Source organism: Amblyomma americanum, chromosome 11 (assembly GCF_052857255.1).
Source record: "Amblyomma americanum isolate KBUSLIRL-KWMA chromosome 11, ASM5285725v1, whole genome shotgun sequence".
Taxonomy (NCBI): Eukaryota; Metazoa; Arthropoda; class Arachnida; order Ixodida; family Ixodidae; genus Amblyomma; species Amblyomma americanum.
Genome location: NC_135507.1, coordinates 43,005,036 through 43,148,183, shown reverse-complemented (window position 1 = coordinate 43,148,183; position 143,148 = coordinate 43,005,036). Strand labels below are relative to the sequence as shown.

Sequence of the window (143,148 nt, the reverse complement as noted above, 5' to 3'; positions counted from 1 at the left end):
GCCGTGGCGGTGCCGCGAGCGTGCAGCGCCAGTTCCAGCAGTTCAAGTGCTTTGCACCGCTGTTACGAATGGCGAAGTGCAGCACCGCGAGAACCAGTTCACGAAGTGCAGGCGAATTGAACGGACCTACTGTGCCAGTTTTTCCGCTACAGTTCACTGTACTTCCGCTATTCTAGTTCACTGTACTTCCGCCATGCAATTGGCGCGAACGCCACTGGCGCCACCAACGCCTTTGTTCTTTGAACGCTTGCGCGGTCGCGTGGTGCTCGTGAACGGTTTTCGCGCGTTGTGGTCAGTTGCGCTGCGCTTACGGTTTCCCGTTCAGTTTACGTCATGGCAAACAAGCCAAAGGTTAAGAAGACGAGCGGTGGTCGGCCCGAAGATGCCGCTACAGCGGCGGCAACGCAAAGACCGCCGAAAACGCGGCCCGCCAAGACTGCCGCTCCAGTACCGCCGACGAAGGGCGGGAAACAACAGTCTGCTTCAACTTCGGCAACCTCCAGCCTCAACCGTTCGCCGCAGGTGAATAGCGTTCCTCGCGACGCCTCGCCGTCTACTCCCATAAAAGCAAAGCGGGCGGCTGCGAGCAGAACACAAGCTGTGGCCCCGGAAAGACCTGTCCCTTCCCCGCCGAAGAATGGCGAGGCACGACCTGCCGCGGACGTTTTTCGGGGCGGAATTAGGCAAGCATCTACGCCTAAACGGCGATCTCGGGCCCACGCCAGCCCTGACCGAACACAGCCAAATGATGGCGAGGTGTCGCCTGGCGTACCCCACGGGTCCGCGGACTCTTCCCCTGGGCCTGCTCGTGGAAAGCTACCTGCGCCGCTCAAGTCCCGTGGCCGTCCGAAGGCGAAGCGCGCTGCCGAGCTGGCAGGTGCCCGCACCAAAGCCGGCGCCTCTGACGCAACCACACAGGAGGTCGAGCAGCCAGCGAAGCCTGCCAGGGCTGCAAAGCGAAGTCGTGCAGCTACTGCCGTGGTCACCGCTCCGTCATCGCCGCAATCCAGTGCAGAAGAACCGCCCGCCAAGCGCCCTGCTGCTGCCAAGTTGTCTAGTGGCGAGGTGTCACCTGGCGTACCCCACGGGTCTGCAGACTCTTCCCCTGACGAAGTTAAGCAAGCGCCTGCTCGTGAAAAGCAACCTGAGCCGCCCAAGTCCCGTGGCCGTCCGAAGGCGAAGCGCACTGCCGAGCTGGTAGGTGCGTTCGCCAAAGCCGGCCCCTCTGAAGCAACCATGCAGGAGGTCGAGCAGGCGGCGAAGCCTGCTGGGGCTGCACAGCGAAGTCGTGCAGGTACTGCCATGGTCACCGTTCCGTCATCGCCGCAACCCAGTGCAGAAGAACCGCCCGCCAAGCGCCCTGCTGCTGCCAAGTCGTCCAGTGACGAGGTGTCGCCTGGCGTACACCACGGGTCTGCGGACTCTTCCCCTGACGAAGTTAAGCAAGCGCCTGCTCGTGAAAAGCAACCTGAGCCGCCCAAGTCCCGTGGCCGTCCGAAGGCGAACCGCACTGCCGAGCTGGTAGGTGCGTTCGCCAAAGCCAGCGCCTCTGAAGCAACCATGCAGGAGGTCGAGCAGGCGGCGATGCCTGCTGGGGCTGCACAGCCAAGTCGTGCAGGTACTGCCGTGGTCACCGTTCCGTCATCGCCGCAACCCAGTGCAGAAGAACCGCCCGTCAAGCGCCCTGCTGCTGCCAAGTCGTCCAGTGATGAGGTGTCGCCTGGCGTACACCACGGGTCTGCGGACTCTTCCCCTGACGAAGTTAAGCAAGCGCCTACTCGTGAAAAGCAACCTGAGCCGCCCAAGTCCCGTGGCCGTCCAAAGGCAAAGCGCACTGCCGAGCTGGTAGGTGTGTTCGCCAAAGCCGGCCCCTCTGAAGCAACCATGCAAAAGGTCGAGCAGGCGGCGAAGCCTGCTGGGGCTGCACAGCGAAGTCGTGCAGGTACTGCCATGGTCACCGTTCCGTCATCGCCGCAACCCAGTGCAGAAGAACCGCCCGCCAAGCGCCCTGCTGCTGCCAAGTCGTCCAGTGATGAGGTGTCGCCTGGCGTACACCACGGGTCTGCGGACTCTTCCCCTGACGAAGTTAAGCAAGCGCCTGCTCGTGAAAAACAACCTGCTCCGCTCAAGTCCCGTGGCCGTCCGAAGGCGAAGCGCACTGCCGAGCTGGTAGGTGCGTTCGCCAAAGCCAGCGCCTCTGAAGCAACCATGCAGGAGGTCGAGCAGGCGGCGATGCCTGCTGGGGCTGCACAGCGAAGTCGTGCAGGTACTGCCGTGGTCACCGTTCCGTCATCGCCGCAACCCAGTGCAGAAGAACCGCACGTCAAGCGCCCTGCTGCTGCCAAGTCGTCCAGTGATGAGGTGTCGCCTGGCGTACACCACGGGTCTGCGGACTCTTCCCCTGACGAAGTTAAGCAAGCGCCTACTCGTGAAAAGCAACCTGAGCCGCCCAAGTCCCGTGGCCGTCCAAAGGCAAAGCGCACTGCCGAGCTGGTAGGTGCGTTCGCCAAAGCCAGCGCCTCTGAAGCAACCATGCAGGAGGTCGAGCAGGCGGCGATGCCTGCTGGGGCTGCACAGCGAAGTCGTGCAGGTACTGCCGTGGTCACCGTTCCGTCATCGCCGCAACCCAGTGCAGAAGAACCGCCCGTCAAGCGCCCTGCTGCTGCCAAGTCGTCCAGTGATGAGGTGTCGCCTGGCGTACACCACGGGTCTGCGGACTCTTCCTCTGACGAAGTTAAGCAAGCGCCTGCTCGTGAAAAACAACCTGCTCCGCTCAAGTCCCGTGGCCGTCCGAAGGCGAAGCGCACTGCCGAGCTGGTAGGTGCGTTCGCCAAAGCCAGCACCTCTGAAGCAACCATGCAGGAGGTCGAGCAGGCGGCGATGCCTGCTGGGGCTGCACAGCGAAGTCGTGCAGGTACTGCCGTGGTCACCGTTCCGTCATCGCCGCAACCCAGTGCAGAAGAACCGCCCGTCAAGCGCCCTGCTGCTCCCAAGTCGTCCAGAGGTGAGGTGTCGCCTGGCATACCCCACGGGTCTGCGGACTCTTCCCCTGACGAAGTTAAGCTAGCGCATCCTCGTGAAAAGCAACCTGAGCCGCCCAAGTCCCGTGGCCGTCCGAAGGCGAAGCGCGCTGTCGAGCTGGCAGGTGCCCGCGCCAAAGCCGGCGCCTCTGATGCAACCACACAGGAGGTCGAGCAGCCGCCGAAGCCTGCTACGGCCGCAAAGCGAAGCCGTGCAGCTACTTCGGAAGTCACCGTTGTTCCGTCGTCGCTGCAACCCAGTGCAGAAGAACCGCCCGCCAAGCGCGCTGCTGCTGCCAAGTCCTCTAAGGTTTCAGAGAAGGCCAGGGCCGGGACGTCACAACCAAAGCAAGCTGCTCGTCCTGTCTCCGCGACGGCTGACGTAGAAGCTGACGTCACGACTACCGAAACTAGTGCAAGCCAGGGCAGCTACAAGGTGCCACCTGGTCTACTGCAAAGGGCCAAGCGCAAGGAGCGCTTTTATGACTACGTCTGGCCCTCAGAAGAGGACGACTCTGGGAGTGATTCGGAGGAAATCTCTCATGCTTCGATTAACAGCATCATACCTCCAGCTGGGCTGCTGCAACCATATCGCACCAAGCAGCGCAGGCTCATAGCTGTTGGTTCCGAAGACAGCAGTTCAGACGATGCTGACGACGATGATATGGACGTCTCTCCTGGGGAGGATCTTCTGCCCAGGTGCGAAGCCCTGTTCGGCATGGACACCCTTCCCAACTCTACGACAACCAGGGCTGAGGCAGTCAGCATGCTGCTGAGCTTTGCAAGCAACCGTCAACTGCGCTGGGGAGCACTCGCTGAACTAGTCACCATTGTCAACAAGTTGTTTGCTCCGGTGAAGGATGTCCTTCCAGGCCGCAAAGCTTTGGCCAAGATGTTGTCGGAGATGCCATGAAGCTAGGAATAAAAGCTCTGCGTGCATTCAGGAAGAGTAATCCACGTTAGTGGCATCTTTGCTGTTCTGTTGAAGAACATTCCTTAATTTTTTTTCTTGCAGCATTTTAAACACAAGTGTACTTGGAGTTCTAATGTTGTCAAGTGTTCTTTTCCATCATTATTCCGTCATTGTGTGTTCCCATCCACTTACTAAGGGGGGAAACTTCATTGTCACAAATGGTGGACATTGATTTGTTTATTTTAGTACTTATTTTAGTTTATTTTAGTATTACTTGTTTATTTTAGTAACAGTCAGCATCTCAGGCTCATACTGATGAGTGCGGAATGACTACCTTGAAATGTCATTTAAACGTGTGAAGTCCTTATGTGCTGTGAAATGCGAGGTAAAAGTTGGTCTAGTCTTTCATTTACTTTTGTCATCAATACCATATGGCATGATCATTGCATTGACATTTCACAGGTTTGGACCCTAATACTGCATTGAAGGTTCTATTTGCTAATGAAAATGGTGTCAGGTTATTGCCGCAGGAGTTTGTCTGTTCCAGGCAGACAAAAGTCCATAGCTATGCATCGGTTTGAGTGTGCCACTGTTGTCCAGTTTAAATCTCGTGCACAACTTTCTTGCATATGCTGTTGCATTATAGTCTGTAGGAACTGCACTTTTGCTATGGTTTTTATCTAGTGCTGTCAAAAATTGGGATTTTTGCCTCTCGCTGTGTTTGATGCTTAAAGCAGAGCCTTGTTTTACTTGAAAATGCACATTTACTAAATCTGCTGGCCACACCATGCATTGTGAGCTCAGTTTGTCGTTTTTACTTTTGATGATTTCAGTTGTGTTGTGTCCTGCTGTTCATTGCTATGATTTGAATGTCACACTGGCTGGGAATCATGTTCCTGATCTCTTTGGTTTTGTTATTGCTCACTGGTTTGTATTTTTGTCATTCGAGTTATTTTCATCAGCATATTTAGTAGTTTAGTTTATAGTTTTTGCAGACAAGGAAGTCTGCAGTGTTGCTTATTGGGCAGCTTTATTCAATGACAGAGCAAAATAAATCTGTGTTTTGACTAGGCTTTTAAAGTTTGTGTCTGCTTCTCTGCCCAGCAAAATCTCCCTTGCCATCATAGCATGGCCTGTGCTTGAGCCAGGAGCTAAGCACAGCGCTGTACACTCTTGATTTAAAAATGCACTGCATGGCCCCTTTGCACACACCTCTTTTTCGTTAGTCTTGAATTGTGCATGGCACCTGCTGAGAGACTGATTAAGTGCAGCTGTGCTAGGGCTGTGCCCAGTCGAAGCCACTGAATGGCTAAGCACTCCTCTGCAGGGGTGTGTATTAAGTACGTGCGGATTTGAGGCAAGAAGGCTCCAGCACTGTCTCGGGAGCGGGCTCCGTCAACCTATGTACACCATTCCCGGTGGTGAGGTTAGCTTACTACAGAATTTTTAAAAGTGACCCAGCAGTGGTCTTGGAGCAGAAAATAACTGACGAGAACTACTTGCCTCAAGCACGCACAGGCACGTTTCAGCGCTGCAACATATCTAGCAACGTTGTCTATGTCTCCTTGGGCGAGAGAACTACCATGACCCGCTGCGGCAACCTCATTTCGATGGAGGCAAAATGCAAATATGCCCATGTGGTGTGCGACTGCATGTTCGGGAACACCAGGGGGTCGAAGTTAGTCCGGAGCCCACCACTACGACGTCCTTCGCAGCGAATACTGCTTTGCCAGTTTTGCATTACCCATTTTGTGTGGTCGCATGCACAAAGGTCATAAAAACGTGCTGTCGCTTGCTGTGTCCATATCCAAGGTGCCAAAACAGTCAACATTTAATGAGGGAGCGCCCGATACAGCGGTTGTAATGGTTCGCACGCACCTTTGGAAAATTCAGAACAGCCAGAGAGAAGGCTATGACGGTGTCTCCGTGTCTCCTCTACTGTGGCCGCCCGCAGCATATCCCAAGGTGCCGCAACTGCTTCTGAAGCGAAAGTTTCACTACGCTAGGTAAAGCCGATTTCGCCGTGTGCTGCCGGTTGGCCTTCAAGTGAGCCAGAGGTTCAGTGTGGCTGTAGGCCTTACCATATGTGGTCCACCATGGTGTCGCACCACACCATGGTTGTGACATCAGTCTGGAGGGAATATAAGCCGGAGCTATGCACTCTATGTTACTTAGACGCCATGGAGAAAGCGAGGAGCACACATAGCATCCATTGGGTCACCAACACCTAGCGATCAATCATTAATTGAACTGCCACCTGGTAGGGTGGGCGCGTTGGCTACCAATTGTGCGGAACGCACTTAGTGTTAAAGACACCAAGCCGCGTCTACTTGCCCGATACAGCACAGCTTTCTCTCTCTACCCAGGTTCAGCAGTAGTTAAACCACACAAAATTTTGGCCTTTGTTTGCGCCACTTTTTTGCAAGAGAGCTCACGGTCTCACCTTGTTTGCAGCCCTTTGAGGTCTTTACGTCCTTACTGCGGCGTTGGACTGACTCAGGGAAGAGAGCATGAGACCTCCCTGATTGGCGTTCAACAGCCTCTTTCAAGATTGCCAAAGGTAACTTCTGTTTATTGTCCCCGCTTCTTGATGTGCATTGTCCAGAAACTTTTGTCTTATTTCACTTGAGGCCCAATTACTGTTGCCTTTGAGAAATTATGAAATACGTGCTTTCTAATACTGCACAAAATGTATTTGAAAACAATCTAGCAGTCTGAATACAATAATTGTTGGCGCATTTCAACAAGACAGAGTAAAACGTGCAGGATGGATGAATGCAAGACAGCTAGCGTTCATCACGCGTGTGTGTTGTCCTTCGATGAAATGCACTAGCAAAATGCATCCAAGCTACAGTGACCAACTAGCCCTTCTACTGTTACAATTAAAAATGCCTATAGCGTACGCATTGTCTCCTAGGTAGACAAGAACTTTTCTCATTGATTTTCTTTTCGGCGGCCTTCACTGCTGCTGCAAATGTAGTAGCTATAGTTGAAAGGAAAAGTTTTCTCGGTGATACCGCTTCCTTTCGATGGTGTGAAAATCGCTTGTGGCAGCGTTGTTCTTGGTTCGCTATATCTATGTCTTACTGCAGGATTATCGCTTCCTAGCAAATCCTAGTGAGAAGGGTTTTCCAAAAATTTTTTCGTCTCGATGTATAATGCGTGAACTCCAACTGGTGTCCCTGTTAATACAGTCCATGGATAGTGTGAAGAGAGTGGGCGCACTTTGTGTTTCCTAAGTGTTTCAATGATTTCAAGCTTCTGGTGTTTTCAAAAAGAAGGTATGTGTCATTAATCCTGTTCATTGGCAATATCCCGGACGTTTTTCCTGCGTTTCATCAAGAAATACTTAATATGTCCATGCATAGTTTAGGCATCTTTTTTTTCCGGATTCACCGTTCTGCTTACTAAGTCCTGCACTTGCGATGTGCTGGTCAGTGTGCATTGCCGCAAGTGCCAAATATGCCACGCAAAGGGAGAATAGATACCCATTCTTTCTGTTTAGCCTCCCTGAATGCTTCTACATCAGCTTTCGGAAGAGGAATCAATATGATCTTCAACAGCTTATTTGTCAGCGCTTCTACCATTTCAGATGCTGGCTTGATGGTGGTTGTAGCATGCCTTCGGAGATTACGCAACGTGGCGTGATGCTTCACAAGGTCCCCGACTTCATCACAGGCAAATTTTCCATGCCCAGTTTTCATGAACATCAACTTTGAAAAAGTCCAATAGTTGCGCTGGACCTCATAAATTTGGCTGCACCATCGCTGACATATGTCTAGTTAGTATATAAAACTACCGTGTCGAGCTATCGTGAGCTGTGTCCTCAGTTATGATAGCCAAACTGTGGGTTTTATTCGTGCTGTGATGATGCAAGTGAATATCGAAACTTGGGATTTCTGCCAGTGGGACGACTGCGTTTCTTCAGGAAAGACGACCGTCCAGATTTCTCCAAAGTCAAAGTAGAGGACAATGCTACTCTTTTGCAAGAACTCCTTTTCCTTTCCAATGGCTTTCCCTCGAAGCCGTCTTACGTAGTCATGTGTTTCCATAATCTCAGGCATTCCTGGAGGTGCTCAAGAAATGGGACTTGGTTCGATTCCTTTCTTATTAGGTCATCCTTTTTCTGCATTGCATACAAGACCTCCTCTTCATCTGTAATCCCAAGCGCCAGTGCCCTAAGAGCTTGAACAGTGGAACATGCTTCCACTCGCCAAGTAAACTCATGTATGCGTTGGCTAAGCCCGAAGTGCCATTTATGCCTGCAGGTTGGAAACAGTCAGGTGTGAGCTCTTTACCAGATCTTTTGAAGGACAGACATCAGAATTTAGGCATTTATGCGGCAGGTGTTCACTACCCAGTTTCTGAGAGAGTCTGTGAAAGAAAACTGAGTGTAGGCTGTGCAATCCCTCTGCTTATATTGCCAGTTGACAACCTTCCTAGCTTTGTGGAAGTAACATTCGCTGTAGTACATGGAGACACATTGTTTGTTCTTGCCTCAGTTTGATCTCTATACAAATTATTTTGATGACCACTTTCAAGCCACTGTTGTAGAAAACATTGCTTCCGCTGTCTATATCGAGGGTGTACAATAACCCTATATAGGGTTAAGTAGACTTCATTAAGTGGGGTGATGTGGGAGAGGCCTTTGCCCTGCAATGGCCGTAGTCAGGCTGATGATAAGTAACCTTATGCGCTTTTCTTACGATTTATATATATGATGCTGTGCTCTTGAGAAGACCCATTCTGTTTTGAACAGCAGCCTGAAAAGGCTGACAGTTTAGTCCATGTATTTGTCTTTGTGCCGCCGTAATGTGCAAAATGTTCGACAACCAAAGAAATGTGCCTCATATCAACCCACTCTATGCTTTCTTTGCTTGTGGTGATCAGTACTGGTTCATAAAGCCTTGCATTTTGTGCTTAGACTTGCTCTTTCCATTGTCATTTTTGATCAGTGCTTGGTGTTAGCAGTATATGCAAAATGTATTGCGTCTCAATTGAGTCACTAGGTTGGACGCGCTTTTTTTCTAAGGCTCTCACTTTTTTGGTCTGTCAAGACAGTGAACACTATATCAGTTGCTCAGGGTACCCAGAGCCATAGAAATATGTCATGTTGAGTAGCTGACATTAAATGTGGGTCCCGTATTTATTAAATCAATACCAAGTATCAGTCATGCAGGTGGCAAAAGTGATGAGGAATGAACGCATTAGCCAATTAATCTGTGGCAAACAGGCTCAAGGATTGAAGCTTGGCTGGTGCAAGTGTTTGCCGAGTGGTGATGTACATTGAGTAGTTAACAGCTGCCTCAGCCAAGCTTAAATCCTTATGTAGTATTTCTGCAGACGTGGTGCTATAACTGAAATAGCAACGTGGTGACACTGTAGTTGTGTTTCACTGCAGTAGTGCTTTTTTTTTTTTGGAAAGCTTTACCAGGTGTTTACAGATATGCAGGGATCATATATGCCCCATTGTTCAGCCTTGAATTGACACAGCTAGGGCACTGATAATAATAGTAATAGTGGTTTGCTTCTTCTGTACTCAGTAGAGCCAATAGGTATACTAGCATCATGCGGCTAGAATACATGACTTTTATTGTCGCTGATTACAAATAAATTTTCTGCCCAGTTGGTTTGGCACACACATGCATGCAATACATGATATAAGCCAAAAGTCACCGAAATCAAGAAGCATTGTGGATTTTTTTTAATTTGTGGCATTGATTAGTTGGAGATTAACAGCATAATTATTCTATCATTAGAGATATTTGGTAAGAAGCAGTAGAAGAAACACCACATGCCACTGGTGGGATCAGAGTCCACAACCTCCGAATTTTGCATCCGGTGGTCTGCCAACTGAGCTAGAGCAACAGCTGTCCGAAATTCGGAGGTCATCAGCGCTGGTGAGAGCACTGGCACTGGTGAAAGAGGGGAAGGAAGAGTAGGATAAGCAGGACGGCAATGAGCCCTGCGGCCACTCTAGATGACCATTGGTGTGCGGCAACCTTCAAGGCCCATCCCACCATGAGAAGCTCTACTTGTGAGCTGCACAGAGCAGCCTCACATCGTCCTGTGCTTGTAAGCCTTGAAAGGGAGGTTTTGGTTTGTTAGGGCAAGTTTGGCAAGTGTGCTTAAAATCCGCTCTGGTGCTTGGGCATAACTAGCAGGTTGACGATCTGCCCCCTATATACCAGGTGTTTCAGGGAAGGTTTTAGGTAATTCTCAAAAATAGGTTTTTTTGAGGTGAAAATATAGTTTTTTGAGTATAGTATTAGCAGTGATGGCAGACACCAGAAAACCGGTGAATCATCTAACCCCCTAGCGGACCTGTACAAGGCAGGCTCGTCGCAAGCCAACTGTCAATTCAGGGCTCATGATGAGTCAAGCTTGTCCTGTGCTTTCGGCACACTGTGTCTGGTTTAAGGCGAGTATAGGGTTCGTCTAAACCATTTTTTTTGGTTTGCCGACAGGTGGCAACACGTTTAATAAATGACTAGTTTGTTACCATTTTTAAGAAGAAATGAGTCTATTAGGCGGTTAAGTAGCCCATGTGCTGTGCGATGTCAGTGCATGTTAAAGACCCCTGGGCGGTCGAAATTATTCTGGAGACCTCCACTATGGCACCTCCTTCTTCTTTACTTCTTTCACTCCCACCGAAATATGTGAGATAATTACTGCATCAGTTTCTTTCCTCAAAACCAATTGTTTTTGTCTTCAGTAGTAAGCTAGTTAGCTAATTAATAATCAATAACTTTGTAACTATAGTCATGTGCCTAGATGCAATTAGAGATTTCCCATAAAACACATAACTTCTATAAAACGTCTTCAAACAACTCCAAACATCTAGCAACGTCTAACTCTAGATTGAAACGTTTAAAAACATCCCAGCAATGGAGGTTTATCCACAAACATTTTAAAAACGTACTGAAAAAAGAGGTTTACTCACAAATGTTTTGAACACTTCTCTAAACATACGTTTTCCATGTAACATTTTAAAAATTTCTCTGATGAGAAGTTTACTTGGGAACGTATGCAGGTATGAAACTGCAGGTAGTATGAAACTTTTCAGTGCAAGAGAATCTTGGAAGGTGGCCCCTGCAAAACAAGCATCCTGCTACTTCCTGTTTTAATGCCAAGCAATTTAGTTTTTTTTTTATTGGACACAACTATGGCAAAGACTGATGAAGCAGGTTTTCTTGCCTCATTCGCATGCGTATTTATGCTGCAAAGGGCAGCTGCCCGCCCTTTGCAGTTCGACCTATACTGCACTTATCTGAGCAAACAAAATCTGCAGCTCTAAAGAAAGCATGCGCACTAAACCTAATGAAATAGCCAGTAAAAAAAAACGGGTCTTCTTGGGCATACCATTCAATTCCAATTGGAACCAGTTGAACCCAATTGGTCAGCCAGTCAGGCTCATGAGTCCAACTGGGTAGTCCATTTCATTTTCCTAGTTCCAATTGGGCATTCCAATTGGTGCTGCGTTTCCAACTGGATTACCCAACTGGTTTGTGAAGTTCCAATTGATTTCGGCACTCCCAGTTGTATCACCCAACTGGAACCATTTGAAACCAATTGAGGCTCCCAGTTTGAACCAATAAAATCAATTGGAAGCTGATCTCCCAACTGGAAGCTCCAGTTGGTTTCAACTGGGCGATCCAATTGGAAAATCTTAGTGTAAGTCTATGATGTCCTTCATTCTGTATATATATTTAGCTGGCTATAAAACAGAACTCTAGGCTAATTAGGTTCTTGTAAAAGAGATAGTAGCGGCTTAATCTCATGAATTATTTTCATCACTTCCACCATCACTGTGGGCGTTCTTCAATTAGGTAGCTTCGCTATAATGTTCACCCGCCACTGGCTCCAGCTAGACGGTATATATATGTCACTGCAAAAGGGTGTTCTGTGGATATACGTTGAGAACTTGTGTTGGTATACAGTGTTGGCCTCTATGTGTGTGTGATGCATGCGTGTTGGTCTCTCTCGATTTTCATAACGGCGTGTATTTATAATTTCAGTACCCTTGTAGAAATGTTGGCAGCAGTCTCACAGCAGTTATAGAAGAAAGGCCAATTGGTTCCAATGCAATTCTAATTTTTTTTGCTAACTAGTTCAAACCATTTGAGTCGAATAGGTATGCCAACTGAGTTCAATTGGTGGGCAATTTCGTCTGGTTGGGTGGCCAACTATTTTTAATTGGAAGCACCAGTTGGGCTCAATTGGTCAAGACCAATGGGTGCCGAAAACACATTTGGTTTTCGACCCATTGGTTTCAACAGGAAATTTTCCAACTGGACCCACTTTTTTTTTACTGGCATCCCACTGGTTGATTTTAGAGGGTTCTAAATCTACAGCATACTGATCTTGAGTCTATAGGCTTCATATAAGGAGCCATTTCCAAAAAATAGAAATGTCTAAAAATGTTCTTAACGAGTTCTTACGAAGAAGTTTTCTAGATTTTTTTTGGCAGAGCATTAGCAGGCATGTAACATCTCTTTTTGCCTCATTGTCTACAGAACATCTGAATATAGATTTCTTCTAGACATTACAGTATACTTTTGTAGACGTTTGTTACACGTTGTGTAGCCCTTCTTGTGTTTCATGGGTTGTTGCCAGTCGTTAGTAATAGTCATGCCAGTTTTCAGAATTTATATTAGGATACAACATAAAAAAATAGCAGTTGTTAATAGTGGGCCGCGATCCACAGTGTACTGTATTACTCGGATAGCCAATCACAAAAGTAAATGAAATTAGCTGTTTAATGTTTGACTCTAACAAAAAAGCCAGATATCAAAATTCTAGAGCTTATAACTTTTGTTCTCGTGATTAGCTTTAGGTGACGAGAGAAGTTTTAACTATGCCATGGACTACTTTTTTGTCGTGGAGGAATTCTGTGCGCCGGTCCTAAATGTAGGCGGAACTTCACTGCAGGGGCTTAATTTGTATCTGACTTTAGAAAACGCGATTACTCGAATCAGCGTTTTGCATGCTCAATGAAATTTAGCTTTTTGACTGGTTACGTACCCTGTAGAGATTCCTTTGCTTGCATGGTTTTCGAAAGCGCCTGTATTTTGGTATGTATGTACGAGTCACAGCGCCGAGGATAATCAAGTCTTTGAAACTCATAAAACTTATATGGCTACTGCTAATGACCGGCTACAAATCTGATTGCAACCATTTGCCTAGCTGAGTCGCCGAAGCAGCGCCTCGCTGATGTCGCGTGTCGCCATTCATATTACATCACATTACTGTGTTGTGATGTCACTGCCATTCACTGATATCGTTACCACGGCTCTACGTCACCACCTATATAGCGCTAGCGATAGGCCTCGATCGTGATAAAGAGCACTTAGTGACTCTTTGGAGCTCAATTAAAATATATTTCAAGCGCTTGTTGCGTCCAATACTTTGCCATGGGTTATCTTACATACTGAAAAAGCCCATAACAAGCTTACTATAGCCTCAAAATTTGATGTCCCAACCCCTTTAAGGCAATTCACTGTTTTTCTGGTGTCTGCCAACACTGGTAATACTAAATTGCAAAAGCTAAATTTTTACCCCAATACCCTATTTTTTAGATTACTTAATTAGTCTTCCCTGAAACACTTGCTATATACGAGAGTGCAGGAAAAGGGATGGCATTGTCGTGGTTTTTAGCCGATGCCATGCCACCTGCATGGTTTTGGTTAGGGAAGGGTTAAGGAGGGGGTAGTGTCTATATATGTGGATGCCGCTAAATATATCCTCCAACGACACCAACAGAAGGTTAAACCATCCCAACAAACAAAACCTCAAAATCTCCAAAAAATAACCCATTGGGACATTTGGAATCTCCCCAGGAGGTGCTCATGTTTCCCGAACACATCCAAAAACGTCCCCACAACTAGCAGTGTCCAATATGATGTGCATTCCAGGGAAAGCCCCAGAACGTTAGTGCTCGGTTTTAGTAAAATCACTCCTCCTTTTTCATGCAGCCTTCAGGCATATAGGCACACATATGTGCCAAATTTCAGGCATTACAGGTGGTGTAATACACATGTCTGTTCATGTGAAGGCATGCTGGCTCAGTCGTCCTGCACTTACCTGTTCACATGAAATGTCCTATATTTTACACAAAAAGAAAATATTAATTCAAAAAGTCAACCGATCCTGCCCATATAACGGCAATTAGCAGTGCCATACAGAAGTCATTTCAATTTACTAGCTGTGCTCTTTACATTTAAATGAATAAAAACAGCAGACACATACATACATGTATGTGCCATTATATACATGATTAATGTGGTGTCAGCATATATATATAATGATGGCCACTTTTTTCTCTAACTGTGAGAAATGTGGAAAAATGAAGTAAGAAAACCATAATGCTGGCTGAAAGTTGATGCACCTTGAGCTTGCGAGTTGCTGAGGGCATGCGATCAGCAGTCACTTGGGACCAGGCAGCAGCTCAACAACACCACTGTTTCACACTTGCAAGTGCGGCCTGTGGGTTGCATTCGCATTAAATTCTCGTTTGAAGCAGAGAGAGAGAAACGATATTAATTTATTGCCAAGGATTTGTAGATTGTGGGCGACTGTACCTCAGTGTGACCCGGCCCCGTACTGGGGTGACTTAGCTCCACGGCCCCAGTTCACAAGAACTTCCTGTGTTGTCTTCTCATGCTTCAGCAGCAGTTGATTCCAGCTCTCTTCAGAGGGAGCTGGCAGGAGCATATGAGGTGGAGGCTTTCCCATGTCAAAATTTTCCCAGTCAAAAAAAAAAAAACTGTGGGTCCAGTTGAAACCAATTGGCCGAGAACCAATTGTGTTTTCACCACCCATATTGGGCTCGACCAATTGAGCCCAACTGGTGCTTCCAATCAGAAATAATTGGTCGCCCAACTAGACCAAATGGCCCACCAGTTGCACTCAATGGTTTGAATACCGATGGTTTAATTTGAATTAGCCAGCAAAAAAAAAAATAGAATTTCATTTGGAACTATTTGGCCTCTCTTCTATGACTGCTGTGAGACTTCTGCCAACAAGGGAACTGCAATTATAATTACACGCTGTTACAAAAATCAAGCGTGCATTGAACACTATATATAGTGACCTAACATCCACATAATATGCGACCTTGGGTTGCTAATTCCTGGCAATTTAGGCATGCAGGGTTATACTCCCAGTTCTTGATAAACGATAACCTAGCTAGCTCTGTGGGGACTTAGAATGGATAGAGTCTAGATTCTTCTTAGGATCATGGCCTGTGCAATATTGCTAAGGTCCGCATGCGGATCGAGGCAGATAAATCCGTACCTATCCCCGGATTCCCTGAATGAGCTGGGACCCATAATCAGTTTTATTAAGTGTTGTGCAACCTCGCAAGATGCAGGCTGCTGTCTTGCCTACCGCGCCTTTACAGAAATTCGTAATGGCCCGCTTCGAGTCACTTCAGACGGTGTGCGTCGATGGATCCATATGGGCACACCTCTTCAGCTTACACAACTGCGGCTGCTTTAACTACAGCAGTGTTAATTATTCTTCCTTCCCGGGTCATTGCACATACTGTGAATTTGTGGTAGGTTCGCTTAGCCATATTCGACTTTCAACGCATGATCAGAGCTCTCACTGAATTCGTCTCCCATCGTGTCTGCCTCGAAGCATATCCTTAGGCATTGGTTTGACGATTGATAGCAATTGGATTTCGTACTGCTTCGGCACGCGTTTCCTATACACTTGCGCTTGGTCCACTAAAGTGCTGTTCGCAATGTACTACGACGACCTGAGCGAACAGGGGGATATGTCGTGGCACGGTTTGATGTGCATCGCGGCCGTACTACAAGCGGCGCCATGTTGACAATTAAGGGCGCGCTGGGCCTGCCTGCCAGCCTGTATGCCGGCCGCCAGCGTCAGAAAAATGCGCCAGTAAATTGTTCGCGTTCATATATCAAGCCCTGGAGTAGAGGAATGCCAAAAGTGAATCATTTTTAAGGATCGTTGGCAAGTACCGAGTTGCTGGTACAAGTGATAACTGCGATACAAACAAGCTTCTTCTGCTGCCCAGTGCGGTTTCCTCGCGACTGATGTGAGATCCGCTGCTGAAGGCGTCGCGTAACTCGACAGTGTTTTTATTTTGAGATGAGGTTCACAGTAAAACGGTGAAGCGAGTAGCACCTTTATTACAGTACCAGACAGTTCTGAGTCGCTCTCAGTTGTAGCATCGATGTGAAGGTTAGGCTTAGCGGCGATTACGGCAGCCAGGCAGCAGCGCATCTCGTTGCACGGCGCGTCCGCGGTCGGCGTCGTTGCCAAAAGCTTGGCTCGCTCACTACTCGCAGTCGCAAGGTTGGAAAATCGAGCAGCGAGCGACTGGCCCGCGACTGCCGCTTTTCGACCAATATGCTACCGTTTGCGACCTCTGCGACTCGCAAGTGCAAATGAGCCCGCTACAAAAGCCTACATGCACACGTGAAAGCAAACGCATGTAAAGATCAACTTGGGTGACCAAAAAAAAAATAGACGAGATGGGCGTATATATGTAGTACGCTGCAGATGCGCAGTTTCAGGTGACGGATTTTCTGCAAGTTGAAATCTCGAGAAGGGCCCCTCTCGATGAGATTCGCATGAGCAAAGCGATGTCTGCTTCGGCGGTATGTCAATGACTGCGTGAAAAAAAAAAGCAAAATGTTGAGTTAAACGTTCCGAAGTGACGCCGGGGCTATGATGTGTGCCGTAGTGGAGGCCTCATTTTAATTTAGTCCACTTGGGGTTCTTAACATGCGCTTACATCGCGCAGAACACGGGCGTTTTTATTTGGCCTCCATTGAAATACGGCCGACGCCGACACCTCGATCGAACCCGCGATGTTGGGATTGGCGGAAAGTTGCCAAAGCCACTGACCCAGGGGTATATGATCGAGTTATAAGCAATGTCAACTTAAGTTGACATCATTTTTGCAGGCCTGAGAACACAGGGAATGAACTTCGAATACAAAACCAGCCTCGACTGTAAATGCGCGTTGTTCGAGTTTATTAAGGCATGGTGGCTTTGAAGTGAAGGCATTAAGCGTTTGCAATATTGATTAATATTTTCACGATATTTTAATTTTTAATAAGTCAGAACTTTAACCGAGCTACTCAATCGAAGCGCCTGGCTACAAGGAATTTTTGCCGAGTATCGGGTTGAAGGCAGCAGTTAAGCTAGGGAAGTTGCTCCGGCATAACTGAAAGCTGGTAATTAGAATTCTTATATACCCAAACACTTGTGCCGCCTTGGTGCTACTAAAACTGCTAAGCGCGCGCGTTGATATCGACGACGTCAGGCAAATTTACACGAATGACCATTTCTATATTCATAATGAATTCGCATTCGACAACGCACAATATATTACTCCCGAGACATACGAATATTTATTTTATTCGAATTATGCATCAATCGCTCGCACTAAGCTGTAAAATGTGTCTTCTCTGAAAGTTGCTTATTGTTTCTATCGTAAAAAGGATATCATTATCGCACTTTTTGCCTGCTGTTAAATATTGGTATTAATTATCTACTTTATATATGGATTACCTACCTTTACCTCTAAATTACGGTTTAGGCATTTAAGTACAGCCAGTCCCAATTTCAGGCGTTTTCTTTACTAAAATATAACCAATTGGCGCCCAGGCTTTACACTACGGGCACAAAGATACAGATGTAGGAATTGCTGATAAATCTCTTTTCTTAACAATCTGTCGATTTTGATATATCAAAGAGAGCCTGTGCGACACCAAATCGGGCATAAGAGCTTCATTGGCTTGAGTGCGAAGACGCTAGCGCACAGCCGCTTCCGTCCCCTGCCACCCACAAGTCGATCAGCTGATTCCCTGCTGAGTTGATGGCGCTACCTTATAGCCTTCCAATCAATTTTTGCTACATCCATATCAGCCCCTTGGGCGGGCTGTTGAAGCATCATGACGCCCCGGTCCTCAAAGAGCTCGGATGAGCAAGCTGAGCTCATTTCGAATTTCTTTCGCTGTCAAATTTGGGTTGTTCGCTACTGGCAGCCACGGCCCTTGCTGCTCTTCATATGAGACCCTTTTGGTCTTCGGCCGCGCTAAATGTTATAGAGGTGGCCGCCATGTCGATACGCTTCTCTGATCCCCTTGATCATAGACCCACAAGCAGCAATTTTCAGAAAAAGAAGTAAAATGATCCAAACGACGTTCACGTCTAATCTCAAGGGTGGCCCTTAGCAGCATCACCTTTCCTGAAAACGGGCTGTGGTCAATCAATAACTGGCAGTCGCTCTCTGTTCGGCGTTAAGCTTACATTGTGATGCGAATGTCAGAGCACCGCGCTGTCCTTTCCCAATTTTGGAGAGCCGCGCAACAGTGCTCCCATTCAAAAATTTCGCACGAGTTAAAACAGCTGGACGGCGACAGACGGTATTTTATTGCGGAAGGACTCCCGAAGTGCCGCAAAAAACTTTTCCAATTAAAATTTTGCTTTTATTCACTCTCAGTCATAAACAAAAAGTATGTCTTAGCTCATCACACCGCATGACCTTGCACAAATGAAATTTCAGTTCTGTTATGCACAAAATTACTCACAGACATTGTGCCGAAGCGGCCGTCGCTCTATGACAGAGGTCATTCGGCAGCCGGAGCTTTGCAATATCGCACAGAGAGATAACGCGACCGTCAAAAGAAGAGAAAACCGCATCATATGCCACACGACTAGACCGTCGACATGGCGAGCTAGGCCTAGGCGAGCGTCGGTATATCGAGGCAACGCCATCTTGGCCCTAGAAGAGATCGATGGCCAAACCGCGGGAGAAGCCACAATTAAACCCAGTGCACGCGTCAGCAGCTCATCGCGGACGCTGCTAAACCACAGGTTTAACCACATGTCATGCGTTCGTGTGTTCGCATTTCATTCCGGCCTGATAGTACCTTGATAAATATCCTGACTTCCTCTATCAGGAGCTTATAGGGAAATAATTGTCGGGCGCCGGGGCAAGGCGGATTTGGCCGGGGGGCCAGGGCACAGCAGTATAGCGTCGTCTTGGTAATCGTACTGCGTATGCCCACCAATATTTCCCTATGTGTCTAATTAATGGGGTGTTCCTGTACGAAAAGTCCCTGATAACTGATTGCTAGGCCCGGCGTGATGTCGCGACGTGTGACGTCACTGCAAAGGTCAGTGGCCTCCCAGAGCTTCAGGCAGTGTGCGCACTGGCGCTGCTGGCGCCCCGCTGTTCCACTTTGCCCCTATCTGATCTGATTATGCTGTCCGAAATGTCCCTATATTAGCTGGTTGCGAAAGCTGTTACGACGTGCGATTTCCCCACACCGCCGTTTAGTTTGTCCCTGGCTTCCGAGGCGAACGGACCTCCGTCCGTTGCTCTCCCAGGAGTCAACGGCCGCTTCTCGAGCGGTCAGTCGCACGCCAGCTGTCTTGGAGGGCGGTCGCGTCCACGCATCGCTCCCGAGTTCCTCGGCCGCTCCGCTGTGGACCCCCAGCGCCTGCTGACGATCAACCAGCTTCTGCCCTACTAACGTAGTACTTAATTAGTAGGTTTTAAGTTTTAATTTCATTTGTATTACTATCTTTACCTTTGCTATTTCTTCTAGCCGTGATGTTTTTGCGTTTTTTACATATGTGGTTACTTTTTAATTTCACCCATTAATAACTTCTTCTGTCCCTACCTTTTATTATTACAAATTTATCAATTATCTATCACTATGGTTGTTTTATTATTAGTTATTAATTATTATTTAATTATTTATTTATTAATTCCGTGCCTACCTTTTGTCATTACTATTATTTAATAATTATTTATACTATTATTAATGAACTATTTATTGCTTTCTTAGTCATTTACATTATTTATTTTTGATTGGAAAAAGGAGGTTCAAAGGCGTGCTCAAAATGAAAAAACCAATGCTTGATGATGCTAATTACGATAGTTTAGTTTAATTGCTAAATTAATTGGAACAATTGAAAAAACCTAAATCATGCCAGCATCAGATGATGCACCAAATGGCGTACGTTATCGCGTCAACTCAAAAGCGCAGCTTATCCCGATCGGCACTGGAGCTCCTTTGGACATCCTACGGACGTCTTGAACATCCCTAGGACGTCCAAAGGAGTTCAGTGCCCATTGGGTATATAGGAGTCCTCCAACCTTTTTTTATACCCCCTTCTGCTTTCTGGAGCCCATTTATCTCGTTTTTTTTTTTCATTTTCTGTCCTCGTCTTTTCTTCCTTCCTACAGATCCCCACACCTTCCCTCCTTCTGGCCACCTGCGAGCACGTCTGAAGCTCTTGATAGGGTCCCTAGAAATTTTTAGGGACCCTACTCTTGGGCACGCTGGAGCCACGAACCTTGTACAGTACGTTTCATTCCCCCTAGCTGTGTCTTAATAATTAATCCTTTTGGGGCCTCTCTGCCCTACAAATCCCCTTTGGCCGGCCGTCATTGGTACTTTTTTTTTCTTGGGCGTTGGCCCCTTGCATTTTCAATTGCTTTTGCTCGCGATAACCTCTGTTTTGGTGCGGGCTTCCTCTCACATTTTTTTCCCCCCTTTACAGTAAAGGAGTACGCAGGCTCCCTCGCATCTCGTCAAGTACGAAGACGCTTTGGACAACGCCGGTATGACGGAACAGGAGTTGCCGCAGTGTCAAAAACACAGTGACTTTCTGTGAATGTGTCGTATATATGCGCGAGAACATTCTCCTGGACTGAGTGGTCGGAACCATTGTGGAGCGACTCAAGCGAAAGACTGTGGAACATTCGCGAGGAGGCCACTATGCCAAAAGGAGTTTCTGGGAGACCACAGCCACCGTGACTACATGGAGCAGGGCTCGAAAGGTAAGAGGCGTCGCTTTTACGCTTCCGGCACCGGACTTTGACGCGGTAATGTAAGTCGTTTGCTAATTGTCTGAATACGTCAAGCGCGCTGCCAAAAGCGTTTCTGTGCAGCCTTATTTCTCAATTAACCTTGAATAATGAAGTGGGTTTAGCGCGAGCCCAAGCACGTGCACAAGTAATTTGATTGGATTGTAAAATTTTATTTCTTGGACCCTTCGGCCAGTCGGGCGGTCTTCAGTTGAATCTCTGGATCATCGGAGCTGAGGAGTATACAGGGTCCCTCATTGGTCTGAAGATCATGCTTCTTCCCCCAGAGGGAGCCTGAGGGCATTCCCAGACTACAGTGCCTATACCCAGACGATGCGACTGAGACGAGCTCTGGCTTTACATATCTTACACTTTACATAGCTTACCACATCGTGCTTGGCATCTGCTTTTTCATTGCCCACAATTCCGACATGGCTAGGGACCCAGGAGAATCCAAGGGGGCGGATGGAGGGCAAAATTAACCAAAAATTTCAATGCCAAAATATGTCAGCGTTCTCGGAAAATGTTTCCACCAGATGGAATCGTCAGATGCGCGTCAGAAATCATTTAAAAATGGCGCCAAAATAACCCTCCCCTTTTCCCTGTCCATGCACTAAACACTCTATGCGCACGGGTGTTTCCTTTGTTATTCTTGATATGACAACGCGTATTAGCGTTAACTTCAACAAATGTGTAGAAATGTTGTGTATAGATAGTTTAATGTTTTCTCTAGTTCACTTAATGCCGCAACGGCGCTGCGTTAGTTGCGATAGCATCGTGAAGCGCGCTTTTGGCGCGAAACTTGTTTACGTCTCGTCGGCGTTCGGTTTTTCTGCTTCAGCGCGCGTATTTCGTTACCTTTAGTCTGGTCGCAGGTGTTGTTTGTGTAACAAGTGTACTGTGCTAGTAGCAATGCCTCGATTTTCTCCGGATCCGCGCAAGAAGCGCGAATTCTGCGGAAACCAGTACACGAAACAAGCGTCAACGTGTCGAAAAAAGAAAAGTAAAAGAAAACGGTTTATCAGGCAATCTGAAGCGAATGGTGGTGAATACCACGGTGAAGACTACGCAATTAGGGGCGCTTTAAAGCGAACTTGACTGGAGGTAAATCTGAATTGCGACCTGAAAAAATTGGTTTTTGGTTGAAAATTGGTTTTTGGGGGAAGGAAATGGCGCAGTATCTGTCCCACATCTCGGCAGACACTTGAACCGCGCCATAAGCTGGGGAAGGTATAAAGGAGGGAATGAAAGGAAGAAAGAGGTGCCGTAGTGGATAGTTCCGGAATAATTTCGACCACCTGGGGATCTTTAACGTGCACTGACATCGCACAGCACACGGGCGCCTTTTGCGGTTCGCCTCCATCGAAACGGGGCAGCTACGGTGGGGTTCGAACCCGGGTACTCCGGCTCAGCTGTAGACCACTGAGCCACTGCGGCGATTTCTCAAAACACTTGTTCTGCTGTCAAAAACAACATTTTCTCTGCATCCGTTCGTGTTTTTACAAAGATTATTTTGTGAGTTGTTTCTGAATGCCAATAGAACTTTCTGAATCAAATAAAAAGTCTCAAGTGCATTTTTTTTTGTTGACACTTTTTTCTGTGGAAAAAGGTTAAAATTTGAGCATCTGTTATGCGCATGTTTTTCAAAAAGAAATGGTTGCAGCCACCATTATTGTTTTGGTTCATAACAAAGCTCAACGTGTATGGAAGTTCCATAAAGAAAAAGTTTCAGGCGTGTGCTTACATAAATTTTTCTAAAAATGTTCCTTCAGCAGAGAGAAAAAAAAGGAAAATAATTACAATAATATTTTAAAAACTTCGAAATTTTGTATGATCTTTAGCATGCTCTTAGCAAACGTTTATTGCAAAGAGCCCCTTTAAGTTTCAGCTTAGTTCTTAAGAAAACGGTGAAGATATTGACGGACTTAGCTAAACACCTATGGCCACTGTCCACCCCTCCTTAATGCCATATTTTTGTGTTGCCACTAGCTATATTATGTGCGATACTTCCAATAAGGGTTCAGCAGCATTTCTAGCATGCTGCGCTGTGAGCATACTTAGGGAATCAGTGCAGGTGACGCTTTTTTTGATAATCTCTTTTACTATTTGCTCTAGAGCAACAGATATATGGCATAACACTTGGCAGCAGTAAAAATCGATATGCCCTGGGGCAGTCTTGTTTTGAACTACTGCTCTTCTGGCATGAATTTCGGCTTTTAAGCCATCAGTGTAAAATTTAGCCTAGGTGTCATATTTTCTGCAGTGGGAAAACTTCTTAGTATGTGTTCTTCTGGAATTTGCTTTTTATGTTAATGTGTCAGTGTGAAGCCCCAACCTGCAGGGAGGCTGTACCATATGGTGGCCAATATTCATGTCTTTATGCAATGTTCGGTTGAGAATCTGATACAGCTAACTGTTCGCATTGATCTTTAAAGCGGAGTACTAAAGGCCCGATGAAATGTGGTTTGTTGTTGATTAATCTTTGGGAAGGGCACCTGCGTGGTGACAGTGGGATGGCAGAGATGTTTTGGGAGAAAACGGATACTTAGGACGTATGTGCATCGAAGTTTGACGCCTTGATCCTCCATAGTGGGCTCATTTGCTTCAACATAAAGGCTGGCTACCGGGGATGTTCTGTGTGCTCCAGCTGATGGGTGCAGAGCAAGACTATGAGGTCTAATAGTTTCAGGTAGGATGCTCTTGCTGAACTACATACTACGCACCCAGTGTAGCTTAGAGCGCACCTGAGAGCGATAGATTTGCAAAAACCTCGCTATCATGTCGACGGCTCCAGATGCTTGGTAGACTCCGTAAAATGTCATTTAGACCAACGTGTACACTGTGTAGTGCAGTGGTACAGCCGGCCAAATCTTTAGCTGGCGTGTGCGACTGTCGCTTTTTCTGCGCTCCTGCGCTTTGCGACGAAGCAAACTTGCGGAAAGCTCGATGTTAGGCACGGGCTTAGTGAGCCAGAGCTTAGATTTGATATTTTGGAAAATTTGCTCCGCCATGAGCTGCTGGAGCACGGAAAAAGCGGCCGTCATGCACGCCAGCTAAAGATTTGGCCGGCTGTACCATAGGGGAAACTCAGTTTGAAGATACTGGCGATTTTTTTCTAAAGGGCAATGAAAAAACGATAAGGGCACTCTTTTTTTCTCTAGCTTTTCAACTTTATTTTTTTTTCAGCCATTTACATCAATCAATCAATCAAATCTTTATTTACATCATCCAGATGTTAGGGGCGCAGACAAAAAGCTCTCACTGGAGCTTGATTGCGCGCCTGCGCCCCCGTACAAGGTTTCAAGGTTTGTTTGATTACATATATTGGCAGCAACTAACATAACAATTGCGTTTGAGGAAAAATAAGCGAGACACAACTGACTCGGAAAAAATAAAAAAAAAGAGATAAAGACAGACAAAAACAGGAAAAGAAATAAGATGCAAAAATACTGGTTTGTAAGACTAACACAAAGCATTTAGCAATAATGGTAAGAGGTAGCTGAGCATTTCACGCCCATAGTTAGTTCGTATTTGGGGAATGAACCATTTATCGCGGTTTCTTATGGCATAAGTGTGTTCTCTAGGTGTTAGTTGAGACAAAGTTTCAAGAAAATTACGATAGGTATTACTTCTCCTATATCGTTTTATTAAGTTGACATTATATAGCTCGTGTATTGGAGTTATGTGGAAGGCATTAAAAAGGGGTTTTGTCGTAACGTCGCGGGGGATGCTTGCAATGCTTCTTATGGCTCGTTTTTGGATTACATGTAACCTGTTTAAGTTTGAGAGTGTGGTAGTTCCCCATACCGTGAAACCGTAGTTTAAAACGGAAGCAAACATGGAATTATAAAGAATTAGTTTCACTTTTTGTGGCAGAAAATAGCGTAGTTTACTTAACACACCAGTTATTTTTGACAGCTTGTCCGCTGTGTTATCGACATGTGTTGACCACGATAAATACTTCTCAAAATATACTCCAAGGCTTTTTACGACGGAGACAACTTCTAAAGGCACAGACCCAATCTGAAGTGAAATGTCGCTATCGCACACTATTTTATTTCTTGGCCTAAAAAGCACGACTTTTGTTTTATTCATGTTTATAGATAGTGAGTTGACGATCAACCAATGATTTAAAAGATGTAAACACGTGTTTGCTTGTTCAGTCAGATTTTGTATATTGCTAGAGTTGAAAAATAAACTAGTATCATCAGCATATATTATAAATGTTGGGCGTGGGTCAATGAGAACGATGTCATTAATGTAGATGATAAAAAGTAGAGGCCCCAATATGCTTCCTTGCGGGACGCCTGCTAAAACTGATTTCGGGTCGGATAATTTATTGTTAATTACTACTTGTTGTACTCGCGCAGATAAATAAGAGTTCAATATGTTATGAAAAACGCCACGGAAGCCATAGAACTCAAGTTTAGCAAGCATTGTCTGATGATTAATAGAATCAAATGCCTTTGAGTAATCTACAAATACACCGAGAGTTAATTGGTGCTGTTCGAAAGATTGCAGGATTATTTCCTTTTGAGTTAAAAGCGCTGTATCTGTGGAGTGGCCACTTCTAAACCCATGTTGATGAGGTGTCATAAGTTATGTTTGATACAAAAGCTAATGATCCTTTTGTACAGCAGTTTCTCTAGGCATTTTGAAAAAATGAAGAGGATTGATATGGGACGATAGTTCGACAAGTTATTTTTCTCGCCACCTTTAAAAACTACTGTCACCCTAGCAACTTGCATGGCTTGTGGGAAAACTCCCTGCAGAATGCATAGATTAAATATATGCTCTAAAACAGGACTAATTAGATCAATGGTATGTTTAATAGGTTGAATTTTTAGATCATTTACGTCCCTTGTACTACTCGGTCGGAAAGCAAGAAAACAGCTTTCAATTTCACTGCGATCCGTTGGTGATAAAAATGCACTACTGTGATTTCTAGATTTCAGATAGCTCAGGGAATCAGGATTATGTACACTGTTAACTAAAGACACGAAGTAATTATTAAAAGTATCTGCTAGTTCTTTTCCCGAAAGTTTCTGATTTCGGACTAAGATTTCTAGCTTGACGGGTGCCTGTTCTGTACGGTTTAGAACTTTATTTATTTCTTTCCACATGAGGTCGCTTCGATTTTGTACATTACCAGAAAATAATTTTTCCATGTATTCCTTCTTGGTTTCTCGAAGAAATGAAGTTACATTGTTGCGATATGATTTAAATCTGGCTAAGTCGTCGGAAGACCTAGTTCGAAGAAACCGTTTAAAAAGATTATTTTTCTTTTGAATCATATTTAAGCAACGACGATTTATCCAGGGCTTGCGCGCTTTACTAGGCCTCTTAGTTGTTTTATAAGGGAAACATTTATTGTACAAAAATTTTAGTGTGTTTATAAATGCGTCATATGCTTTGCTAGGGTCAGTTATTTTGTATACGTGATTCCAGTCGACTTTTCGTATTTCATTACTGAAATTTTAGATAGTTTGTTTTGTTATGCACTGGTATGTCATATAGGAAGGCTTACTCTTTCGAAATGCCGTTGGCAACTCGACAAAAAGAAAAATTGGCAGGTGATCACTTACTTGCGCTAGTACCACTCCAGACTTGATAAATTCCTTTGACACATTGCTACAGAAAACATCAATGGATGTCTGTGTTAACGGTCGCGTTTCTTCATTTATTTGTGCTGTATTTGTGCAAAACTCGCGGTCCCGGTAATGTTGCTCATTGTGATTTCTGAGCACGTTTCAAAGGTGTCGTAGGTGGCCGCAAGTGAGAGGCATCCGTGAAAGGTTTATCATATTGTGTTTTATGAACACAGTAAATCGAGGATAATTGGGTGGGCCCTCATTTCAGGAGCCCAATTGGCTTTTGCCGCCGCTCTTGCTCGGCTCACTAACCAAAGCTGGAACTGTGGTTTTGCGATGGACTGCGCAGCCTTCCAGTCCTCAGTTGTTGGGTCATTGATTCTATCTCGCGATACCTGGATTTTTTCGGCATGCTCATAACATGAAGTATAGATTAGTCACTTCACCGCAAACAGCGCAGTGCGGACCATACGAACTTGGAGAACATGTAGCTGAATTTGACAGCGTTGGTATGAGTATTTGATTGCAATTTCCTTAGGATGACCCCTTGCAATCTGTTTAAATTTTTGTTCAATGTGGCATATACTTGTTAATCTCAGATGTTGGAGTAATTATCTATAGGTTCATAACTGCTTTGAATAATTATCTTCCTGCAAACGTTGGGGGGCCCATGTTTAGTGTGGGGGCTGTGGCGTGAGCAGCTTCGTTAATAACATCTGCAGAGTGTCCGGGGTCCATATTCCTATGGACTCACCTCGTTTATTTTCTCCTGTTTGGAGTACCCTTCCTGAACACTTACTAATCCTCCCTCCGCCATAGTTCCAACGTGCAGTCTGAATGTCCGTAATTACTATGAGAGCTTCTGGGAAAGCATTGCCACCACCTCCGCCTGGGCAATTCCCCGTCATGGAATTGATGCCCCATTAAGGAATTTCCCTCCCGCATGCGTGCACGCTATGGTTGTTATTTGTTGACCGGTTCTGCTGCATCCATGTAAAAAAAGAAAAACTTCGAGAGCGCTGCAGAGACTACATTGGAGAAATGCAAAAGCATTGGTGTTTCCCGCAACATAGGTGTCTCCTAGTCGAGTTTGGTAGCTCTTGTCCATATGATGTCATATGGAATGTTCTAGAACTAGGTATTTGGAAACCTCATATCATCCTACTTCTCAGACACTGACATTCAGGGCTCCGTTTCTTGGTTTATTCTAATTGGCTTTAAGCGTGGCGTCGTCAAACATATGGAATGATGTCACACCTCTATGACGGCACATGGTATAGCTAATCAGCCCCATTAATTACACAAATTAACTAGTATCATTAACTGCCCCAAGTAACTACCCCCATTAATTAACATTGATTAGTACCATTAATGTTATTCTTATTATTATTTAGGGTCATTAATTAATGACACCACTCTTGCTTCCACATTTTGGGGACACTTCCGGTGTAAACATAGCCTAGTAAGGCTCTCGCATTACTGACCTCTCCCCTCTGAAAAAATCCGCCTGTTGCAATAACCTCCTACTGGCTTTGACATACAATTTGTACGATATTATAACATCTGAATGACAAACATGAATTTACAAATATGAGTGAGATTTGAATGCCGAAGCGTATATGGTCATTGCATCATAAAATTTTCTCAGCAGGGCTTCCATCGCATCCCAGGTTCTCGTGACATGTTGGAGCAGAGATAGATGAAGAAAAAAATGTGATTTCTTGTGTATATTCTGCTTTTCACATGCGCCAGTAGCCTGAGAAAAAAAAGAAGTTACAAGAGATAATTATAATGATTGCTGTTTTGTTTTGGTGTAGCTGTAATGCTTGTGTTGTGTTTAAGCCAGACCAGCTGGCATTTTTTTTTTTTAATTCTGGGCAGTCCGCTCTTCCGACCCGGCAACTCAGCTGCAATTCGTCGGACTGGCCGAAGCTGCCGCCGAGAGTCAAGGCCTTTCGGCTGTCGTCTAGGCGGGTAGCCCTCTAGCTAACCTCTTTCTGTTGGATAATAAGAGTTTTCCTATTCTATCCTATCCTTTAAAAAAACTTGCTCCATTCTTGGCATGTCATATACTGATTATCAAATGTCAGGTGCCGGTTGCGAGCAGTGCATTTCAGTTTGCTAGAAGTGATGAGGAGAGTGGTGGCATTATCCTATGAAACTGGTTGCTACACGCGGTGCACTGCATGATGCCAGGCGGTTGCATCTTGTTTCACAGATTCTTCAAAGTAAGGAATTTGATGAGGAAAGGTTTGGCAAAGTAATTACAACTGTCAAAAAGCCGGGCCACTACAGGAGCAAAACTGCAGCAATCTGAACAGCAGTTGGATTTAGTGAGAAAGTTGTAGAATCTGTTTGTTCTGGCGTCTAAATTGCTCTGCGATTTGCTTCGATGTTGGTGCTGAGTCGCCAGTTGAACTCTTTTTTTTTTTTTAGGGCCTGATCCGTCTAAGCAGCATGACTTGAGGTTTTGTCGAAGGAGCTCAACACTAAAACGGGAGATTGTTGCTGCGCCTAGTTGGTACGAATGAATTTCAGGCATTGCGACTTAGTTGAGGGTTACTCCACGTGAAACATCCTAGTCCACAAAGGTGACCAGCGCCGATTCTCTTGGAAAAAAATTGGGCTAGTTGGCGATTAGTTGAATAGACTTTCAATGAAGTATTTATCTCGAAACAAATTTTTTGCTCACATGAGCGCTCTTTGAAGTTTCTGCAAAGAAGCAAAAATTGATTGGAGTTAAAGATATTAAAATAAAATGTGAAGCAGGATGCAATATCAAATCTTATTCTAGAATATTTCAGTTGTGTTGTTCTTTAATCTGATTTTGTTAATATTGTCATTAGAAAATTTTCTGTTTTCTTGGTTCAGTAAAAAAGCAGGAATTATGGCATTTTAAGGCATTTTTTGCATAAATGTCGCTAACATTTGAGCAAGATTACGATGTCCAGAGGCTGGTTTTCTGTTCCTTCGTAGTGAGGCAAAAAGACCACTCTGGCTGGTCCTACGTATCTCGCCTGTATTTCTTCCAACACCTCTTTCTCTGTTCCTTTGTACTGATGGATGAACTTGTCAAGCTGCTGCCGAGTGGTGGTCTTGCCACCCTTTGGGTTCTTCAGGTGCCTGAGCCGTTGCCAGGTTGTGGCAGTGCAGCTATATGCTACGTGAAGGAAAAGTACTTTTCTAGCGATTTCTCTGCGTTGCTGAAATCAATGCCCGAAAAGTTTTAGCAGGCGTTTGCGTCGCAGCATGATAGTAATTACATTTCTTTTCCTGGGGATGCACACGTGCCCATCCCTGATGACGAATGCCCAACTCACTTCAGCAAATCCTTTTCATCTGTCTTCACGAAGGGAGATCATTCCAGCGTACCACATGTCCCCTAATTTGACTGGTCGTACATGGAGCCCAATACAATAACTGTTGAATGCATATCACTTCTAATTGACAACCTCAAGCTTTCTACTTCTTTTGGCGTCGATAATGTAAGCGCTAAGGTATTGAAAAATGCAAGGCCCGTATCGAATGAAATATTGTTTCGTATATTTCAGCTATCCCTACAAGAGGAAAGTGGCAAAGGTAATTCCTGTTTTTAAAAGTAGTGACAGAAGTTCCCCTGACAGTTATAGGCCCCTCTCGCTCACTTGCATATGTAAATTACTTGAGCACATTGCTTCCTCTAATGTTCGCCGTCATCTTGAGTCTAATAACCTTTTCTTTTCTAACCAGTACGGCTTCAGAAAAGATTATTCATGTGATACAGAACTGCTCGAGCTCACAACCGATCTGAATTTTGGTATGGGTAGAAATGAACAAACTGATCGTATCTTGATTTTTTAAAGGCGTCTGATCACGTAACCCATTACCATCTGATCTCCAAATTTTCTGCCTTTCAACCTGATTCCTTAACACTATCATGGCTTCATAACTTTCTTTCTCTTCATGAGCAGTATACCTTCGTGAACAAATTCTCATCATCTGCTTATGTTACCTCAGGCGTTCTTCAAGGCAGTGTTCTTCGTCCTTTGTCCTTTGTTGATCTTTATTTATATTAATGTTCTGCCAGCTAATTTATCATCCTTTTTGGGCTTGTGTACCGATGATTGCGTAATTTATTGCGTAATAAAATCAACTGATGACCATGATGTTCTTCAGCAGGATCTTAATATTTCTAGATTGTGTGAAAATTGACTCATGACACTTAACCCGTCCAAATGCAAAAAAATCATCTTCAACCATGAATGTGCTAATTCAAAGTTCTCTTACTTATTAATGTGCTTGTGTCTGGGACTTTGTCATGCAAATACCTGGGCATCCTTTTAACATCAAACCTTTCTTGGTCCGAACATGTCACTTCCATATGTGCTAAAGCATCCCGCTTACTTGGTTTATGTCTGCCAAAACTTTAAAAAAGCGCCCGCTCATGTCCGAAAATTAGCTTACGTAACCTATATACGCTCCTGGCTGGAATTTGCATTGCCAATATAGTCAGCACACCAGAACATCTGATCATGAAATTAGAATCAATTCAAACCAGAGCTGCCAGGTTCATCTCGAACAACCATAGCCCCCAATCCAGTGTGACAAAAATTAAAAAGGAAAACAATCTCCTGCCTCTAGAAAAATATGCCACTTAGTTTCGCTCCTATGCTTGCTGCACAAGTGTGCGTATACAGATAGGCCTTTGCCCCTGCCACTTTTCACTCCATTGCGCACTTCTAGACAGTTGCATCACCATGCAAGTTTTGCACGCATCTTTGGACGCACAAGGGCTTTCAATTCATCGGAACTTCCCCGCGCCATATCACTTTGGAATGATCTTCCTGATTCTTGCGTCGTTAAATAATCCTGTTCAAGAGCAAGTTTTCTGCTTGTACTGCTAGAATAACCATCTTATAACCTTGTTGTGAAATCCACAATCTGGTTCGAGGAAAGTCTCCAACATTGTAACAGTGTGATGCTGAACCTTGGATTGTTGACACGCAGGACACTCATGAGTCCACTGTCGGCAATCGTGTTTGATGCCGGATCTTACAAAACTGCCGTGAGAAGGTTTTCGGTTGCCTGAATTCCTGGGTGTCAAAGCTCATGTAGAGATGCATACTTCACGGAAACGCAAAGGCACCCGTGTGCTGTGCGCTTTCAGTGCACGTTAAAGATCCCCAGGTGGTCTAATGTATTCCAGACATCCACTACGGCACCTCTTTCTTCCTTTCTTCTTTCACTCCCTCCTTTATCCCTTCCCTGGTGCGTGGTGTTCACCGAGATGTGAGACAGATCCTGCGCCTTTTCCTTTCCCCAAAAACCAATTATCCAATTTTCCTTTCTTCATGACGGAGGCAAGCAGGCATGAATGGTCGAGGGTTACTTGTGGATATGTCACAACAAATGTATTCTGCTCCGGGCAAAGGGGGCCTCTGCAGGATGAGTGACGTCGATGCTTCCTGCAAGCAGTGCATTTCGTCACCACCACGTTGAGCATCCGCACTTTTTCTAGGTCTATGCGTTTCTTAGGCTGCAGGACAGAGATTGGTGGCAGCATTGTTCACTCCTCTGATGTGGCGAATGTCCGTGGTGAATTCTGATATGCAGGACATCTGCCACAGTTTGCGTAGCAATGTGAGCTCCGTCATCGGAATTGCAGAAGCGTAAGGCGTACGTGACTGGTTTCTGATCTGTAAAGACAAAGAATTCAGTTCCTTCAAAGTAACGATGAAAGCGCCCGGTTGCTGCATAGATGCTAAACAGTCTGTGCCCAAAAGTGCTCTAACGCTACTCGGTGGGTGTCAGTTTCCGAGAAAAGAAAGCGACTGGCCGACAAACTCCTTTGCTAAGTTGTTGGGGGATGACACCTTGAGCTGCGTTCATGGCGTCGACAGTGGTGCACTGTGGAACTCTCGGTTGCGGGTAGGTAGGAAGTGTGGCATCCGTGAGGCATTTCTCGAGCCTTTGAAAAGCCTCTTAGGCGTTGTCCATAAATAGTAGTGCCTTAGCACCTTTGTGTGTAGACAGCAGGAGGTGAAGAGGGTGCAGAATGGGCGTGCACTGCAGTACGAAGCGTCGGTAGTAGTTTGTGAGACCAAGGACTCGCTTGGCGTTGGGTCGTGGAAATTTTGTTGACAGAAATTTCTCGGCTGCTGTAACCTTGTCTGGGTGAGGATGAATGTCGGAGCTTAAAATAACAGCTCGTACTTATTCGTCTCCATAGATGCCGTGCTCAGGCAGACGCTAAAACGTGGATCGGAAATGTGCCTCATGCTCGTTCGGTGAACTGCTTGTGAAGAATAGGTCTGTTGGGAACAATGACTGGGGGAACAACGGACCAGTATGCACCCGTTGCAGCATGAATAAGTCGGGTAGAGTGCACTCGGGTATGGCTTCAAAGCTTACTGGTCTGACAGTGTCCTGTGGCCACCTGCATGACCCAACAAATTTCTTGGCCTATAAATAAGCTTGAGCTAATAAATTGAATGCGTCAATGCCCACCTCATGAGTCAAGGTGATGCATGGCTGGCCACTGCATGGTTAGAAGCAAACAAACCCAGCGTGTTTGTGGTTGGTGACAGCAGTAATTGGTCTTCTACACAAGTATTGGAACTTGCTGATGCCAGAATTAAAGGCTGTTGCATCCTTTTCAACCTCGCTGTAGTTTCTCTGAGCAGGAAGCAAAGATCTTGATGGAAATCCTTCTCATCGCTCAGTTCCGCCACTTTCGACGTGTGCTAGGATTGCTCCCACGAAATGTGAATTGTAATGTCCCATATTATGAACAGCACCTAGTAACTTTGTGCTTTTGCTAAAAACCCATTCTCTGTCCTTTCCACAAACCTAGGTCCTACCATCCAAAAGTTCTTGTTGGAAGAACGGTGCAGAGAATAACTGCTCAAGACAACCTCCTCACTTATTGGCTATGTCAAAACCTAAGGTTTATACGTGCTCACCCGCGCATCTTCATGGTGTTCAGGACCGGGTAAGTATTCGTTCTTCACATCTGTTTTCGCTTCCGACCGACTCTATGGGTTGTCACCATCGTGTTTGGGCGTGTTGGGTCACGGAATTTTGTTGATCGCACTAACTTTGTCTTGGTGAGGTTGAATTTCGGAGCTGGAAATAACATGTCCAAGAAAGGCCAGCTCCTGGACACCCGAAAAACATAAGTTACCACGCTGAAATGTGGCCTGAAGAGAAACTTCAAATGGTAGCCAGGTATACTGAAAACAGGCCCTTTTTTTGTGTATTAATTGCTACAAACATGAGGCTGTCCACATTGAGAGGAATTCGCTGATATGCGCCTCGAGAAGTGAGCTTTGTAAACCTTCCTCCGCCGGATAATGCTGCCCACAGCTCTTCAGCACCCACAGCGAGATAAGTCTCCGAAACACTAATGGGACGCACGTTCGCCTTGAAATCTCCACAAATGAGAACGCGCCTTTATCTTCCTCCAAAACATCGGTGGCGATTGAACATTCTCATTTGCTCCACATAAGCCGATCAATGCTCAGTTTCTCCCTCCTTGACCTGGATGTGTCCAAAAGCCGGGATTTCACCTCGCATGTCGCCAGTGTGTTACGTTTCTTGTTCGAAGGATGCAGCGGAGACGCTACAGTATAAAAAAATGCTCATGACCAACGGCTCATTTATAGGCTGCTTCAAAACCCAAGCTACCCCCAGGCCGTTTACTGAAACACACAAGGGTGTGCATAAAGAGCACTACCACGAAGCTGAGTCTTCTTCAATCAAATTTGTTCTTGATTTCGACCCGAAAATTCCAGAGTGCATCATGATATTCAGGCTTTCCAAAAAGTAAGCTTCTGCCTTCATGTTAATTTTGATTTTTCTCCTGCTCTCCAGCCCGTCAACTATGTTGTTGACCATCCTGCAAGAAAACCTTCATCTTTCCTGTTACTTTTTCGTTTTGAATCGTTTGACAACCCATCATAATGCTGCTCAGGAGCTCCAGTGTGCAAAAATTCATCTATTATATTTTCATTTTTGAACTACTCTCCGGAGCATGGTTGTGATGTTCGAAGGCTCCCCTGAGTAAGTCCTCGTTTTTCACGTTTTCACTTTCCCCCACCTCTCCGGCAGGTCAGCGTGGCAATCTGAGCACTGCAGCGGGTAATTGTTCTTCCACGTTAGTTTTTGATTTGGATCGCCTCCCACACGCGTCATTGTTGTCTTCTGGTGCGGCACCGGGTAAGTCCTCGTCCTTCATATTAATTTTCACTTTCGATCGCCTCACCGGCACGTCACCATGGTGACCAGGCACTCCACAGGGTAAGTCTTCCTTCTCTCCAGGTTTTACTTTCGGATGCTCAGCGGCACTTTGTCTTCTTTGGCACTCCAGCAGGGAAGTCCTCATCATTCGCTTCATTTCTTTAATTGACGCCGCTCTGCTGGGCGCCATTGTGCTTTCACTGCACATAAGATGGAAAATCTATGCCCCTACATTAGTTCTGACTTTCGAACCACTCGTTGGTGCATCGTTGTAATAGTTGGGTGCTTTACCGGGTATGTCTTTGTTCTTGTAAGTTTCGATCCTCTCCAGTGCTTAATTGTGGTGTTTGGGTGCTTTACGGGGTGAGCCTGTTACGATCCTTGGTTGATGAAGAAAGCAGCAACGCAGCTGTACAGCAAAATGGGCCACAATCAACTCCATGTTTTTTGGTTGCTTCAAAAGCCAATCTATTCTCACGGTTATTAATGAAACACTCATGAGATTGTCTGTAGAGGACATCCGCAAGCTGCCAACAATCCCCCCGTATAGCAAACCATTCCGTTGTTTCAACCTTGGCTTCATGCTGGCTGCTCGTAGATGGTCTCCGTGTTTGGGTCGTGTGTACAAGTTCTGTGAAACGACCTCCGCCGGAGAAGCAGGCACTAGCCAGCCGTTTGAAAGCAGCAGGGACTCATGCTGGATCTGCTCTGAAGTTTCTGGGCTTCAAGCATGTTTCTGGCTTCAGCTGTGATGCAGGACAGCACCCCTTTTAAGCATGTATCTTCTGCTAGGTCACTTGAAATGGAAAATGGTTCGAATGTCGTGGCGCAAGCAGCGATTTGCGGAGAATGTTCCAACTCATCAGTAATTTTCATGGTGCACACCACGCTAATCTCATGTGTTCCCATCCGAGATTGGAACTGCAGTCTTTTCTTCTAGGATTTGAAGACCATTGGGGCACTCCTCTTGAATATGTGTTTGTTGGAAGCACCGTTTCTATGCCTCATTGAAGGCAAGTTGCTCGAAATGGAAGTAGCATGCCACGGCTTGTCTTCCCAAGCAAGAATACACCAAGCTAGCTTCAACCCAAAGGTGGTTTTTTATCGTAATGGCGCCAGGAAAGCCCTGTTGTGCCAACAGGCCTGAGCACTGAAATGCTAGCTCAGCTGGTTGTGAAGAAATGAAATTGACTTCGACCAATTTAGGAAACCTATCAACCATGACTAAGCGAGGCAAACACTTCAACGGCCCTGCTTTAATAATTTGAATATAATCCCATGGTTTTTCAGGAAATGGCCATGACATGCATAGTACAATAATTTTTTGCTAAGTTTTGCAAACAGCACAGCTTCTCACTTGATTCAGAATTGCATTGTCAGTACCTAACAAACAGAAGACATCTGGAAATCATCTGAAGTTTATCCACTGCCGGATTCTCAACATGCACTATCTGAAGTACTTGCGGTGGCAACAACTTGGCTATAATGATTTGATCTCCCCATGATGCTATGCCTGTATGTAGACTGTGGTTTTTGAACTGGAAGTTAAAAGGAATCAACTCGTCTCTCACTTGAAGAGGGCCTCGAGAAATGACCGCATGTGCAATCTGCAAGCACCAAGTCTCTCCAGCTCATTCGGTGAAACGCTGTTGGGAACAAGGAACCAGGATATGCACGTTACGGCATAAAGAAGTCCGTTTCACAGCTCGCTAGATGTGGCAGTCTCCTTATGCCATCTGCACGACCCAACAAACTTCCTGGGTTATGTATGAGCTTGAACAAATAACTTGGAAGTAATCGATGCCCATCTGATGACTCGAGGGAATGCTTGGGTATGTGGTCTTCCCCACAGGTATTTTTGGAACCTGCTGATTGCTTGCTTGTATATTCGGTGTTTCTCAGACCAGGAAGCAGAGATCTTGATCCAAATGCCATTTGTCCTTGAGTTCCATCGCTTTCGATGTGTGCTAGGAATGTGCCTTGACGAAGGGGAGGCACATCAACACTGTGTATTAGTTCTTTGGTTTGTGACACCTCAATATGGGATCAGAACCTTCTAGCTTTCATTGAAAAATCTCCAGGCCTTTGTGTTGAACAGTGCTTGATTCAAGCAGACATAGATTTGATGAGATGTTGGGCAAAAAGCTGTTCTAAAGGTTGACAAGTCCAAGGTTGTTTCGCACGATCTTGATATGTTGTGGAACAGGAGCACCAATGATTGCCTCCCGTTTCTTCAGCTTAGGTGCAAGGCATTGCTTGTCTGATGACATGACTAAGAAATCCACTTCATTCGAAAAGAACTCACATTTCTCACACTTCAAATTGAGATCCACACTGTGTAGTTCATCAAGACCTGTCTTCAGATGCTTGATGTGTTCTGCATCATCAATGCTTCTGCAATTAAGATCAAGCACATGTCTGACTTGGGTTGCCTTCCAAAAACAATCGCAACCACGTCGAAAATGTGACCTGAGGAGAAACTTTGAATGGTGTCCCTGAATACAGAAAAAAGCCCTTATGTGTATTAATTGCTACAAACTTGAGACTATCCACATCAAGAGGAATTCACTGATATACCTCTCACGAATCCAACTTTGTAAACATTTTTCTGCTGGATAATGCTGCGCAGAGCTCTTTAGCAACCGAAATGAGACTTGTCTCCGACAGGCCAACGGGATGCACGGCCCCATGGAAATCTCCACAAATGGGCACGTGCCCTCATCTTCTTCCGGATTGTCGTTGCCAGTTGAAAATCCTCATTTGCTCCACATAAGCCGACCAATGCTGAGTTCCTCTTTCCATGACCTGGATGCGTCGAAAAGGCGGGATTTCACCTGGGATGTTGCCAGTGTGCGACGATCCTTGTTGGAAGGATGGAACAGAGACGCTACAGTATAAAAAGTGGTCATATCCAGAGGCTCGTTTATAGGCTGCTTGAGAGCCCAACGTACTCCAAGGCTATTTACTGAAAAGCACAAGACTGTCCAAAGTGGGCGCTAGCGCGAAGCTGTCTTCTTCAATCAAGTTTGTCCTGCATTTCGACCCGCATTGCAGAGCAGCAACATGATATTCTGCCCCTTCAACGGGTAAGCTTCTTTTTTCATGCTAGTGTTGACTTTCCGCCTGCTCTCCTGCCCCTCAACTGTGTTGTCGTCCGCCTGTCGGGAAAACCGTTGTTCTTGTTAGTTTTGACTTTTGATTCGTTTCGCGGCACGTCATGATGCTCGGGAGCTCCAGCATGTAAGTGATCGTCCATTTTATTTTGAGTTTTGAACTTCTCTCCAGCGCATCAGCGTGGTGTTCGAAGGCTGCACCGAGTAAGTCCTCGCTTTTCTAGTTTTCACTCTCCACCAGCTCTCTGGCGCACTGCTATGGGTAAGTCCTTTTTGATGCTGGTTTTTATTTGGATCACATCCCCTGTGCGTCATCGCGTTCGGGCACAGCTCGGGGTAAGTCCTCTTTTTTCACCTTAATTTTCACTTTGGACCTTTTCTCCTGCTCGTCACTGTGATGACTGGGAACTCCATGGGGTAAGTCTTCCTTTACTTCTGGTTTTACTTTACGTTGGATGCTCGTAGATGGTCCCCGTGTCTGGGTCATGTCGACAAGTTCTGTGCAACAACCTCCGCTGAGTGGCAGGCACTTGTCAGCTGTTTGAAAGCGGCAGGAACTCATGCTGGATCTGATCTGAAGTTTCTGGGCTGTACGCATGTTTCTGGCTGCAGCTGTGGTGCGGGACAGCGCCCCTTTTAAGCATGTATCTTCTGCTTGGGTGCTTGAACTGCAAAATGGTGTGAATGTCGTGGCGCAAGCAGCGAAATGCAGAGAATCTTTCAACTCATCAGTAAATTTCATGGTGCACACCACGTTTATCTCATGTGTTCCCATCCGAGATTGGAACTGCAGTCTTTTCTGCTTGGATTTGAAGACCATTGGTGCACTCCTCTTGAATATGTGTTTCTTGGAAGCACCCTTTCTACGCCTCGTAGGAGGCGAGTTGCTCAAGGTGGAAATAGCATGCCACGGCTTCTCTTCCCAAGCAAGAATACTCCAAGCTAGCTTCAAGCCAAAGGTGGTTTTTTATCACGATGGCGACATGAATGCACTGTTATGCAAACAGGCTTAAGCACTGAGATGATAGCTCAGCTGGTTGTGGAGAAATGAAATTGACTTCGGCAGATTTAGGAAACGCATCAATCATGATTAAGCGATGTGGACACTTCAACAGCTCTGCTTTCATAATATGAATGCAATACCATGGTTTTTAATGAAATGGCCATGGCATACATTGTACCAAGATAACTTTTTGATATGTTTTGTATACATCACGGCTTCTGACTTGGTTCAGGATTGCATTTTGAGTTCCTAGCTAACGGAACGCACCCCGCAATCATCGTAATTTTCTCCACTGCTGGATTCGCAGCATGCAATACCTGAAGTACTTGTGGTGGCAACATCTTGGCTATAATGATTCGAACTCCCCGTGACACTCTTCCTCTACGTAGACTCTGGTCTTTGAACTGGGAGGCAGAGCGAATCAACTCCCCTCCCACTCAAGTAGCCTCGAGAAACGACTGCATGTGCGACCTGCAAGCACCAATTCTCTCCAGCTAATTCGGTGAAATGCTGTTGGGAACAACAGATCAGAATACGCACATTGCGGCATGAAGATGTGAGACAGAACATGCTCATGTACAATTTCACAGCTCGCTGGATGTGGCAGTCTCCTGATGCCATCTGCACGACCAAACAAACTTCATGGGTTATGTATAAGCTTGAACAATCAATTTGGAAGTAATCGATGTCCACCTGATGACTCGAGGGAATGCTTGGGTATATGGTCTTCCCCGCAGGTAGTTTTGGAACCTGCTGATGACAAAACAGAGACCATTTCTGGCTTGTATATTCGGTGATTCTCAGACCAGGAGGCAGAGATCTTGATCCAATCGATGTGTGCTAGGAATGTCCCTTGATGAAGTGGAGCCACATCAACACTGTGTATTATTTCCTGGTTTGTGATGCCTCAGTATGGGATCAGCACCTAGTAGTTTCTAGGTTTCATTGAAAAATCTCCAGGCCTTTCTGTTGAACAGTGCCTGATTGAAGCAGACGTGGATATGATGAGATGTTGGGCAAAAAGCTGCTCTAAAAGTTGACCAGCCCAAGCTTGTTTTGCACCATCTTGATATGTTGTGGAACTGGCGCATCAATGATTGCCTCCACTTTCTTCAGCTTAGGTGCAAGGCATTCTTTGTCTCATGACATGACGAAGGAAATCCACTTCATTTGCAATGAAATAATATTTCTCACAGTTCAAAGTGAGATCCACGCTGTGTAGATCTGTCTTCAGATGCTTGATGTGTTCTGATCATCAACGCTTCGGCCAGTAAGATCAGGCATATATCTAACTCGGGTTGCCTTCTAAAAACTATCTCTACCACGGTGAAAATGTGGTCTGAGAAGGAACTTCAAATGGTGTCCATGAATGCAGAAAAAGACTCCTACGTGTAGTGATCGCTACAAACTTGAGACTGTCCACATGAAGAGGGAATTCAGTGATATGCTTCTCGCAAATCCAACTTTGTAAACCTTTTTCTGCGGGATAATGCAGCCCACAGCGCTTCAGCACCCAGAACAGGATATGTCTCCGAGAAGCCAAGAGTACGAACAGTCGCATTGAAATCTCCACAAATGGCCACGTGCCCTGATCTTTTTCCGGATTTCGTTGCCAATTGAAAATTTTCATCTGCTCCACATAAGCCGGCCAATGGTCGGTTCTGCCCTCCATGACCTGGATGCGTCTGAAAGCCGGCATTTCACTCGCATGTCGCCAGTGTGCGACGATCTTTGTTGGAAGAATAGAGCAGAGGCGCTACAGTATAAAAAGTGGTCATATCCAATGGCTCGTTTATAGGCTGCTTAAAAAGCCAAGGTATTTCAAGGCTGTTTACTGAAAAGCACAAGGCTGTCCAAAGTGGACGCTAGTGCGAAGCTGAGGCTTCTTCAATCACGTTTGTCCTGAATTTCGACCCACACTGCAGAGCAGCACCATGATATTCTGCCCCTTCAATGGGTAAGCTTCTTTTTCATGTTAGTGTTGACTTTTCGCCAGCTCTCCTGCCTCTCAACTGTGTTGTCGTCTGTCTGGCAGGAAAACCGTTGTTTCTGTTAGTTTTTACTTTTGATTCGTTTCGCGGCACGTCATGATGCTCGGGAGCTCCAGCATGTAAGTGATCGTCCATTGTATTTTGAGTTTTGAACTTCTCTACGGCGCATCATCGTGATGTTCGAGGGCTGCACCGAGTAAGTCCTTGCTTTTCAAGTTTTCACTCTCCGCCAGCCCTTTTGCGCATTAACGTTGGGCTCGAAGCACTGCAGTGGGTAAGTCTTTCTTCATGTTAGTTTCTTTTTGGATCCCCTCTTCTGTGCGTCATCGTTGCGTTCGGGCGCAGCACCGGGTAAGTCCTCGTCCTTCGTATTAATTTCCACTTTCGACCCCCACTCCGGTGCATCGCTGGTATAAGCGGGCATTCCATATGGTAAATCTTCCTTCACTCCGGGTTTTACTTCACGTTGGCTTTTCGTATATGGGGCCCGTGTCTGGGTCATGTAGACAAGTTCTGTGCAACGACCTCCACCAAAGAGGCAGGCACTAGCCAGCCGTTTGAAAGCGGCAGGAACTCACACTTGATCTGCTCTGAAGTTCCTGGGCTGTGCGGATGTTTCTGGCTGCAGCTGTGGTGCAGGACAGTGCCACTTTTCAGGATATATCTTCCGCTTGGGCGCTTGAACTAGAAAATGGTCTGAAAGTGATGGTGTAAGCACCGACGTGCAGAGAACCTTCCAACTCATTAGTAATTCACATGGTGCACACCATATTTATCACATGTTTTCCCATCTGAGATTGGAACTGCAGTCTTTTCTGCTAGCCTTTGAAGATGCTTGGTGCACTCCTCTTGAATTTGTGTTTGTTGCAATTGCCCTTTCTTCGTCCCATAGAAGGCGGGTTGCTCAAAATGCAAATAGCGTGCCACGGATTGTCTTCTGAAGAACAAATACTACATGCTGGCTTTTAGTGAAAGTTGGTTTTTTATCACTCACAATGGCGTCACGGAAGCCCTGTTGTGCAAACAGGCCTGAGCATTGAAATGCTAGCTCAGCTGGTTGTGAAGAAATGAAATTGACTTCTGCACACTTAGGAAACGCATCAATCATGATTTAGCAATGTGGACACTTCAGCGGTTAAGTTTTCATAATTTGAATGCAATACCATGGTTTTTCATGAAATGGTCATGGCATACATTGTACCACAATAATGTTTTTATATAATTTGCATACATCACAGCTTCTGACTTGATTCATAATTGCATTGTGAGTACCTCGCTAACAGAAGGCACTTGGCAATACTCTTAATCACTGCACTGCTGGATTCTCAACATGCAATATCTGAAGTACTTGCGGTGGCAACATCTTGGCTATAATGATTCGGACTCCCCATGACGCTCTTCCTCTACGTTGACTCTGGTCTTTGAACTGTGAGGCAAAGGGAATCAACTCATCTCCCACTCGAAGAGGGCTTCAAGAAACAACTGCGTGTGCGATATGCAAGCAGCAAGTCTCTCCAGCTCATTTGGTGAAACGCTGTTGGAAACAAGAGACCAGGACACGCACCTTGTGGCACGAAGTATTCAAACGGAGCGTACTCATGTATAGTTTGACAGCTCGCTGGATGTGGCTGTTTTCTGATGCCATCTGAACGACCAAACAAACTTCCTGGGTTATGTATAAGCTTGAACAAATTACTTGGAGGAATCGATGCCCACCTGATGACTCGAGGGAATTCTTGGGTATATGTTCTTCCCCGCAGGTATTTTTGGAACCTGCTGATGACAAAAACAGAGACCATTGCTTGCTTGCATATTCAATGTGTCTTAGACCAGGAGGCAAAGATCTTGATCCAAATGCCATTTGTCCTTGAGTTCCCTCACTTTTGATGTGTGCTAGGAATGTGCCTTGATGAAGTGGAGGCACATCAACACTGTGTAATATTTCTTGGTTTGTGATGCCTCAGTATGGGATCAGCACCTACTAATTTCTAGCTTTCATTTAAAAATCTCCAGGATTTTCTGTTGAACAGTGCCTGATTCAAGCAGACATTGATTTGATGAGATGTTGGGCAAAAAGCTGCTCTAAAGGTTGACAAGTCCAAGGTTGTTTTGCACCATCTTGATATGTTGTGGAACTGGTGCATCAATGATTGCCTCCACTTTCTTCAGCTTAGGTGCAAGGCATTGCTTGTCTGATGGCATGACGAAGGAAATCCACTTCATTTGAAAAGAACTCACAAGTCTCACACTTTAAAGTGAGATCCACGCTGTACAGTTCATCAAGATCTGTCTTCAGGTGCTTGATGTGTTCTGCATCATCAACGCTTCTTCCAGTAGGATCAAGCACATGTCTAACTCGGTGTGCCTTCCAAAAACATTCTCTACCATGCTGAAAATGTGGTCTGAGAAGGAACTTCAAATGGTGTCCATGAATGCAGAAAAAGACTCCTACGTGTAGTAATCGCCACAGACTTGAGGCTATCCACATCGAGAGAAATTCACTGATGTGCTTCTCGCAAATCCAACTTTGTAAACTTTTTTCTGCCAGATAATGCAGCCCACAGCTCTTCAGCACTCGGAACAGGATATGTCTCCGAAAGACCAAGAGTGCGCACAGTTGCATTGAAATCTTCACAAATGGGCACGTGCCCTGATCTTCTTCCGGATTGTCGTTGCCAATTGAAAATTTTCATCTGCTCCACATAAGCCGGCCAATGCTTGGTTCCACTCTCCATGACCTGGATGTGTCCAGAAACCGGGGTTTCACCTTGCATGTCGCCAGTGTGTGACGATCCTTGTTGGAAGGATGGAGCAGAGACGCTACAATAAATAAAAGCACTCATAACCAACGGCTCATATATAGGCTGCTTGATAAGCCAAGGTAATCTAAGGGTGTTTTCTGAAAAGCACAAAGCTGTCCAAAGCGGGCAGTAACGCGCAGCTGTGTCTTCTTCAGTGAATGTGTCCTGAATTTCGACCCGCACTGCAGAGCGGCATGGCATAATGATATTCTCGCACTGCAACAAGTAAGCTTCTTTTTTCATGTTAGTGTTGACTTTTCGCCTGCTCTCCAGCCCTTCAATTATGTTGTCATCCGCCCTGCAGAAAAATGTTCATTGTTCCTGTTACTTTGGACTTTTGATACGTTTGCAGACATGTCATGATGGTCAGGAGCTCCATCACGTAAGTGATCGTCTATTATGTTTTGAACTTCTCTACGGCGCATCATCGTAATGTTTGAGGGCTGCACCGAGTAAGTCCTCGCTTTTCTAGTTTTCACTCTCCTCCAGCTCTCTGGCGCGTCAACGTGGGTGTCGGAGCACTGCTATGGGTAAGTCATTTTTGATGCTGGTTTTTATTTGGATCGCATCCCCTGTGGGTCATCGCGTTCGGTTGCAGCACCAGGTAAGCCCTCTTTTTTTCACCTTAATTTTCACTTAGGACCTCCTCTCCTGCGCGTCCCCATGGTTACCGGGCACACCATGGGGTAAGCCTTCCTTTACATTGGGTTTTACTTTACGTTGGATGCTCGTAGATGGTCTCCGTGTCTGGGTCGTGTGTACAAGTTCTGTGCAACAACCTCCGCCGAAGAGGCAGGCACTAGTCAGCTGTTTGAAAGTGGCAGGAACTCACGCTGGATCTGCTCTGAAGTTTCTGGGCTGTACGGATGTTTCTGGCTGCAGCTGTGATGCAGGACAGCACCCCTTTTAAGCATGTATCTTCTGCTTGGGCGCTTGAACTGGAAAATGGTCCAAATGTCGTGGCGCAAGCAGCGAAGTGCAGAGAATCTTTCAACTCATCAGTAAATTTCATGGTGCACACCACGTTTATCTCATGTGTTCCCATCCGAGATTGGAACTGCAGTCTTTTCTGCTTGGATTTGAAGACCATTGGTGCACTCCTCTTGAATATGTGTTTCTTGGAAGCACCCTTTCTACGCCTCGTAGGAGGCGAGTTGCTCAAGGTGGAAATAGCATGCCACGGCTTGTCTTCCCAAGCAAGAATACTCCAAGCTAGCTTCAAGACAAAGGTGGTTTTTTTATCACGATGGCGACATGAATGCACTGTTATGCAAACAGGCTTAAGCACTGAGATGATAGCTCAGCTGGTTGTGGAGGTATGAAACTGACTTCGGCAGATTTAGGAAACGCATAAATCACGATTAAGCGATGTGGACACTTCAACAGTTCTGCTTTCATAATATGAATGCAATCCCATGGTTTTTAATGAACTGGCTATGGCATACATTGTACCAAGATAAGTTTTTGATATGTTTTGCATACATCACGGCTTCTGACTTGGTTCAGGATTGCATTTTGAGTTCCTAGCTAACGGAACGCACCCGGCAATCATCTTAATTTTCTCCACTGCTGGATTTGCAGCATGCAATACCTGAAGTACTTGTGGTGGCAACATCTTGGCTATAATGATTCGAACTCCCCGTGACGCTCTTCCTCTACGTAGACTCTGGTCTTTGAACTGGGAGGCAAAAGGAATCAACTCGTCTCCCACTCAAGAGGGCCTCGAGAAACGACTGCATGTGTGATCTGCAAGCACCAAGTCTCTCCAGCTCATTCGGTGCAACGCTGTTGGGAACAAGAGATCAGAATATGCACATTGTGGCATGAAGAAGTGAGACAGAACGTGTTCATGTATAATTTCACAGCTCGCTGGATGTGGCAGTCTCCTGATGCCATGTGCACGACCAAACAAACTTCATGGGTTATGTATAAGCTTGAACAATCAACTTGGAAGTAATCGATGCCCACCTGATGACTCGAGGGAATGCTTGAGTATATGGTCTTCCCCGCAGGCATTTTTGGAACCTGCTGATGACAAAAAAACAGAGACCATTGCTTGCTTGTATATTCGGTGCTTCTCAGACCAGGAGGCAGAGATCTTGATCCAATCGATGTGTGCTAGGAATGTCCCTTGATGAAGTGGAGCCACATCAACACTGTGTATTATTTCCTGGTTTGTGATTTCCTCAGTATGGGATCAGCACCTAGTAGTTTCTAGGTTTCATTGAAAAATCTCCAGGCCTTTCTGTTGAACAATGCCTGATTCAAGCAGACATAGATTTTATGAGGTGTTGGGCAAAAAGCTGCTCTAAATGTTCACAAATCCGAGGTTGTTTTGCACCATCTTGATATGTTGTGGAACTGGCGCATCAATGATTGTTTCCACTTTCTTCAGCTTAGGTGCAAGGCATTGTTTCTCATGACATAACGAATGAAATCCACTTCATTTGCAAAGAAATCATATTTCTCACAGTTCAAAGTGATATCCACGCTGTGTAGATCTGCCTTCATATGCTTGATGTGTTCTGCTGCATCATCAACGCTTCTGCCAGTAAGATCAAGCACATGTCTAACTTGGGTTGCCTTCCAAAAACATTCTCTACCACGCTGAAAATGTGGTCTGAGAAGGAAATTCAAATGGTGTCCATGAATGCAGAAAAAGACTCCTACGTGTAGTAATCGCAACAGACTTGAGGCTGTCCACATCGAGAGAAATTCACTGATGTGCTTCTCACAAATCCAACTTTGTAGACCTTTTTCTGCCGGATAATGCAGCCCACAGCTCTTCAGCACCCGGAACAGGATATGTCTCCGAAAGGTCAGGAGTACGCACAGTTGCATTGAAATCTCCACAAATGGGCACGTGCCCTGATCTTCTTCCGGATTCTCGTTGCCAATTGAAAATTTTCGTCTGCTCAACATAAGCCGGCCAATGCTTGGTTCCGCCTTCCATGACCTGGATGCATCCAAAAACCGGGGTTTCACCTCGCACGTCGCCGGTGCGCTCCGATCTTTGTTGGAAGGATGGAGCAGAGACGCTGCGGTATAAAAAGTGGTCATACCCAATGGCTTGTTTATAGGCTGCTTGAAAACCCAAGGTACTCCAAGGCTGTTTACTGAAAAGCACAAGGTTGTCCAAAGCGGGCGGTAGCGCGAAGTTGTCTTCTTCAATCAAGTTTGTCCTGAGTTTCGACCCACATTGCAGAGCAGCACTATGATATTCTGCCCCTACAATGGGTCAGCTTCTTTTTTCATGTTAGTGTTGACTTTTTGCCTGCTCTCCTGCCCCTCAACTGTGTTGTCGTCCGCCTGTCGGGAAAACCGTTGTTCCTGTTAGTTTTTACATTTGATTCGTTTCGCGGCACGTCATGATGCTCGGGAGCTCCAGCATGTAAGTGATCGTCCATTATATTTTGAGTTTTGAACTTCTCTCCAGCACATCAGTGCGATGTTCGAGGCCTGCACCGAGTAAGTTCTTGCTTTTCAAGTTTTCACCCTCCGCCAGCCCTCCGGCGCATCAACGTGGGGCTCAGAGCACTGCAGCGGGTAAGTCTTTCTTCATGTTAGTTTTTTTTTTTTGGATCCCCTACCCTGTGCGTCATCGTTGCGTTCAGCCGCAGTACCAGGTAAGTCCTTGTCCTTCACGTTAATTTTCACTTTCGACCCCTACTCCGGTGCGTCACTGGTATATTAGCGGGCATTCCATAGGGTAAATCTTCCTTCATTCTGGGTTTTACTTCATGTTGGCTTTTCGTATATGGTCCCCATGTCTGGGTCATGCAGACAAGTTCTGTGCAACGACCTCTACCTAAGAGGCAGGCACTAGCCAGCTGTTTGAAAGCGGCAGGAACTCGCGCTTGATCTGCTCTGAAGTTTCTGGGCTGTTTGGATGTCTCTGGCTGCAGGTGTGTTGCAGGACAGTGCCACTTTTCAGAATTTATCTTCCGCTTGGGTGCTTGAACTGGAGAATGGTCTGAAAGTGATGGTGTAAGCAGCGATTTGCAGAGAACCTTCCAACTCATCAGTAAATCACATGGTGCACACCATGTTCATCACATGTTTTCTCATCTGAGATTGGAACTGCAGTCTTTTCTGCTAGGATTTGAAGACTCTTGGTGCACTCCTCTTGAGTATGTGTTAGTTGCAATGACCCTTTCTGCACCCCATAGGAGGTGGGTTGCTCAAAATGAAAATGGCATGCCACGGATTGTCTTCCCAAGCACGGATACTCCATGCTAGCTTCCAGCCAAAGGTGTTTTTTTTATCACGAAGGCAACAGGAAAGCCGAGTTGTGCATACAGACCTGAGCACTGAAGTGCTAGCTCAGCTGGTTGTGAAGAAATGAAATTGACTTCAGCAGATTTAGCAAACGCATCAATGATGAATAAGCGATGGGGATGCTTCAACGGCTCAGCTTTCATAATATGAATGCAATTTCATGGTTTTGCATGAAATGGCCATGGCATACATTGTACCACAATAATTTTTTTATATGTTTTGCATACGTCACAGCTTTTGACTTGATTCAGGATTGCATTGTGAGTACCTAGTTGACAGATTGCTTTCAGCAATCATCTTAATTTGCTCCACTGCTAGATTCTCAACATGCAATATCTGAAGTACTTGCAGTGGCAACGTCCTGGCTATAATGATTCGAACTCTCCATGACGCTCTGCCCCTATGCAGACTCTGGTCTTTGAACTGGGAGGCAAAAGGAATCAACTCGTCTCCCACTCAAGAGGGCCTCGAGAAATGGCTGCATGTGTGATCTGCAAGCACCAAGTCTCTCCAGCTCATTCGGTGAAACACTGTTGGGAAAAAGAGATCAGATTATGCACATTGCGGCATGAAGAAGTCAGACAGAACGTGCTCATGTATAGTTTCACAGCTCGTTACAGTTGGCAGTCTCCTGATGCCATCTGCTTGAACAATCAACTTGGAAGTAATCGATGGCCACCTGATGACTCGAGGAAATGCTTGGGTATATGGTCTTCCCCGCAGGTATTTTTGGAACCTGCTGATGACAAAAACGGAGACCATTGTTTGCTTGTATATTCGGTGTTTCTGAGACCACGAGGCAAAGATCTTGATCCAAATGCCATTTGTCCTTGAGTTCCATCGCTTTCGATGTTTGCTTGGAATGTGCCTTGACGAAGGGGAGGCACATCAACACTGTGTATTAGTTCTTTGGTTTGTGACGCCTCAGCATGGGATCAGAATCTTCTAGCTTTCATTGAAAAATCTCCAGGCCTTTGTGTTGAACAGTGCTTGATTCAAGCAGACATTGATTTGATGAGATGTTGGGCAAAAAGCTGCTCTAAAGGTTGACAAGTCCAAGGTTGTTTTGCACCATCTTGATATGTTGTGGAACTGGTGCATCAATGATTGCTTCCACTTTTTTCAGCTTAGGTGCAAGGCATTGTTTGTCTGATGACATGACGAAGGAAATCCGCTTCATTTGAAAAGAACTCATAATTCTCGCACTTCAAATTGAGATCCACGCTGAGTAGTTCATAAAGACCTGTCTTCAGATATTTGTTGTGTTCTGCATCATCAGCGCTTGTGCCAAAAGATCAAGGTCTAATTTTGGTTGCCATCCAAAAACATTCTCTACCATGCTGAAAATGTGGTCTGAGAAGGAACTTCAAATGGTGTCCATGAATGCAGAAAAAGACTCCTACGTGTAGTAATCGCCACAGACTTGAGGCTATCCACATCGAGAGAAATTCACTGATGTGCTTCTCGCAAATCCAACTTTGTAAACTTTTTTCTGCCAGATAATGCAGCCCACAGCTCTTCAGCACTCGGAACAGGATATGTCTCCGAAAGACCAAGAGTGCGCACAGTTGCATTGAAATCTTCACAAATGGGCACGTGCCCTGATCTTCTTCCGGATTGTCGTTGCCAATTGAAAATTTTCATCTGCTCCACATAAGCCGGCCAATGCTTGGTTCCGCTCTCCATGACCTGGATGTGTCCAGAAACCGGGGTTTCACCTTGCATGTCGCCAGTGTGTGACGATCCTTGTTGGAAGGATGGAGCAGAGACGCTACAATAAATAAAAGCACTCATAACCAACGGCTCATATATAGGCTGCTTGATAAGCCAAGGTAATCTAAGGGTGTTTTCTGAAAAGCACAAAGCTGTCTAAAGCGGGCAGTAACGCGCAGCTGTGTCTTCTTCAGTGAATGTGTCCTGAATTTCGACCCGCACTGCAGAGCGGCATGGCATAATGATATTCTCGCACTGCAACAAGTAAGCTTCTTTTTTCATGTTAGTGTTGACTTTTCGCCTGCTCTCCAGCCCTTCAATTATGTTGTCATCCGCCCTGCAGAAAAATGTTCATTGTTCCTGTTACTTTGGACTTTTGATACGTTTGCAGACATGTCATGATGGTCAGGAGCTCCATCACGTAAGTGATCGTCTATTATGTTTTGAACTTCTCTACGGCGCATCATCGTAATGTTTGAGGGCTGCACCGAGTAAGTCCTTGCTTTTCAAGTTTTCACTCTCGTCCAGCTCTCCGATGCGTCCATGTGGGGCCCATGAGCACTGCAGCGGGTAAGTCTTTTTTCTTGTTAGTTTTTATTTGGACCGCTTTCCAGCGCGTCCTTTCTGTGTTTGGGTGCAGCACCGATTAAATCCTCTTCCTTCGTATTAATTTTCACTTTTGACCCTCACTTCGGCGTGTCCCCATGGTGACTGGGCACTCCATTGGGTAAGTCTTCTTTCACTTCGGGTTTTAATTTATGTTGGCTCCTCGTAGATGGTCTCCGTGTCTGGGTCGTGTGTACAAGTTCTGTGCAACAACCTCCGCCGAAGAGGCAGGCACTAGTCAGCTGTTTGAAAGTGGCAGGAACTCACGCTGGATCTGCTCTGAAGTTTCTGGGCTGTACGGATGTTTCTGGCTGCAGCTGTGATGCAGGACAGCACCCCTTTTAAGCATGTATCTTCTGCTTGGGCGCTTGAACTGGAAAATGGTCCAAATGTCGTGGTGCAAGCAGCGAAGTGCAGAGAATCTTCCAATTATCAGTAATTCTCTTGGTGCACACCACGCTTATCTTATGTGTTCTCATCCGATATTGAAACTGCAGTCTTTTCTGCTAAGATTTGAAGACCCTTGGTGCAATCCTTTTGTTTTGAGTTTGTGTTAGTTGGAAGCTACCTTTATGTGCCCTGTAGGAGGCGGGTTGCTTAAATAGAAATAGCATGCCACGGATTGCCTTCCGAAGCACGAATACTTCATGCTGGCTCCTAGTGAAAGGTGATTTTTATCAGTCACAATGGCGTCAGGAAAGCAAACAGGCCTGAGCACTGACATGCTAGGCCAGCTGATTGTGAAGAAATGAAATTGACTTCGACCCCGTTATGAAACATATTAACCATGACTAAGCGATGCTGACCCGTCAACGGCCCTGCTTTTATAATGTGAATCTAATCCCATGGTTTTTCAGCAAATGGGCTCTGCACACGTGGTACCACGGTGATTTTTTGATAAGCTTGGCGCACAGCACAGCTCCTGACTTGATTCAGAATGGCATTGTCAGTACTTGGCCACCGTAGAAGACACCAAGCAATCATCTTAAATTTGTGCACTCCTGGATTCTCAGCAGATAATATCTGAAATATTTGCGGTATTAATAATCATTCTTGCTCCCCATGAATATCTGCCCCTGTGTAGACTCTCGTCTTTGGACGGGAAGGGGTCAGAAGGAATCAACTCGTCTCCCACTCGAGGAGGGCCTCGAGAAACAACAGCATGTGCAATCTGCGGAGCACCAAGTCTCTCCAGCTCATTCGGTCAATTGCTGTTGGGAACAGGAGACCAGGATACTTCGTTCTATAAAACCTATTTTAGGATAATGTAAATCATGTAGACATCAAGAACGTTTTACCGAAGTTATTTTATCTGTGCTATGCATTGGACACACTCGCCTTACACACAACTTCCTTCTGACAAAACAAGACAAACCTCTCTGTGAAATGTGTGGCAATGAACTCTGAGTAAACCACATTTTAATTTCATGTATAAAACTTGATCAACTAAGGAAAAAATATTTTAGAACGTTTTACAATGAACACATCCAATTGCACCCCCTGTTGCTTTTAGGTGATCGAGCACTGATTTATTTTGAGCACTGATTGATTTTTCAAGTACTTGTAAGTTTTTCAGAGAAGCCAATGTTTTAAACAAACTCTAGGTATAAAATGCCTCACCTTTAACAAAAGCTCTCTCGTTGTGTTTGCCGCATCATAGTCTCAGTTGCTTTTGCACCATTAAAATCAATATATCTAGGATGTTACAGTTGTTGTCTGTTATTGTTTCAAATATTTGTATTTTGTAGCTGGGAACTTCAACGTCTATATGATACTAATGAAGAAATGTGAGAATTTAGGAATAGTTGCTGTTCTCTTGAATTTCTTTTTATGCCTTCAATAATTCTATTTTTGCTTGATGAGTATCTGACACTTTCTCTTCATGGGTATTGTGTTTTTCACAGCTAATAACAATGTAATATTTCACTATCTGCCAATATATGTTTTTATTTATGTGCAAATACTAACACAGAATTTTATGTTCCCATTTTCTTCAGGTGCTATTTGGTGCTTGACTCTGCTTGAATGCCTCAGCTGCTTCATCATCATCAGCCAAACTATGTCCTCTGCGGGGCAATGCCATCTGTCATTGATTAGCAATTAACCCTTTCATGTGCCATTTGAAGCCACCTATTCTCCACAGTCTCAGAATCTCATTCAGCCACCTTGTCGCCCCGTTATATTTACCTTCCCTTGGAATCACTCCATGGTCATAAGCGGCTATTTGTCATCTATTCTTAAATAACCAATGCTTGCTTAGGCAGTGGCTTACACATCGTGAAATGAATTAGCATTTCTAGACAGAATTAACATGGTTCTGCTTCTTGTTATCTTGCTGGTTAGGTCTGGCAAGCAGTCAGTGTTATATGAAGAGAATAAATATATGTGCGATAATGTTGCAACTTAAACTTCATGCAGCTGCTTCGATCGCATAGAACACCCACACTTATGTGGACAACTTGATAAGCAGTCTATAAACGTGTCAGGAATGATCTTCTAAATCACTTGCTTTAATGAGAGTCGAGAATTCACTAACAGTACAGGCTGCAGTTTTAGCTTTTTTTGTGCCAGTTGAAGGCCAATGGAGTTGTTTACATATTGAGTACGAAATGAAATATAACTTCTTTGCTTGAATATTTGGTTTTCCTAACATTATGCTGAAAACTCGACTAGAAGACCATTATTTAGAATAATGCTAGGTTATTGTTTACAATGGAACACTAAAATTGGAATTCCAATAACTGTGCTTCTGTGCTAACAGACTGCACATAAAAATAACCTGAGCCTTAATAATGTCCCCCAATGAACACAATCTGTTGCATCAAGCTAGATAGGACCGCTTATGTAAAGACAACTTTCAAGACACAAATTTGCACTCTTGTAATATGAAAGAATGGCTTCCACACAATTGATCATTTGCTGGCTCTGGGAAGCACCACATGGCAATGCGGTGGGTGCTTGTACAGAATCGACGTGTATGGATTCAGGATTTCATATCAAGTGGCTGAAACACCAGCAGCTTTATTATTTTTTTGGTGTGTGGACGTGTGGTTCTTTATCGCATTTCTTTCATATTGTTGTCTCGTTATATTGTCTCGCAAATGCAAATTTAGTTATTCATACTATTCCGTTATTCCTTTTGCTCTTGGTTGTTTCTTTTTTCCTTCTTGAGAAAGTTTTGCATGTGATTTTGTACTGTCTGGATTGTTAGTGTTTCTGCATTATGTTGTTTTTTGATTAAGGGAGGAACCAAGTATTCTTTTTTAATAGAAATCATTTGACTGCAGCAATGCAAGGACTGCATTCATAGCAACACTGTTACCTCCTCATATATCACTACAGCTTCATCAACTGCACCGCAGTCCAACTTTAGTTACAAGCTGTCTTTTACAACTAGGAGTATTAAAGCTTATTGTTTAAGTTGCATGCTATTTTTGATAATTGTCCAAGTTTATGCCTGTTTACCTTTCCAGTAATTGCCTAATGTGTTATGAAGGAGGTGTGGCTAAAGAAGGGAAGCCTTTATGACACATTGAAAAGTGTATTTGATGCACTGTTAGCATTATACTGATTCCGTTTCCTTTTTTGCTAACATTGCAGAAACTGCTAGATGTCTTGGTGACTCTCTGACGAGTTTCCTTGAAAGCGCAGAAAAAGACAAGGGCGACTGTGGCAAAGCAATGAGGGAACTTGGAAAGGCAAGTCTTAATCATTGTCTAATGGGATGGAAAAGCATCCTCTGCATCAGGGCACCCCCCCCCGATCCCAGCGAACGTTTAACTGCAATCTCGGTCCTTATGCCTAGAAGATATTGTCAAATCTGAAGAACCACTTGTGAACCCAGTGAAGAAAAGCCTTTCAAATGCAAATTACGCTCAGCGGAATTCACTGAAGAGAGCTCATGTAAGAAGCACGTGCGTCGCCACACAGGGGAAGAACCCTTTACGTGCAGCCTGTGCCTCTTTGCAGCTGCGTAGAGCGGTGGATTAGCATGCCATGCCCGTATGCACTCAGGTGAGAAACGTTCTGCATGTAATCTGCGCTTATTTGTGCGCTCAAGGTGGGACACCTTCAATCTCCACAAGTCTTTTACAACATAGTGGAAGCATGAAACAGAAGTGAAGCGTGTGCTTCTTTAACCAGTATATCATGCTAGATGAACACATGGCGTAGGTGTAGCAGTTACTGCACTGTTTTGTTATTCTATCATGATCAGCAGAATTTGTTTCGTTTGATATATTCACCTGGTAAATGCCACACAATTTGTTATTGTATTTGCAGCATATAAACTTTGTGGTAGAGATACTACTAATGACCTAGCGGTAAAGCATCTGTTTGAGAATGTCTTGGGTTCCAGGGCCGGTGGAAAAAGGCAGCAGTTAAAAGCCATCAAAGTAAGCACAAAGGTGCAGTGTCTGTACAAAGGATAAAAGCTGGGCTCTGCAATTGGCATCCCATATCTAGTTCTCCAGTGAATTTGGCAGTTCAGTCACACTTATTAGCTGCGACTAGGGGTGTGCGAATAATGAATAGTACCTCTCAAATCGAATAGTAACAAATTTATTCAAACATGTGCTGAAGTGCTTATATAAGTTCTCATGCAAAAAAAGCAGCTGCTGCACGTGATCCAGCAATGGCTTTTCTCGCCTGGACGTTACAATGTTGCCAGCTGTAGAAAACAGTTTTTCACTTAGAACTTGCGTTGCTGGTATCGCCGGGTATTTCATGGCCATTCTGTACAGACCGGGAAAGTTCTGCTTGCCTGTTTTCCTCCAGTACACAAAGGGGTCTTCATCCCTGCTGCAAACTGGCTCTCGAAGGTACCACTGAAATTCATCAATGTTGCCTGGTCCACGGCTGTGTCTTTTCCCAGATGACACTGCAAGTTTGTCGATAATGTCCCATATGCTGGCACTACACTGCTTTTGTGCTTTAGATGTTGAGGGCTCAGCACAGTGAGTGGGTGGTGGGATTGACGATCTCTGCAGCTGTTTCTTGTAAAGCTTCAGTACAGAAGACACTTTTGAATCATGGGTCACATGCCGTTGCCATGATGTACTTTTTTCGCTCATTGTGGTTAGGAAATCTTGCCTTTGCACTTTTAAAAAAAATTTTTGCGAACAGCGACGTATCGTCATCCGCTGCAGCACAGTCCTTCAGCACCATGTGCGTTCCGTAAAGGAATGGTATCACCGAAGACAGGGTTGTGTATTTCTGCCCACTCAGGTCTTTTGTTGCTGATGCAATTGGCTCAAGGGTCTTGACCAGTCCAGCCACCGTTTTCCATTCCTGTGGTGTCAGGATGGATACCAGTCTTAGACGTAGCAAGTTCAAGGCAAACTGTTCCACTAATCCTATTTCTGTGTTCCTATGTCAACTGTTCTCTATTATATTGAGTTGTTTCAAATTTTTTACTGATCATATAGAGTGCCTTGTTTCCCTGTTTTTGCTTGTCCCCTTTTAAATCTGATCTTGATGTTTTGCCGCCCCCCTTACACAATGCCATATGGGCCTGTAAGGTATTTCAAATAAATAAATAAATAAACGAGCTATTCCACCTGGTGTCTGCATTCTGGACGAGCTGCAGGAGGGGCAGCTCCATACGCCGCTGGCAGTCCTTTAGTCTTGCCGCAGCTTGGGCACTGTGCTTGTAATGGCCCACTATTGCACGGCATTTCTTAATGGCGGGCACTCCTGCAGTTTCTTCCTTGGCATCCTTGATGGCCAATTGCAATGTATGGCCCAAACACTGCATGGCGGTACACAGAAAGTCCCGGAGAGCTGCACGGGAATTTCTAGCATTGTCAGTCACAACAAAAATAGGTACCTCTTGCAGTGGCAGATCCCATTCACTCGTCATTGGTTCCAGGTGTGCTAAGATGTTGCATGCAGTGTGACTGTCAATCACGTGCTGGTTGCCCAATGTGAACGCCCGGATTTCGAAGTTCAAGGTCAAGTAATGGCACGTGAGACTAATGTAGCTCTGGTTTGACCTCGACGTCCACATGTCACTGGTGAACGACAAAGGCCACGCTTTCCTGCAGGCCGGCGTGAATTCGGCGCTTGACTGCTATTACAGTGTCCCTGTTCAGACCGGGGATGATTGTTCTTGAAAAAGTTGTCCGAGAGGGGACCTTGTACAGTGGCTCCACGTCATGCATTAACTCCTTGAACCCTCGGCTTTCAACAAAGTCGAGTGCCAGCATCCGAGCAGTCCGTGTCGTGATTTCTTGCCTTCGGCGCCGCGACAACTCCTTGGCCGTGTCAAACTTACTAAAAGGCTGCGATGCACTGCCGAAACTTGTTAAAAGGCTGCGATGCACTGCCGAAACTTGTTCGCTTAATTCTTGCTTTCCGCCAAAAACGCGCTGTGCAAAGCGTAATGTTTGTTCCTTATGTTGTTCGCCAGCGGTGTCGTGTCCGAAGCTTGGCGTAGCAAGTCTTGCATGTCGCTTCCTGCGGATTATCCTGACAAAATGTTTCCAGATCGCACTTTTCGTGCGATTAGCCAGGTTGCTGAGACGGGCATTGCACACAAACCGATACAGTCCTTTCGCGCCTTTAATCCGCAGACCTGAACTGCCTGAACGAAACAGCGCGGAGACGTGGAAAACAGAACTATAGAGGCACAGAACTGTGAAGCGCGGCGGCGTGGGCGCGCGTACAAACAACCAGGAGTGGGAAACTTCTTGCACTCGACAGGTGGCGCTGCTTGCATTCACCATCATAAGCCATCCCTGTTTGCATTCATCGTAAGTCATGGCTAGGTGGCTTGAGCCACCGCCCGATTTAAAGGGTTGAGCCGTATCCATCCATCCATATTTAAGCAGGAAATTGCCAACGAAAATATCTATGAAATTGTAGAGGAAGCTCTTTGAGTCCAGGACGGGAGTTTTGCGGACTAAGACATAGAGTCAGGCACCACGAGATAGACACGTTGTGCGTTGCGTGCGGAGGGGAGGAATCGGCTGAACCACTGATCTCCACTAGGGGGCTGGATGCCGCATCGGGCGCCCATAGAGTTTCTTACTATTAATAGTAAGAAACTATGCGGGCGCCCGAAAGTGAAGCCACAGGAAGTTGGGTGGCATGTCTCGGAAGTCCGCCTTTGGCAGTACACGAAACCGGGCCTCAGCACGGTTTTTCTGTTTTAGGTCTCGTTTTCCACTTAGCATTTTGTCTTTTCGACGTTGTCGTATTTTTCCTTAAAATGCCTACGTGTTGCGCCGTCAACTGCATGAGGAAAGCATCAAAGTCAAGAAAGACGTTTCAAAAATAAGGGTCCATCGCATCGCAATTTTTAATGGACGACACTAGCAGACGATAGGACGCCGCTACACACAGCACGTATGGAGCCTCGTCTGCTCAGCTCTGTGTCATCCCGTTGCACTAGCGTCGCCAACTCTGCTCTCGCACGCTGCGCTGGAATAAGGGGGGAGGGAGGGGGTTAAGGGGGCTGCAGCCCAGGGCCTCAGCTCGGGCAGTAGGAGAAGGGGGCCCATTTATTCTAACCTGCTTAGTATATGGAACCATGGGCAACGGAACTTCGAGCGACATATGTATGAAGCGAGAAAACCAGAACGAGCCGACGGGGCCCCCCGCCTAATCGCAGGCAACGGGACCCCACCGTGGCCGGTGTCGCCGTTTCGGCAGTTGACGGCTGTGATCGCATAGGCCTGAAGTGTTAATTAGCTCTGAATTCCAGCAACTCGCATGCAACACACATTTCTGAGGAATAACTCGTTCTGTCCTTTAGCATCTTGTCGAGCTGTAGTGACGGAGGCCGAATAGCACATATCTGCACATCTACAACCGCGCGGTTCTGCCGCCGTCATGCGAGACTGGCTGTGGCCGAAGTTGTCCGATACAGAAATTGGTGCTCCTCAAGGATAGAAAACAGCCTACCTAACCAAATTCCCAAACTTCCACAACGCTCTAAAACGTTTTTACCACCAACAAAATGCTCGAAGCAAAGCCAAGGGTTGTCCGTGGAGCTCGTAGCAGGCAGTCTGCCAGCGGATCGCAACGGCGTATGTACTTTCGCCGTTCAGTAATTGACGGCAATCGGAACATGTTGCAAATTCCGTTTCAGTGAAGTTGCTGCAGTTTGAGGCAGCGCACAACACCATTTTTTCAGCGATTTGAGCGTTGGTATTACGGAAAGAAAGGTCGAAACCGCACGTCTGCAAGCAACATGCCTCCACAAACGAAACCGCAGGAATTCACGTGACGGGGCTTCGCCGTGACGTAATGGCCGGCGAGGGGGAAACCAATGCCTCCTGAACACGGTGTAAGAATACCGTGCTCCTGAAGAACATGCCTGAAGCGTCAGGGGTTTTTCTGCCCGCCGTAGAGGGCGCGTACGCCGTACGGCGGCTCTGTCAGCTGACCCTCTAGCAGACGACACGCAGGGAGCACAGAATTTTCTTGTGACTGCCGTTTCAGCAAAAAGTATGTCTTCTGTTGCGCTGTTTCTTATATTATTTGTGTGGTGTGTTTAGTGTCACCGTTTAACAAGTGACGCGTTGATGACTGCAGTTGCTGGAGGGAGTAGCGAGCGAAAATGCGTTGCTGTTGCGTTCCGTTTTGCACGTCCACTCAGTGAAACAAGAAGCCCGGCGTTTCGTTCCATGAAATTCCATCCGACTTGGAACTCCGGGAAAGATGGCTCAAGGTAATTAGAAGAAAAACCGGCAGCCAAACCACATCAAATTATTCTGTAGTTTGTAGCTTGCATTTCCAGCCAAGTGACTTTCGGGAAGGCACCAAGTTGACGATGTTGAAAAAGGGTGTCGTGCCAAGCATCTTCAATCAGTACCCGTCGTATCTAAGGCCGGTACCAGCGAAATCCCGCGACAACAGCAGTATAAAAAAGCGAAAACGCGAAGACTCGCCTGTGGGCACCGTCCATAGTCCTGAACCTGGCCCATCGGGCGTGACCGCCGTAGAGCTTTACCTGGCGGCTAGCGAATCAAGTGATGCAGCTGGCACAGTAAGTCCTGTTTCCGTCCGTCAGACCGCGTCCGTCTTACTCTCGTCCGGCACCCAAACAGAAATCATCAGCGGCTTTCCTTGACTGAAAAAAGTGGCGCGATAAGGAACGTGCTTGTAATTAAGTCACGAAATGAAAGGCTCAAATGCACTGTTGACGCGTACAAAAAAGAACTGGAACGCCTCAAGGAAAAATGCCACGTAAAAACGTTCCTTCGGATTGTGGCAGACTCCGAACACAATAAATCCAGGCTATTACTGTGGAGTGAGACCACCGTCCGACACTGCATCATTCTGCGCAACATTTCTCCCAGGTGCTATGAGCATCTCAGAGCAGAACAACTTGTCCTGCCTAGTAGAACCACACTTAACAAATACATGGGGACCTGCACAGGAGAAGTTTGATTCAGTAGTCTGGTCAAGAGAAGGTTGAGCACAGAGCTAGATTGCTTAGTCACCCCACAATCAAGGGTGTGTAGCCTAGTCATAGACGAGGTGCACATCAAACAGAAGCTGGAATATCACAGGCAGAGGGATGCTTTTCTGGGAGACATTGATATCAGCCCAGATCTTGACCATTTCCTGCCAGTGCAGGAAAGGGGTGAACTCGCCAATTCTTTGTTGTGTTTCCTGCTCTGCGGGCTGCACGCCAGGTTCAAAATTCCAGTGGGGTATTTCTTCACCTAGGGATGCACAGGCGAAGTGCTGGCAGGAGCTATCAGGCGTGTGGTAAAGAAGACGGAAGAAATTGGATATAAAATTGTCACACTCGTCACAATCACAAGGTCAATGTTACTGCAATGGAGTTCCTATCACAAGGGCAGCCACAAATACGAGTGCCATATCCTGCCGACCCGTCTAGGCACCTCATGTTGGCTTTCGACCAAAGTCACATAATCAAAAACGTACGTTCGCAGTTCCTGTCGAAGGAAATGGGAGCAAAGAAAGAAATCTCTTCACTCTATGTCAGAGAATCAGAGAATTGTACAACATGCAAAAGGGGTCCACCGTGAAGCCAGTGCGATTCCTCACTAGAAAACACGTCAACCCATCCATCATAGAGAAAATGGCAGTAAAACCAGCGATTGAGCTCTTTTCACCTCCTGTACCGCTGCCTTGAACTTTATGAAAGAACAGGCTGGGCACACATGCGATGCTAAGTTCTTAAACGTAGGCCTGACAGTCGAGTTCATGTGCAAGATGAACAAACGTGGTTTGTAACCATGGGCGTCAGTAACCGTAACCAGCACATTCATCAGAACTACCCGGACACAAAAGAATTTTCGGACGTTGATGATCGAAGGCTGCACTGGCTGGAACACGAATTCGTTGAGTACATGGAAGGCCTGAAAAATACGAGCACCCAAGAGAAGTTTTTAACTAAAGAGACCTACCACACCCCCATGTTCACGACACTGTCAAATGTGCACTGCATCTGATTCTTGCTAAATGAGTGCAACTTCAAGTTCGTCTTGACGCGCAAATTTTCAAGTGACCCCATTGAGTCTCTCTTCGGCTCTCTGCGGCGTTCGGCAGGATGTAATGACATGCTAGATGTGAGAAGTGTTTCGAGTGGGTTGGAGAAAATGCTACGTACAGGCATTGTTGCAGCCTCAGAGAACAGCAACGTCAGAAGCTCCACTTCCTTTGTCTGATCCCGTGCCATTGACAATTTAACTGAAGCTGAGGCCGCCACTGCTGCTGAAAACGAAACTATAGAACTGGCTACAAACGCACTCCGACATGTGTATGTCGTCAGAGCCTTTCCTGCAGACTCTGGAAATGGCAGCTATGTTGTATCCCGTACCGTGCTTGACGTGGTGGTGCTCCGGCTGCTCCGGGCAGTTCCCCAACGGTACGGGATACAACAAGCTATCAGCCTTATTGGGGGCTAGATAGCTCGTGTGGTTTCCGGGAAGGTTGAATGTGACAGCTGTGTGGCTTTGGTGCAAAAACCCAAAGGAAATGCCGCTGTAGACAGTTTGACTGCCCACCAAGACGGGTGGACACCTTTATCTGACGTCAGCGCTCCTAAGAGTTTTACAGGGCCTCAAGAAGTTCGTCGATATCATGCTCAAAGACCGAACTCATCTTCAAAGGCCACTGGACACATGCTTGCTCTATAGTATGAATAAAATCACAGGTTTGCCTGTCCTGACCTGCGAGAACAAGGAAAGCGGCCACAGGGAAGCACTACTGCATATTATATGCAAGAAGTTCATCAAACCATTGCTAACAAACCATGCACTTGACATAACAGACAAAAACGCAGTTGCAAAGATGTACAAGAAATCTCTTTCCCGAAAATTCTTGAAACTGCAGATCTCCGCCGCCTTCATCGCACTGACGCATGCCATTTTTCCTTGTAAGTGCGTATGTGTCTGTGCCTTCAAGCGCAGTTTTTTTTAAAATATTCACAAGTCGCTCGCCATGTCTGATACTCCCCTTGTTCCAGTTGTCATTTCATCAACGCACGCGTGCTTGTCATTTGGAGAAATCCAGTCAGTCAGGCCGGCTGTGTTACTCCGAAAGTCACTATGCGCGTGTGCATCACGCAGGAACCTAGTGAGCTGTGTTTCTTGCGGAAATAACAGACAAGAGGGGCATGGGTTTATTTGAAATTTGTCAACGTACGTTATTCAAGGAGTTACCGTTCGGCGAAAGCTCGTCGGAAAAATGACTAGAAACAGCGCAGGCTGGGCCTTCCAAGGTCTGCTTCACCCGATCGAAGCATCTCTCGCAATGCTCCGCAGCAAGATTGTAACAGAGGTGCGCTTCGCAAAGTTCTAAGAACATTAGATATGAGGGATGTGCACCCTGCGGGCCAACGACTCATCAGGCAAGTTACCGCGACGTCTCCGGCTTCCTGGAAAAGCAGCGCTAAACAGACGAGGACAGAGACGAGGCGACAAGGACGGCGGCTTCCATTCATTGAGCGCTATATGCAGTCCTCCTTTGCTATGGGTCACCTAGCTACAGTTGAGAGCTCAGGTAATTCCGGACTTCCTCCTGTCCTTATTCTATCTCATGGATTATTTTCCCTTTTTGCTTGTCCGAAGCAGTTATATTTTTTGCCATTGGCAGCAGTACAATATACAACCATGCATCATGCAGTGTAAATACTCATTTTGCCGCATTTCTCGCCACTTGAAGCACTTGTTGCAATATGGATTTTTCGAACATGTTCTTTTTGTTGCAAACCGTCCAGAAGTTGCTGGTTATGCAGCATACAAAAAGTCCTAACGGCATGATAGAACGGGGTGCAAAGCACGCTTTTAGATTTCGAAATCGTAACTGATGATCCTCTTTCAGGAAGTCAGCTTAGACTTTTTAAGCATTTGCTGCACTCTGAGACACCTAAAAACATGTTTGTTTTTGTCTTTAACGAACTAAAAATTTTTGCTCGAAGCCTGAAAAAAGAATGAAACGGCATGATCGGGAGCCACGCATTACAGTCTCCCAGCCATTGAAACCGAAATCGAGGGTCATTTTTTAGCGCCGCCTCGCGGCCAGTCTGCGCACTGTCGTGGCGATCTCGGTGCCCATTGAAATCGAGCTGACGCTTCAGGCATGTTCTTCAGGAGGCGTTGGGGAAACCCTCCCTCTGGCTGAGCCCCTGCCCCGGAGATCCATGTCAGTGTAAATAAAGTCTTCTCTCGCTATTGAGCTGTAGAACATGCCCGCGCACACTGTGTGCGTGTTGACACTCGTTGGTACCCATAAAAGATGGCGTCTTCATGCAACCTAGCAGGTTTTATTGGGGCTTATTAGTCCCGCGAGGTTGCTAGGGAGCAACCTGGATCGCACAAATTCCACCGCGACTCTAAAAAGAGACACTAAACTTATCCAGTCTCCAGAATCCGCAGTGAACAGCTATGTTGAGCGTGACGTAATTGTTTTCGTTGAATCCGCTGGCGACTTGAATTCGATGGAGGCTGGAGAGGGAAACGCCGTCGGGCTTCGCGACGACACCGCCAGGGTGACCACCTGAGAAGCCGTGCATCGCCTCGGTTCTGAGTGATCGCAATAAAAATTGTGAGCAGGCTAGGGATTTATTAGCTTCGTTTCACTAGAAGACAAGTGCTCCAAAAGCGCAGTGTGCCGAAGGAGTCGGCACATGAAAACAGGTGCTGCAACTGGAAAGCTTTGTCGCTGTTGGTTTACGCAATACTGCGGGTTAGTTGGAGGGTCAACCGAAGGGGCTCCGAACTGGGGTCGCTTAAAGGGTTCATATATGTTCATAATAAACTCTACATCTCCAACGAAAAATTTGAATTTTAACCCAACGTCTTGAAGCCGGATCACCACTTTCCTCAGGGGTGGCTGAGTAGTAGCTAGCTCTCAGTCACCCCTGAAGAAGGTGCTGATTCAGCTTCGAAACGTTGGGTTAACATTCAAACTTTTTGGTTGGAGATGTACAGTTTATTATCAAACATATTAGATATAAAGCTGATAAGAACAGGTCCTACACATTTGATCTAGCTTGCCTTCAATCACCCCTGACGAAGGAGCTGAGTCCGCTTCGAAGCGTTGGGTTAAATTTTTTTGAAGATGTGCAGTTTATTATGAGTATTCAAACCCAACCAAGTGGTTAGTTTTCAATATCTGGTACTGGACTTTGGATATTTAAAATAATTTTGTAGACTGGCGGTGTGTTCGCCTCACCTCCGCCACGGGTTGACCTGGCATTGCAGTGCCGCTGGGATCAGCCCACCCATTTCAAATCCAAAAACAGAAAGTCGGGCCTGTTTCCTTTTTTTATTCCCGTAATAGCAAGCGGGTTTATAACAGCGGCTGGGTCCTATGGGAATTGCTTGGCAGTCCGGCACGGTGTTGGTGGTAACGCGTTGCTCTTTTCGCAGAAGTACTTGCTGTTGGGCTAGTTGATTCATCATAAAATGGAAGACACGGGAGGAGGAGGATAAACTTTATTTTCGTCGACCAAGGTAGCAGTTGGTGTGGGGTAGCCCCATCAAGGGGCAATGAGCCCGTGGCGTTCGGCCACTTCTGGGGCTCTTAATTGTCACAACCCGAACCTGCGTGTCTGAGTCTGAACTAAGCAATGCGGCCTCCCACTGGTCTGGATTCGAGAGCTGCAAACCTCGCGGAGGGCAGTCCTGAGGGCAAGCCCAGAGTATGTGGGATAGAGTGACATGTTTGACAAAAGGGTGAGTAGACCACAGGGTATATGCCGGCATATATCGCGCGGTTGGTGAACGTGTTCGTTTGGATTTGCACGCAACCTCTTTAGGGTTGGTGAGAGAAATATGTGCGGGGGGATATAGAGGTCTACCTAAGCGGTAGTGCATGCATGGTTATGTCATTAAGTGTAACCATACGATCTCTCGCCGTCCGCAGGACGGGCGACAACACGTCTCGGTCGACGAATCCTCGGGCATGATTGTGGGCCGCCTCGTTCCCTGGATGGGATGAGTGCGCAGGGACCCAGATCAACTGGATCGCGCGGAGTTGGTCCTTGGTGGAGCGTAGGAGAGATAGGGTGACGGGGGAGACCCGGCCTTTGGCGAAATTACGAATAATAATAATAATAATTGGTTTTTTGGGGAAAGGAAATGGCGCAGTATCTGTCTCATATATCTTTGGACACCTGAACCGCGCCGTAAGGGAAGGGATAAAGGAGGGAGTGAAAGAAGAAAGGAAGAATAGGTACCGTAGTGGAGGGCTCCGGAATAATTTCGACCACCTGGGGATCTTTAACGTGCACTGACATCGCACAGCACACGGGCGCCTTAGCGTTTTTCCTTCATAAAAACACAGCCGCCGCGGTCGGGTTCGAACCCGGGAACTCCGGATCAGTAGTCGAGCGCCCTAACCACTGAGCCACCGCGGCGGGGCAAATTACGAATCGCTGAATATGGTTTCTGCAGAGGTGGAGACCACCGCCAAGGCTATGGCCGCCTCCTCGGCCTCTTCAGATGATCTGTCGGGAATAGAGCACGCAACCAACGGCCGTCCACAGTAGGGAGGACATGGATGGAAGGTAGGAGCGTCCCCTTTGAAACGGGGTAATGGAAGCTGCCCCCATGGTCAGTTTTTTTCCCTTTATTTTTCTTTACCTGCGTTGTAACTTATTAAAGTTCGCCATTTTCTTTAAATACGCCTTCCTACACTTTTAGCCATATGTCAAACTATCTGCTTTTGAGCCACCAATCTTCCAATCGCTTTTTGCGAATTTCCGCCGCAGATTTATTTACATTACTATTGTTGTCTCTAAACCCTAGGACCTCTAGAAGAGTGACCGTGCCTGCATCGACATAAGGATGGATACCTTCACATTTTAGTATCAGGGGTTCTTTTGTTTCTACAGATTTACCACACACACGACATGTGTCATCTTCGTTAAATTTCTTTTTTCACGGAGGCAGAAAGAGCGCCTAATACCAACTGCGTTTATTGCGGGAAACGCCACCTTTATACGCCAGTACAACATCATCATCAGTGCGTTATAATAGTCAGAACAAGAAAACAGGTAAAAATAAGTATAGAAAAGATCATATTTGTGCAAGCTTACATGGCGCTGAAAACAATACATTCACTCCGTAACGACCCCCTATCTTCGTGATTTTGTGCGCTATTTTATGCATGTACGGAATTACCGCCACAGGCCTCTTGTATCGCTGCTTGCTTGGTAGATCACCGCTCGGAGCGAGATTAATCTTCTGCAGCAAAGCTTCGCAGACAACGGTTAACAAAAGGCAGAGATAGCCAGCGTTGTTCAATCTCTGAAGCTGCTTTTCAAAGCCAGGCTGCACACATTACTTTGGCTCACATGACTCTACAGGCAAATTTAAACCACTAAAACACTGCTAAGCTCCTGCACATTTGTGCAAGTGTACTGGTTAAATCAGGATTTCGCGTAAAATCGTTGTTTGGGTAGAAGTTTTAAGTTAAATATGAGCTTTATAAAATTGTTATCGTCAATTCTTGCAGCGAAGACACAGTAATTAAAATTTATGGCCATGAAATAAAGACGAAGTAACGTTCGGTACTTTTTTTCAGTAATGGTAACGCGTTATCTTTTTGTAACTAACGAAGGTCAGTAACGTGCTCTTTTTTTTTTGCGTAGCGAGGATTTTCGCTACAAGTCTGTTACTCCTTAATTCAAAAGGTATTAAGCAGAAATCCGCATGTGTAAACTGATCCGGAGTTCCTGGGTTCGAACCCGACCGCGGCGGCTGCGTGTTTATGGAGCAAAAACGCTAAGGCGCTCGTGTGTTGTGCGATGTCAGTGCACGTTAAAGATCCCCAGGTGATCTAAACTATTCCGGAGCCTACCACTACGGCAATTCTTTATTTCTTCTTTCACTACCACTTTCGAAACTCTTTCCCTTACGCTGCGGTTAGTGTCCACCGAGATCAGACAATGACTGCACCGTTTCCTTTCCTCAAACAGCCTTCTTTTCAAAGGCCATTTTTAATTGTACAGCACAAAACAGTTTTTTTTTTGCGGTTCGTCGTCAACAGGGTGAAGGAAATGAAGAGTAAAAATATCTCCGCTTCGCCTAAATCTCAGATCCTAATCTGACATTCACAAAAACTTCGATGCAACGCTGCCAGTACGCAGTCAGCATAGAAAGAAAGCAAGGGTTCTTTTCATACGTTGAATTAATTGAGCAGAATCCTCTTACTGGACCACTCACATTTAGTGCGCTGAATGCATTAGCTAGCAGTACCTGATCGAGTAAGCATAACTCCATTTGCGGTATGTTCCTTTGGGATTTCTATTTAGCTATTGTTTGTGCATAAACACGAGCTTAAATTCTCGTGCTGATGTTCGCCACCAGTTGGTTTTGTAACTAATTGCCTCGGTCGTATATGTTGTGTACTCGCGTACCTTTTTTCTACGCAAGATTTGCTGGCTTGGCGGTCAAATATAGTATTTCCTTTTTTGTACTTAATAAGCGTATGTATGTAGTTACTTTTTTTCGGTAACGCTTACAACACTGGTCTGGTAACACCGCGCCCACAGGTTGCTCCTACCGCGTAACTGAAAAAAACATCTGAAAAAATACAGGACGTGCTACGTCCGCCGCTATGGACGAGGGTGGCGCTGGTGAACACTCTCAAGGTTCGCTTACACCCAATAAACATAAATACCCACTAGAGCAGCAGATTGGACAGCCATCGACGTAGCTCAGTTGGTAAGAGCACCGGACGCGATATTCGGAGGTCGTGGTTTCGGGTCCCACCGGCGGCATGGTTGTTTTCTCAGCTGCTTTATAAGTAATTTTCTTTTAGCGATAGATTAATCTAAGTATTATTATCCCACTGATTAGCACTACATATTAAAAAAAAATAAACATTCCCCTATGCACCTCGGTATCGGTGACTGTTGGCTCCCTTCATAAGTTGGTCAAAACGAGTCCCTCATATCCTTTACCTTGTCTTATATATATATATATATATATATATATATATATATATATATATATATATATATATATATATATATATATATATATATATATATATATATATATATATATCAGTTACTGCAAGCGAGGACACAGCTTTTTTGTATTTCCTAATGCGATACTGAATTGAATTTCATTTTTATTTTGCAACACGACGTTATTTTGGGGAAAGCCAGGAAAAAGTTTTTATACACAACTTGAAAGATCCTGAATTCCTCTTTACACAAGAGCATTGATGGATCCTTCCTTCCTGCCATGAAAAGCGCGCTTGCTTGATTAGAGAAAGAGCAGACAGCACTAGGTGCATGCATGGACTCGGTACACTGGTCAAGCTCTGTTTGCAGGTTGTGAAATTGCATGTTTGGTTACTTCCGACCGGGTTGCTCCTAAAGCTGGACAAATATGGCTTTGTCGCGGCGCAAGCTGTTGCAGCTTGCCGCAACGATAATGAAATCAGACGACCTGAAATATCTTCAGCGCACTTCCGTACGTACTTTCTAACTTAGAAATGCGCTTTTCCTTCACAAAAAGATAGATACATTATCCAGTTTTTGAACAAACTGAAACAATGTTTTTGAAACAAACTTTAGCCGCCGCGGATATCGATTGCACGGATCCTGAAAAAAGTAAAACATTCAGGTAGGTAGGTGAAAACGTTATTGATGAGCCTTATGGATGAGTTACTGCCTAGGGTTGGTCTGGCTCTTCATCCCGGGTGGTGGCCAACAGTCCATGCCGTGCGGCGACCTGTCCAGCCCACTCTACCAGCCGCCTTTGTGAGGCCGGTTCTGAGCTGGAGACCGCGATCTCCCAACCCTCTTTGTCCGTGAAGTTCCAGCGAGATGGTGGTCGGAATTCTCGGCAGAGATATAAAATGTGGTCAAATTTGGCTCTCGGAGTTCCACTAAGAGAGCATTGGGGCCTGTATTGGCCCGGGCGGATAAGGGCTAACAAAGCCGGTGTAGGGAATGTGCGAGCCAGGAGCTGTGTCCAGGTAGTTTGTTGTTCTTTCGAGAGGGAGATGTGTGGTAGGGAATAGACGAGTCTTTGCTCCCTGTAGTGGAGGGTTATTTCATGAAAGGTGACGAACCGGTCCCTAGCGCTACCCCGGTCTACTGAGTGCCCTGCTCGGTTGACGTACGCTCGAGCAAGAGAGTGGGCCACTTCGTTGCCGGAGTTACCAGCGTGGGCTGGCACCCAAACTTTTTGAACTGGTTGTGGTTCTGTGGAGCGAGAATTGAGCATCTTTTGGGTGGTAGAATGAATCTGTTCCCGCGCAAAATTCGTGATTGCTGTGATCCCCGCTTGGCTTGCGGGCTAAAATGCTTTTTTTTTTCTTGCAATGATGATTACAATGCAGAAAAAAACTATCATGTGGAGAAACAAATTAAGGTAACAACTGTGACTTCGTGTGAACAGATGAACAGATACAGAATATATTCGAGCATTGTATGAAGAAAAGAACACAACAAATAAACAAATTCCAATTGGGCGACCGCAGCATCCAGTCCACGTTGCCGGCCGCGCATCGTCACCACGTCCTATAGCTTGAAGACCGCACGTGGCGGCATCATATGGTCACTCCATGCCCGTGCGGACATTGGTGAGCAGCGGAAACTGCCGAGTATTTTGGCACTTGCACTGTGCATCGTCCAGCTCGATGCGGTCCACGTACAGGCAGCCCATGTCTCGGCCTGCCGTCGCCTGCATGTACATTGATGGGTTTAAGGTGTGAAGGATGCCACCTAAAGGGACCTTGAGGACTATAGAGGCAATACATTGAGGACGGCTGCGGCTGTAGTTTTACAGCGTGAGCTGCTAAGAGCACGCTTCCCAGTTCTGTGCCGCGTCGTCATAACACCATGCTGCGCTAATTGGTCAGCAGCACGCAGTGATAACAAGCGTGACGGAAGTGCAACGCACCACACTGAGTGGTTCGAACACAGTGATGTCGCATGCACGCTACCAGAGAAGGCAGATAATGGTAAAGTATTAAGCTGTTTCCAAAAGGTGTCAATGAACCTCGCGTTACAGAGCAGTAACCGCCCTGTGATGTTTTTGTGCTGAGTAAAAGTAATAAGGGAGTAATTACTCATTACCAACCACCTAAACAAAGCCATAAGACTACAAAGAAAAACTGTACAGTTTTTCACAGAAACTTCCTAGTTGAAAAAATCTTCCTGGTTCGGTGTACTAGACACGATTCCTGGTTTGCTCGGTCGAAATTCGTTCGGCATGCTGAGAATCCGACTGGTTCCAACTGGTCAACTTGGGTTATGGAACAAATTTCCAGGCGATTCTAGCTAGAATCAACTGGGAATTGTTCCTCAAACCAGTTTGACCAGTTGGAATATTTTCTTCTGCCATACGCCATATATTAAGGCGTCGTAACTGCTGATTATTCAGAGTTTAAAAATGGTTTCTTCCGGCTGTTCTGTTTTAATTCAGAACACTGATAATGACGTTGAGAGCATGACAGCCGGCCGGAAATACATTTGCATCCGCATTTGAGAGATGGTAGAATTAACGAGATCCTCCTATCAGATTTCAGTTAACCAGTATGCTTACCATCTCTTACCTCTTTTATAGGTCGTTACTGGTCACAATTAATGCTGCGCCAGAGAAAACGTTCTAGTTCTTTGCTTACCTATGGACCACCTCTCTTCCTGTACCTATGGCACCATGCATCGCGTCCTTTGTTTAAATACATGGGCGTCTTTCATTGTTATCCAGTTTGAATTTGGCATCTGGATTGTTGCAGGCATACGTAAGCTAGCTATGGAGTGCGTACACAAGAGTAGTGCTTCTCTGTGTTGTAATCGATGGCTGCAAGCGCAGGTGCTGCTAACTACAGTGTGCGCACCACGTACCTTGATCCTTATTTTGTTGGGCGTGTCGTAGATGAACCAGTCACGCAATGACTTCTTCCGAAGTGCCGATTCTTTGTTCAGGGTTTCGTGGACAATTTCAGAGGCCTGGTCAGCCTGTGACAGGCAAAGAAGCAGCAGCAGCCTGTCTGAAAAGTGTAGACACACTGAGACACCCATTGTACAGGGTATTTGTCCCATATATTACAGCGAAAGATGTATCTGCCACTTTTCCCGATCCCAACGCGTATTTTCGCTTACCGTCACTAGACTATGCACCCTCCCACGTGCCTGCCTTCGTCGCTTTCGGGGCCAGCGCGCGCCCACCGGTGATCACGTGACAAAGCGTAGCTCTTGTTCTTGATCACGTGACCATCCATGCGCACAACCCATTCCTGGTGTCTCGTGCAACCTTCGTTAAGAAGTGGGACGCGCTGACTTAGGACGCCACCAAGCATTTTGAAACGCCTCTGGGCCCCCCTGTGCACATCCGTGTAGGGGTTATAAGTACACTCTAAACAATAATATGCCTAATGGGAGTAAAAACGGAGTAAGCTGTCTTTTAGTGCACTGAATAAACGGAAGTGCTCTAGAGGACAGCTCACTCTTTTCTGCTTAGAGTGGAGTTGAAAGAGTATGCACGGCAGCGGCATCATGAAGGAAGGGAGTAAGGAACATGGACTCACAAGATTCATGCTTTCGCTTGCGGAGTTTCTGGCATTATGCGCGCCAGTTTTTTGGGTTTCATAAAGTTATGCAGTAGCAGCGCTTGTCTTGTGTACTCGACTAATATTAACTGGTCTACAGCAAAATGACACGCCAGCAGTTTTTGTAGCGATAGCTAGATTACGGTAGCATTTCGAGCCTTCAGCGTGGCGGTGCCGCCACGCTGTCACGTGGTGCGGAGCAACTGTCGGCGGCGCGGCGCCGTGGTTCGTCACGTGGTTGGTCACATGACCGGCAACGTGAGGCGGAGCAGCTGCTTCTGCCGGCGGCGCGGCGCGCCGACGAAACCGAGCTGCCACAGCTGTGCGCATGCGCCGTGTCAGGTGGGACGCAGATGAAGGAACGCCCAGCGAAACGGAGCGGCGAAAGACCGACTTTGCATTTCAACCGAGCAAGTTCCAATCGGCCAGCTGCTATCGCGTCACTCCAGGTTTTTTTGTAGCGATAGCTACATTACGGTAGCATTTCGAGCCTTCAGCTGTCACGTGGTTGGTCACATGGTGCGGAGCAGCTGCCGGCGGCGCGGAGTCGTGGGTGATCACGTGGTTGGTCACGTGACCAAGTTCCACTCGGCCAGCTGTAGCTATCGCGTCACTCCAGGTTTAACCAGAGCTAAACCACCGCCATTTTTTTTATAGACCCAAGGAGGTTAAGTTACATTTGGGATCTCGCCGAATTGTATTGGAGTCCAGAACATGAGTGACATATTTCGATCACGAATGCAGAATTTATTTCATCAGATACTACGTTATTCTTAGCCTCTGTTGCCCATTTCATCACTCTCGCACACACGTACATTCACTCATCTTCGAAATACTTATGCTAATATGTTATCGTACGATTAGTCGTAATTAAACAGTTTTTCGCACTATGCAGCAGTTTCTCTCGACGTGTGGGTATGGATTCCGCTCTCATGGTCGGCTTAAAGAGCTGCTTTGCTTAAAGGTCAATGGTATTTTTTTTTCCTTCCGTGACATTATCTTTGTAGGCTACGCGTAAAAGCGAAATTGAACATGTCTAGCTCGGCGAGTAGCAAAGGTGTAGAACGCAGATAGTGTGTTGAGCGAACCCTCGACAGGGCCATCAAAGAAAGGCAAAATTAACGACTGTTTTTTAAAGGAGAGCACTCATGAAAATAGCAAACTGTAAAGTATGCTGTGTCGATCACAGCGCCACAAAATACGAAGGGAGCGAGCATTTTTAGACGGAATCATAATGACTCTTATAGGCATGGTCTTCCATGCTCTGTCGAAGCCAAATATGCGGCGTGCGCCAGCGAACTATAGGGTACGTTGAGTGTACCTAGGCAAGGAGTGTATTAATCAGCCAACAGGCATACGGGCGCCTCAAAATAATTAATCTTCCAGAATGTGGTCTTGCGTTTTTTGCGACCCAAAGAGGCTGACGGCAGCTGTTTTAGGCATGCATTGGAACAGTTTTGTATACTACCTCAGATATAACGAACCTCAAAACACCACCTCGTATATAACGAACTTCAGAGTGTTAACCTCGGATACATTGAACCTGTGTAAGTATGCCGCCTCGGACATAATGAACTTCCATGTGTTAACCTCAAATATATAACGAACCTAAGTATGCTACCTCGGATATTATGAAATTTCTTGTCTGAACCTCAGATATAACACCTGGTTAGTGTGTTGAGCTCGTATATTAGGAATGTAAGTGCACGACCTCCGATGTAACGACATTTAGTATGTTAACCTTGGATATAACGAACGTTTGGCTGCTAACTCATCCAAACGCTCGGCCGCCTAAGAAGTTATTGCTTTTCTCATTACAAATTTATTTGAACTCTGGGTGAGAGACATAATATTGTACGTATCTATCTAAAATACGACTCGCCCCCGGTGCCATATTACTGCGCCATCCTCAACCCCATGGTAATCATGCATAGTTTCCACAGTGTACGCCGAAGCAGGTATACGCAGCTAGCCTTTCACCGTGACCTTGGTCCAACGACATTGCAGCCGCTATGACATCGGCACAAGCCATATCTAGTTACCTCACAGAAAGTCTTCACATCGCAACTTCCCGCTGGCTTATTTTCCTTGTCGGCTTCTCTGTAGCGGAGAGACCCCAGCAGCATGGAAGGGCACGGCTTATTTTTCCAGGCGGCCATGGAGTTCTTGGCCTGCTCCTGCACAGAAAGGCGTGAACAAGAGCTCTCGCGAAGTCGTAGCCAGAGGCGCGCTGTTTCTATTTTGAATATGTGGCGTGAACTGTTCGAAATGACGAGCGTCAAAAAAAAAGGTGCCGTACGTTCAATTCGCCTGCACTACGTGAACTGGTTCTCGCGGTGCTGCACTTCGCCATTCGTTTCAGCGGTGCAAGATGGCGCCGTCTGCACGATGCCATTCGTTTAAAAAAAAGTGCAGACGCTGTGCAGATCTAGTTCAGGAAAGTTCAGGAAAACTATGCACCTCCTCAGTGGTCGGCGCCGAAATGGTGCAGCTGCAGCCGCCATGGAAGCAGACGACGGCTTGCGCGGTGATGGCTTGCGCTTTGAGATAAACGGCGGTGATACTCAAATTATTCCACTCGTCGATGAGAACGGTGCCTCGCACAGGCCCGCCGACTATTATGGAACGTGACTGGCCACCCGAGAAGGCGGCGACGGAGGTGGGGACGGCGGCCCTCGCCGGACCTTGCATCTCTCGACCATCGTGCCCTCTACGGACAATTGCAGTTCTGTTCAAGCTAAGGAGGAAAAACGCTAAGGCGCCCGTGTGCTGTGCGATGTCAGCGCACGTTAAAGATCCCCAGGTAGTCTAAATTATTCCGGAGCCCTCCACTACGGCACCTATTTCTTCCTTTCTTCTTTCACTCTCTCCCTTATCCCTTCCCATACGGCGTGGTTCAGGTGTCCAACGATATATGAGACAGATACTGCGCCATTTCCTTTCCCCAAAGAAAACCAACCAAGCTAAGCAACCAACTTGCCCAAGAGCTTGTTTTAATGAGTGCACTGGAGGACACCTTATATACTCCAATTTTACCCTTTTCTGTTAAGAGTGTACCTGGGTGGATTGTGGGCAGGCCCATAATGTGTGCGTTTAGTCAGGGTATGCGCCATGTACATACCTGAGAGCAGGGGTGGCCAGAGCGCTTGAGCATGTGGTGATTTTACAGCTAGGTGACATGACAGAGGATTTGTTCGTGCTTGTCTAATGAAAGTAGTGGGAGGTGGGGTCATATTTCCGCAGCGAATTTTTTGGACTTCATTGAAATAATAGGATTTTTCATGATTTTTCTCATACAAAATTTCCCTCTGAGGGCAGGGGTGCACACCCCGCCTAAATCTGCCCCTGTCCAGCAGGAGTTACAAGGTTTGTTTTTTTCCCCTGTATATATATATCTAAATATACAAATCTGGTCCAAAGCGTCTGAGGATAGGCTCTTACCATCAAGGCGAAAGAGTTGGCTGGGCGGACATTGCAGCTTGCGGGATCGGGTATGTAGTGGGTCTGCGCGATCACTTTGTCGACGTTGCTGGAAGATCAAGGAAGGATAAGAATGCACTGTGGTTGGTTCCAGGCTGATAAGCAGTCCGCACTTTGTTACATATGCAATATCTGTAGGCCCAGAAAACGCCAATAACATGCAGGTGTCCCAGAGCGGGATAAAGTTAAATTTGTGATCAATTTCCTGTTTCGTTGCTTGTATAGCTGTTTAAGCAAAATTCGCGATGTTCACTACTTTTTAAAACAGCTTTAATTGGCATCTGTAGCACTTGTAATAGAGACAAGCGCCGTCACATATGGTCACGAACGGTGCTTCTTAAGTGATAGATTTTGTTCAAAAATGTGAACTTGCACAGCCTTAGTAAAATTCCTGCATGCATGATGTACACATGAAGAAGACTGCCATACAAAATTGACAAAATGTTCCAGGCTGATCCACTGACTGAGATAAGCTTATAAAATCTTCCTTTCTTTTAGGAAAAGTAACGTCTTTGCCGTTCGAACGCGTTGCTCTATCATACAGGCTGGCTTAATTAAACTTGTTCTGCTCTGTTCCCCACCGGTAACGCGCATTCATAATGACCAATAATCACAGCGCCTATAAGGTTGCTCACGTGAGTTTTGCCGATTCGGCTATGGTTGTGGGCAGCCCGGAAATTATCGGTAGAGTCAGGGTGGCGATCACCTTCTGGACTTTGGTGACGCCTGCCTTGACGTCCTGTGGAGAAAAAAGAACTCAGTGACAATTAAATCAGTTGCGTTCAGAGCAGGTCCCCAATAAGCACTGCAGCTCCATTGGATGTCCCATGGACGTCCGCAGGACGTCTAAGAGAGTTTCAGTGCACATTGGGTCCTCATATATATATATATATATATATATATATATATATATATATATATATATATATATATATATATATATATATATATATATATATATGTTACGAACGTAGGTTGCGTTGGCTCCGCAGAATAAAGATTTAAGAGAAGTGCCCACTTCTCTTAAATCTATATATATATATATATATATATATATATATATATATATATATATATATATATATACTTATATAGGACTCTGATACAAAGCATCTCCATACGTAAAATGTCCTATTTCCTATGAGGTCCTAACACATTCACTTATATACTATTGTTTCAACAAAATAGAAAATAATTTTATCTTGTTAGTGTGAAACTCCAACAGTACATCTGGCAGTCGTCTAGCGAACTCGTGAACATTCTTTATTCCTGATTTAACGGCTGCATATCCACGCAAAGATTTTATATGGTAGAGCTTCAGCAGAAGCACGAATCGGTACAATGTGTGAAAGCGCGCCGCCTTATACTCACACGTGACATTTTTTGCAAGGTAAACGCCCTGGAATAAGACCCATATGCAGCCAGCGCGTCCGGGAGACATATATAGTCCTCTCGAAATGTGTAAATGTCCAGGGGAAGTATTGTCAGCAGTATAAAAAAAGAGAATGCTGACCTAGCTATTGAGATCACTTTTTAATGCCGCAAAGGTCACAGGGGAGGTGGAATGTTTTTTCGATAACTCAGGATACATTTCGCGGCTTGTATCACACATTCGCGTTCACGGTTAAGAAAATGTAACGCTATATGCGACAATTGCTGCACCGACCACATCGTCAACAATCAGCGCTTTTTAGCGCATACTGTTAAAAATGACGCAACAAGTATTTTCTGCTGCACCAGTCTCGCCGATAGTTGTGGCAGACGTCTGTTATGACGCAAGTCGTTTTCTGTACGCTCGACCGGACGACTGCTCAGCTCAGCTCAGTAGTCCTTTGACGCTGCTGTGATTGGCTCGAGCAATTTTACGCCACGCATTTCCCTTCTTCGTCACTGGCAAAGTAGTCGCTTATGGGCACTGGAACTGGCACTGGAACTCTCTTGGACGTCCCATGGACGTGCTAAACATCCACAGGACGTCCACTGGAGTTTCAGTGCCCATTGGGTATTGTCATGCTATTTTGTCTGGTGACAGAAAGTTGGAGACGTGGTAATCAGTCTGCGAAAACTGGAAGCTATATATACTTTGGTGCTCTTGGCGCCAAGTAGACCCTATACTGCGGCCACTGAGGCTGCAGGGCTCAACGCAGCCAGCAGCTCTGTAGCACAGTCAAATCGTGCCTGGTTGCTCCCAATGGGCATTGAAACTCCCTTGGACATCCTGTGGATGTTCATGATGTCTGCAGGACGTCCAAGGAAGGTTCAGTGCCCATTGGGCGGTGACACAGCAGTTTACCGCTCTCCTTCAGAAGGAAAGTACATAACAGCTATATCTTATGGGTTATAACCTATGGGGCAGAAACTTGATGGTAACGAAAAGGTTATTGAGCTTAAGGAAATATGGCAGGTGCACCGTTAGTGACAGGTGCTTGTAGGGAGAAACGCGAATAACTGATATGCTAAACCTTTATCACGTCCTGCTTGAAGGTGCTCTAAAGGGAAATCTGAGCTCGTCTTTTTACCGCGGATCTCGATCTACGCACTCTGAGCATTCGTGGAAACTTCGAGTTACTGTCCTGTGCGGCCAATTTCTCTGTTAAATCGTATTAAGTGTCCCGGCTCCCACTTTTATTTTTGAACTCACCTCCGAAAAGAGGAGTCAGCCAACGTAAGTGCCTTGCGGCTTCACTTTCGCTTTTATTTTGTTTTTAGGTTCCCGTGAATAAATATAGTTTCAGTCGTGGACTACATAGCCGCAAATCAGGCCCGCGGAAATAAATATACACGTGGACTCTACTTTCACCGATCGCTACGTATCACGCCGCCGATGGCAGAGCGCTAAGCCGCCACGCGGCTGGCTGACAGCCACGCATTGGCTGGTTCCTTCTCCTTTCGGAGGTGAGTTTAAAAAAAAGGAGGGGGGAGCCGGGATCTCTATTTATTTTTAATAGGGAAATCGATCGGCCACACAGGGCAATAATTCGAAGTTTCTTAGAATGCTTGGAGCGTGCAAATCGAGTTCCCGCGGTATTTTTAAAAGACGAGCTGAAAATCCTCTTTAGTGCACCTTTAACGTTATGGATGTAAGCGGCACACTATGGCAAGCCACTTAGATTACTGCTTTGAAGCGGCCCCAAGCGAAAAGTTATGCGTCTCACCCCTAAGAAGCAGTTCAATCATGGGAAACGCATATAAGGGCAGGCCATGTAATGCAAATTTAAGGGAGTATAACCATATATGAGTGCAACGGAGTGGACTCCAAGACAAGGCAAATGTAGCAGCAAGCGGCAGATTCAAAGTGGCAGATGTGGTTAGGACGTCTAAGGGGATTATAGATGGTCGCTGATTTATTGAAGATCAGTGGGCGCCTTACATCAGACTATGATGCTGTACAGTGGACGCAGTGAGGCTGATGGTGAGGGCGATGCAGTGACGTAGCTGAATAACCACTATACCGGCCCAAAACTCACAATTAATTGCACTTCGGCTTCAAGTACGCACACTGAGAACTGCCCGCGAAAGGCGAGAGAGTCATGAACCAGCTAGGGTAGCTGGGACGATGTGCAGGGAAGTCTGCTTATATATCTACGTACCGCGATGGCGGTGTTGAGGGTGTCCATGGTGGCGTCGTTCTGGTAGTCCGCGAGCGGCACACCGCGTACCTCGATGCCCTGGAAGCGGTCGGACCACGGAGCCGGGTACCGGTCCATGAAGTCCTTGAGGCTATCCTTGAACGCGTCTTTCTTGCTTACTAGAACGCGGTAGCCCACCGACACATACGCCTCCGGAGTGCGGTCGACGGCGCGCAGCCGCTCCACGCTGACTGCGTTGCCTGCGATCGACGCGTGCATGCTGTCATTTCGGGCAGAGCAAGAGTCCCAAAGAAACCGACTGACCGACCGATTGATCGACTGATTCACTGATTGATTGATCGATTCATTATGTGGACGATGAGCGCTGCAGAGAATAAATTGCAGGATGGCTTTTCGAAAGAGACGCTGCACAAATGGAAGTTGCCCTGTACAGATAGATTACAACCTCTTGACGATACAGAGGCTACTGTCAGTAAATTGGCCCAACGGGCACTGAAACTCCCTAGGATGTCCCATGGACGTCCACAGGACGTCTAAGCGAGTTTCAATGCCCATTGGGGAGATTTTAGAAGCTATAAAAGGTAAAAGCTTAAACTACAGCTGCAGACATTTTAGCAAGAAAATTCAAATATAAATTATTTAATGGCGAATGCCCAATGGTGATCCATATACGTCTTAGGCGTCATTACAAATAGAATAAAACACGCAACCAAAAAGTTTGGTGTCTGTATACTAATACATTAAAGTTGAAGATAAGTTCAAGAGGCCCTGCACTGAATGCAACCTGGCTAAAGATGGTTACGTTGATTTAGAAAACTGCGTTTCTTTGCAAGCTTGAAGCTTGCATGTCTCATACCTTCCAAGACGGAACCGTTGGACTGCGTCAGACCGAGCGCCACAAAGACGTGGCAGACGCCTTCGGGGACAAACACCGACAGGTTGATGGCCTTTTCGTGTTGCACCGAGCAGTAGATGGTCTTGCCGGTGAGCAGCGCTGCACATTGTCAGTATTGCTTGTTAATTACTGAGACATGCTGGAGGCAATCTCAGAACGATTCCGAGCCGAAAAAAACAACACAAAACTTTCTGTCGTCACAACAGATTTTCTGTAATGTTTTTACCAAGCACTTGTAACAGCTGAGGTTTTTGTAGATAGCAGCAGAATTTTGTGTAGCATACGACAGGAAAGTGCTCTAGAACTACAGACCACAGAAAATTACTACAGAAAATCGGGAGTGCTTTAAAAAATGAACGCTATAAAACAGAAAAATCTGTCGTTTCGAGAAAACTACAAAATATTTATTCGTATTTTTTACAGTTCTGTAGTTTTTTTTTTCGACTCGCTTAATTGAGCCAATGGGAACGATCATCGTAGTGTGGTTGTTAGACATTAGAGTCGCAACGAAATTTATTCCAACACTGATTAAATTGGGTCATCTGAAATAAGTGAGAGAATGAATAAAAATATGCTATACTAAACATGAAAGCTTTAAAATGCTTGAAAGCACATTTAGTGTAGAAGACATTTGAAGAAATAGATGTTAAAGGCTTTTTGCCCGTAAATTTTTCACAGAAAGTTGCATATGTTCAAAAACCGAAGCTTTTACTCACAAATGTGACAATTAAACCCAGTCAAAAAACAACAGAAAATTTTCTGTATTTTCTGTCACAACAGATTTTCTGCAGTGTTTTTGCCCATGAACTTGTAGTAACGAATTCTTGTAGTAACAACAGAATTTTGTATGGCCACTACTTGAACGCACTGCAGAAGTACAAACCACTAAAGATGCTGCAAAAGAAACTACAGTACTGTAGAAAAATACTAAAAAACAACAGAAAGATCTGTCGTTACGACAAAACATTTTGTCGTATTTTTAGTACGATTCTGTGGACGTATGTACTAAACTATTGTTACAAAAAGGCCATCGAAACAACTCTTCAACAACAAACATGTAAACAGACCGCTGCTCCTTCGCTTTCAAGACAAATGCCAAGAATTAGGAGTCCCGAACGCAATGTCCGATATTTCCCAGAAATCCAACCCAAAAAACGCTAAGGCGCCCGTGTGCTGTGCAATGTCAGTGCACGTTAAAGATCCCCAGGTGGTCGAAATTATTCCGGAGCCCTCCACGACGGCACCTATTTCTTCCTTTCTTCTTTCACTCCTTCCCTTATCCCTTCCCATACGGCGCGGTTCAGGTCTCCAACGATATATGAGACAGATACTGCGCCATTTCCTTCCCCAAAAACCAATTATTATTATTATTAATATACCGCTGCAATTCAAGTCTTAATAAGCGTGCATAAAATTAAATTTTTATGCAGGCATTTGGGCAGGGGGCTATTTGGGTATCGGTCGAGAATTTTGGAAGAAAGTCTGAGACAGGGCAAGAACTCACCAGGCTTCTCACCATCCACTGTGCCAGGGCCTGGGAAACGGACGGATAGAAAAACAAAGGGTCCAGTAATCCGCGCTGACTGCGTTATACAGCACGCATACCTTACATTTTTCTATACTGCGAAAAGAAAGTGTTGTTTCGTAACCGGATATCGGTTCTAGCGAGCATTAAACCAAGATGAAGATCCTTTTGGAGAATCTCTTTCAGGGATTTCGTGGGGTAAAATTGGTCGAAAACGCATTTTTTACGGAGTTTCGGGGAACTTCAAGAACCGAGTTTTTCCTTTTTCAAATTGGCGGAGTTTTTCAAGCTGCTGCAGGGAATAAGCCAGTAATAGGGGAATTTCAGGTTTAATTTAGGAAATTTTTGGTCACGGCACGGAACATCACTGATCTTTATCTTGCCAGCACCCACCTATAGTGCAGAAACTTAGAGACTAACGAAAAGGCTTGATATTGATCAAGACTGAGCTGCTTGCTGTGGAAAGTCAAATTATACGGGTAACGTTAAAGGGGCAATCGAAGCAAATCGAATTTAGCCCGTATCGATGGATCACCGAGCAAAATTTACGAACGGGATACTCTAACAAAAAACGGAGCTTTCAAGTGGCAGAGAAGTTGATGGCAGAATGATTTGTCGTTTCTGGACCCATGCAGCGACGAAGCTAGCGCAGCGCACGTGCCTGGAGATGGTATTAAGGCACTGGTGCCAACTGCACTGTCTGTTGTCGGTATACGCTGTCTGCACGAGGTAACATTCGACGCGTTCCACGTGACCGGCTAGTCCAGCAATGCATTCTTAGTTCTCAAATGGCTGCCGTTGATTAATCAATCACCTACCGCGCGCAGTAGTTTCGATTTCAACGTTGCCAATGTCTCAAACCATGTCTCTTCTATGACTCATTTTCCCGTTCGTGACAAACGAGCGTTCGTCTTAATTGAGGTCGTTATAAGTGGGCTTGACTGTGTATTATGCCCGCGAGCCCATGCGACCTGAGTGCTAATCAATGAGCACGTAAGCACTGAAGCAGCCCTTACATGGACCGTTCTCCGTCGGGCTGTCTGGATTGGGCTCTGTAAAAGAGGAAGACGAGAAAAAAAGACATTTCCTCGAAAGGCTGGAGACACCAAATTTTTGGTGTGTACTTCCTCTTGAGTGACACTGAGGACATTATAATATAAATATAAATAAAAACTGCAGGAGGCATACTGGAACTGCGCGAAAGACGGAGACCAAGAATGCGGCAAGACAAACTCGGCGCCGACTAACTGACTGCTTTATTCAGAATGAACAGTATTTACAGGCTGCAGAAAAACGACACCAATCAATGAACACTTCTGGGAGTGTTCATTACCAATGGGTACAGAAACCCCTTGGACATCCTGAGGATGTCCGAAACGTCCTGCGGACGTCCAATGAAGCTCCAGTGCCCATTGGGTTGTCAGTTCTTTTGCGCGCACAAAGACGACACAATATTGTTGTTCTTGTTTGATTGATTGTTCTCGTTTTTCTTCGGCCTGTAAATACTGATCTGAATAAAGCGTTCAGTTGTATGAATACTGACCAACTCGCTCAGCTTTTTGTCCTCTGAAGGGAACACTTCAGCTTCGCCTTGAGGGCATGACGCGATAGCGTTAATTGGCTAGTGCCAATATGTGCTGGACAGGTCATTCTCGACTTTACATCCATCGATCCCTGGGAGTCCTTGTACCACTCCTGGCGCAGTGGTGCAGCGGTTAAGCGATTCGCCACTGCCCTAGCTGCGATGGCAAGTGATGTCACCGGTGGGGTTTGTGCGACCCTGCAGGTTGATCTTCTCGAGCAACTTTTGGGGACCAATCATTAATTTAACCTGCCACGGTGGGCAGGTTGTGATGACGTCACGATGTCACATGACCTAGGTGCTCCACCTGCCACTTGGGCTGTTTGTCCGAGAATTTTTGTTGATTTTTCGTTCACGGCCAACGACCACGACGCCGCGGCGTTTCTGCGGCACGACACCCTTAACGCTATCGCTTTAAAATTAGCGCGGCAAGACAAGGGTTCGAGATAAAACAGCGCGTCCTGTACAGTTTAGTTCCAAAGATGCGCTAAGTTAAACTGGAAGGCTTGCATGCTGAAAGGTGCAGCAAAGAATGTACGCCAGCCCTGAAGCTCTCGATCTCAGGACAGCGAGGAGAAACCTTGACCAGTAATTCCGAGTTCAATCTGGAAGCTGCACATGAGATGTGCCGTGCGTTCAAATTCATTTTGACCACCTGGGGTTCTTCGACGTGCTCTGAAAACGTATACAGCACAGTACGGCCGCCGTGACCTGGATTCAGCCCCGCGACATTGGGCTCGGCAGCTATGGTAAATCTTCACTGTCGGGCTCGCCTAAGTTTTCTACAATTTGTCTGGCCCGGGTAATTTTAACCTAGGCTGCGCGGGTGGATGATCATCGCAAGTTTTTTCGCACTGCAAATTACGGCGAATATCACATGGTGATTCATGCGTAGTAGTGTCTCCCACATCATTGTAGAGAAGAAAACATGTCACCAAAATTAGGTTTCTATACTCCTTTAAATGTCCTCGAATAATTACTTCCAATACTCGATATCCGGATTTCAAGGTGTCCGATCGGAAATGCATGATAACCTGAAGACAAATTGCAGTTGGCCTGTGTCGCAAGTCCAGTCTTCATGCACATCACTTTTAATTGAGAGAACTGTGGAATATTGTGGAATGCCGTTATGACCACATTGATGGGAATGGTCTAATGTTTCGATGCGTAGCGAAATCTTGCTTTTTAAAATTTCTCTTGCGCTCGCACCGAGTACTTAAGACTGCCATATAGAAACTCAAAGGGTGCGTTTCTGACAATAAATAGCCACAAGCTGCAAACGTTTCGATGGGTGATCTGAAGATAAATTAATTGCTACGGTGTATAGTCTTGCGGTATTCGAAATATTTCGTTCTTAAACAACTTCCCGCTGAAAAATGCACTTGTCCAGAATTTATGGGTGTGATAGTGTAGCGCATTTTAGCCATAAAGAAACGGTGGTTTTTAACTATTACTGTTAGGCTCCGTAATTATTGAGAGGTGTATGGCCCACTTAAAATGACATCCATACCAGGTTTTAGATTTTCGAAAACAGGGTTACCCTCGGCGCTGTTGCCCACCAAATTTTGGCGGCATCGCGCCAAAATACATGCGATTTCGAGAAGCTTGCAGGCAAAGGAGCCACTCCAGTGCACGTACCTCGTCGAAATAGCTAAAGTTTGTTGGGCCACAGCGCCGAGGATAACCGCATTTTCGAAATTATAAAAACTGATACGATACTACTTACGATAAGCTACACGCCTATCAATAATTAAGGAGCCCAACAATAATAGCTAAAAAGTTAACTATTAAGTACTAGTTAACCAGCCCGCTAGTCAGCACGTCTTAGCTGTATTCTATTATACTACACCGCTGACAATGCTATATGCCGAAAAAGCGCTCTTCTAACTCAAAAGCCTATTTTTTGAAATTGTGTACAATATTAGGTGAAACACCCTGTATACTGAAAGCTTGGGGAAAACAGTGCTATCCGAGCTAGGTGAAGCACCCTGTATCCTGAAAGCTTGTTGTTCCGTGACCAAAAAAACAGTGCTATATCAGCTACGCGCCAGAAAGTGTGCCGGAAGTCACGCGCTTTCGCAAGGACTTCTGGGAGAAATGGGAGCCTGGCCGACGGCGCAGCCAATAGTAACGCTCGGTGCAGCGGCGTCGTCTGCTGCGTTGCTTGCTGCGCATGCGCAAGCGCACTGAGACGGTGCCCAAGTATAGAGAAGGGGGGAGAGCCTTCGCGTACCCCTCAAAAAATGTGACGTAACCAGTTCTCCTGAAGTCTTTCCTTTATCCACGGCTGCAGCAACACTCGTCTAAGTGGACCACCATCACAAAAAGCGTGCCTCAAAAATGTCTACGCTGCTTCACTTAAGACCACATCACGGAGTCACCATAAGGGAACTGCATTATGAAGTATGTATCGTGAAGCTTCGCTGTATATCGTGAAGAGTTATGCCCATTCGGTAGAAGTGTTTTGCTGCAGCCAAATTTCGGTCTTTTGCGATATTTTTCCCCGCAGGGCCACTATTTCTAAACAGATGCAAGAAAAAATGTGGAGACAACTGCCGAAGGATGCAGATAAAATCTCTTAGCAATATGCGTGCGTGCCTTACCTGGGTGATAATTATTGAGTATGACCGCTGAAGTACATCACTTTCTTCTCACCTCTCAGGAGGAGATATCCTTATTAGCAGACACCGGAATCATCTATGAAAGAATTCTGCGAGCAACGCAAGTAACAAGGGATCGTGGCTTTATGCAAGTGGCAGGACTGGAACCAGGACTCCAACTCTTTGTTCTCAGTGAGAGTACGCAGGCTGTTCTACTCCCTGCTGAAGCAGAAGTGAACTCTATTTCACTCCTCTGGCAATTTCGGTAGAGCACAAAGCTGCTAGAGAGAGTAAAGCAGCCAGTTTACTCCTTCTGTGAATCCCTTGCTTAAAGAGTAACCTTTAACCCCTTTAGCATGCATTGCCTAGTGCCCATGCATCACACCGGTTCGATTGATGGCCCATGCTCACTCGGCTTTCGGTACATGTAGAGGAGGACTCCGACGATTGCCCAGAACACGCAGAGGAGGAATACGATGGTGAGCAGGTATTGGATCATGCCACCCGTCTCCTGGGTCCTGCGAGTGCGTTAAGCCAGGCCTGGTTCTTCGTTCTTCCGTTTTCAGGCTCGAGGGTATGCGAGTTGGATGCATTTGTTTTGCATTCATCCATGTAACCCATTCTTCATGTAATGCCCCTCTTGTGAGGCCCTCAGGTTACTAAAAATAAACTCTAATGGCGGCTGAACGGCATACTTGTTTGAACTGAAATCTCACCCACGATAACAATAATAGGCAGTGAGTTTTGTGTAATGTCACGTTTACGACTGGTACTTGACTTTCTTGTGTAAATAAAGTACGGTATCACCAACGCACCGAAGTGGGCAGTAAACAAAATTCATTGGCAGAAGGAACAAAATATAATACAGTGGAATCTCGTTTATTCTAACTGGTGCTTTGGCGCTGTCAGTTCAAGTGTCTAAAAAAGGTACCCGTTATTTCGAACGCCGCATACCGCGAGCAAATTTTCGGTCCCTTTCGAGTTCGAATGATCGAAAGGTTGGCCGCGCTTTCCTGGTCATTAGGGTGCCTCGATGGCCAGAGGCGAGCCGGTATCCGGGCGCCCTACTGGAAATTAAAGCCCCTCTGGCCGTCTCTAACTAGCGCCATCTGTCGGGCGTCAGTAGTAAACACCGTGTGACTCAATGGATATATTTTTCGCTTGTAATTGCTCGTAAACTAAAGAGTAAAGTGGAATGCTGCGCCAACATGTTGATTTCGATGGCTTACGTTTCCTAATCGACGCAAAATGCGACTAATGGCTCCAGAGCCCACACTGACGGCCACAGGAAGCTTTATTGAACTTTCGAAAAACCTTTAAGCGTTCAACGCCATAGCACACGTGTTGGCAGACGCGCAAGCTAGGAGTTGTTCAAACAAGCACGCCACTCTTCGTGATGACTCGCCACCTGGGGCGACACACTTCTGTCACTGGCGCCTTATGGTCTCAGCATGTTACCATAAAAGAATTGCGGCGGCTATCTCGCCTGTCTCACGCTATCTCGCCTGTCTCACAGCCTGTGCCACATGCACTCGGGCTTCTATATGTTCTCAAACTGAAATAGGCCGCCGCGGTGGCTCAGTGGTTATGGCGCTCGGCTGCTGACCCGAAAGACGCGGGTTCGATCCCGGCCGCGGCGGTTGAATTTCGATGGAGGCGAAATTCTAGAGGCCCGTGTACTGTGCGATGTCAGTGCACGTTAAAGAACCCCAGGTGGTCGAAGTTTCGGGAGCCCTTCACTATGGCGCCCCTCATAGCCTGAGTCGCTTTGGGACGTTAAACCCCGATAAACCAACCAAACTGAGATAATGCACGAGGTTAAAGCATTTCGCGTTCTACGACGTGATCATCAACGCAGTGTGAAGTTTGTGTTGCCACCAGCCACCTCCACTCTTCTACTAGGGCACGCAGAAACTGCACTTCGCTCTTAACTGGAAGAAGTACGTCCATCGCCGCTTGTGCGGGCTATATCGAAACTTCATATGCTCTGTGAGAAACAGGGTGCTACTAACATTCGTTTCGAATTAAAATCTTCTAATTCTATCTTTCAGGGCAAAACTTAAAGCGGAAAGCTTATTGAACATCCGCTTATCATCGGGGACGTATAATAATAATAATTGTTTTTTTTAAGGAAATGGCGCAGTATCTGTCTCATATATCGTTGGACACCTGAACCGCGCCGTAAGAGAAGGGATAAAGGATTGAGTCATAGAAGAAAGGAAGAAGGGGTGTCGTAGTGGAGCACTCCGGAATAATTTCGACCACCTGGGGATCTTTAACGTGCACTGACATCGCACAGCACACGGGCGCCTTAGCGTTTTCCCCCCATAAAAACGCAGCCGCCGCGGTCGGGTTCGAACCCGCGGGAACTCCGGATCAGTAGTCGAGCGCCCTAACCACTGAGCCACCACGGCGGGTAAACCACGGCGGGACGTATGAAGTGCGAATTCGGAACGAACTGTACCGCGAACAGCAAAATGCGAACTTGGATGAGATAGCCAAGCGGTCTACAGGGCACATTACTTACGCCGGGCGGATGACCACGGAGCGCTGCGACATGGCGCGCGAAAGCATCATGGACCGTTGCTGCTCCATGACGGCAACCGGGTGGCTCTCGACAGTGGTCCTTCAGAGCAGCTTGCTGGAGAAAGGAGTTGGAAGCACGGAAACCTTTATTGCACCCTTTCCTCAAGGTCGATGGCAGCGCGAAAGGCCACATGCATGCTCATCTGTGAGAAACCAACGCAGGCGGGCGACGGACAAGGACAAGAAGCGGACAGAACTGCGCTGTTGCATGTGTCCACTTCTTTGTCCTTCGTCGCTGCTTTTCTCACAATGACTATCAACCAACTCGCCCCTAAACATATGCCTTGCTCATGCTCAACTGGCCTTACTTCATCACCAACAACATGGCCACGTCCAATGCAGGACTAACACCTCTCCCAAACTCTAAATACAAATACGCCTATATGGGTATAAAAAGGGAGTAAGCTATCGTCTAGAGCACTTCCTTTAAAGGGGAGGTTATGCTGCCCAAGTTCCGGAGTAAATTTCGTTCACTAGATAAACGGAATGCTTACTTTTGGGAATGGAGGTGTATTACCACTGCAAAGCATGGTAATTTGATGCAGTTAACCAACAAATTCGGACATCACAGAGTGAAAAAACAGCCTGGCTAAGAAAAAAAAGCACCTTCTGTAAGATGCCCTGGAACTGTTTTGATGATCGTATTCTAATGCAACAAATCTGTTGAGGTGGTCTTCGTGAGTACTCGGGTTAAATTTAAAAGCTATCCCTGAACCTTACAAATAATGTATAAAAAATTGCTGCTCGCAGCCGTTTAGATCGACCCCTCGACGCGCGTTCTTAGCCGCCCTTCTTCCTCTGATCCAGAATTATTGAATTGATATGGGTCCCGGCTCACTCGGGGAACCCTGGTAACGAAGCGGCACACATAACAGCTCGAGGATTCGTCAGCCGAGCAGGGGACGCTGTCGTTGCTGAGAGTTTTTCGAAGGACGGCCTATCATCTTTTCACGATAATACTAATCATTTTAAACTTGAAAGGAGGATATTCCCTCCTCCAGACAAAGCCTTTAATAAGGAGCAGGAGACCACTTGGAGGCGACTCCAGACGCGATCCTTCATGACGCCTTACCTGTTGTCAAAATTCTACCCCGGTGAATACGACCCTGCATGCACATTATGTGGTGATTTAGCCACCTATGATCACCTATTGTGGAATTGTAAAGAGGAGCCGCCCCCGAAATCTCTAATACAGGTTCCTACTCTCGAGCAGTGGGAGGCCGTGTTGGTCAGCTCAGACTTGGGAGTTCAAACCCGGGTCATTGAATGGGCTACCCAGGTCGCTGTCAGCCGTGGACTGATAGCCACCTAGCACGGATCGTCTGCATTCTGCCTTTTCTGACGAATTAAAAGCTTTCCAATCCAATCCTCTGATCCAGAGCAGGGAGTCTGGGCGAGCCTTCTCACTGGACGTGCTCAAGTCACGTGGCAACAGTACCGACCTGTTTTCTTTATTTTAAAGCGTTAGCGTTAGAAGGGTTTGTGCATGGATGGATGGATGGAAGGTAGGAGCGCCCCTTTGAAACGGGGTGATGGCAGTAGCCACCATGCTCAGTTTTTCTCATTTTTTTTCGTTTAACTTGGTTGTAAGTTATTAAATTTTGCCATTTTCTTTAAATTCGTCTTCCTACACTTTTAACCTTATGTCACCTCTCTGATTTTGAGCCACCAATCCTCCAATCGCTTTTTGCTAATTTCCACCGCAGATTTATTTACATGACTATTGTTATCTCTAAACCCAGGGCCTCAGGAAGAGTGACTGTGCCTGCATCGACATCAGGATGGATACCATCACATTTTAGTATGAGGTGTTCTATTGTTTCTACAGATTTACCACACACAGCACATGTGTCATCTTCGTTAAATTTCTTTTTATAGCTGCGCGTTCTAAGATATCCTGACCTAGCTTCGAAGAGTAGGGCACTGCCTCTTGAGGTATCATAAAACGCTTCCTTCTTGATCTGCCTTTTCCAGTAAGGATATAGTTCTACACTATGCTTCTTTGCCATTGAATTTATCCAATGTTTATCTTCTGCGTTTTTAACCTGTCGTTTAATGCTCTTTCTTTCTCCTTCCTCGTCTCTGGCAAACTTACTGGCCAGCTTCCTAGTTCTTTTCCGCCAATTTGAGTCAATGCTCTTTCTGTATAGGTTTTTAAATACCTTCTCTGCTCACCTGTTATTGTCCAATTTCCTGAGGCGTTCTTCGTATAGTATTTTGCTCTGAGCTTCCCGTGCTTCGAACGTTGCCCAGCCCATATCCCCCTGTACTGCCTCGTTTGTGGTTTTCCCGTGGGCACCTAATGCTAATCTTCCAACAGCTCTCTGATTTACTTCTAATTTCGACTGAACTTCAGCCCTTAATCATAGAACCGCATTCCCGAAAATAAGCCCCGGCACCATTATTCCTTTCCAAATACCTATCAGTACTTCATACCTGTTGTACCCCCACAATGCCCCACGTTTCATTATCCCGGCATCTCTTCGCCCTTTTGCTATGAGAGACTGTTCGTGCTTTTCCGTGTACATCTGTCCTTCGTTTACCCATACCCAGAGGTATTTGTATTCGGCCACTCAGGCTATTTCATGGCCTTGTGTTGTAAGCTCCTGATCAGTTGTATCATTGAAAATCATCACACCGGAATTTGCTGCCTAAAACTGAAACCTAGACTTCTCCTTCGTCTCCACAGCAATTAACTAAAGTTTGCAAGTCTCCCAGGCTATCTGCTAACAGTACAATATCGTCCACATACATTAAACCCGGTAGTCGTTGCTCAAGAACTTTTCCGCCGAATGTGTATGACAGATTATAACCTAGATTGCTTCCTTGTAGCTTTCTTTCCATACTTATCATATAAAGCATGAACAGCAGCGGTGATAGAGGACAACCTTGCCTTAATCCTTTGTGTACCTCGACATTTGTCGTACTCTTATAATTCCTTCCTATAATATTTCAACTTTATTTTCTCGATATATTTCCCGTAGAAAATCAATTACCTCATCACCGATACCTTCATCTTTTAATATGTTCCACAGGAGTTCACGTTGTCGTATGCAGCGCTTATGTCCAGGAATGCTAAATGCAGAGGTCTATTTTCCGCCTTAGCTATTTCTATGCACTGGGTAAGCACGAATAGGTTATAACCTAAGCGCCTACCACTTCTGATCCCGTTCTGAAGTTCTCCGAGTATTCTATTACTTTCTACCCATGACTGCATTTTTAATTTCACCGCCTGCATCGCCAGCCTGTATGTAACTGATGTTATCGTAATCAGTCGGAAGAATTTTATGTTGGTCTTATCGCCTTTCTCTTTATAAATCACATTCATTTTACTCTGTTTCCAGCTGTGCAGAATTTGCTTATTTGTTATGACTGCACGCGGAAATGACGAGCGCCCTCTGTCAGTAGCCAGTCTGCCTTCTGGCGGTGCGGACAGGGCACTTTATTTTTTTTTGCCCAACCTAGCCTCTGTAAGTAGCCAGTGGCAGGTACCGACCTGCCCACTGCGCTAGGTACTACAGCGGATATAACGAACCTTAATATGACACCTCGGATATAACGAAATTTAATGTGTTAAACTCGGGTATACCGAACCTAATTATGGCACGTCGGATATAATGAAGTTTCGTATGCTACCTCGGATATAGCGAACCCTACCTAATATGACACTTCGAATATAAAGAACTTTCGTATGCTACTTCGGATATAGCGAACCCTACCTCATATGCCACTTCGAATATAAAGAACTTTCGTGTCTGGACCTCGGATAGAACGAACGTAAATGTACCACCTCGAATATAATGAACTATATATCAACCTCGGATATAACAAACGTTTGGATGCTGACGGATTCAAAAGACCCACCGAGGAACATCTAAGTTCTTTTTTTTTCTTCGTCGGTTTGTATGAGCTAAAGGGGGAGAGGCGGAGAATCATTTCTAATCGCGATATCTTCGGTGTTAATGAAGCTAGCTTTAAAATTTCGGCGCTTCAGTGACGAGTGAAGAAATAAAGATCGCACTTGCGCTTTTCCGAACCTTAGTAGACATCGTCTGATAGCCCAATAAGAATGTGTCTATGTAGTAGATGCAATGAAGTTAATGTAAACGTGTTGGGTGGCAGCATTTCACAAATGTTTCAGTTCTTTCACTTACAGACTCCAATAAGCTCTCTTTTCAGTAAGGACGGGAGTGCCGACAATAAATTTACTACATGATGCTGAGGTTCAGGCGTTTAGCTCAAGCTTCTCTGAGCCGATGCCAAAAGAAAAGATGTCTACAGACTTACGTCTTGTCGAGCGGATTGAAGACGGTCTTCGGCTGCCTATGTTGCACGCCCAGCTAGTGTCGGAACAGTCGCCTGATGTCGGCACAGTCGCACGGGGCGTCGTCAAGAGCTCTCCGTGCCAGCCTTCAAGGAGTTCCTTCTTCTACCTCTTCTTCTTCTGATTCTTCTTATTTTTGCTATTTCTTCGCATTTCCGGGTTTCTCTGCTACTGATCGTAGAAAGCCCAAACTTCCCAATTTTGTTAACACATCAGAGTGGCTGCCTCCTCCGATGCGCCCCTTCCCTAGTTGTTACAGTTTTCCGCTCATTACATGTCCTTATCGCGTTTACTTCACTTGATTTCAGCCAGTGTATAATCCCATAAAATAAAAAAACTGAAAAATTTCATTTAGAACTATCTTGAACTGGACAACCAGCTGGCTTTAATGGCTCCATGGAACCACATTGCATCCGGGCACTATTCATAAAGTATACTTCCCCAGTTGTGCAAAATACAGACCCTCCCCTCCCCCCCCCCCCCCCCCCTTAAGTCTGCTCCTGCTCAAATGTGCCTGTGAGGGAAGGTATGAGATTAGAGAATAAAAGAATAAAAAGGTGCCGTAGTGGAGGGCTCCGGAATAATTTTGACCATCTGCTGTCTTTAACGACATCGCAAGTACAACATACTGTTTACGAGTGTTGTACAGAAAGTGTAGTGCAAAAGTTGGTATGGCTCGAGCATTGCGCCGTGGTCCGGAGAGGCCAGTTGTGCGCATGCGCGGCGGCCGAAGAGGAGCAGCAGGTGCGCCGCGCGTGACGTCAGAGCTTCGCCGCTGCCGCGCACCGACTGCACCGCCGGCGCCACGCATGACGTCACGTGGAAGAGCGGTTGTGCGCATGCGCGGCAACCGGAGAGAAGCTGGCCGGCCTTCGCCGCTTGGGCCGCGCATGACACACGTAGATAACACGTGCTAGCTATGCGCATAACTGCGCATGCACAGTTGCGTGTATAAAATGCGTAGCTGACACGGCGGCCGTATCACAGTCGTTTCGCATGGGTGATGAGGAGAGTCCGGCCGCTGTTCAGCGGCGATATCGACAGGAGAAGATCAATTTTTCACTAAGTATAACCTGGCTAGCCGAGCTAAGCAACCGCCAATTTTTTAGAGGCACTCTTTCTCAGAACAGTGGTACTGCTCAGTGTAGCCTCCATCACGAGCGATGCGTTTGGGCCCCAGCGCCAATTCGTCTACTTGCTGACGATTCGTGTCAGTGATCGATCATGATCGACGTTCTCCCACTGCGTGGCTTGTCTTCACCGCACGTAGCCCTCGTTTAAGCTTCTTAATACATCTAAGCACAGTGCTCTTGTCAGTGATGTCATCTTCGTATAAACCTTCAGTTGCTTTCTGTGGATTTCGGGGGAGCTTTCGTCCTAATCTTCGTAATACACTGCATGCGGGCCCGTTACCTCTTCTTGGGATCCATTAAATTCATGCAGTGCGAAAGATCGTTAATTACCTGCAAACAATGAACGGTTATCAGAGTTATTCTACAAACGCGTACAATACGTGCTGTGAATGCGAAAGCATCCTTTGACCAGAAGGCATTTGACCTAAAGACCTTTACCACAGAGGTCTTTGACCTAAGGGCCTTCAACCTAAAGGTGTGTATCCGGAAGGCATTCACCCTCCTCTTCTGCCATCGTTTTGCGGGGACACTGCTTGGACCAGCGTGTGTGGGGGAAGGGGGGGATATTTAGCAACCGAAGCGCGCAGAGTCCGTCGGCGCCAGTGCTGCAGATCCAGGGTATACAGTGTCGCGGCATGGCTTCCTAGGTTGCGCGAGCGGCGGTACCCTCAATCGTTCGCTCGATTACGCCGACACCGACGCGGCTCAACTGACCCACGAACGGGCGCTTAGAAGCTGCGCTCTTAAAAAAAAAAAACCTTAAAAGGTAGCCAAGGGTGGTCCCAACGGCGAATACTCGAGCCGCGGCTGGGGTGTCAACTCAGACACTGATCACGTGTTGTTACTGACGCGAAGCCTGTAAAGGCGTCTCCTGCAGTGCTGTCCTGTAGTGCTGTGAATGTCCTCGCTCTGTCGCGCAGCTTTTTTACGGCTTAAAATGACCAAGGGCCCTATTCTGATTCCGTTAATTTATGACTATCAAAACAAGCAAGGGGTGTGGAAAGCCATCCGAAACGGCTGAGTTGAATCCTTTCAGCACCACCGTCCCATATCATCGCCAGAGCAGAAGAGCTGTCACGGTGGTTAGATTATTAGAATAAATTGTGGCGTCTCGGCTATAGGTGTAGTCCTGATTCTTTCGTTTAATGCACGGGAATGACGCCTTTGTATCGCGCGCGCACCTGTCAGTTTCGTTTTCGTCATTTCATTTTATGAATTACTTCTTGTTAGATGGACTGTCAAAATTAAAAAAGTGGGTTGTTTTTGCTCCAGGTTACATATTTAGATGAGTTTGAAATTGCAAAAAAAACCAAAAAGTTTTCACAAAGTAAGACAGTCACGTGCTCTAGTACTCAGCCAATCAACGGAGCCGGCATACCTGTAGGCCGCCATGGCGTCCGCTGTACACAGTGAGCAATAACTTGGACGCGGTTTCGTGTTAGGATTTTCCCGTCGAATGAGTGCAGTGACTTCCAGCACAAGTTTCCAGCGACCTGAAGGTACCCATTTTTATTCTGACAGCGTTAGCCAGCCGTTTATTTTAATAATCGGGCGACGTTGTCTCGTGTAGTGAGCGAGCGCCGAGGTCTGTTTATGTTCGTTTCGCTCTTCTGTGAATTGCATTGTTTATCACTCAAATCAGCTGTGTAACTGCGAGCGACCTTCAGCTCTGCTTTGTGTTTGTCAGCCCTCGGCGACCCTGCTCGCTAAGCCCATGGAAGTCTCGAAATTAGTCGGGGTGAACACCTACGCGAACTGCATTCCCTGAAAAGGTGTTGGAGAACTTTGACCTGCTTTCGTTTCACGCAGTGCGAGCCTTTGTGCTGTGTAGTACAACACCGCACAGCAACAGTGCTCATTCCGTTGAGCTGTGTCGGCCGTGACATTTTCTTGTTTATTTTCCTCAGCAGTTGGCGATCGTACTGCGGTGTTGTTTCCTCCGCTTTAGCATTTCTTTAGAGCGCTCGGTGAAGTCCACTCGCAACAGTTGTGACACTCGGGCTGACCATGGTAACAGTGGAGCGCAGTTTCTCATGTAGCTGTGAAACTCAAATTAGACGACCACTCAAAGGAATCAGTTTAAAAAAAGTACGCGTCAGCGTCTTTAGTTTGTGGCGTTTGCGAAACTGAGCCATCGACGTGTTGCCTTATTCATCGCTTTCGTAAACAGAGCTCAGCTGGTGAGGTCGAGGTTGTTGGCTCTCAGCGGTTTCTTTGTTGCTGCTTGAGCTCCCGCGCGGCCGCGCGCGCTTGTTACTGGGCGCTGCCTGTCTCGAATATCGTGGGCCGAAGCAGGGCCTGAAATGAAGTGACCCAGTTTGCTTGTTCTTAATCGAACGTCATATTATGGCGCATCCGAAATTGCCGTGCAATAGCTGTGTCACTGCAGTCGCGTTATAACGAATTGGCATTGACGTCCCCTTGGGTGGACTTATTATCCGCCGTTCACGTTAAAGGACTATATAGACACTTAATTTCATCTGTCAAACGATGCATTACACATTAGAATAAATGGGTTAGCGTGTGGCATTCCTGTACGACCGCTAAATATTTTATAATTGAATTATGTTCTTGACGCTATTTCAGTTTCGGTTATTGACTGAATGACAAATGTGTCGTGAAGTTGATGTTTTGGTCACGTGATCCACTAGAAAAGCTGTAATATAATCTCTGACAGGCCATTTTTTGTCATTCCAGGTCTTAGAAGAGGCTGGATTAAATGTCGTAATGAATTAAAACTACATATCAGCGATTATATTACAGTTTTTCTAATGGATTTTGTGACCAAAACATCAACTTGACGTCACAGTCGTAGTTCGGTCGATGAAACTGAAACAGCACGAGAGAAGAAATTCAATTATAAATTATTTAACGGTTGTAGGCAAATACCACACGGTAACCCATGTATTCTAATGTCTGATGCATTGTTTGACAGAAGAAAATGCGCAAGCAAAAATCTGTAGTCTATAGTCCCTTAACGTGTACAGCTGTGGGCAGTATGAACAGGAACTAATTTTTCGCACAGAATTGTGAATTTTAGATCTGGTCATTTCGCCACTGAATTTAAGAATGACGCTTGGATCGCGACATTATAAGCCAAGAGGAAAACTAGTTACAGAGAAAACTGCATGTCACACATGATTACAGAGTAATTAACAAATGAATGCTCAATCTCTGTTCACAACTGTACCTTTCGGAACTTGAGCTTATTAAAGCAGACCTCGTTTTTTTTTGCTTACATGAAGGAGTGACTGAGTAACAGGGATATTTGTGAGGCTTCTGGTTTACCGTGGCAGTGATGCTGTTACGTCAAAAAAAGGCTTTGTGGCCGTTGTTGTCAGCAGGGTAAACATCACACTGAGACCTCCTGTTTGCATTTCTTTGCTTACATAGGACACCATACTTTATGTACCTTTGCAAAAAAAGTGCAGAATAGGATCATCTGGACAAATATGCCAGGTTCATGTGTGGGTTACTTGCCTCATAAACAGTGCATTTATATACGTGTTTTTATGTACGAGCCATACTTTAAATACTTCATGTCTGTGAATACCAGCTGTGGCGGCTGCATTTCAGTGGAGGCGAAATTAAAAACGGATATCCAGGTGCAGCACAATGTGCTTGCATATTCAAAGAAACCGAGGAAGTCGAAGGTCGAAGTTAATCCAGAGCCCTTTACTATACTTGACATGGGGAAACAAGTGAAAAAACACTTGAATGCAGCAGAAGATATAGACGGGACAATGCTTGTGCTTGGTTGCTTGTCTCACCTATCAAGTTTAATCTACAGGCAGCTCCAGAGTGAAAAGAAACAATCAATTTGGACACAAGCACAAACTCTATTGTCACTTCTAAACTGAAAATGAAAATTTCTTATGGCCACTATCCATCACAGCTATGTAGAACAAAGGAAAAAGCTTGCTTTTCACACATAGTCTGGACGTGAGCACATTGTACATGTTAAAGCAAGGTGCAGAAAAAAACCAATGAGAGCTGACACCAGAAACCAGTCCTTTGTGCTTCGTTCTGTATTCTGGTACTGTCCTTTGTTTCGTATGCAGTTTATGTGCTTTATGTGGAAACAGACTTGCCCAACTCTCTACATTAAAATGGGCATGGTGTATTGAAGGGTCCAGTTGCTTGAACTGTGATGTGATCTTCCCAGGCAGTCGACCTCTGCACCACGACCCATGAATCCCATGTGGCGGCCCAAGGGCCGCCGGCACCACCGCGACAGCGGTGGCAGTGGCGGCAGCGGCAGGCACGGCGGAGGTGGCAATCGTCAGCAAAAGCTCTTCCGCAGCCGCGAGTACGGCTCGCGAGTGTTGGGCAGTCTGAGTGAGCTCCGTGAGAATGGGATGTTCTGTGATGTGACTCTGAGTGTGGGTGGACAAGAGTTTGCACTGCACCGCGTTGTCCTGGCTGCCAGCTGCCCGTACTTTGCAGCCATGTTCCATTCGGGACTTTCGGAAACTGACCGAGACAGGATAGAAATTCAAGGTGCGTCGGCAGCTACTGTCGATCAACTGCTCGGGTTCATCTACACAGGTAAGTCGTCATTGGTATCACTTCAAGTAGGGAACAGTTTTGAAGTTTTTGTTGATGCCTCCGCTCTAAGCTTTGTATCGAAGCTCGTGTTTGCATATCATTAAAAAAAAAAAAAACTGGTGCCAAATCGGACAACACACAGCAAGAAAGACTGGACAGGCGCCTGTCCAGTCTTTCTTGCTTTGTGTTTTCCGATTTGGCACCAGTTTTTTCTGTTGATTCTAAATATTAATCAAAACCTAATCTGCAGCTTATTTTGAGCTCTGCACCTAAGCTGGTTTTTAAATTATTTGTATACACCAAGCTGTCTTGCAGTTAGTCATCACCTTTCCTTTACATGCTTCACATAGCTATGAAGCCAACTTGTGCCAGTGGCTTGGTGGAACTTAAGGGGGCTTGCTTGGCAGCTGCTGTCTGAAATTTGCACTTGTCAAATATCTTGGGCTTGTGAGATTCCTAATGACGGTAGCAGCGTAAAAGGGACGGAGGCAAGGTAATTTCTGGAAGCTATATTTATTTATTGCAATACCCACAGTGCCAGTCATGATATTACATCAAGGAACAAGGGCAGGCAGTGCACGATAATAAAAGGAAAACATTGCAACTGAAATGTTGATGTATGTGCTCAAGAACAACACTAAAAACTGAGAAGTCACTTTAGGTAAAGGGGCAAATGACTAGAAATATACTTCAGCAGCACAGTGTAAAAGCACTAATATTTGAATATCTCCAATTAATTTCACAATCAAATTGCTCAATGTAGTTGTTCTACTCATTGAGTGCACAAGTCGTCATATTCGTGAAAAATTTTCAAATGTTTGGACTTAATGCCGACTCATAGGCTTTGAAGGAGGACGCCGCAATGGAGGGCTGTGGATTAATTTAGACCACATGAGGTTCCGTAACGTGAGCTGACATTGCACAGCACATGGGTGTGACTGGCATTTCTACGGCCATGGTGTCTGAGATTCGATCCTGTGATCTTGGGATCAGTAGCCGAACGCCAAAGCCACTGAGACACCGTGGCGGGTGCTTATATTGTCTCATTTAAATCTACTAGATGGCAACTGAAAGATAATTTGTTCTGATAGTGGTTGGAAGACTTCTCTCAAGCTGTATAATTTAGCATAGCCATTGCTGGAGACAGTGTCTGGCACAAATTTTTCTCCTGTGCTGGATTTAATTTGTGAGGTGCCATTGTGCATTTGATGCACTGTAGATTACTTTTCGGAGGTTTAAGAGATTCTCGAGTGCTGCTTAGGACTTAGCTGATGATCAAATGTAGTTGGCAATTTTAGAAGCTTCTTCAGTAAATTCTAATCATGCTGTTCAGTGTGTTTACTTTTCAAATTCGCAAATGTTACTTGCATTGGAACAGTGTGTAACATCTGTGTGCTTCGATTGTTTAAGTACAATAGCGATTGCATTCATGGTTTCCTGTCTGCGCTGGCCGTTATAAATGTATCGGCAATATGGGGTGATGACATAGTGCCCGAATGAATCTAGGCACCGGCATTTGCCCCCAAAGCTTAATGTCGTCACCATTGTAATCGTTACCAGTAGCAGCAAAGACAAGTGCAGCGCAGTGCAAAGGCCTGGCCTAGTGGCGCTCATCACCGTTGTCTTGCACTAGCCATTACAACCCTCTCCACTCCTGTGCTCTTGCCACCCTGACTAGTGTTTCCCATCCCTTGCCGTATATACTTTGAAGCCTTTAAAACACACTCCAATCTGTGAATGTGCAGGAACTTAATGTGCAGCGCACACCGTACCAAAGACTTGCATTTTCAGGAGGCAGTGGACCTTTTTGCATGTGACGCCTGTGTTAAGCCTTGGCTTTCGAATGCTTGTAGTTTCATAGACATTTACCTCACTGTTTTGTCCTTCTGCTTTGCAATAGGGGAGATCCTGATAACTCGTGAAAACTGCCAGGACCTGCTTGCTGCCTCCAACATGTTCAGGCTGGTCGATGTGGTTCAGGCCTGCTGTGACTTCCTTCATAGGGAGCTGCACCCTAGCAACTGCGTGGGTGAGTTGTTTGTGACGACAGCAGGGTTGTAGGTGATTCGCACGCGACATCACGGGCACCATCTTTTAGTGAACAGGCTAGCTTCCGAAGTGTGTGCGGGAACTGGTTAGCGATAAGCAGATTAGAAAACGGCCAAGCTTTCGCTGTGCTTTCTGGATCCAAAAATGATGTCACTGTTCCACTGTGTTCCAATGTTCCACTGTGATGTCAGTGCAAACTTTGTACAACATTGTGATGAATTATCATAGCGTGTATTGCATTTTTATGGTCTTCAGTGACAAGAATTGTTGTTTTATTATGGAATGTTCTGTTTCTTGTATAAATCTGGTTGTAAATTTTGCCTTGGTGACTGCTCCATACGGGCATGCATTGATCGGAGGTACAATGAACATAACATGTTCAATTATGGTGCAGTTCATTTCAAACCTGGTATGCAATGCTGAGAACGCTAAAGGAGTAGTACTGGAACATTTAGGCTGTGTAGGTTCAAGTTCACATTCATGGAAACAATTTTTTTCCTAGCTAGATAAATTTCTTTTTTAAGGTGATTTGGTTTGATTCAAATGCTTCCTGGCTAGACAGTATTATACAGAGTTCAAAGATGGCACATGAATCAGAATTGTGTGTATTGAATGGGCTGTGTTGGTGTGATTTGTGGACCACTTATCCCAAAGCGTAGGATTATGAAGCCGTTTGTGGGGTGACAGTGGCTCCATGTTGTCACAGGCATCTTCCGCTTCGCTGAGATGCACTCGTGCACGAACCTGAAGCTGGAGGCGAAACGTTTCATCGAGCGCCGCTTCACTGAGGTCATCAATGAGGAGGAGTTCTATGAGCTGCCCACCGAGACTCTGCGCCACTTCCTCAAGAGTGAGGGGCTCAGCATTGATAGCGAGTTCCAGGTGAGTACTACACAAGCAGTGGTGAAGTGTACGTGCTTGGTAAGATGACCCGATACATGTGAGCAGCATGGATGCTCTCCCATCTTGTGCTTGAAAACTTTTTTGGATAAAAGTCACATCAACAGGTGGCATACAGTGCTGTATATGCCTAATTGTGTTACATTTCTGAATGACTCTACATCAAGCTGTTTGAGTTAGAGCTTTTTTCACATTTTTTTTTTGTCACTTTGATATCTGGCATTGTGGAGAATCAAGGAAGCCGTACTGTGCAGGTATTCGAGGCCACTATGAAGTGGATCTTGCACAATGTGGAACAACGGAGGCCGCTCTTCTTTGACGTGCTCGAGGCCATCCGGTTCCCAGTGATCTCGCGCAAGCAGCTGGAGCAATACGCTGATGCCTGCCCTGATGCGGAGCTGCGCGAGGCCCTACTCAAGCTCATGCAAGACCTCAAGCCAGACCGGCGACTGTGCATCGACAGCAAGAGCAGCCAGGTGGGTGGGGCCTAGTGTAGGCCCCCCTGAAAATATCCATCTGCTATGTAAGTGCAGTCCCATAGTTACTCCCTATTGTTTAATCTCCATCGTTCATACGGTTCACCATTGTCCCCATGGTTTACCTCTCTACCCATAGTTTGCATGGTTCAGTCTCATCCCAATTATTGCACCCCCGTTCCTGTGGCTTATTCCGAACCCCACAGTTCATCCCCAAGTTCACCTCTATCCCCATTGGTCACATGATTCATCCCCATTCCCATATTTCATCTCATCCGCTTTCTTCGCCCCACAATTCCCTAAATTATCGATATCCCCATTGTTCCCTAAAATCATTCCCATCCCTATCATCCCCATGGCTCGTCCTGACTGATTCTCATTATTCGTACTCATCATTTATGATCCAAGCTCTGTACGTTGCACCTGTTCCACGTGCAGGTTCAGGTGGTGGACGTTCAGCAGCAGCCACGCATGTGCGCGCGCAAGAGCGTCTACCTGCTGGGTGGCTCTCACCGGCACCCCGGCATGCGCTTTGGTGAGGGCTACAGCCTGGCCAGTGTGGACTGCTTCGACCCAGCCCGGTCGCAGTGGACTGCGTTGGCCCCCATGTCGCACCCGCGGTCGGGGCTTGGCGCAGCTGCTCTCAACCAGCTTGTCTATGTGGCCGGTGGCGAGAGTGACTGCCTCATCCTGGATTGCGCTGAGGTGTTCGACCCCGTGGCCAACCGGTGGGATGCCATTGCACCAATGGTGCAGCCTCGCTGCATGATGGGTGAGCGTTGATTGACAGCTGTGAAAACACACTGCGCTGTGCCCTTTATGCTGCTCCTTGGCCAGTAGGTCGGGGCCGTCGAGAATTTTGTTCCATTTTTCAGACGGATTGTGTGATTTAGACTTTTTGCAAGAGTCCAGCTTCAGCGGTAGTTAAAGGGGAATCTACTGTACGCTGGTATAGTGTTGTTAGTTATCAGGTGTGGTCACAGCAACTGCTGCTCTGTTTTGACTCGATGCACTGGCTGTGTCCAGCGGTTGTTGTGGACACTGTAGAAAGCAATTCTTTCATGCTCCACGCATTTGGTGATGGGCCGGCTGGTTAACACTTTTTTTCTCCATGCTCCGTTTTTGCATGTGCAGGCATGTGTGCCCTGGATGGCTGCCTGTATGCAATAGGCGGCTGGGTGGGCGCTGAGCTCGGCGACACTGTCGAGAAGTATGACCCCGAGGCGGACACGTGGCAGATCGTCAGCCGTATGACGGCTGGGCGCTACGCCGTCGGGGTGCTTGCCCACGAAGGTAATGCCCCATGCAGACGATGGCAGTCACAAAACGTTCACTTACAAGCCAGCGATGTTGAAAGCAAGCGTTTTGGTTTTCATGAACTTGTGGCTGCAAATTGGGTAAAAATATGTGTGCCTTTTGCTGTAGCCTGGAGTAAAGAAATGGCAGCAACAGACACACTGCACCTTGTCCTGCTGTCTTTCTTTTGAAAGGGCTCATTCTCAGGATTGGCTCTCGATCTTGATCCTTCGATGGCACGATGGCTTTCCAAATATGCGTTCGTTTTTGTCACAAATGGCTGCTTTGCTTCTGGCTAATTGCTGTCTTTTTTTTGTTGGTGTTATGAACCTTTTCAGTTCATCTTTGTCCACTTTTGCGCGCAGGTTCCGAAAATGTGAATTGCATTTGTTTTGCATTAGTACGTGCCCAAACTAAGTTTTAAATTTAATGGTATTACTTAATGAAAGATATAAGAGCAAAACACAGCAAGCTCATTAATCACTGTACAGAACACGCACAAAATTTGAGGACCCTAATCATCTGAATGTCATTTCTCGTTGTTGCTGCGTGCAGTTAGCCTTTATGTTGTTCAGTGTTTGATGATCCTAGCATGTACAACACACTGCTAGGGGGAGTGTACTGAAATGATGAATGTGCGACTTCTCTGTAGGGCTCATCTACGTCATTGGTGGCTACAATGAGCTCAACTGTGAGCTGGCACTGGTTGAGTCTTTCAACCCGGTCACGAAGGAGTGGCAGACGCTGGCTCCGCTGCGGAGGCGCCGCGCCTACGTGGGTGTTGCAGTCCTGCATGACCACATCTATGCAGTGGGTGGCAGTTGCGACATCTCCTCGGGCCTCAGCTCGGGCCTCAGCTCGGTGGAGCGCTACTCTATCGAAGAGGTGAGTGGTTCAGCACGGATCCCAGACAAGATTTCCCAATTTTTTATTTATTTTTCCTAAAGAGAGAGAACACATCTAAGCTTCTAAAGGGCAATTACTTGAGGTTTTTGAAGTTTATTCATTTTACCGAAACTGTTACCTTAGACACTTGTCAGTCTTCTGATGGCTTGTAAGAAATTTAGCAGCCACACAGGATCCCAAGAGATGGGGAACATACCCGAGGCCTGCAAAGAGTAGGTTGGAGAGCAGAGATTAGAAAATGATCTGAAATAGATTTTTTTTTATTTTTGAGAAACTATTACTGTAATTACCGTAATTATACAGCATCGTTCTAATCTCTGCACAATATTATTTTGTTTCTTTTCCTTTCTGTTGTTTTCTGCATCCCAACTTGAATGTGTGTCAAAGCACTTGCGTTGAAACCGATTGCATTTACGCGCAGTGTAGCAGAAGGTTCAAAAGCTAAATTACAAATGAATGTCCGTGAAGTGCTTAGCACAGAGCTCTAGTTAGAGATCAGCGGGAAAAAGCCTGTACCCTTCAGTGGGCTTTTTAATTATTAATTTATTAATTTATCTAAAAGCACCACCACATTGCTTCTACTGCAGGCAGGAGCAACCAAAAAGAAAAAAAGTGCAGGCATCAGTATAAGACCCAACATTACAGCACACGCACGTTTACATAATGGCACATCAGAGCAACAATAACGGCAAAATACAAGCACAGCCTTACACATGCACTGACCCCATCGACACTTAGCCTCACCGATAATGTTAATGTTTGTGCAGAACCGCTGGACGGAGCTACCTCTGATGAGTGTGCCCCGCGTGGGTCCATCGGTGGTTGGAGTCAACGGCCGGCTGTTCGTCATGGGCGGCCGACGACCCTTTGTGAATGGTGGGCCGCCCCTGACGCTGGACTCTGCCGAGGCCTACGACCCTGAGGTCAGCATGTGGTCCAAGGCGACCCCCATGCCACTGAGCCGATGCCACGCTGCCATTGTAGTCGTCTAAGAGCCGTACAAAGGTACGGGGAGTCGTCGTAATTCTCGCGAGAAACTGGGGACTGCCTCACTTCCTCGCTTCTCTCTCCATCTCAGTTGCATCCCGTTTTTCCTTTTCATTATTTTGTTTTGTTTGTACTTGTTTGTACCTTTGTTATGCTTGCTTTTTGGGAAGGGGAGTAGCTCACGCATCTCCTATGCTCAATGGCTGTGGTCTGTTCTTCTTACAAGGTTGGGGTCTTAACACCTCACAGCACTGGCAGTGTTCCAGTGGAAGCGAAACATGAAAATGCTCGATGTTTAAGCGCTGATTTACGAGGGTGTTTTAAATTAAAAACCTTAAACGTACTATAATTTTTGTAATTGTAAAAAGGAACAAAAATTCCATGTCATGTTTCGACGTAGTCTCCCTAACGTTGAATGCGCGTATTCCTTCGCTTCGGAAGTGCATAGATACCGCGATGAAAGAATTCTTTCAGTCGTGTGTGTAGCCAGTCGTGTACCGTGGTTTTCATCTCTTCGTCACTTCTGAGATGCCGGCCTCCCATTGCTTCTTTGAGTGCACCGAACAGATGAAAGTCATCAGGAGCGAGGTCTGGTGAATAAGGAGGATGTACCAGACATTGAAATTTAATTTCCTGAATAGTCTCAACTGTACCACAGGACCCTCCTCCCCCTCGTAAAAATTGTGTATTTAAATGAAATTAACGCAAAATCCTGAACCATGGTGGGCCTCTCGCAGCTGGGCTGTGGCTTTCGCATGCAGGAATTCATTAGTTTTTTTATTGCCTGATTAGTGTACTAAACGTTTTGCGTTCAATTATTGATGGACAGAATGGTGTTCTGTAATTGAATAAGAGGTTAAGCTCATCCTCTCTCTGTACATTTTGTCTTTCGGTCTCATTGGTTATGCTTTTTTGTTGAGGTACAAATGAGCGAATATGGCTCCCAAGGAGCAATGTCGTTAGGTGTACATTTTTCAGGGAGCCATTTTTGTCATTTATTTTTTAAATGATTGTAATCAACAGGGCCTGAAAGCCCTTTCAGGAACAACTTGTTTTTTCTGGCGCTACTCGCACTGTCAGCAGTTTCTACTTGTGAGTAGATATGAATCTTCAGAACAGCCTTTGTGCTGAACTGAAAAATTAAGGATGCACTCACTTAGTCACAACGCCAAGGTGGGAAAACTACTCTTCCAGCTTTCTGCACGTGCGTATTAGCTCTGAGAAGAATCAGCTTTTATGCATCTCCGTTATTCCAAAACCTTTTACAGTAGGCTGTCTGTGCAATTTGTCTGCAATTACTCACCGGTGGTGCGCGTAATTTTTTTCATACTCATTAGATGACTCTGTCATTGTGAGTCCGAGAAGGAGCTTGCAGTTTTTCTGCTTTTTCTATGTGCCTGCAGCCACTAATATTTCTCTATTTCACTCTTACTTGGTTTTGACTGAGAGGCCATTTGAACTGCCTTGGTTGCTGGTGCCACAAATTGTGCATGTTGGGAAAAGTGTGCACAGGTTGTCTTTAGGCACTTATGAATCTGGTACTGCTAACTCCTATCTGCACGCACATTTTCATTCCTGCTGTTGCTCCAAACCCATGCACGCAACTTCAGAGGAGCGCATAGCTTATTTGTGGAATAACTGCCGTATCGTGGACAAGTGTGCTCCGTCATTTCAAACTTTATATAGAAGATAGGTTCTGATTCAGCTTACGTAATGAACAAGTGGGACAGGATGTTGTTATTTGATGGCTGGTGAGCGCGACTTTGGGCTGAAACAAACTGCCTTGAAGCTTTCGCATTTTCGTACTGTTCTCCGTAATTTTGATTACAGGTCCGCTGTTTCATCGCGATAATTTGCAGGACTGACCTGTTTGTGAAACCCCACAGCTGGCATATTCTGCATTACAGCTTGTCAGTTATTGTGCATAGGAGCGTCAAAAGTGAGGTTTCTTATTCAACGAACAGGGCACAATGTAAGATTTTTGTGGGCTCATCGTTGGCAGGAAATGAAATGGGAAATGCTGCTGCTATATTTAGGGCAGGATAACGCAATACTCAGAAATTCTTTACAATACCACTGCTTAGTGTGGTCAAGCGAGTGTATAATTCAGGTGTTGTTCCAAGGCTCTGGGCCAGTTTTTTTCACTGTTCCGATGCTGTGCGTCAGAAACAGCAATGCCTCGTGATTAGTTTCTCGGTGTCAAGGGATTAACATATCAAACCTGGTCCTTCCTTTTTCGTTTTCTTCATATTCCTTTTTTTTTGTTAGCTCCTTCCCTGTTGTCTTTTTTTTTTATTTGCCTTTCCCGGGGGATCTGGCTTGTGTTCTTGTTTCAGGCACACATCTGCTAAAGGCTGGATGCACCAAACACTGCCATCCTCTATCGCTGGTGTAATGAACCCCTGGTTGATATGCACAGCCTGGTGGTACTGGTATCTTGCAGCTTCTGAGTGAATAGCTACGAATCACTTTGTCGTACTGTCACTGCACTGCTCTCGTCTTGAAGGACATGCCGCATATTTTCAACATGTCGGATGGTGGTTGTATGCATATTTTGTGTTGACACCAAAAGCAAGTGTTTGTGGATTCTAGAGGCAACTCTTGACTGATAATAATGTTGATGTGCAAGGACCGGTGATATAAGTCATGAGCACAAAATTAAGTGCAACTAGTGGGCACTTAGCCAGATAACCTTGTGTCTTGTCTTGATCAGTTTTTGCAGGGGATATTTATGTATGGAAACATTCCGAGGCAATTGCAGTATAGTAGTGGCCCACACCTTGCGAAGGTTGTGGCTTGACATGGCTCTGTGTTGGGTTTTGGACTGCTCATAGTTCTCGACAAGTGTGCTTGAATTCAGGTGTGCCAAAGAGCATTTCGAGGTCAAGTTTCCGAAGGAAAATGCAGATCGTTAATAAGCTGTTAGCACTGATCGTCCTATGCATAGGTGTGACAGGTCAATAAGACAAATGGCTGCGAGATAGAAAGGTGAATGGGGAACACTTCCATTATGTAGACAGGAAAACCAGAAGCTTGGGCTTAGGCCGGAAGCTTGTGTGCAAGTAGATTCAAAAAACGACGGACATACTAAGATAAAATAGCAGTGCATTCAAGATCTCTCAAGAAGCTGTTTTCCGAACTCGTATTTCAAATTCTCGGATGCCCTCTCTGCACGCAGGAACAAGCAATTCAGAACTTTTGCACCTTTTTAAATTTTTATTACCTAAGCCCTCATTTCTTCTAAATAACGTTGCAAAACAAAGGACGGCAAAGTGAAGGAGAGTGCATGTGTAGGTTCTTGTTCTGTGCATCACTCCGACGTGAAATTTCTTGTCCCATCGACATCGTGGCTGCAATCGGAAGCCTGTCTCATTCCCTTCCCGATCACTGCTGACGAAACACTGCGTGTTGTTACAGTGTGTGCCAAATGGTTGCCGTGTTTCCAAGAGTTTTGAGAGTGAGAAAATAGTGATAACGTCAGCTCTGTGCTGTGTAGTGCATGTGGTTGAGGCCACTTGATGATAGCCCGCTTCCACATGCGATTGCAGTCATGAACCGAAGTGATAGTACAGATGCAGAGCAGTGACTGAGTGACTGGCTGTGCGTTGATCAGCTTTGCTTAGTGATGGAGTACCGTGTGATGAAACAGTTTCAGCCATGTGTGTGGTGCAGATGACTCGCAGGAGTGCATGTTCGAGGATTTTTGAGAAACTTGTGATTACTGTGAAGACCGGTTTCTGCTTGTGAGATTAACGTAATATCAGAAAGGGAGTGAATAGTGATAGTGAATACCTGGCTCGTTTCTTTAGACCCATAAGCTTATGAATGTAGAATTGCAGGTGAACTGAAGCTATGAACTGATAAAACACCCACAGTATCGACAACAAAGATGTTTTTTAAAAATGATTTGTTCTACTTAACTTTTTTTTTTGTACGAGAGGAGGCCTGTACAAGAGGAGTTCTTTTTTATTGCTTTCAAGAATATGTAAACAGCACTGTCACGTTACTCATTTGTATTTTTTTCGTGGCACTTTCCTCACTTTTGTGGCATGCTGACACTGGTAAAGGTAATATCTAGTCTATCCTTCAGAAGTTTGCACCAGTGAACTTGATTCTTTACCCTTCCCAGACTTCAAGTCTCTTCCTCTTTATAGATATCCCGTTTAAGTTTTTACAATCCCCATTGTACTACATGCTAGTTCGAAGTGCATGACCCCAATGCATACCTCAAGCACGAAGTTCTCGTTTATTTGTGCACTTTTATAAACCTGTAAACTGGTACTTGGAGATCAACCCAAAACAGTGACAACTGTGCATGACAGAAAGGTGGAATTGGTGCAGTTGTTCATGGCTGTCTTTGTTTTGCGTTGCTCTGTGGATGCAAATGCGTTTAAGCAAAATAGCCTGACAGTGTGCATCCTGCAGGTAGGATTTCTTGCCGGTGTTCCTTTAGGACTGTTAGTTGTTGCGTTACTATTATTATTGGTAGTATTACATATTGAGAGAGTGAATTTTGATCGAGAAAGAAGAAAATTTTCATGCCTTCATCGTGAAGTGCAAATTGAAGGAAGGGTTTTCTGACTCTGCACTTTTATTGCTGGCTTCCTGCTTAATGCGCTTAGTCTGGAGAACTTTTTCCTCATTTGTTGAAATTTCTCTTGATGGTGGTGTTCAGATACTCTTCTTGTATTTTTATCTGGTTGAAAGCAAGCACCTTGAGTGTGCAGTATGTTTTTCTTCTGTATTAGTGGCCTCTGAAATTCCATTCTTGAAGCAGTAGTTTCAGGTTGGTAGTGGCATCTTTGCAGAATGTCCTCAGGCAACTGTTTGACTTCTCGCCATCTTGACTTCCACATTGACGCAGCTAGCCACTCATTTGACAGTCTCCAGATCAAGTCGACACTGCCGTCATTCACATGCTTTCTTCTTCAGTCTAACATCTGCACTTTGGTCAGGCATTAAACCTTTCATGCATAGAAACTGCAGTCTTTTTTTTTTCTTGTTTGCCCGTGGATAACCAATGTCCGTTATTTCTGTTCATTCTTCAACATTGCTTGTGTCACGGCAGAAGTTTCTGATGTCATCTGTGCTGCGACCTGGTGTCCGATCTATCATTAAAAAAACACTCATAACTGTAAGCATAGCTATTGCTTATGTTTTTAAAAACTGCAGGCATGCAGTGCACAGCAAGTGCTGTACTTTGTCGAAATGTTAGCACAGCTTTTGTTTATCACTAGCCTATTGTGATGACTGCTGTCGTGCACATCTTCCATTTTCATCGGCCAGCCACTCTTCTTCAGCAGCATGTGTGCTGTTAGTGTGGGTTTTGACAGCATGCTCTTCTAGTCTTTCCATGATGCAAGTCGCAAAGAGAGAATGCAAATGCAAACGAAATGCAAATGAGTACACTTTTGTGTTTATAAAACCGTGCAATTTCTTTCCTATTTCTTTTTTTTTTTGTGCAAGTTGTATTACTCCTTCGTATTGGGTCATACCTGCCCAGTGCAGTTTCTCTTTAGAGATCTGATGAAGGCACGCATTGTTGCCGATATTTTTATGTTTATCACTGTGTAGTCTGTTGAGAGTTAAGTGGACGACTTTTTTTCTTTTCTATCCTTGTTCATCATTCTTTTTGGGTACACCCCAGAAAAGACAGCTTGGGTTGGAAGTGGAATCTGTAGCCTGGACAACAGCAAGGTTGACGGGAATCATTGTGCTCGGTTAATCTTTTCACTTTTTTATTTTTGTAAATAGATAGTACACGACGTAAAACGAGAGTAAGGAAAGCTTACTCTTTTCTGTTTAGAGAGTAGGAGAGACAGTAAAAGACGTATATGTTTACTTTTATCCTTTAAAGAGGCATTTGGTACAAACAGCTTCTATAGACATCAGGGCTAGGTCCTCAACTGTACACCAGCTTGGTTAGGGCAGTGTTTTTATTTCAGAGTGCTTCTTTGTGTTTCACTGTAAATATAGTACCTGTGACTGTTGTGGTGCTTCGTGTCAGGTACAAAAGTATGTGTGTGTTCTGTAAAGGTTGCGGATTTGAGCTATGGTGACTGCCGCATGCAAATGGTGTCCGGTAAAAAGGGAGCTTGATATTTGCAGAGAACTTTCCAGAAAAAAAAAAAAAAAGTGAAGGAATAGTCTCAGCTTAAGCTGCAGCATACCAGAATCCCAATACATCTAAGTGCCGCACTGTTCTGCGTAACTGGGCATGCATTCTGAGACTGCAGGCTGTGATATATCGTTAGCAGCATTACGGAAAACTTTGCTGAAATGGGTGCAGGAACAGGGTTGCACGTACCTGTGTTATGCAAAATGCATTCGTGAAACGCATAATATTGTGGGGAAAAAACAAAACAAAAAAAGAGTGGGTTGATTGTGAGCTCTTTTCATCTTGTATTAATAGAATTCTCCTGAATATTGTGCTTATTTTACTTCTCCCGGTTTCAGGGCTTGTAGGTTCCCTTTTTCTTAATCCTACCTCCTCGTTAGTGTGATAATTTTGTTCTTTGTCCTGTTGTGTGAAGTGGGACCTATGAAAGCGCACCCACACAAAAGGAAGTCCACTTGCCACAAAGTTCTGAGTTGTGCATTGCAGCCAAGCAGCTTGCCGTTGCGTTTGCCGGTGAAAAGGTTTTGTGAACTTGTGTGCAAGTTTCATATGATCATGGATCGATCTCGTCTCATGTGTAAGGTTCGTCTGGTTCTGGAATTCGCGCATCAAGGTGCATTTCTGGGTGCATGCCACTGAGGTGAGATTTAAAAACTCTGGCCACATTTGCTGTCGTCACGCTTCCAGAATACGTTTGTATCAAGTACACTGAGAACACCAGATTGATGGCATTAGCACTTATTTTGTGTATTGAACAAAACGCATAGTTGATGTAATATTGCTAATTCTCGATGCAATACTGGTTATGCTAAGATTCCTATTGTATTCGACAATGTCACTGTTCTCAAAGGGGTGTGTGTCACCACAAACACAGTGCTCGACTCTTTGAAAGGATCCTTGATGCAAACAATTGATGAGCAACACAGTGCCGAGTGGGTCACTTGAACACTAAATGTTCTCATTTGATGATTTTTGCGAAGGCTAGTGACTGTCTTGATGCTGCTTAACTGCTTCTATGACAATGCCTGTGCGATGCACGACAGCGGTGCGCTGTCAGGTCAGCTATGCATGTATTTTTGCTGAGCTTCCATGGAAAATTAATTCCAGTACACAGTTTATTGCTTCTGCACGGTGTTAACATTGTTGAGATTCTGTGTCATGTCCGGAAAAAAAAAAATAGAGCAGATTGAGCAAACGGAGTCATAGGAGCACTTGAGCATTATTTTCAAAATGTAAGCCTGGAAAGGTTGAATATGCAAAGGCAAAACTGCTCACATAAACGGGCAGTTTGGTGGCCATAAAATGGTCGAAGCACGTGATCATCGCTTTGAAGTGGCAAAGGTCATCCTTGGATGCGTTCCATATTTTGTTGTTCTTGCAAGCTGCTGCTGTAAATGTTGTGTGTTCTCAACGTTGCCTGTTGAAGGATGTGAAAATGCAATGTTGCTGCACTGCCTTTGTGCACTGGTGTGTGGTGTGTCCTGTGAGAGAAAGGCAAAAAAAGTACAAAAGCTTCCCTGTAAAAAAATGTATAAAATAGTCTAATAAATGCTTTGTATAAAGCCACAAAGAAAGGCTCTTTGTTTCACCACCACTCGAGCCGTTGTAACATTCGTAGTTGCAGCACTCCTTTTTCTGCATTTTGAAAATGCAGTAAACACTAGTTAATTCAAAGCCCATGGGACCGTTGGAAATATTCGAAATAACCATGTTTTCGAATAATCCGAAATCGAAGCGAAACGAAAAATGTTAAGCTCGAAACATTCAATTGCTTGCAGCACCCTACATTCGTTACCATTGCACTAAACAGAGCTGTGGATGACATTTAATGATTATTAGTATGAAAGCACTATTTCAATGGGTGAATCCCGAGCAAGGTCTTGCGATGTTTGTGGGTTTGTGCCATCTCTACCGATGGTGCTACCGTTACCTGTGTAGAGGCAACAAGTCCCACAATGTTGTTTACACTCCTAGCACCCCTGCTTGGCCGATACACCCGCCCACACCGCGGCGTTTCAGTCGTGGTGCGTCGTCTGTTGGTATATAAACCGCAACCATATCTCACACGTGTGCTTCATGTCGGTAAAAGTGTACATACACAATCATAGTACGACATGAAAAACAGCATGATAAGCAAACAGTAAAGTAACGGACAAGCCAACGTTCATACAATGCTGCTTTCTAACGTTTATAGAATTTAGGCAAACATTCTCTCATTTTTTTTGTTCTATACGGGGGGACATCAATATTCGATCACGCTAATGTCGATGCCCGCGGAACATGGTTGCACATCTCTCTCGATATAATTTGATGATCGGCAAAGGTTTTCGCTGTTCACAAGCGCCTTTCCACTGAGACATTCTCGGCGGCCAAGGTCTGATACGTCACATTATTAGGCGGTCTGTGGTGCGTGTGCAGAAATGCAGCAGTCGGTTGTGATGACTACGCACGCATTCCTTCTGGCCAGTTCGGGCATGTGGTGCATGAAATAGGAGCTACGCTTTGTGTCGGCGCCGACACGATATGAACGCGTCTAACGCCAACCTTTGTGAGGCGTGACACCGTGCCGTGCGCGCCCCTGCTGTCTGCGTGAAACACTGAAGGGTTCGATTAAGCCTCGTGCTACATAAAGGCTCTCGCAATAAAGGTGTGGAATTCGTGGGATGTCAAAGGACGCCGGTTCACGAAAATCCTGCAGCAAGAATTTTGTAACCGCGTTTTGTAGAAGCTGAGTTATCTGTAGCCAAATTTTGAATTTCAGCGCCTTTGCGCCTTTCCCTCTCCTCTCATCACGTTTTGCACACTCAAAGGTTGGCTTCCTGACCCGCTGGAGGGACGCTGCTGACTGGCTGCGGCCATGGGACTTGTGTGACGCCTGGAAAAATCTAACCAACAGCAGTCTCTGAACACGATTACACAGAAAAGCGCGACGGGGGAGGGCGCGAGCATGAAAAAATCGCTGCAAAGGGCTCGCCAACTTTCGCGCACGATTGTGCGTTCTCTGCTGCATGTAGGAGTGTATTATTTGGCTCAGGTGTTCATGACGTGAGAATATAGTGAGTGAGCGAGTTTATGCGCTCTCCTCAGACGCTGTTTTCAGGGCCCCTTTAATGTGGGATTGCTCACCTGTTATAAGTGATGCAACGCTGCTTTACCAATCAAACTCGTGCTTCCAATTTTGCAGCAGACTTGGACACCCAATTTCTGCAAATTAACTGGGCTGGTGCCAGCTTTATCCAATACAATGTTCACTACAAATTATGTGACCGCAGATATTGTACGGATTGTCCAGAATTTCGAATTTTTGAGGTTTCACTATGTACTGCTTTTACTGACATAATAGAATAACCCGCTATCGAAATATCAAAATTTTGTCATTTTCTTCCATAATAAATGCACCGTTCAAGTTGTTATGAATTCTTTGGGGAAGTGTATGTTCTACAAAAAGTACCTGCAATACTTCTATGTTTGGACTGGATCACGGATGTCCTGCTGCCACCGACAACTGACATAGTCCTACTCTAGAGAAGTGATTATTGTGGCGCATATGTGATGTAACGGAAACACGAGCATTGAAAAGTTAAAAGGTGTCGTTCGTCTTGCTGCAACATAACCTCTCAAAGTCGCATTAACGTCGATACTATATACCTAGTCTGCCATGTGGTGTAACAAGGTTTGTTTCCGCAATTGCTTTTCTGTCACAACTACGTTGAGAAGCATGCAGTGGTTCACTACAGTAAAAGAATTTGGCAAATGCCACGACAAGCATGCAGTGGCTCACTGCAGTAAAAGAAGTTGGCAAATGCCATGTTTCCAGTGGCCTCTAGCACCGAGTGAAACACACAAAATAAATTCAAACTGCATGTGCAGAGTCCATGTGTTGTCCTGAAAGTAACTCTAAGGTGTGCCTTTGGCTGAGCAGAAGGGGCTGCATTTGAGACAAGCGTGTTCTTATTACAGTTTTTAACTGAAACCGAACTGAAAACCAGAACTGAACCCCTATTTTTTTCCGAAACTGGAACCGAATCAAACCCACAATTTTTTCCTGTCTTTGGAGGCAGCTGTTAGTTCTTCTGAAAGGCTCGTACGAAATGTTGTATTCTTTGCTCTATAATGTTGTTGCACTCGACGGCTACGCAATGCCAGCAAGCGTACGATTCAAAGTTCTTATTACCGCAAGGAGAGACGTAAAAGACAGGACAAACATGAGTAGTAGTCGGTAACCGCTTCCAAAACTAGTGGTTACTGCTACTAGAATTGGCATGGAGGCTGCACATAGGACAAATGTCGGCACAAGTACTAATTGGATTTTTGGAAAACACTCAAAATTAATGGTTGCCAATGTAAGACAGTAAATTCAAGATATGACACGGGTCAAATAATTATTGCATTATGTCTCAGTCTTTTCATGTGCCAAGTAACTACTACTTTGGAAGTGATTAACCAATTATTGGTTACCGGACTATTTGCATTAGCAAGTGCACCCGCCTATAAATTATTCTATGTTAGCTTCGCCACTGTTAGCGCTAGCAGGTGAACACCTTAAACATTTTTTCATTAAATGAAGAAAAAAAAGAACATGGCTCCAGAAAATGACAAGCCTTGTGGTAGGAAGGTGAACGGTTTTCGTTTTATTGGCTTCATCAAATCTACAGTCATGAAAAGTGATTGGCAAACAAAACAGTCCCTTGTTTTGGGTTCTTCAGGATAACAACGGGGGAAAGATTAAAGGGAAAATGACTAGCAATGCTAGGCTTGTCACAGGAGCAGCTGATACACTGCCTTTTGTTTTGCTCGGTCCATTTCGGTGCGAGAGCAGACAACTGCGGAAATGAATGCGCTACTTCTGTCGCATGTTGATCTGCCGACGACGCACCCGCCACAGCTGAGCTTGCGAGTCAAGCAAACCATTTTGCTCTATTCTGACAGCTCGTCAAGGGCAACCTCAGGTAAGAGGCTCTGTCGACTCAGTAAAGTACCATCTATTGAGCCACAATCTGTTATACTACAAAATACCATTATATTCTATCATCACCCAAGCCCATGAGCTTTCCTTTTTCAAAAAACACTATAGGCAGCTTCACCAGTATAATAACATCCATAGATTCCTAATGTATATGCAAATAATCTGTTTAGGCCACTCTCTCAACTGGGTTGTACATCCTACTTGGCCTGCTAGCATTATATGTACAAAGAAAGGTATTGCATGTTTTACGTTCAACCAGTGCAATACACATTACATGTGCATTGTCTGACCACCAGAGCACCGCCAATACACCATCAAAGTCCAAAAGAGGCTTCAGGCACAAGCGCGCACCTTGCAAAACAACTCCCAGGTGCAAAACATTGCACACTTTGAGGGTTCCCATTCTTAATCTCAATACAGTAAACACTGTTCTGAAGGTCTACAGTGTTGTTTGTTCAATGTTGGCACTATTTCACAACAGATGTACGTCAGTCCCAGCACAAGGAACTTGTGATCAAAAGATATTACTAGAGACTGGTGTTAAGGTCCCCGCAAGCTTCCTCGGCAAAACCATGCGCTGTACCATGTTGAAACACAAATACTTCACCTGACTAACAATCTGAGGCACACAAGCAGTAGGCCACATGTGCAGGTCAAATGTACCTTACATCTGCACCTGACAAGCACAAACTTGTACTAGAAGTCACTCTGTGCATACACTGTGGTCAACTCATGCACACGGAAATCGAAAGGTGCAATCTGCACTAGAGAAGACAAATACTTAAATGACAAAATTTGATTTGTGTCATGACACCTCTGCTTTCAGTAAGATTCCCTGGCCACTTGTGCTGTCATTGTCTTCATAATTGTATTCATTTGAAGTGTTATCAATATTTATTGTACACTAGGGCGCACGCCTCACTGTATACATGTATTAATTTGAAGATGCGCTGATCGCCATTTTTTCCCACGAAGCCTAAGTTCTGTGCTCATGGTGAAAGAGCCAGACGATACTTGAGAAATTATTTTGTAGCATCACAAAAGGAAGACACGTGACATATGAAAAAGAACTTGCTAACCGCTACGACGATAACAATGACTCCCAAGCAATTAAGCGTGCAATCCTCAGCCCAGGCTTTCGCACAGCTCTGCTCTCTTGTTCTGTTTCGGCGCCGGCATTTCAAAGGACTTAAAAATGGAAGAGCCGAGCTTGCGAATGCTTCGAAACGATAATGACCCCAGGCTGAGAGCTGCTACCTGGTGTTAGCAAGCAGAAGCTTCCATCTCTGTAGTGTGTTAACTAAAGAAAACACGTCGATTTACCGATTATATATGTGCTTGTCACATATCTGAAAGCACAACTAAGTTTATTACAGCCATATCCAGACTCGGCTTCACGCTTTGAGACCTGAAGCTACATCTAAAACTGCAGTTTTAGGGGACTAATCCCATCTCCCAAAAGATGCTGCAGGCTTCTTTCAATCTGTGAACCAGAATGAAGTGACCCAACGAACACAGGCAGTCTCTGCTGCTGTATTAATGTGTCTTTTCCTCAGTCATGGTGGCTAGCTAAAACGACAGCACTTGGCACTTTGCAGCTGCGTGTCTGGTAACCTCCAGACATGCCCTCCACACACACACGATCCCACCAGACAATAACACACATGAGCAAGGACGTTTCCAGAGGCTGCCAAAATAGCACCGCTCGAGACAGGCAGACATAGAAAACTGTAAAAATACAATTTGTTCCACTGATAAAAGCAGGCTCGGCTCACCTGTATAGTTAAAATGTACTAAGATGCGCTAAGGACCTTTCATAGTACCCAGAGTTTTTTATGCTAATAATTTTAGCCAGTTTGTACAGCCACTAGAACTATATGAAGAGTTGGAACAAATATGACATTGTAGTAAGGTGAAACTTTTTAAGGTCTCAAAGGCCCACAAGACACTTCTTTTCCTTTATGTGCACATTTATACGCATAAAGTACTTTGAAAATGTGCAAGAGATGCAGGCAGAAAACTAGGCATATGGAAAGAAAAGTTTTTTGCTACTGAAGAAAAGATCACTTTGAGCAAGTCTGCTTAAGTATGATGTGTGGTATGGAACTTTTTATTAGACTAGCCTGGGAGCAATCACACTCCGAGTCACGAGAGTAAAAAAAAAGAAAACAGGAAGAGATGTTTAAAATAATCTTTGTCCTAACAAACAAACCACCCTCGGCCTCCCCGCAAGACATGCCACAAAAGAAATGCCTGCCACTGACTTTGCCAGGGAAGACTTGTATAAAGATAGCAGGAGCTGCGTAGAAAACAACGTAAGAAATTGGTGTGAAAACAAAAGAAGAAAAATATGCCTGTGCACTTGTAGAGATGGATCAGGGGTCACAAATAACAAAGGTGGCTGAATGAAGAACCCGACGGTAAGCACAAAATAAGGCAACCACTCTTGCGACTTCAGCCTGATGTCCATCCTTTCCCTGCTTCCTCTTCCTTCCTTTCCAGGAGTCCTTCGATGTTTGGCAGCAGAGAGAACTTGCCCGTAGTACAACAGAAGGTCCACTCGCACACACACGCAACCTGGAAAGGAACGAAGAACTGATACTATAGGCAGTACCTGAGGCGGAGAGGGTAGTAATTCTTTTCATTCCCAATTCCTCTGCAAGGTGTTGCCAGCCGCGGCAATCGCTATCTACTACTGAACAATGTCTAATTGGCAGTATTCCGGCTGAAATTATATTTATTAAATTAAATTTTTTTACGACTCATGTCGCTGCGTGCCAGCAGATCAAGGTTTGCCGAGAGTTGCGCGTTCTGTCTCAGAAGTGCCGGAGAGGTGTGCGAGTCTCATGAGAGGTGAGGCATCGTCGCAGCGACACCGTGGTGCCACCTTCTCTGCAGGTGTGGAAGGGCTGCTAGACCTCACTGAGGAAGAGATGCTGTTGTGCTAGACAGTGCGCATGCAAGATCGTTTGAAACTGGGCTTGAAGAAAGCCAGGCACCAGGCCGGGGGGAGTTTGTACCCATTTTTACTGGCGGCTTCCTGCAGTGGGTTTCAAACCACAATACTGTCACCTTTATGCCCCTCTGGGATAAAGATGACGCTATTGGTCTTCATTTATCCCTTTTCTACGCCACCCGTGGCCACCTTTTCAAAAAAAATTCCGTGATATCATCCGCACACCTTACTCTCCCGCCCATGTTTTCTTTCCCTTGGAATCCACTTCGTTACCCTAAGTGAACACTGGACACCTGTCCTCAGTATTACAGGTGTTGGTCAACCACATTTTTCTTCATTTAATTTCAGCTGGAATACCACCAACTGGACTTTGCTCGACAGTAGCAGATAGCAACTACTGCAGCCGGCAACTTCTTTTCCTTCAATTTTCTTATTTTATTAATAAACCACTATTAGCACCTGTTCCTTCATTCACTCTACTGCCTTTCAATCTCTTATCGTTACGCATATCATTTTCGCTTCCATAGCTCACTGTGTCTTCCTTATTTTGAGTATTTTTATATTATCCTTCTTTGCCTCTTTGGGACTTTCCCCACAATGAACACCTCATTCTCTCCCTCCGTCACTCACCTTATTTTGGCGCCGGCACGTCCCACGCAAGAAAACCAGAAGAGGGAGGAAGCGGTGATGACGTCCCACACTGAACACAATGCGCTGGGGAAGAAGGCCCTGGGGAAGACGGTGAGAGGGAGGCATCATCAGTCTTTCTTCTTGGTGGCCTCAGACTTTCCGTTCTTGGCGGTGTCCCCCTTGCCCTCGCCGCCACGGCTGGAGGTGAGCGCGCGGCCCAGCGCGTCCCACACACCGCCCAGGAAGACTGCGCAGAAGAGGTTCTCGAAAGGAAGGAATGGGTCGTGGATGCCCAGCAGCATGGCCGACAGCTTGAAATACAGCATGAACACCACGATGCCCAGGTAGACGAGTGCGTGAGGTGCCGAGATGAACTCTGTCTTCTTGTCCAGCACAAAGATGATGGAGGCCACCAGGCATGCCTTGGTGGGACTGCAAGACAGGACCAAAAGAGTCATTAGTCGCAGCTCAGAATTTTTCTGACATGACAAACCAAGATTCATAATGCAATTGCAGCCATGTATCTATGTTTCAGTGCATGGGCGTGAGGCACTCCTGGGCAATATGACGAGACTGAAAGCTCCACTGGATGACGTCTCATATTGTGTGCCCTTAGGGTCTCTGAACTGAGTGGCAATCAGTGTCACGATATTGGATGCTGGCCTTATGGAACAGAGGTAGAGACATAATCGTTCAGCTCAGTGACTCAAAGTGGAGCAATTGCTGACAGGCTAACATTTTAAGCCTAATCCTGCCTTTACACTAGCACCGCCACTACTACCACAGATACCAATGAATTACAATACGTAACCCTCATGAGCATCCACATAGGGTTAGCCTGCAGCATAAAATAGGTGTCTACTCACAAGCTTGGCTGCATGATCTCCATGGCTCCTGGAGTCCAGAAGCCTCGGAGTAGCCGTTCAAACACTTTGAGAAACGATGACCCGTTACCTGCAATAACAACAGGAAGAAAATTGTACTTTCTAATGCAAAAAAAAATGATAAAGCAGTAACTTGCACCTTATGAGGGAAGTTAGATTATTTGAACTTTATGCCAAAAACTTTAGCAACAAAAGCTTTTGACAGTGTTTTTTTAAATGCATCCATCAACATCTGACATCATGCTTAGCGGACATCAGGAGATGACATGACACGACATGTTTCTGTAGGAGTAGGCATGGGAGAGCTACGCCCTTTCAACATTTTTCATGTCAAATAAAATGTTCCACCCTTAACATACCAGAATCCTCGCACCAGGAAAACCCATGAATGCAGATGCACACATTCTTTTAGACACACTAAATTTAGGTTGGCTGAGTCAAAACTTTTGTAGCAGCTGAAATTTAAGGTTCCCAGCGAAAGCTATGACACCTTTCACTATAAAAATCAGGAAAGGGCACCAGACCTTTGACGACGCCGATGATGATCATAATGAGGTAGCCATTGGGGTACACCTTGGCAGCATGCATGACCCCATCATGCACTTTCTTGCACCGCGTGACTTCCTTCATTAACGCTATCACCAACTTGCAAGGGAAGAACTTGCAGATCTTGTAGACAATGTCGAAGGGTGAGTAGAAAATGGCGTACCTGTTGACAGAGAAATAATACAGGGATGTGCGACAGTGCAGCGTGTTATGGTTTTCACAATTCAGCCAGTCTGCTGAACACACAGCAACAATCGCAGTCTTGAAAGAATATTGAAAAAGGCCTCAGACAGCCAAGTAAAAAAATAGTCTGTGTGGTGCCTTTCACTGCATTGCAGATGCCATCAAGTGTGTACCAGGTAAGCAAGCGCAAAGGGTTGCAAACATGTAACGCGAACAAATGCCACATAATTAGTGTTCAACTGCGAGTATTAGTGTTCACATTATAAATACCACTAAGTACTGCTGTTCTGAATTGATACCATCAATAATTACTACTAATCAAGGAGTTTGTAAAATGACAATTCTAGTGGATGAATAGAAACACTCAAAAGCCAACCCACATCCCCACACCATCAAACATCACATTTTTGCTGTTTTTCTCCTTTTGCTTCCATGATAGAAAACTGACTAGCATCAACACACAGGAGCTGTTATTATGAGCCACTTTTGCTGCCAAATAAGAGGTTCATATTTTTACACCTCCACAATCTCAGAGAGAGAGGGTTTGTTGGTGGGAAAGGCAGAAAGGTTGGCCAGAAAAATGAATATCTGGCCTGCTACTCTGCGCTGGGGAAGGGAAAGAGGAGAAAAAAAAAAAAGGGTCACGATGGGAAATGATGATGATGGGAGAAGGCAGATGTGGCTAACGTGTCCCGCCATAATTAGTTCGGGCTCGAGCACGGGCTACTTTCTCTTTTACAAAGGGCATAAGTTTTTTCATCTACAATAAGCAGTTACACTAACTTTTCACTTAAGGAAGCCAAGCAAAATTTTATCGTCATCATCAGCCTGACTGCGTCCACTGCAGGACAAAGGCCTCTATCACATCCTTGCAATCAACCCTCGCCTGTGTCAGCTTCACTCACCTTATTCCCGCCAACTTCATCACAACTTGCCCACCTGACCCTTCGCCACCTTCTCTTGGAATCCACTACACTACCCTAAGGGACCGCTAATTATCTTGCCTTCGCAGTACATGCCCTGCCCATGCACAGATCCGTTTTCCTGATCTCAGCTAGGTTGCCTAACACTCTATTACTTTGTCTCGGAATGCCCAAACCCACCAGGAAACCTAACACCCATCTCCCACCCTTCATTCTCCTCCTGGGAGGCTGCCCTGTCCAGCTCCGACTCGAGCGACCAGCTATTGTTGATTGAGCGGGCATGCCAGATCGTGTCAGCCATTGGGGTCCTGGGCTAAACGTTCTTACCATACTGCTATTTTCCTACCTGTTAATGTTACCCTTGTCATTTCGCATTCCAAGCTCGGTGTGCTGTCCAAATTTTAGGGGAGTCTTTTATATCCTACCGGGATTTGCATGATGTACTTTGGCTCTATTTCAGTTCAACAGTTTTAAATAGACTAGAGAATGACTGATGGAGAGTATTCCTTCGATAAAGTGACAGCATGTCTCCAGCAGTGCGTACCACACTGCAGTGGCAAGCAGCAGCTGCTGGTTGTTCTTCAGGGCTCCCAGAATGGGCTCGCCCAGCAGGAACGCCGACAGGATCCCGCCAGCAAAGATGGAGAACATGCTCGATATCCAGCATGACATGGGGTGCTTCCTGGAGAACAACTGGGAACCTGCACAGAATTTGCCAACTCACCTACTTATGTGCTCCAACCACCATAAGATGTATCACAGTGCTGAAAGGTAGGCTAACAGAAAACAGCACATAAGAAAAGTATGGCAACTGCAAAACATATGAGCTCATGTGCAGTCATCATACCTTTTTTATGTGCGGTTTTCTGTTGAACCACAAGACCTCTTATTCCCTGAGCATCAGTGCATGCACATTTTTTAGTGACAAGACAGCTTATAATCTTGCCTTAGTTGCCAAGCTGTGAAATATTTTGGCAGGGCAAGGGAAACACTTTTTGTTCTCTGAACAGCAGCAGTTATAATGTCATCTGGAAGTTGCAGGTCTCATTATTTGGCACGATGCTAACTACTCCTACTTACATAAAACCTGCATCTGAAAATTAATTGGAGTCCGATATTAAATATATTACCTACAATGGCACAGCCAATGGTAACACAGAGAAACAATAAACAAACCCGTACAAATTACTGGATTATGACTTCAGGTTGCGTGTACCTGTTTTCAAGCACTGTTCACTTTACTGCTCTGATTCCACAGCGATCTGGATGCAAAATAAAAAAGCACATTCAATGATATCGCACTTTGAAACTTCTGATGATTCATCGAATGTTTCAAAGCGCAATGCCAGCAGTGAAGCCATGTGCATCTCTATTTGTTCCAAATATGTGTCATTTATTTACACTAATGTCAAGAGGCTGCAGGCTTGTTTTCACATTCCTGCATTGCCTACCAGCCTCACGGTACTACCGCCGTGCCATCCTCTAGTGTGACTTGTCTGCTGCTCTCTTATTCTGTACCATACGCTGTAACATTTATTTAATTCCCGTTCCTTTGCCAGCCTCAAGGAAACTGCACCTATTTGCAATTGACACTGCAATTCTTCTGGCTGTACAATGCAATTTCAATCTGCTACGCTTTCATGGCTCATGCAATAGCAGGCACATTCTGTGGTCGGTTAATTTCTTCTAGTTGCTACGTACATTTCATGGGAATTCAACGAAAGGAACGTGAGCGATGCGAACATGATGAACACAAAAACAACAGCTGCAGGGCAGCTAACTTGTCAGGTGCTGCGTTCGTCAAGCTGTCCAAAAGCACTTCATATTTTTATTTTTTGCAGACCCACATCGGTGTTGCTAATTGCACAAGGCGGTGAATAAACCTGACTGAACTGGAGAACGAAGCAGTGTTGGCTTTAATAGCACTTGACAGGTGTTTACGCTATTTGAATGTGTTTCTTCTCAGGCAGGCACAGCTATAACATAAGCACAGATCATTTGGGGAAAAAAAAAATTTGAGCATGAAAGAAATACTATAATCGTTAAAAAAATGGTCACTGCGTCATCCACGCTGCCCATGATCAAAGCATTGTGAGCTTACAGCTTCAAAGCGGCATTCCTCGTTTCTATTTTTGCTTTTCTCCAACGCATCACGCGCGTTCTCATGCGTAAAGCCCGCATGCCGCGAACGGTACGTGTTTTAACGCGCCACGCTACAGCGGTGCCAATCACGCAAGCACTGTTGTGTACAGAACAGAGCAGGGGCGAACAAAACGCTCCACAGCGCGTGCCCCAAAAAAGGATCGCGCTGCTCTCCGAAAGTTTACTTCAAGCACGCAGCCTCCGCTACCCTTAGCCGCAGCATCTGGAAGCGGCGCTCCCGCGAAAGAGCAAGAAATAAAAAAAAAATAAAAAAAAACTAGCTCTACGTGGAATAAGCGCTCTGCGCTTGGCTTTTCCGATCGCACGAGCTAGGCGCAAGGAGGAAAAAAACAAATCTGGCAGCATCGCCTCCTACAGCGAGGCTTAGAAAAGCCCCTCTCAAGACCCTTGATCGTTTCGTTTAGTGCTTGTTTGTTCGCTTTTGAGCACCCTCAAGGGTACACTGGAGCCGAGGCGGCCGGAGGTTTCGTTCTTACCGGGTCCCAAATCCTCGCGCAGGTACAGGCATGTGATCACGCAGTGGGCAACGTCGAAGTACGGGTACATCTTGAGCTTTGCCACCTGGTTGGCGACATCGAGAAACATTTCGGGATCCATTTTTAAGTCCTTTGCCTTCGAGGGTGCCGGAGCGCCCGCTCGCTGTTCGGGAATCGTGCGGAATCGTAAATAGCACGCGCGCAGCGGGGCTCTAGCGGACACTCTCCTCCATTGCGCATGCGCGGAAGATGAGAGCAAGGTGTGTGGCGGAGGAGGGTAAGATTCTGTGTGTCTAGTAGAGACACTAGGCGTCGTGAAAGTGGAGGCGTTTGTCTTCATTGAAATGACAAATTTAATTAACGAGACGCCAACCTGCCTTTAAAATGGTCATGAAGCTTAACTGTCGAAATAAAACTAACCATGTATTCTAGCCTGCGACCCCTGCGCCGCGGTGAAGATGGCTTGAAGTAAAGAAGGAACTGGTATCATTGATCCTGCTGTCAGCGGGAGGTAGTCAAAATGGCGACCACGTGCAGTGGTTGATGTGTGTTTATGTGTGTTGCTGCGATTTGACGGGCTCCCTCAACGCACTGCATAATTTTTGAAAATGGGACGCTCTTCAAAGGACAAGCGCGACGTTTACTATCGCTTGGCTAAGGAGGAAGGCTGGCGGGCGCGAAGCGCTTTCAAGCTGCTTCAGATCAACGAGGAGTTCGATATCTTCACGGGTGAGTTCAATCTTTCGCACCCTCACTCGCGACGGATGTGTTTATTGGCGAGAGAGCTGTGCCGGCTGAGCGTTTGAATATAGTGGGGACCTCGAGAGTGAAAAAACGTGCTGTCCAACTCAAAACGCTCCTGCCATATTTGTAGGGTTTCAGTTGGCGGCTACTTGAGACGTGCTGCATGTTTCGACGATATGTGAGCCGCTGCGCCTTTGTACCGCAGGTGTCACAAAAGCGGTCGATCTGTGCGCGGCGCCCGGAAGCTGGAGCCAAGTCCTCTCAAGAAAGCTCCGGTGGGTGTCTTGTGTGCGCTGCTGCTTTCTCCATCCTTTTTGGTCTAAAGCCGTTCCGGACGATTGCTAGAACGGCACGTTTTGGCTGGGTGTCGTTTCTTAATTCCCCGTCGCGCCAGTGAACGTGTGCTTTTTTTGTAGCCTTGCACGGGCAAGGAAAGTGTAAGTAGTGTAAGTATGGTGGGAGGGCAGGATAGACCCTTACCTCTAGTTTTGTAAACTGAAACTTCTCCGGGAAACGCGTTCAGATATTTATCATGGACCCGCCGCGGTGGTTCAGTGGTTAGGGCGCTCGACTACTGATCCGGAGTTCCCGGGTTCGAACCCGACCGCGGCGGCTGGGTTTTTATGGAGGAAAAACGCTAGAGCGCCCGTGTGCTGTGCGATGTCAGTGCACGTTAAAGATCCCCAGGTGGTCGAAATTATTCCGGAGCCCTCCACTACGGCGCCTAATTCTTCCTTTTTTCTTTCACTCCCTCTCTTATCCCTTCCCTTACGGCGCGGTTCAGGTGTCCAACGATATATGAGACAGATACTGCGCCATTTCCTTTCCCCCCAAAAAACCAATTATTATTATTATATTTATCATGGTACAGCATTGTTTCGTTTTTGGAAGCATCAACAGGAGACAGCACAGAACACGGATGCGCAACCGAGAAACTTGCTGTCTTAATGCGACAGCGTTATAGGCCCCGTTCACCAGAAAAATCCAGTGTCGGCGTCGTCGTCGTGAGCGAAAGATCACGGGCATGGCTCTGGCAGGTGGGCCACCTATGTCACGTGACCTTGTGACGTCATCACAAGCTGCCCAGCGGATAGTGAGCAGACTGGTCACCGTGGTAGGTGGCAGTTATATCTGTGATTGGTAGCTCGGGAAGAGCAACTTGGCCCACACAAGGCCCACTGCTGGGAGCACCTGCCATCGGAAGGCAGTAGCGCATCACTTAACCGCTGCACCACTGTGCCAGGAGGGGTATGAGGACTCCCAGGGATCTATCAATGTAAAGAGAGAATGTCCAGTTCTGCATATGTGGAAATTAACCCATTACGCTATTTCCTCATTCCCCTTAGGCGGAGCCTAAGTGTCCCCTCCAAATTTTTTGTCAGGACTGCTGTGTGCGAACTTCACTCTCCTTTCCTGAGCGAGTTTCGCTCAAGGTCTCGCTCCCGCAGTCTTTCTGTTCTCCTGCCTATCTGATGCATGTACTATGCATCAATAAAGAGTTACATTCTTTTTTGCCTGTACCTTCCTTGATGCTGCCCCACATCTGCATGGAATTAGGAAAAGAAGGACCATGTGGGAGTGACTTGTCAGTTGTGCTTTGCAGGCAAGACGGGCAATTTTTGGGAAAATAAACGCAAAGAAAAAGGTTTATTCGAGATAAGAATGCATGGAAATTGTTCTGCTTTTCAATACGATATGACAGATGTTGGCTTGGCCGTTTGTGTTTGGAATTTTGTTTTCGCTTGGAATGCCTATTAAGAATGTATTCTGGAGTAATGCGCATCAGCGTTCCGTGCTGTTTTCCATTTTATGTCTGAAGTTTCCAAATGTGCGATACATGCGAGACCATGGTAATAACCAACCAGTCCTATTTGAAACTCTGTTAGACATTTATGTTGGATGAAGCCTAAGTTGGATTGTGTCTCACGTCTATAGTCGGATGCAACTCACAAATGGAACGGCAAATATTCCTCAAAGTGGGGCCCCCTACCAATGGTGTTGAGGGATTGTCTCGCCATCAGGGTTAATCCCATTTAACAGTGGTACTTTGCTAGCCATCGGCGATTTCATGCTAGGGTATTAACCGAAATGTCATGAGAAAGGGCCGATGCCACTGGCTGGACGGCCTCTCTTTAGGGGCATTCACCGCTGCATTCTTGAGTTGTACACAGCTGCTGAATTTGTGCCGTGGCCATCTCACAAGTAGTATGATGTGTATTGAGACAGAATGTGTTCATCAGTGCTTTTTGTTATACCTTGCCTAGTTTTGAAGAAGAATGCAGCCAGTGACAGTTGTCTCAGTGCAGTAAGTTGCTTGCTTTGCGGCATTCTTCGCCTCAGCACTTTGGCTGGCATACAGTGTGCATTAGATGGAGCACATTCCACGGCTCTGTGGTTTTGCTGCCATACACACTCTTGTTATGAGTTGCTTGCATTTTTTTTAATCAGCTCACTATAGTACATTGAGCTTTCATGATTTGCACGCCTTAATTGCACAAGCATGGCTCTGAACTTTCACTCATATGAAGAGGAGAGCCCCAGTGCAAATCTCAAGGCTTGCCTCTTGTAGTCTGTCAAACAATTCAAACTGAAAGAGTACTTGCCTACTGATCTAAGGGAAGGTTTTGTTTGTTTGGCTCTGCTTGTTATAGATAGCTTTCACATATGTTTCAAATAGGTGGTTGCTTTTTTTTTGGCTGCCCTGTTCCCATGCTGTTTGCTTGTTCTGAGAGTAGTAAATGCACCAACCGCCCAAGGCAGCTGGGTGTCTTACATATTCATCCGTGGCTATCAGTCCTTGTAACAGCTCATAGTACTCAGTATGTGGGTGTCTGTAGATAAACACAAAAATTCCAGAGCAGAGCGAGTTCCAGCATATTTCAGTGGTAAGAGATTATATTCCTCAAATGACCACTGTTCCAAATTTGCTACAAATCAGATATCAACGAGGTATCTGCTAGCAGACATATTTCCAGTGTCTGTTAGTGATGCAGGCTATGTTCAAGAGTGCAGCACGAGTGTGGAACATCTTGCGCTGCAAATCTTGACTTAGCCTTTCGGCAGCGATTTCCAGAAGATGAGAAGCAAGTCACTGGGCACTGGCTAGCATTCCAATTCGTGTGCCTTTTTTTGCGTTACATGGCTTCTTCACAATACTGCCATTAATTTTCATCAAGAAAAACCGCCTGCTGCGATGTACTGTCTGTTAAATTTGGGATAATTGTTTACACATGTAAATGCGCACTTCGCATGTATTTGGCATGTTACGAATTCGCGACGCTGGGCACTGAAGTGTTAATCTGTGGATCACAGTCTTCTCCAACGTGCACCATAGAGCCTACTTGTGCCATACTGTCGGGGCACTGTATGTGACATGCAGACCATCTGCGGTTACACGCTATCACATCCAGTGTCATTACAATGGGAACTGTGTGGTCTTTTTTTTATTTTTACATTTTTCCTTTGCTGCTTTATCCCATTGTAGGGCCAATGCCGAGAATCCAGAAGACGTGAAAATTGTGGCTGTGGACCTGCAGGCCATGGCACCACTGCCGGGGGTCATCCAGCTTCAAGGAGACATCACCCAGGTAAGAGGCTGGGGGGGGGGACTTTGGTCTTGGCAACTACAGTTGTGTGGTTCAGCACCGAAGGCTAGGATTTCATTTCTAGTTTATGGTTTGGCTTTGCATCATTCCTTCTTGCATGTAACGCCAGTAGCACACCAGATAGCTGTTTGCAGTGGGGAATATAATATCGTCTTTGCATCGTTATTTGTCCTCCTTTTTTGGCAGAGTGCATGTGACATCACTGTGCTGCCACTTGTGATGTCACAGTGTTTAGATTAGACCACTCAGTGTAATGCTTGCCGGGGTGCTTTGCAGTGATGTCATGCGTGACGTCACTGCATGTGGAGCAGTCAGCATGGCGCATTGTGATATCATTCATGTGACGCCTCTGCATGCTGACCAACCAGTGTAGTGTGGTGGTACGTCAGCAATGCCTACGCCACACAACTGGGAAACATACCCTTAACAGCTGTCGCTGTAAAATAAGCAGTGCATATGTCTCAGCATTGATTTTTTTTCACAGGGGGAACTAGTCGCGCACGCATTGCTGTTTTCTTCATCCTCGACCGTCTTGGCTAAAAATTAAGCATTGAAATGCGCAGCTTCGATAAATAATGAGGACAGGGCACAAAAAATGTCTACTTGCAAAGCAGGAGCCATGGCTATTACAATGCGGAACATGCTTCGGCAGCCAATCTTCTTTTACGCTTTACCTAGTGAATGCATGCCGACGAATGCTGCTTGTTGGCTTGTGCACCCTGCATTGACCCCGTGCAGCTATTTTATCATCTCACTTGTCATTGTCCTTACATTTTGACCAGGCATCTACAGCGCAGGAGATCATCAGCCTCTTTGAAGGTGAAAAGGCAGACTTGGTAGTGTGTGACGGCGCTCCGGATGGTGAGTGAAATCAACTCTTAATGCAGTTTTGTATGATGGGAGGGGATTGGCAGTAAAAAAAGAGTGACGTTTGTATTTTCTTTGGACGTGTGCTTAACCTGAGTGTAAATAAGGATGAGGCATAATATTCCTATTATATGGCACCTCACCCACAGCTACTATAACTGCAGCTACTTAATGTTAACAAGCTATCATGGAAGTTCATGCTAAATGCTCTGTGTCGTGTACTGTTGCAAGTTTCACAGTGTGTGTTGCTTAATGGCTGCTGTATGTTTTATATAATATAATGAGCCACACTTGATGTTATATATAGAGCCAAGCTGGTTTGTGGCTTGGCATGAAAGGCCTGTTCAGAGCACAGCAGAGGTAGTTGAAGATGGAGGTTAACATTAGTAGCTCTGGAAAACAGCTAAAATTAGTTGCTGTTTATTATACACAGAAGATTAGGTGCTTTGTTTCCTCATGGTTATGGTGCTCTGCTGCTGACTCGAAAGTCGCAGGTTATTCAGGCCACGTCTGTCGCATTTCATTGGAGGCAAAATGCTACAGGATCGTGTACTGTGAGATGCCAGTGCACGTTAAAGAACCCCAGGTGATTGAAATTTTCCGGAGTCCTCCACTGCAGTGTCTCCCATAGTCCGAGTCGCTTTGGGACATTAAACCCCATGAAGGACAAACCATAACCTTTGTGCATTGTTTAATGCATAAATTAAGATGCATAATTAATTTGGAATTGGTTGCTGTGAGCCATGGGGTGTTGTTTTGCTGTTTTGTGTACCTGGCAAAATTACTATACGTACAATGAAAAATCGGCTAAAGTTGTTGAGGCATTTGCATCTTGCTGTCAGTGCCTGCTTGGATCCTTTCTGTACTCGGGGGGCAACTTTTTTTGGCAATGAGGAGAAAGCTGCAGGTGTGGAGTGTCAGTAACTGTGCCACTCCACCATTAGTTGAGCCGCAGGACCACTGCCTGGCATGTTGCTCGCTGTGCGGTTGTTTTCTTGGGTTGCTGGTGTACACTCTGAACATGATTACGCCAATATGGGAGTAAAAAGGGAGTACTCTCTTTTAGCCTCCTTTTAGTAAAAGGGGAGTACTCCCTTTTAGCCTCCTTTTAGTAAAAGGGGAGTATTCCCTTTTAGCCTCCTTTTAGTAAAAGGGGAGTACTCCCTTTCCTCCTTTTAGTAAAAGGGGAGTACTCCCTTTTAGCCTCCTTTTAGTAAAAGGGGAGTATTCCCTTTTGTATTCTTTCCTTTTAGAGTGCAGCTGGTGCCATCTATGTAAGCGTCTCATGATTGGGTGTGGCTAAACAAGTCGTTATAATCAGAGAAACCGTTTCTGATGTTACTAATGTTGAAAAAGTGCTGTTATATTGGAAGTATGCCTTAAATAAGTGGTGTTACCAATAATGCTTCATTGTAACCCCCTAGGGAACTTAGATGAGCCAGGCTCGTTACAAGCGAACTGTCCTTTCTGGCTCATGACGAGCCCCGCTTGTCGTACGTTTTTTGGCATTCTCTGTCCGGTAAAGTTTGCCAACAGGTGGAGCATGTGTACGAAATGACCATTTTGGTGTTATTTCTGAAAAATGTGTCCTTTAGGCGGTTAAGAGGAAACTATTAACTGCAATCAGGGGCTATATATTCCGCTGCGTAAGAAGAGAGCGCGTGTTTCAGCTCTGCAGCTTTGGCGGCGCTGCCAGCAAAAATTGTGCTGCAGTATAGTGGCTTTTATTTTCAATGTTGTCGCTAAGCGCTGCTTTAGCTGGGCTGGATGCAAATCAGCTATTGTGCCGACATTCATTGCCTTATACACCGTGCATTCCTTCTGACTTATCACTTGACATAACGTGAGCCCAATCTAAAGTTAAAAAGAGGAAGAAAGAGGAGTGGGGAGGGAAAAAACAATGTTTTCAGCATGTTATCAGTCTTCACTAGTCCGTATTCCAGCCTTACATCCCTATTGCAGACATTGCTTTGTAAAGAAATCCTTGTACAAAAGTGCACAGCTGTTGATTCATTGTATACTTTGACGTCTGGTGTCTTGCAGTGACTGGCCTTCACGACATTGACGAGTATATTCAGGCAGAGCTGCTCCTGTCGGTAAGGTGTCACCTGTCTTTTCACCGCGCATTGAGCATCGATATGGATTGATCTATTGATGACACTTTGAAGGAGTGCTTGGAAGCTTGTATTTGAGCATGTTTCTGCCTTTCCGCAGGCCCTGAGCATCATCACTCATGTTTTGAAGAATGGCGGCAATTACATAGCCAAGGTGAGCAGTTTGTTGGCATGGCAAGCGTCCCACTCAATGCTTTGCCGTTTGTTCTGTCAACTAGATCGGTATTTCATACTTAGTTTACTTGATGACTAACGTGAAATAGGACATGGGATACATCCCTGTGGTGCCACTGCATTTTTCATCCCGATTCCTTGGAGGAGGTTTGCACTCAGCATGCATGTTGCATGTCACAGTCATTGGTGTGGTGATTCAGGGCTTATGGGAAGCAACAGGAATGCTGTTACACGCAGGGTGACCTGGCACGCTCTGTGAAAGATCACATGATGTACCATCACTGGAGTGCAGGGCTCAGTCCTAATGCTGTTTTTTTTTTCTGCTTTCTGTTCAGATTTTTCGAGGCAAGGATGTGACCCTGCTGTATGCTCAGTTGAAGCTGTTCTTCGAGCATGTGACTGTTGCAAAGCCCCGAAGCAGTCGGAATTCCAGCATAGGTACGCTTCCTCTAAGTGATGAAATCTGTCATTCTGCATGTCAAAGTAGGTTTTGCTGATGCATCTGTCTTCATTTCCATGACATTGGCCTTTGTGAGAGGTGTTCTTGCTTATTCTATGGTTCTGTGTGGTCTTTGCTCCGAGTGGACTTATAGTGAGAGGTGATGTAAATTTATGGCTCATAAAATAAGAGCACATGCTTTACAGATCCACTTGCTATTGAGAGGAGCTCTATGGGGGCTACTGAATTACAAACTTTTGTCTTAATTGCAACTTTAGCAACACTTTCTTATAAAAGTGTTTTCTCACTGCCCCTTTTTTTTCTATATGACTAAAGGAAACAGTTCCTCCAAGCCATAGTTCATGAACAGGCATTTAGGTTTTCCTTGTGTTGTTTCGGTTTCTTACTGAGATTGCTTCCAGATTTTGAAACAGTGCAATAGTAATAGTGTTAAAGTATGCCAGCAGCATCATATTGTTTCGTTTGGTGTACCAATGCTTTAGATTAGGGCACAGAGGGGAAGCTTATGCTTTAGTTTGAAGAAGCTTACTTCGCATAGCAAAGCATAAAAAAGGCAGCCTTTCAAAGTTTCGGCACTGCATTGTTGTTTGCTTTGTTTTTGTTAATGCTTCATGCAAACTTCTTGTTATTCTCCTTTGTTTAATTGCAGCCTTAATTGTATTGCAGTGTACTTTTATTCTGCTATCACTTATAGGGACAGTCTACTGTCGGAGATGAGTATAAGAATACTGGTATATTCTGGTAGATCTTATCGTATGATGGCGATAACAAGGCCACAACTCGCGTTTTTGGCTGCAATTTATATTTTAAAGTGGATCATAGAGCCATGCCGTGTTCTCTTGTTGCAGCGAACTTGGCAGATGCCTGGAATGAATGCTGCATTTTGTGACTTTATGAGAGTGCTAAAACCTTCGAATTGGCTATATGCAACGTGGCACCATATTGTAACACTTGGTACAAGGAAATAAATCTGGAGCAGGACTGTGCTCATAGTCTGCAGCTTTCAGCTCGTGCAGCAGTGCCATCATCGGGCACTTTTTGGCAAACAGAAATTCTCGATGTTACTTACATTGAGTGATTCTAGATATATGTTCCTAATCAGCTCGTTGCATTTGCAGAGTCCTTTGTTGTCTGCCGTCACTACTCCCCACCTGAGGGCTACAAGCCTTTCATGTTTCCGGGCTCCATGCAGGACTGTACGTACATTTTTTTCATCAGCTTTGTGTCCCTCATAGCCTGTGGTGCTTTGGGAGGTTAAACCACCTAAACTAAAAATCATCATCAACTGTGGGCATGCTTCACTCCCCTTTGACCTTTGACTTGAGCATGGCTTTTGCCCAAGCATACATTTGACCTCATTGACCTTGTAAAAAATATATAGCAGCTGTGTCTTGCCGGCACTCGCCTATGGGGCAGAAATGCGGAGTCTAATGAACTTAAATTGAGGACAGTGGAGCGAGCTGTGGAAAGGAAAATGATAGGTGTAACGCCAAGCTATCGGAGAGGCCTCTGTCGTGCAGTGGACGTAATCAGTGTGGTTGATGATGACCTTTGACCTAAGCATGTCTCTCACCAAACCACTGTTTCTGCCTGAGTATGTCTTTGGCCGAGGCATTGGTTTTTTGTTAACTTAGGAGTGTTCGAGAGAGAGCTGCCTGAACAAGTGCACACTAGTGGCTGCCATGTTGGTGGGTCACAAACAAAGCTTGTGGTTTCTGAAGGGTGCTCTTGTGGTCCAGTTACAGCTGTAAGTTAGGGTCAATTATTGTCAGGCAGATTTTAGCTGCCACTCGTGACGTTATCTTTGCTAGGTTTGCCATGTCATCTGCTAATTATGTTACCGTTTGTGCATTTCCTGTTGTTGCTGTTTTCCCCAAACGTCTTGAAGTTGGAAGTCAGAAAGTTAAGTGTGTTAAAGAAACAGAATTGATTGCAAAAAACTAAAGCTCCCCTTTGCAATCTTGCAAGAGTGTGTTTGTAATCTTGCTGAGCGGCTTTCCAAGTGCCCCTCAGCAGATCGTTGAACTGGGTGCCACCTTTTGAAAGATTAAAATGCACCGGTCCTAACAGCGAGTTACAGAGTTAGGTGTGCATTCATTGCACTCAGGCTCGGCCATTTTTAATGTCCTCTGCGCTGTTGTGGTTTCCAGTGAAAGTCATTAGTGAAGAGCCCAACAGAACCATAGTGCCCTTTGTCATCTGTGGAGACCTGGACGGATTTGACTCTGATATGACATACCCCCTTGAAGTGAGTGACTGTTTGTTGTTTCTCTGTGTCCAGTGTATGCTTGTTGGTGACCTGTGTGCAGGTGTTAATTTGTCGGCAACAGTTGGGGAAAGGGAAGGGGGTGCAGTTTAAAAAAAAAAAATATTGTAATTTGGGAGATTAACGTCCCAATGCGATGTATGGGCTATGATGGACACTGTAGGGGGGGGGGCTCTGGATTAATTTTGACCACCTAGGGTTCCTGTAATGCGTGCAGACATCACACAGCACACCGACACTTTTTACACCAATACATTGAAGCCGCCACGGTGGCTCAGCTTTTGGGGCGCTTGGCTGCTGACCCAAAAGGCGCGGGTTTCGATCCCGGCCACGGCATTCGAATTTCGATGGAGGCAAAATTCTAGAGGCCCGTGTACTGTGCGATGTCAGTGCACGTTAAAGAACCCCTGGTGGTCAAAATTTCTGGAGCCCGTCACTACAGCGTCCCTCATAGCCTGAGTCGCTTTGGGAAGTTAGAAACCCCCATAAACCATCAATACATTATGAAAGATTCGTTTCTGTTCCAACATTTCTTGGAGCAGTAAACTTGCCGTTGTGTCACAGCTTAGTTCATCATAAAGTGCCCCTGTTTGGAGAGTCGACAGCATTACAGACAGTGACTGGTTCATTGGTAGCACCTGCTAGCCCCTATACCACAGGTCACTTGTTATTGTCATGCCTGTTACGGTGGTAAAGATGTTAATGAGGTTTAGAAAAAGTGTATTAGTCAAAGATGACATCAAGGTACCGTAGGTCACACCCCTTTACTGGCAGCCTTCTGCCACCTTGTGGAATTTATATGCTTGGTTTATTTTTCTCTATAGCCGGTTATCATGTAATGAAGGTTAACAGTAGTTTATGGGTGTGGGCTAATTAGTAATTTCTTTCGTTTTACTCTTTTTCTCTTTGTCTATTACATTAATCGTGAATGTTAAATTCTCCTTATATACAACCTTCATCTTTCAACCTTGTACAAGATGGCTGTTGCTCGTCATTCTTAAAAAACTTAAGGTTTATGAGCTGTGTAAAGTAGGCTCTTATGCTGCACATATGCAATCAAAATTTCTGGTTTTAAATTGTGACCCAATTTCTTCTTTCATGTAGCTGGACAAAAGCAAAAGCTACGAGTTCTGTCAACCCGTACAACCACCAATAGACCCTCCCTACAAACTGGCCAACTCCATGAAGAAGCGAAATGAATTGGCCAAGACTGTGCTCAATGACGGAACATCGGATGTGGGGTTTGGCGAAGCTGGCGACATAATGGCAGAGGCTGCGTGCTGTGTACTTACTGAACTGGACATCAGCCTCGATGTGGAGAAGCAAACTGGATTGTCTGAATCGGTTGTAAATGCCGGAGCATCGACCTCGCGGGCAAGTGAGGCTGGTGACAGGCTACCAGAGGCTGTATGTTCAGGAATCACAGAACTTGACCTCGGTCATGTTGTCTGCAGGGATATGTGTAATGAACTGGCTGAGACTGTGGTGAGCGCTGGGGCGTCAAAATCGGAACCAGATGAAGGTGGCGACCGGGTCGTAGGAACAGTGTGTTCAGGTATAAGTGAGTTAGACCTTAATCAAGACTAAATGTGCACCGACATTACGTGTAGAATTGCACGTTTTTTTTACGTATAATAAAAGCCAGTTAAACTGCAATAAAATATTTTCCATGAGCATTCTTTCTTCAAGGCGATGTTTTGGTTGGGCCCACTTGAAATCATTTTTCTATTAGCAAGCTGGCCTATCTTAAAGGGCCACTGATTTGGGGTTTGGGCATTTTAGACAAACAAGCCCAGCGCATAGATGAGACATTGAAGGTAACCTGTACAAAATACTAGAGCCATGTGCGCCCCGAAGAGCAGTAAAAATTCAGATCGAAGCCCGTTCGCTCTTTCCTTCGAGAAGCCAACTTTCTCATCATCTACGCTGGTTCAAGTTGACGTCATCTTCAAAACCTTTGTGAAAGGCATTCCATTGGGCATAGCCGGTGGGCTTAGCCGGTTCGTCACGTCTGCTCGTTGCGTTCCCGCTTTCCGCAGCCCCCCCCCCCCCCCCAAAAAACGAGGTATTTACTCGTGCCAGTTCGTGTATGCTTCAGTGTGTTCTGTGCGTGTGCCGTGCTGTAGAGCCCTTCCCTTGCTGGCACACTCGACCGCTCTGCGCGCACACTGCTTCTCGCTCGTCAGTCTTGTCTACACTGCCACTGTCATGGTTTTTCTCAGCTGTGTTGAAAGACAGGTACTTAGGAGCAGGACACAAACACAGAGAACACATAAACAGACATGGAGAAGCGCGGACGCGCATTTCCAAGAAGTGCCGTACGGTTCCAGGGTCCGCGGTTTCGCCGTGGGTTTCGAACAAAAGTGACTCCCGCCCTCTGGCCGTAAAACGGTGGAAAGGCCTCACAATATATATATATATATATATATATATATATATATATATATATATGCATGTATGAAAAGGAGGCTCCCTAACTGGGAAATGTCACTGAAAAAACAAACAGAGATATGAAAAGATACGGTCGCTAACATGTTGAGGTGGTCGAGCCTATCGAGTCTCGATCGTTCAGTGTGCGAGGAAAATGCAACGATGCTGTTTCATCATTGGATGTGCACATAGCGACTTGAGTCGAACCACGATCCGGCACAGATTGCCAGGAGATTCTGCCTTGAGTCGTGTCTGGCTCCAACGCATCGGCCTTCCAGACAACGGTCAAGAATGTGGTGGCTTGCAGAACACTTCACTCCAGGTGACTACGTCCACGATCCAGGCAAAGAACGGCCGCGGCTGAAGGAGGCTGGGGTGAGGAAGGACAAAGAAAAAAAACGCGACGAAACACCGTGAGCAGATCTAAGGCACAAAACATATAGGGTGCCTGTAAAATCAGACTCCGCCCCCCCCCACCCATGCAACATACTGGGTAGCAAAACAATGAAAATGAAAATTGGTTGTTGGGTAAAGGAGGGAGTGAAAGAAGAGGCCGTAGTGGAGGGCTCCGGAATAATTTCGACCACCTGGGGATCACGTGCACTGACATCGCACAGCAGACGAGCGCCTTAGCGTTATGCCTCCATTGAAACGCAGCCGCCGCTGTCGGGTTCGAACCCGGGAACTCCAGTAGCCGATCGCCCTAATCACTGAGCCACCTCGGCGGGTATGTCAGCGTAACCTTTCCGTCAACGGAACTCCTTCCAGCGGTCGGGTTCGAGGACGAGCCAGCAGTTAACCGAGCCAGCCGACGACTCCAGGGAGAGCAGCCTGAGTTCAGGACCTTGCCGGACCGCACCAGGCAGCGAAAGGACGCCGCTACGAGCACCACTACCTCGCCAAAGATGTCGACCCCGATCATACTGCAGCAGCCGCGGGCGCCGCCAACTTTCAATGGATCCCTAGGTGAAGACACCGAAGAATGGTTGGACCAATATGAAGGCGTGGCATCATTCAACAATTGGGATGATGCGGCGAAACTCCGGCACGTCTTTTTCGCACTGGAGGGCTCAGCACGCACGTGGTATGAAAACCGCGAATCTACCCTAACGACGTTGGAGCTATTCAAGAAGTAACTCTTGAAGGTATTCACCAGTGCCGTGAGGAAAGAGCCGAACGACTCCTCGAGTCCAGGATCCAGCTTCCGAATGAGCCCATCCGCGGTTACGTGGAAGAAATTAAGCGCCTCTTTTCGCCGCGCCGACCCCAGATGACCAAGGAAAAAAAATGTTCAATTTTTAATGCGCGGCGTAAAGGAACAACTCTTTGGCAGCCTCGTCCGCCAGCCGCCAAAAACAGTCGACGAATTCATGCAAGAAGTCTGCACAATCGAAAAGACCCTTGACATCCGGGCGCGGCAGTACAACCGCCCTTCCTCTGTCTGTGCAATGCGTCCGGACTCGACGACCACCAGTAGCGACAACATGCGGAAGGTGATCCGCGAGGAGCTACGCCGATTACTGCCATCCTCCTCACAGCCGCAAGCAGCGACTCTCATGGACGTGGTACGGGAAGAAGTACAACAGGCTCTTGGCACCCCGACGACCACAGAACCCCAGGCCATGACCTACGCCGCTGCAGTACGCACTCCTCAGCCCCAACGACAATCCCCACGTCCTCTCCGACATGAACCACTTGTTCCCGAACTGCGCCTCCCTGGCCCGGGCGGCCGCCCAGCCTGTGGGCGACGCTCAAGCCCCAGGAAATGCGTCGCCTGGAGGACTTCCGACAACCGGCCGTTGTGCTTCCATTGCGGTGAGGCCGGCCATATTCTTCGTCACTGCCCGTACCGACGTATCGGTCTTCGAGGATTTGCCGTTGACGCCCCACGACCACGCTTCGGCCAACGTCCGCAGGAAATCGATGAGTACCTGCGTCGAGAGGAGTACACGCCGAACCGCCTTTCGCGCTCACCATCACCGTCAACCTCGCGCTTAGCGTCGCCAAGCCGCAGCTACGCAGCCGCGGTACGAGGGAGGTCTCCCAGCCCCCGTAGGGGAAACTAAAGGCAGCAACCTCTGGAGGTGAGGTTGCTCACGAGCGAAACGCCGAAGATCCTCCACCGACCACGCCCCATGAGGACTGCACCCGCTACGCCGCATGAAGAATCTACACTCGCTGCACCGACGCCGCACAAAATGACAACCCCGACCACAACGCGAACTGCATTCAAAATGACGCCGCCACACAGAGAAGCTTCGACGACACGCCCCACCCGCGATTCGCATACGCGACGAGGTTGTGACCCGACGCCGAGGCCGAATTGCAATGCGAGAGCCAGGACATCCGACTTAGAAGTGACTATCGACGGCTGGAAAGTTACCGCTCTAGTCGACACAGGAGCCGATTACTCGGTGATGAATGGAACATTCGCTGCGCAGCTGAGGAAAGTCACGACCGCTTGGGATGGCCCACAAATTCGTACCGCAGGGGGCCACCTCATTACGCCATCAGGACGATGCACAGCGCGAGTGACTGTGAAAGGACATACCTATCCTGCGACCTTTGTTGTGCTACCGCAATGCTCCCGCGAAGTGATCTTGGGCGTGGATTTCCTTAATAAGCATCAGGCGATCATCGACCTGCGTTCCAAGCTGATTACTCTGTCTACGGATGAGGCCATCCCATCGATGAAAACTGCAAAATCGCGTTGCCGTGAGTGTCGTGGAGGAAGAAGTGAGCGTCCCACCCCGATCAAGCGTTATCCTGACCGTAGGCGCCACGAAAGCCATTAACGCTGAAGCCATCATCGAGGGCAACATTTCCGCAATGGCCAGGCCGAAGTGCTGCTCACTAGTTTCAGCGAAGAATGCCGGCACATCAACAGAGGAACGACGATTGCTTTCTTCGACGAAATATCCAACGCACGAGACTCCTTCGCCCCTCTCCGACCCATCTGCAGAAGATTCGCCTGACCAAGAGAACTCGCCCACTTTCGACATCAACCCAGCTCTGCCCCGGAACAGACAAGACCAGATCCGCAATCTTCTTCGAAGCTACAGCGAGTGTTTTTCGTCATCGCCGAAAGTCCGACAAACGCCGATTGCCAAGCATAGCATTATAACCGGCCAGCACGCCCGACCTCTCCATCAAAGCGTGTGTCGCGGCGAGAACGACAAGCCACCCGGGATCAAGTGGAAGAAATGCTTCGCGACGACGTCATCCAGCCATCAAACAGCCCATGGGCGGCACCGGTTGTTCTAGTGAGAAAGACGGCGCACTTCGATTCTGCGTTGATTGCCCTCGCCTGAACAACATAACAAAGAAGGACGTCTACCCCGACCGGCTCTGCAACGCCAAGTATTTCTCATCGATGGACCTCAAGAGCGGCTACTGGCAAATTGAGGTCGACGAAAGAGATAGCGAGAAGACGGCATTCATCACTCCGGATGGGCTCTTCGAGTTCAAGGTGATGCCATTTGGTCTCTGTTCCGCACTAGCGACGTTTCAGCGTGTAATGGATACAGTACTGGTAGGCCTCAAGTGGCAAATTTGTCTGGTATATTTAGACGACGTCGTTGTCTTCGCCTCGAACTTCGACGAGCACCTCAAAAGACTTCGAACAGTACTAGACGCCACATGCCGAGCTGTGGAATAAAAAAAAAGATTAAAATTTGATATAGCGATTACTGTGTCGTAACATGACTCAAATTTCAGTATAAGATGTCATGATGCAAAGTAAATTATTTACGCTGAAAATAAAATTACAGCAGTTAGTTGCGATTCGAATCCCTGAACCTTGAGCTGCGAGCCACGCACGGTACCCATAGGCCATTGAGGCAGGGTCGGTCTGCTTGGTTAAAGGGAGACTGTGTCTTGTAGTGTGTCACGGGATCTAGTGTACCTACTAATCAGTGTGTAGTCGGAAAGAGGTAAGAATTAAGCATGACACTAGCAAATAACAAGGTTATTTTAAGGCAGAGCTTAAGTGTCCCCCTTCACCTTGTATGAATTGAAAAACGCCGACCGGCGCAGCATTTCTAGACTCCTCTCGCCTGCACCAACTGGGCTGCGGTATCAACCACCTTCACACACAAAAAAAAACAGCAGAAACACGCCCAGGAGCACAACTATAGTCGGATACAACTTAAGTCTGCAGTGAAGCTCCGCCCACATTCAGGACCGGCGCACAGAATTCCTCCACGACAAAAATGTAGGCCGTTGTTAAAACTTCTCTTGTCACCTAAACAAGAAGCTAACCATGAGAAAAAAGTTATAAGCTCTAGAATTTTGTTACCTGGCTTGTTTAATAATAATAATTAATAATTGGTTTTTGGGGAAGGAAATGGCGCAGTATCTGTCTCATATATCGTTGGACACCTGAACCGCGCCGTATGGGAAGGGATAAGGGAAGGAGTGAAAGAAGAAAGGAAGAAATAAGTGCCATAGTGGAGGGCTCCGGAATAATTTTGACCACCTGGGGATCTTTAACGTGCACTGACATCGCACAGCACACGGGCGCCTTAGCGTTTTTCCTCCATAAAAATAGTCAAATATTAAAAAGCTGATTTCGTTCACTTTTGTGACTGGCTAGCGGAGTAATACAGTACGCCGCGGACCATGGCCCAGTGTTAACAACTGCTGTATTTTTTTAAAGTTGTATCCTACTATAGTCCTTTGGCGTCTATTCCTTAAACCTGCAGAGACCACGTTTATTCGCCCACCAAATAAAGGTTGTAAGAACGTTGAACCTATTTACTCAACGCAGTAAGGTCATCTTGTTCGCTTTCCCAAATGGCGCGGTCACTGCGGAAAAGGTGTTGCAATTGCCAAGTGTGCAGTAACTGGAGACAAATGAAAAACAGAATTGTATGAATATTTTTATAAAATCAACGCGCGCATGATCATACGGTTGTCCCATTGCAAGAGCATAATAAAACCGGAAATTTAAAACTTAAAAGTATAGCATGCAGACAAGGGAAAAAAACAGCCTCTTTGGATCTACTTCACAAAGATGCAAAACAACGGTGAAAAAAAAAATCAAAAGCATGTACAGGTGCTCCGTGCAGAAACTTGGTAGAGTATCGAGAAGCCTTGATTTCGTCAGGTCATTAGGTGTTTGGTAGGCTCGTCCATCCTGCATGACGCTTTCAACTGCGTTACTATATCGTGGCGCATTCTAGATCCAGACACCTTCAACGTCCAAGTCCCCGCTTTCTCATTTAGCGCAGCCTTGAAACGCATCACAGGAAGAAGCTGGGCGACCATGGGTCATGCGAAAGCTGCAAGTCATGATTGGTGTGTGCGTGCAGATGGTTTCCGAATGCGCTACAATCGATTTATATTTGCTTCGAATAAACGGTGTCCATATTCAACCTAGCGGAGCACCTGAAAAGGAACAGGATAGACGGTCACAATAGGAACGGCCAATCACGAGTCGCCACGTAGGCGCCATCTAGATGCGATGCGCATAACCGATAAGCACTAGGAGCAGATCAGTTGTCATACCATGAACCGTACTGGCTCATCCAAACGCCAAGTTCGAAGGGTCTATGGTCGAATCTATAGTCGAATATATTCGACACGGCCTACGGCGCAACCGGGGCTTTGCTACGGACTTAGTCTTCAACGATCTCCATCGTTGTATCGCCGGCATCTCTAGCGTCGCTAGTCTTCTGCGTAACGGTTCTGGTGGAGGTGTTGCACCTCCTGCTCCTCCTGTGGTCGCCCTGCAACTCGCCAGTGCTGGACGGCAGGTTCAGCTTGGCCTGGCTCTGACGGACTTCGTCGTTCGAGCGTCGACGGACCGGGACAGAAGCAGCAGCTGCCATCGCGGTGACTTGCGTCGTCTTGCTGTACAGCCGCGCCGTCTTGGAAGGCCGAGAGTCGGGCGACATCTTGATGGGGCTCTGCTTGGACCTGGTGCCCGTAGACGGTCCGGCCTCTCGCAGGTCCTCCGCACAGATCCACCCTGGATTACGGGACTCGGAGCCCTCGGACGACCGCAGCTTCGCCGGTGGATGAAAGGCACCGGCGTGGCCTTCAGACGCGCACTGCCTGCGGGAAGAAAGAGTGAGCCAGTCGGGTTGAAAAGCCAGTCAGAAGCCCTGGTTCAAAATATGATCCGAAGCAACGCGTCTTATACCCCTGTCACACTAGCAAATTTAATGTCATTCGTTTCAAATGGCATTCGCACCTAATGTGATTAATCTGCTGCTACACGGGAAAATTTAATGTCATTAGGTTCGAATGACATTCGCTATCGAATGAGTTCACGAAACTCATTCGCATTCGATGTCGAACCGAATGTGTACTCTGGACACCATACGCGCAGCAGAAACAAGCGACGCGAAAAAATAGTGTGCGTACTGTCAAAGTTAGAAATTCTATTTATTTAGCTCTGCTGAAAAATGTTAATTTTGGTGCGAACTTCTTCACACTTGTAGCTGTCGTGGATAGCTATTACTCTCGGTCCCAGCAGCAGCCGACCGTGAAGCAGGGCCTTTCCCGCGACCGCCGATCATTTTGGTTTGCGTGTTTCTTGCTGGTTGGCGTTACATGTTCGTTTAGCTCGGAAGTACTTAAATATGTCACTGAGCACTTCACCTTTCAGAAGTCATTTCCACGCTTCACGCGCCGCCGTGTCAGCCATTTTGTTT

At 46.0% G+C, this 143,148-nt stretch overlaps 4 protein-coding genes and 1 long non-coding RNA gene across 9 annotated transcripts; 3 read left to right on the top strand and 2 right to left on the bottom strand.

Moving 5' to 3' along the window:
- The first annotated feature begins 19,253 nt into the window (after positions 1 to 19,253).
- On the top strand, positions 19,254 to 53,623 carry LOC144110147 (uncharacterized). The gene is made up of 5 exons (XR_013309720.1): positions 19,254 to 19,466; positions 20,171 to 20,288; positions 20,488 to 20,767; positions 33,218 to 33,355; positions 52,105 to 53,623. It is a non-coding gene; the product is annotated as an uncharacterized LOC144110147 (long non-coding RNA).
- Positions 53,624 to 68,953: 15,330 nt separating this feature from the next.
- LOC144110086 (uncharacterized) lies at positions 68,954 to 91,724 on the bottom strand. Of its 4 annotated transcripts, XM_077642899.1 has the most exons (12): positions 91,653 to 91,724; positions 87,307 to 87,420; positions 85,191 to 85,297; positions 81,614 to 81,649; positions 80,577 to 80,606; positions 79,034 to 79,171; positions 78,178 to 78,416; positions 75,223 to 75,326; positions 74,549 to 74,636; positions 73,150 to 73,284; positions 70,404 to 70,517; positions 68,954 to 69,237 (listed from the first exon to the last, which is right to left on the bottom strand). In XM_077642899.1, the coding sequence occupies exons 2-12, from the start codon at positions 87,372 to 87,374 to the stop codon at positions 69,112 to 69,114; spliced, it is 1,185 nt and encodes a 394-aa protein (XP_077499025.1). In that variant the 5' UTR covers positions 87,375 to 87,420; positions 91,653 to 91,724; the 3' UTR covers positions 68,954 to 69,111. The 4 variants fall into 4 exon arrangements, with proteins under 4 accessions (XP_077499025.1, XP_077499028.1, XP_077499027.1 ...); XM_077642902.1 differs by lacking the exon at positions 70,404 to 70,517; XM_077642901.1 differs by lacking the exon at positions 81,614 to 81,649.
- A 2,452-nt stretch (positions 91,725 to 94,176) lies between these two features.
- On the top strand, positions 94,177 to 111,669 carry LOC144110822 (actin-binding protein IPP-like). Of its 2 annotated transcripts, none has more exons than XM_077643912.1 (9): positions 94,177 to 94,321; positions 96,988 to 97,370; positions 99,271 to 99,399; positions 100,126 to 100,301; positions 100,574 to 100,795; positions 101,234 to 101,567; positions 101,930 to 102,088; positions 102,744 to 102,976; positions 103,765 to 111,669. In XM_077643912.1, exons 2-9 carry the CDS (start codon positions 97,013 to 97,015, stop codon positions 103,987 to 103,989), a joined length of 1,836 nt encoding a protein of 611 aa, XP_077500038.1. In that variant the 5' UTR covers positions 94,177 to 94,321; positions 96,988 to 97,012; the 3' UTR covers positions 103,990 to 111,669. The 2 variants fall into 2 exon arrangements, with proteins under 2 accessions (XP_077500038.1, XP_077500039.1); XM_077643913.1 differs by lacking the exon at positions 94,177 to 94,321 and adding an exon at positions 94,583 to 94,701.
- Positions 111,670 to 114,710: 3,041 nt separating this feature from the next.
- On the bottom strand, positions 114,711 to 124,055 carry LOC144110642 (trimeric intracellular cation channel type 1B.1). The gene is made up of 6 exons (XM_077643684.1): positions 123,830 to 124,055; positions 121,735 to 121,891; positions 120,063 to 120,247; positions 119,521 to 119,608; positions 118,655 to 119,086; positions 114,711 to 117,645 (listed from the first exon to the last, which is right to left on the bottom strand). The coding sequence occupies exons 1-5, from the start codon at positions 123,948 to 123,950 to the stop codon at positions 118,783 to 118,785; spliced, it is 855 nt and encodes a 284-aa protein (XP_077499810.1). The 5' UTR covers positions 123,951 to 124,055; the 3' UTR covers positions 114,711 to 117,645; positions 118,655 to 118,782.
- A 277-nt stretch (positions 124,056 to 124,332) lies between these two features.
- LOC144110641 (tRNA (cytidine(32)/guanosine(34)-2'-O)-methyltransferase-like) lies at positions 124,333 to 135,720 on the top strand. The gene is made up of 10 exons (XM_077643683.1): positions 124,333 to 124,558; positions 124,779 to 124,848; positions 128,058 to 128,160; positions 128,961 to 129,039; positions 131,089 to 131,141; positions 131,260 to 131,313; positions 131,669 to 131,771; positions 132,912 to 132,989; positions 133,944 to 134,041; positions 135,164 to 135,720. Exons 1-10 carry the CDS (start codon positions 124,438 to 124,440, stop codon positions 135,644 to 135,646), a joined length of 1,242 nt encoding a protein of 413 aa, XP_077499809.1. The 5' UTR covers positions 124,333 to 124,437; the 3' UTR covers positions 135,647 to 135,720.
- Positions 135,721 to 143,148: the final 7,428 nt, after the last annotated feature.

Bases quoted from the DNA above. Each gene is read 5' to 3' on its own strand.
- LOC144110086 (XM_077642899.1), bottom strand. From the start codon at position 87,374: ATGGAGCAGCAACGGTCCATGATGCTTTCGCGCGCCATGTCGCAGCGC. The intron at 85,298-87,306 runs GTAAGTAATGTG...ACGCACTCGCAG, and splicing joins TCCGTGGTCATCCGCCCGGC to GACCCAGGAGACGGGTGGCA. The intron at 69,238-70,403 runs GTACGTGGTGCG...ATGTACATGCAG, and splicing joins CCAACAAAATAAGGATCAAG to GCGACGGCAGGCCGAGACAT.
- LOC144110822 (XM_077643912.1), top strand. From the start codon at position 97,013: ATGAATCCCATGTGGCGGCCCAAGGGCCGCCGGCACCACCGCGACAGC. The intron at 100,796-101,233 runs GTGGGTGGGGCC...TTCCACGTGCAG, and splicing joins TCGACAGCAAGAGCAGCCAG to GTTCAGGTGGTGGACGTTCA. The intron at 102,977-103,764 runs GTGAGTGGTTCA...ATGTTTGTGCAG, and splicing joins AGCGCTACTCTATCGAAGAG to AACCGCTGGACGGAGCTACC.
- LOC144110642 (XM_077643684.1), bottom strand. From the start codon at position 123,950: ATGGATCCCGAAATGTTTCTCGATGTCGCCAACCAGGTGGCAAAGCTC. The intron at 121,892-123,829 runs GTAAGAACGAAA...AATTCTGTGCAG, and splicing joins GCGCGAGGATTTGGGACCCG to GTTCCCAGTTGTTCTCCAGG. The intron at 119,609-120,062 runs GTCTGGTGCCCT...TTGTTATTGCAG, and splicing joins CATCATCGGCGTCGTCAAAG to GTAACGGGTCATCGTTTCTC.
- LOC144110641 (XM_077643683.1), top strand. From the start codon at position 124,438: ATGGGACGCTCTTCAAAGGACAAGCGCGACGTTTACTATCGCTTGGCT. The intron at 124,559-124,778 runs GTGAGTTCAATC...TTTGTACCGCAG, and splicing joins GGAGTTCGATATCTTCACGG to GTGTCACAAAAGCGGTCGAT. The intron at 131,142-131,259 runs GTAAGGTGTCAC...GCCTTTCCGCAG, and splicing joins AGGCAGAGCTGCTCCTGTCG to GCCCTGAGCATCATCACTCA.